The 144,179-nt window shown below is 43.9% G+C and overlaps 5 protein-coding genes and 1 long non-coding RNA gene across 10 annotated transcripts in view; 2 read left to right on the top strand and 4 right to left on the bottom strand.

Moving 5' to 3' along the window:
- Positions 1 to 31,465, bottom strand: part of slc2a4rg (SLC2A4 regulator) — a 31,852-nt gene extending 387 nt beyond the window's left edge. Inside the window, exons 1-9 of one of the 3 annotated variants that reach the window (XM_070968148.1) lie at positions 31,330 to 31,465; positions 30,980 to 31,238; positions 29,315 to 29,550; positions 10,513 to 10,613; positions 8,425 to 8,663; positions 5,625 to 5,725; positions 3,647 to 3,920; positions 2,419 to 2,559; positions 1,076 to 1,203 (exon numbers count right to left, since the gene is read on the bottom strand). In XM_070968148.1, coding sequence (XP_070824249.1) covers positions 1,076 to 1,203; positions 2,419 to 2,559; positions 3,647 to 3,920; positions 5,625 to 5,725; positions 8,425 to 8,663; positions 10,513 to 10,613; positions 29,315 to 29,550; positions 30,980 to 31,120 — 1,361 coding nt within the window. In that variant the 5' untranslated portion in view covers positions 31,121 to 31,238; positions 31,330 to 31,465. Of the gene's footprint in view, positions 1 to 1,075; positions 1,204 to 2,418; positions 2,560 to 3,646; positions 3,921 to 5,624; positions 5,726 to 8,424; positions 8,664 to 10,512; positions 10,614 to 29,314; positions 29,551 to 30,979 lie in introns of all 3 variants that reach the window. The other 2 variants (XM_070968147.1, XM_070968149.1) reach the window with 2 other exon arrangements.
- A 2,752-nt stretch (positions 31,466 to 34,217) lies between these two features.
- LOC139334847 (CCR4-NOT transcription complex subunit 3) lies at positions 34,218 to 72,392 on the bottom strand. 2 transcript variants are annotated; one of them, XM_070968064.1, is made up of 9 exons: positions 72,047 to 72,392; positions 46,738 to 46,948; positions 44,990 to 45,044; positions 44,745 to 44,832; positions 44,211 to 44,620; positions 43,556 to 43,720; positions 42,551 to 42,712; positions 40,409 to 40,543; positions 34,218 to 35,864 (listed from the first exon to the last, which is right to left on the bottom strand). In XM_070968064.1, exons 2-9 carry the CDS (start codon positions 46,866 to 46,868, stop codon positions 35,352 to 35,354), a joined length of 1,659 nt encoding a protein of 552 aa, XP_070824165.1. In that variant the 5' UTR covers positions 46,869 to 46,948; positions 72,047 to 72,392; the 3' UTR covers positions 34,218 to 35,351. The 2 variants fall into 2 exon arrangements, with proteins under 2 accessions (XP_070824165.1, XP_070824164.1); XM_070968063.1 differs by having other exon boundaries at positions 44,745 to 44,835; positions 72,047 to 72,388.
- Positions 72,393 to 77,318: 4,926 nt separating this feature from the next.
- Positions 77,319 to 122,711, top strand: nkain4 (sodium/potassium transporting ATPase interacting 4). 2 transcript variants are annotated; one of them, XM_070968612.1, is made up of 7 exons: positions 77,323 to 77,609; positions 94,544 to 94,681; positions 95,956 to 96,036; positions 102,196 to 102,396; positions 111,938 to 111,998; positions 119,289 to 119,373; positions 120,180 to 122,711. In XM_070968612.1, exons 1-7 carry the CDS (start codon positions 77,556 to 77,558, stop codon positions 120,187 to 120,189), a joined length of 630 nt encoding a protein of 209 aa, XP_070824713.1. In that variant the 5' UTR covers positions 77,323 to 77,555; the 3' UTR covers positions 120,190 to 122,711. The 2 variants fall into 2 exon arrangements, with proteins under 2 accessions (XP_070824714.1, XP_070824713.1); XM_070968613.1 differs by lacking the exon at positions 119,289 to 119,373 and having other exon boundaries at positions 77,319 to 77,609.
- A 215-nt stretch (positions 122,712 to 122,926) lies between these two features.
- birc7 (baculoviral IAP repeat containing 7) lies at positions 122,927 to 128,454 on the bottom strand. The gene is given in 10 exon segments (XM_070967930.1): positions 122,927 to 123,126; positions 123,289 to 123,348; positions 124,220 to 124,429; positions 125,195 to 125,240; positions 125,384 to 125,465; positions 125,625 to 125,724; positions 126,270 to 126,863; positions 128,237 to 128,249; positions 128,252 to 128,374; positions 128,377 to 128,454. Coding segments are annotated over 10 exon segments (1,506 nt in total).
- On the top strand, positions 128,317 to 138,056 carry LOC139334768 (YTH domain-containing family protein 1-like). The gene is made up of 6 exons (XM_070967929.1): positions 128,317 to 128,748; positions 129,587 to 129,611; positions 130,894 to 130,973; positions 131,435 to 133,087; positions 133,215 to 133,259; positions 134,103 to 138,056. The coding sequence occupies exons 1-6, from the start codon at positions 128,722 to 128,724 to the stop codon at positions 134,127 to 134,129; spliced, it is 1,857 nt and encodes a 618-aa protein (XP_070824030.1). The 5' UTR covers positions 128,317 to 128,721; the 3' UTR covers positions 134,130 to 138,056.
- A 637-nt stretch (positions 138,057 to 138,693) lies between these two features.
- Positions 138,694 to 140,729, bottom strand: LOC139334770 (uncharacterized). Its single transcript, XR_011602399.1, has 2 exons — positions 139,783 to 140,729; positions 138,694 to 139,748 (listed from the first exon to the last, which is right to left on the bottom strand). It is a non-coding gene; the product is annotated as an uncharacterized lncRNA (long non-coding RNA).
- Positions 140,730 to 144,179: the final 3,450 nt, after the last annotated feature.

Raw genomic sequence — 144,179 nt, 5'->3', positions numbered from 1 at the left:
ACAGCATAAGGACATGCACACAGACATCCAGACGCCCACATGGGTATAAAGACACACATACATGTGCAGTGATCTCAAAGGCACATAAATGTGTACACATCTTTCCTTTGGGTCAACATGAATGTCACTCAAACAGGGAAGCCCTCTTTGAAGAGGTCCATGGACTGCAATTAATTTGCCTTTTTCTGTGATCTAATATTTGATGTGATACGTCTCAGCACCATGAAAAGGTGCACAGTGTCCTTACTGTGGCTCGCTCCTGCTATTTAACCAAATTTCAACATTTACATGACGACACAAGTGCCTCTGTGTCCTCAGTTTACACTCCATCAACAATAAACTGTAACACAGAGCCAGAGATGTAATAACATTTGATCATTACTCTCTTTGAAATTACAGGGTTGGGATAATTTCTACTCATAATGCAACTGATCTGCATCACTGGATTACCTGCTGTTACATTGATTCCTTTTTTGCATTATAAATGGATTAGAATTGTTAAAATACTCATAAATAGGGAATAAAACCTGCACATTTCTACTATCACAGCATGTGATGGCCTACAACTAGTTTGAACACATGGCCACTTTAACTAATGATTATTTCATTACTGATTAGAGAATACTGGTGGTGAAAAATGCTGCTTACAAGTTCCCAGAGCCCAAAGTGACATCTAGTCTAAAATGTAAAGATATTCTGTGCACCATCATATAAAACTAACTAGCAAATCTTCACATTTGAGGAGCTGAAACCAGCACATGTTTGGTATTTTTGTTTGAAAAATGACTTCAATTAAGCGTGCTTCAGTCCTTGACCACTCATGATTCACTGCAGTAAATGTTTCTAATTTGCACTCAAACTACCACCATAGTCACAAAGGCAAAGCAGTTCATTTCAAGCAAATGTGATACGGGGGACAAAAGAAGATGAAAGAATAAAGAAAGCATGATAAAATGTTTTTATCTTAAACCTAGTCCTGTAATTGTTCATCACGAGAGAAAATTGGAGCAAAATTAGCCCCATCCTTTAAAACTCCTAACCACAATCATACAGACACATGCTTGCTGCTGCATACCTGGTTCCTGGTGTTGATTTAGGAGCTGGTGTTATTAAAGCATGGTTCTTGTTAACAGTGGTGTGTGTGCTGGCTGCCGGCTGCCGCTTCTCACCGACGCTAACTGTCCGAACATGAGTCACAGGCCCCTGCAAAAGTGGGAAGACATCATAAGGGTACTGATATCGGTCCAGCATAGCTCGACTCCATTCTACATGTTGATGACAAATACACATAAAAACCTTAATTCTGGTCCTGTAAGAATAAAGTATAACAATGCATTACAATGTTACTAGTACACACAACTGTATTATCACATAGTGTCATTCCCTATTAACTCCAGCACCCACCACCAAATATAAGCAATTGCAGTCATTATTGCTGTGACCAACATGAAAACAAGGAGCCCTATTTTTGAGGCCTAACATCCAGCACTTTCCTGACCTTGCAATTCTCTTTGCCTGTTTTGTGGTACTTTGGTGGCCAATGAAAAGGGCAGTGGTGGAAGGAGAGGCACAAACAAATGGAGGTTCATTTGGTGGAGCTGCTCATATCGCGAAGGCCAATGTTGAGAATCTGCAACTTCATCAATCGCTAGCTGCACTATCTTGATGTAATCATTTCTGGTGTGCTGCCCCCCAATCAATTCATGTAAAATTCATCCGTACATGTTTTATCTACAAACAGGAAAGCTCACATTACACTTTGTGTCCCTGGCCACAGTGGTTGCCTGTCAGTTTTATTATTGATTTTAAGATCCTTTTATTGGTTTGTAAATCTTTAAACAGTTCTGTGCCTGAGGACGTCTGATGTGCTTTTAAGATACAACATGTGCCCCCTCGATCCCTCAGGTCCTCCGGCTGTCTCCTGGCTGTCCCATGAGCCAAGACTCTGATTCATGGCAATGCTGCCTTCAGCAAATATGGCCCCTGCCTTTGAAACATCCTACTAGAGGCTCTGAGGACATAAGAGAGTACATTTTAAATCTTTTACCTGCATTCTTGTTGTAGTTTGATTGCCTTTAATCCCAGTCTTTTACTTGATTATTTTTATTTCTATTTAATTGCATAAATTTTACATAAAAAGTGATGAGACAAAAATATTATAATGCTGGTAACATACTTACTGCTGCACCTGCATGCACATTTTATACGTTCTCATCTAAATTATGTGTGAAGCACTTTGAACAGCATCTTTGGATGGATCGTACTATTGAAAGCCTGAAGAGGATGGTATTAAGAAGCAAGGAGAGTAGAAAACCAGAGCGACAAAAAGCTTAAAAAAAGGAAACAGCAGGCAAAAATTACAAGGCAGGACAGGAGTTAAGATTAAGATAAAAAGGCGTGAGACATAGCCTCACTCACCGGGACGCCTTTGAAAATGACAGGAGGGGACTGCCACGATACACTGATGCCATTCCCAGTCCCAATTCCAGGCCCGGTTCCATTACCACTGCCTATCCCAGCCAGCTCAGGACCCACTGGGATACTCACTGGAGCAGTGGCCTGGAACATGGACAACCACCCCGTGATAGCCAGGAGAGGACACAGCAAGGAGAGGGGACAGGGAAAGTGCAGACAGAAAAAGACAGGAGGATAGCAGAGAGAAAAAAGATCATATAAGGAAGGCATTTCTCCACTTCTGCATCCGAAATGTGCCTTCATATCAGCTCTGATCATGCATCAAGACAACCGCAACTGCCTACCACAACAATTGTGTATTTTACATAAACGCAAACTGTGACAGTGAGTGTGTGAGTTTCAGGATTATCGTTAAACAACTCTGGCAGGTGCTTGAAGGAAGAAGGATGCAGCACGAAACAGACAGCGTGAGCATGACAGACAGAGTGTGAGTACAGTGCAATACAGGGAAAATGAAACGTGAGAAGTGGTCATTGTTCGCTGCATATGCATAATGCAAGTCTATTTTTATGTGCATTTTGTGTTGTCATGGCAACTGAAAGCTCAATACAACCTCGAACCACTGCGAAGGACCGAATTCAATATTGAATATTTTAAAGATTTATACTTTAACCGAATGTGTTCTTCCAGCTGAAACCATTTCATTTTTACCTCTGAGGGCATGTAAGTGAGGAGTGCACATGAATTTGCAGTTAGAGGGAAAAAAAGAAGAAGAAGGACAAGGGGAGGAAGAGGAAGGAAGGACGAGGGGAAGAGGAGGGAGGGGGCATGGATACCCAATGTTGCTACAAAGCAGTTCAAATTAAGTGTTGCAAGGAGGAGTTTAAGCATAATTAAATCTCACGGCTGAAACTTTTTGACTTAAAAAATATTCAGATCTCATTCTTCATGTGACCTTATGATAATATTTGCAAGAAAGGTTTTTTCTCCTTCCTCTCCTGATACATACTCCCACACTGATGTAGGAGTTAAGTAATTCAAACTGACCTCAGAGCTTTTCTTTTTCCCACACTGATCTCAAAAACTGCCTCTGCAGATTCCATATGATAGAAATCTGAAACTTTGTGGCTTGGAGACACGCTGACTGCTCAGTGTGTTGCCTCGTTTTCAGTGGCATCAATTTGTGAGAAATTAAATTCAGTATTGTGCATGTGTGTTTAAAGTGAGTTACCTGGTAGGCGTGGTCAGTGCGGATGTGGCAGAGCGTGGAGGGAGCTGATTGACTGAGCAGTGTCGGGGCGTGGCTCTGAGAACCGTTCATACTGATGTGTTCAGAGTGAGGGACGTCGGTGAGCGGTGGAGGGAAGACGGGCGGAGGACCGGCCGTGGTGGGGGAAGTGGGTGTGAGGCTGGACAAGCCCTCTGTTAGGCTGTCCATGTTGACCTCAATCTCTGAGTAGTAAAAGTCTTCCTCTCCATCGCTGTAGTCCGAGTCGCAGTTTCGGCTGCAGGGGAGGAACAGTGACGACTTAGAAACTCTCCTGAATTCATTAATTTTAATTTCAGTTTCAGCTTTGATGAAGATCAACAGCACTGGACTACTTAAATTTTGGGTCAAGCAGCTAATGTTAATGATGCTATAATGCAGCCCTCCTCATCTTGTCCTTGCTAATTACTCTTACAGGTAGCAGCTTTATTGATGCACGGCATACAGCATTATTGGCATCTCTGTCTTCAATACCTTTGATCACGTTTACCTGGGCAGCACAGTAAGAACATCAGGTTTTCCCATTTGTTTAGGTTGCAGAAAAAGCTTTATGCTATGTATTTGAAATGTTTCTGAAAGACTGTTGCTTGTGCTTGACACCAGTGAATCAACCTGTGATACATTCCCTTTGTCATCTAGTGCATTATTTTGTGTCGTTTGACACTGACATTTCTCACATTTCCACATAAAAAAGAAGAACAATGCTTATTCCATTTCACATTATTTATGATGTATAATTTTGTTTTGTTCTGCAAAAACTAAATAATGAAGTTTCCATTTTGCTGAAGGTGCACAAACAAACTCTCCACATTTTTGATAAGCACAGAACAATGAACAGGTTCTATATACATTCAGAAACATTTAGGTCATGGAAGACACCAGTGGCATTGCCTATGATGTTCCATTCTGCTGAAGTGCCACTGACTCCCACAAACAAACAAAAAAAGTGCAGGGAGTGGTTACTCTTCCCAGCAGCAGGGGGCAGTAAAAGCCAGTGTGCTGCAGAGGACCTCAAACAAACAGGCTGGTGATGAAATGACAACAAATGTGAGGACAGTTGCCTCTTTCCTCAAAAACATTATGACTTTAGACTAAAGCATGGACTAACAGTAGGACTCTTATTATAATCCCACTCAAATCTTCAGTGAAGCTCTGTGACACAAATATATATCCCTGTATAGATCCCCCTCAGGGATCAATGAAGTATTTCTGATTCTGATACAAATTACTGGTCAGGACTGAGGAATGTTAATAGTTCCATTCTTCTTTTTTTGGACAATAGAAGCACAAGGCACAATGGTGAAGAAGCAGTAATACACAAGCTCAGCTACTCAGGTATAAAGGCAGATAGTTGGACAGCATCCAAGTTGCGACAAGTCTGATGTGTGTCACTATTCTTGTCTTACCACATTATTTCAATCACAGAGTTTGACACTACTCGTGTGAAGCTGCAGATGATTACTTCAGCGACACCTACACAGTGAAGGTCTTGATTAAAGTGAAAAACAAAGCCTGCAGCTTTATGAAACAAATAGACAGCATCAGTGCGAGTGTCCACATTTACATAACTGATTCTGAATAAAACAAAATGAAAAATGGATACAAGTAAAAACAAACTTTTAGACACTGTCAGTGTCACAATGAAGATCATCAATGTGACTCATACAGATTATCAAACTGCCTGGTGGCAGTGCATGTGTGTGTGGGTGTGTGTTGGGGTTCAGCTCAGGCAAAAACTGGCTGGATGCATAATACACACCGCTAAGCAGCATGTGAGACTTTTATTTAAGGAAAGGGCGGAGGGGGTGAGCTGAAAATATTCTGATTTCAATAACAGCTTTTTAAAGCACTTATATGAGAAATGTGGAAAATAAAGCTAATAGTCATTCAATAATCCCTGAGTGCTGTGTGTTTGGTTTTGAGTGACGGCAGGCACACTCACCCCAGGTGGACGGTGCGGATGTGTCGCTGGATCCCTGAGGAGGTGCTGAGGACCTTTTCACAGTTCTTCCACAAGCACTTGAACATCACCTTCATGGAGTTCTGAAAGAGGCGTTCACCACAAAAACCACCATGAGTCAGTAGGCAGCTGATTTGGACAAATTACAAGTGTCACTATGAGTACAACATAGCGTCTTACAGTCAGATGGGATGATATGGTTGTTGATATTCGTGCATTTTATGCCATTACATCTATCTTTGGTTTAGATGTTTTATCCTTCATTCAAAGCCCTTGGGCTGTGAATAATTTTCCAATAAAAGTGAACATATTATCTACAGAACAGTGATAAGTATTTGTTGGGAAATAGTTTAATGCCCAATGCACTGTCCTGTTCCTCTGTGGGCATCTCAATGGCAGCCTCAATAGAAAGGCCTTGGTGGGGGACTGAGTGCCAGTCTGCAAGGGGCCAAACACTACACCTCATTAGAGGGTGATTATGAGCACCAAGCTTAAAAAAACAGAAACCCGATACATGACAAGTTCAGACACATAGAGAGTAAAGAGAAATAGAGACAGAAAAAGGCAGAGAAAGAGAAAGAACAACGAAACGGTACCTTTCTCTGTCTACATCACAGTACTTTCATGTTCACTGACAGACTGATGAGCAGAATAAATGCACTATTTTGATTCATCTTACCAGAAATAGTTTGGTGTTACTGTGCAGGCTGTGGGTGCCCTTACTGCTTATCGTATCATTCAAGACATGAACACTCACTTCCCCATAGACAAGTACACAAGCACACCTGTGAAAACCACGTTGACCCCTTCTTAACCTTTGATCATCAAATGAAACTTTTGCCAATGCTAGTCATATCTGATTGTCCCCAAATCTGATTTTATATGAGACCCACACTAACTGGATAGATGGAGTGGGTGTTCTTATTTCAGTTCATTTTCTCTTTCACCTATCAGGGCCTGGCAGCTGTCCCATGAGCAGGCAGGGGCCTGCATCACTGCTAATGAAAGAGAGTGGGTGTGTACTCTTGATACCTTTCAACAGCCACTGGAGAAAGAATGGCAAGAGAAGATGGGCAGGAGGTAAGATGCAGGAAAGACGGATTGAGAAGTGAGAGTAGAACAGATTTTTGTCAATGGTTGTGTTAACTCTCTGTTGGACTACAATTCCTCGGAACGATTTCTCACCGACAGTCACTTCCTTTCACTCTATTTGACAACAACAAGCCATTAAACTGCTTAGGCGGTGCTGGCTATATGCACGTTCCCTACCCTGCTGTTTAAAATAACCGTCTTAATAAAAATGACACAGCAAAGCTAGTCTTTAATCCCACAAACAATCACAAATCACTTAATTCCCTAAGCGTTTTTCTTGCATCTTAACACTGCTACAGTAAGACCAGTGATTGCCATGTCTAATAATCGTCTTAACCCACTGCCTGCACAAAATCAAACAGCCCTGCTATCAAAGAGGCAGTTGCTCATGGAAGGTTTAGACCTCTGGGGTTGGGATCAGATATATTGCAATACAAAGCTAGCGAGCACGTGAGCTCATATTTTAGCACTCTTCTGCACAGATTGTGTGTCTATATTCCTCCCAGTGTCATCCTACTTTATTTCCTGTCTGCTTATCTATGGTATGGCATGGGTCTCTGCAGCGTCGTCCTTGGAGTCTTTATGGTTTTATATATTCGGCAGCTCAGCAGTCTTCACCGGTGCCCCACTCCAAGGAGGTTGAACTGCAAACACCCACGTATTGTGCAGTATATGAGCTCTCCACTGTCACTGTATGGCTAGAGGAAATATTGTGATTAGTTTCTCCTCTTATGCTCTCTCTACATTGGACTGTCCTTGTTTTTGCGCATCCCTTGAACCTTTTGTTACTTCCTGCTGGTCATCTCCTTCACTCCCTCCCCCTGAAGAGACTGAAAAAGGGATGCAAAGCTTCTTGACAGTGAAAACACTTAGACTATCTACTACTGGCATTTGTGTTATTAAAAAAAAGGGGGAGGGAGGGATAGAAGTGAAAGAGAGGACATAATGCATCAACCAGACAAGCAGAAAGTGACAGGCCTTATGTCTAAGGCTTTTAAACTGCACGGTTCTACGGGATATTACATGCAGAAAATGTGTAAACGGCTTTATTCTCTAATACAGGGGAGGGGAACCTCCGACCTCCGGGCCATATGCAAGACTGTTTGATCCGGCCCACGGGTCAATTTATATATACAAAAAAGCAATTATTAGCATAACAACGAGAGCATGCTATGACATCCAAAGTGAGTGAGTGAGTGCGCAAAACGCCTTCAGGCCATTGGCGAGAGGTTTCAGGACATGAAAAGTAAACTCAAGGAATTTAACATACTTGCTAGAACATTTAATGTGGAGCCAGCTGACGCGCCTGACAACCTGCAACACCACATCACTAAGGTACAAAACATCAACATATGACTGAGAGAAGCTCTTTTCAAAACTCTTACAAAGACTCAGTTCTGCTCGAGACTGGCTGACCCACACCTGGAAAACCAGCTGCAAGTAGCATCATCATCACTACCATCTGACATCAGACGCCTCGCCAAAGAGAGGCGGTTCCAGCCATTTTAGAGGTTAGTATGATATATGTGTTCAATAATTTAGTATGGCCCCTGAAGGATGTTATAAAAATTGAAATGGCCCTTGACAGGATAAATGTCCCCTCCCCCTGCTCTAATATATTGGTTGCATTGCAAAATTCCCCATGATCTCCTCCTGCATCTTGCAGCGGGACATGATCATCCACCTTTACCTTTCGCTTTCGAGGTATGGGGTCCTCAAACATGAAGTGTGAGCTTTCTGTGACATCCTCACTGACATCATCGCCCTGGGATGACAGCAGGAAGTTCTTGTTGGTATCGTTGGAGAGAGGTGGGGACGGTGTGGAGGGCACTGATTGGTCGCTGGCATCCCAGCTCCAGTTGCCACTGGTGGAACTGCTGTAGCTGGCTGACAGCACCTCTTTCCAAGCCCTGTTGGCTGGCTCTGGGACTGCAGTTTAAAGAATACACACAGTTAACTTCAAATTAATAGCAAGACATGGCTAAAAAGAAGACTGTTTCATATCTGAAGACAGGAGGAAAGACAGCCAAATGTGAACCTGAGTGTAAGTGTGCACTATTTTAAAAGGCCTGAAATAAAACAATATTGGCAGCATAGTGTTAAGGCTGTATGCAGAACCATCCTGACCCAAATCCTCACTCTGTAATGGAAATGAAAATGCAAAATCTCTCAAAAGCCCTAAACCATAACAGCCTGCTTGATGCATAAATTCTAATGTTGTTAATATCTTTAGTAAGATACTTTCCCGTCCTAACATTTTTCATTTAGCTATACTGAATTCTGCCCATTAAGCCCAACACGGCTTTAATTTCCTGGACAAGGTACTATAATATTTCTCTAAGTCTTGGCCCAAAAACCTTTCTATACACTTTGGCCTTTTGGCCAATCCAATAATACTTAACCTATAAGACAATCATAATCTGACTTTCACTGTGGCAAAACATAGTAAATAACTAAACCTAAACCCCAACATAGAGCAAAGATTATTATCATGCATGTTGGGGATTAACTTACATCAACCAATAACTATTTCCTATAGAAAAGTAAGGAGCTGAATCCCAGTTCATATGAATATATAACATACTATACAGTATTTGTGTATAAGGATTACTGTATTATATTACTCAGGCCCATGTGTCACTGCTGTAGGACAGAAAGAAATCACAGCACAGATCATCCTATTTAAACTCAATATACAATATAGGGAAATAGTGTACTTCACAAAAAGTGAGTGGTGCAGAGAGTTGGGCTACATAATGGAGCATCTACCCAAACTCCTAATTTGAACGCACACGCTGACGCTTTTATGAAGCTTGACCAGACTGTCATAAATCAAAGATATCAACTCCCATCCTCTCTGTGCAACACTTGATCTTAGCTCCTCCCAAACCCACAGCATCATCTGACAAGATCTACTGGTCTACTGCTGAATTGTACAATCAAAACTGACGCTGCTATTGATTTATTTCTTGTTATCCCAACTGGCACAGCAGTGTCAGCTGATATCGACTGCTACATGTTGCCTTACTGAGAACAAAAACAGCAGTCTTGGTTTAATGCTGCGCTTAAAAACAACAAAAAAGCCAACTGGACTTTGATCGTCTGGCAAGGTTGGCATGGTGATGGCAACCACACTAACACTGGAAACAGCAAAATGACCTGCGGTGATAGAGTCAAGGCTGAACAGTTGGCAGTAAGGGCTGGGCTTTGTTAAGTATGCATGTATACAAAGATAAGGGAACAGTGCTAACAATACTATAAGACTACATTCCATCAGATGAATACAGATACAGAGAATACTGTGTCGGGGTAAACTAACATCGAGTCGACCAAACCGGTAGTTGATGAGATGAATCTTAGTTGACCAAGTGTTCATTGGTTGGTTAGTCGTAGTTCTTGTCTGTTTTGAGTCGTTTGTTCCTTATAGACTGAATGCTAATCAGATGACCAGGCAGGGCTGTACAATGAAAGCCTCGCCGGCTGCATTCTCATGGAGGCTGCGCTCATACAGGTCTGTGACATATGACAGCTACAACAGCCATAAGTGGTCGCTAACTGCTGCTAAGTGTAGCTGCTTTTAGTTTGCTGTTTTTCATGGCCTGTGAGGGAGGGAAAGATGGTGGGGAGCAGTGCTGGAATGGGCGCCAGAATCAAAGCCGGGCTCTGCAGCCTCCCTTGATTTGTTTAAAACAGTGGATGAGTAAGTATTTGTTGGAGCAGTTTCCACTGCAGGTATGTTCTAGGTAGAATGCAGCTGACGCTGGGGCAGTGGTGTTACCTGTGGGTGCAGAGGAAGGGTAGAGCACCAAAGGGGATGTGGACAGTGAGGTCAGGACGGTGGCGGCCATCACCTCCTTATCAGCATGACCTGAGGGCTTCCTGTAAAACATACAAATAGAGATTGACCACACAGGAAAAAGTCAGGTGTATGTTATCACCGGTGCTCTTGTGTCTTCACCTTGAACCCAGGATATGTTTGAACAAATCACACTTCAGCCATACTCTGCTAAAAAAGGAAAAAAAGTTTATTTTGACTGAGTAATGGAAACTTATTTTGGAAGAAAAAGCCTTTCCTTGTCCCCAGAGGAAACTACAAATCTCTGTAGCCCCCAAAAATATCAACAGTGATGTTCGGAGAAATTTGGATGATGCAGCGAACAAATTCTACAAAACAAGTCGCCACAGCACAGACACATACATGATTATATATGTACAGTAAATCATAAACAACATACTGTTCATGTATGTGTGAATATGCAGCATGTATATGTACATGAGGATATAATAAGAGCCTCTAGAGTAAAGGGGTTTGTGATGTGTTTCTGCACAGCTTGTGCAGAGGGAGAGAGAGATGCTCGTTCCTCCCTTCCTGCTCAGTACACCCCATGCTGAGCAGTCCACCCTCAGCTTAAACCTTGTTTACTGCCCACTTGAAGTAGCAGCATACATACACACACATTCACAAACACATACACATGCACAGTGAGCCCAAACAGTGTGCTTTGGCATCCGGCATTCTGGAAAAAAAATGTGACCGAGCACAACAGTCATTTTTGTCATCCTGCAATGAAGCACGAACGACTCCGCTTCGGGCAGACTCTTAATTCGTGTAATCTATTCTATCTTGCACTCTTCACCCCTGTTCTTCCTGTCCTTAAAAGTGAAATGCGGGGAAAATTATTTAAGGTCGGGCCAAAAACTCACCCACCCACTTGTGCGCACACACACATAGAGTAAACAGATTCAAATTCTCATGTAAAATCCAGAAAAAAAAGTGAGATGTCAGCGTCAATACAATGAGGCGAATATGGCTCCACTATGTACTGCAATCTGCGGTGTGGAACATGCTAGTCCAAACGCTGCATAAACACACACATTAATGCAGATGTACAAACACAAAAAGGACACACATACACAAAGAGAGACAGAGGCAGATATACACATGGTCTGCAGCTTTAAGAGGTCCTTGTCCCGCCCCCAGACTTCTCCACTACACAACCAGAGTAAACTGGTTTGAGGCGTTCTCTCAGCCAAGCCCTAAGCCCTGGCAGACTTCCACTCTGAGTCTCAGTGCGCACACATACACACACACATACTCAGAGCAAAAAAACTTCACTCTGAAGTCCACAAACACGTACAAGATTACACTGTAAATCAGCAAGAGCACTTACACCTGCTTACACACACACACACACACACACACACACACACACACACACACACTTAGAAGTGGCAACAAAACTTTGAAACATTTCAGAGACAGAAAAAGTTTGGAAAGTGTCTCAGCTCCCACGCTGATGAGAATGTGTTGGTTGGGGAGCAAACAGATCGCAGAGGAATGTACCAGATATGAAGGAATCACTCAGAGACGGTCTGAGCACTGCAAGGCGATGTTCACACAAAAGATGCTGGTTTTACTTTTCAACATCGTGAGTGTGCGTGAATATTTGTTTGCTCTGAATAGAATGCAGGCAGTTGGCAAAACACTTGCATGTAATTAGAAAATACCAACATAAAGAAAATAGCAGTATGCAAAGAATAATATCCACACAACAGCTAAAACAAGAGACCTAGCCAGAGGAGAGGCGGGTAACACACATATGCACAACACACACATACACTCGCATAAACAGACACACACACATACACACACAAAGACACACACACAGTCTGGACGAGAGATAAAGAGATAACAAGATTAGCTGTGTCCTGTTTCAGTCATTAGCACTAAACAGGGCCAACCAGGGACACGCTTTTGATTTACGGGCCTCTGTCTTTTTCTTAATAACATTTCTGCGCTGTTTTTCTTATTTTGTCGCCAACACGGACAACATGTTCGCTTGACTGTGAGGGTTAAAGAAACTGTGCTTTCAATCCCACAATACGTGAGTTTGGAGTCCTGGTAAAGTCCAATTTTGCCTGCGTATGGTGTGGAAAAGCGGCATACTGTCTGCCTGTTAGTGAATCAGACAAGAAAAAAAAGGACAGCCTGTTAGTTGATTCCAGAGCTAATTCAAACTTTGATACACACACACACACACACACACACACACACACACACACACACACACACACACACACACACACACACACACACACACACAGGCACGCACACACTCACAAGGAATACCAACACACACCAGACCCCATTAATATCCCCAACCCCCAAAACCCACTCTGATTTCCTGACATAGAGCTTTTTCCTTCCTCTGCTTCCCGGCAGAATCGTAATACTTTACCGCAGTTTCATCGCATCTGTTGCGAGTGTTGCTGTGTGTCTGTGGGTGCATGTGTTAGGCAATAAACAACGCTAATGTCGTGTTATGAGCACCCTTTCTCGGGGGGCCAACTGCCGATTGACTCTTCCTCAGGCTGACAGCAGTGAAGCTAATCTACTGTTGCTATCAGACTGACTTTGATATCAATGTTTACACCAAGTTAGAAGCAGATGCCTGCCACATTGTGCCATCACAAACCCAGCTCGAACAGATAACAGCCCCGCCGTTCCTATTCATCGCTTTGCTCTGACGAGCACAGCGCTTGCAGATACTCTAAATGACACGGTCTGCTACTCTCTCTATAACTTCTCATCTGTGTGTGAAAGGACGATGGAGCCGTTAAACTTGGTGGGAGTGGAGGACGACTGCCCTGATGCAACAGTAAATCTGTCTGCATCTTCTTAGGAGAGGCTTTATTTTGGAGTGAGTTAAACTGGGGATGCCTTTATTTAGTGCCCAGAAAGACTTGATTGGAGAGCAGAGATGGCTGTCGACAAAGTTGGCCTGTGTGTGTGCGTGGTATATGTATGTGTATCTGGGGGGATGGGAACTTTGGGGTTTTTTGGTTTTTGACTCCCCAAATTTGGATGTTTACAAGAGTCTTTCAGTCCAACCATGGTGCATTTATGGAGTGCAGTAAATTTAATGATGACATGATAAACATAACAGTCCTCCCCCACATATGCAGATGAATGTGTAGACACATAAACAGACTGTGTGGTTGCTGAGGTTTTTTATGTAGTGTAGTGATACCATTCATACTCTGAGATGTCAGATTTACAAGCCCTGTCACTGACAAACATGTGTTTTATGATACAGATACTATGCCTGAATTGGGAAAGTCTAAGCCCCTTTTACTGTACCTGCATATGTGTGTGTGTAGTCTATGCTTAAGTGGATGCCTCTGGTTGGAGCATTTGGCAGAACGTGCACAAACAAAACCATACACTCGCTCTCTCACACCAGCACACACACCCTCTTACCCTCCTTCCACCCTCAACTGTTTCTTGCCTTGGCTGAGCCAGGAATCATCCCCTCTGGCAGCAGCACAACACATGGGCCGGCTAAAGTCAACAAGCCAGGCCCAGGCACATACAGAGAGGGAAAGAGGGAAGAGAGAGACTACCGCTTTGAGCCAAGGCACAAGTAGCAACAACAAGCCTGAGTGCAGAAAGGGGGAAAGTAACGTATGTAAAAGCATGTGTGTATCTGTGTGTTGTGTGCAATGTGTGAATACGGGAAGCTTTGTAGAGTAATAATCATGAGTCCAGGTTCACAGTGAGTATTTTTGTGGGATGACGATCACGATGAACTTTTGATTAGTTGGACACACATGGAATAAAATTCCCAACACAGTAGATTTCCACACCAGGGCCTTAGAGGACAGTTGGACTTTGATACTGCAAATGGTGATACGATGCTGCCATGTTGCTGTTTGGCACCCCCACCACCCACCACCCCCATCCAGTACTGTAGTGGGCTTTCTGCTGTTGTCGGGGAGATGACTGGGCCTTGCCTCTATATTTAACACAGCATCTCTGCTCCAGTTACCAGGCCAGCAGATATCCCCAGGACCTGCCTGGTTAATACTGCATATTGCACAGAACAAGCCCACTTTAGGTCCAGGCCAACGGCCACAAAAACACACACGACAACTTTGCAAAGCAACTAGAAGGGCATAGTGCACACACAGCTAAAAAGCTGTGTTTATCAGTGGTGTATTGAACTTCCTATGGTGTATTTCTTATCTTGGTTTCTCTGCCTAACCTAATCTAATCACTCTCCCTCCCTCCCTGCATGTGTATCCCACCTGTTTGGCACAGACAAGACTCAGTTTACCAGAACATGACTTCCCATAACCCCCCTCTTACTCACAGCTTTGGCCATCTGTGACAGAGCAAACTATGAACATTCTAAAGCGGCTCTCCACATTGACATGTACAGCAGGTGATTCTCAAAAGATCAATATCACTTTAAGCCCAGGACAACGCACTAGAGGTCTATCTTGTTCACCAGGAAAAAAATACTATGTGTAATACAGACTGCTTGGAAGAAACCAGTTTTAGGAGGTCAAGTGAAAAGAGGAAGAGAGTGGAAGGGGCTGGGCAGTATTAGCAGATCTCATTGTTTTGAGTTGACTGTAAGACTTATCCATTTTATATCAGGCTGATACAAAGCTGTTCAGTACAGTGGGTCTAATTTTCACTGGTTTGTAAATTGCCAACAATACGCTCTGATCTCCCTCTCAGCCTCAGTGATGGTCACTTTAAATAGCACTTACTCATTCAGTGCGATCATGTGATCGACATGATTCCCAAAATGGGCATTGGGCTGTGTTTGTGCGTCTCTGTACGTACTGTGCACCTGGCTTCTTTATATCCAAAGCAGCTGCATGTGCCTCAGATTGGCATTGAGACTGGTGTATGACCTTCACAGTTGAAGAGTTGAAAAACACTGTCAAGCAAACACATGGAAACAAGTCCAACTTTCAAACACCACTCTGTTTGAGTGGTGATAGGACACACATTCAACGCACATGGACGCTGATTGCTTTTTGTCTCCGTCCATGTCTCTTTTCATCTCTTTCGAACACAAACAAATGCAAATACACACAGCGGCAGAGATATGCACACCAAAAATAGGAGTAATGTTTCCATGTCATGAGACTTTTTCTTAGCTTTTCGTTTGCTCAACTTACAAAACATATGTTCGTATCACTCATCCTCACGCACAGTCAGAAGGAGAGAATGTGAGGGAGGATGACAGAGAAAGTGACGGGAAGCATAAAAACCACAAGCGCCATTGTTAACCATTTTTCTGTCACATGCTCTGATATGCATCCCTTTCTCCTTTTTATTTACAGCTTGTATTAGACACAAGGGATCCTGATCCTGGATCTAAAGACCATTCAGATTAGGCACTGTTTATGTAAAGCATAAAAAACTCATCGACAAATATGTAAATGAAGGCTTTGAAAATGAGACTTATCAATGCCCACGCATAAAGTAAAGAACAGTGCAGGGGATGGTATGATGTAGTCAAACTGGCATATCCTGTATAATGAGGCAACGTTGTGACAACTGAGGCTACAGGAACTGATCGGGCTGGTGTTGATGATTGTCCGCCCGCTGTGCAGCCCCGACAGCTGCCCCATCCATACCCACTATAAATAGAACGCCCACTGCTCTCCGTCCTGCAGCCCCTCCACCCCCCATCATCCTGCCTCAACTGTATTACGTAATGTCCTTCGTTCCTCTCTCCCGATCTCACCTCCTTGGTCGCTGTGCAGGCAGATGGTCGTGATTGGCAGCAAACCGTCTAGCCCCCAGCAAAACACAAGCCTGGTGCCCCCCGTTTACAGCCGTGATCCCCTGTCTCTCTCCTGATCACTTACCCTATCTATTTTTCTTGTTCTGCTTTTCTATAAAAATCTTTGTACAATGTAGCACATATTGTAAATACACAATGAATACAAATACAGTAAACAGATAGAAAAATATGTGTAAGTGTCTTCGTAATTCACCCATTACGGCGCAGTCCATACACATGTTTTCCCTTATGTAAGTCCCCAAGTGCTGAACCCCCTGGAGAGGGAGAGGCTGTTAGACAGGAGCCGTGTCTCTTTAATGTGGGCTGTGAATGTAATGGGTATTCAGTCCAGGCACAAAAAGCCCTCTCTGTCTGTCTCTTGATCCTCGAATGCAATCTGTAGCCTTGGGGCCAGGCACAAACAACAGATAGCTTTGTTCTGGCAAAATAATAGAGGATAGACACGGAGCAAAAGGCATGATTCCCTCTGTGTTGTCTGATTCCCCACGCACAATATGTCATCAACTACACAGACAAGATTATATAAACATATTGCACTTTAACAAATAATTTGCAAGTTAGACGTCAGTGAAAGGGGTTGTCCCCTGTGCAGCAACCTGTACGGACACCCCCCTACAAGATCACAGCTGCGCTTGAAACGCCTCAGACAGAAAATGTTGAGACAGCACAAGCAATTAAATGGCTGACGACGGAGTCGATCATGACGCACTACCGGCCGTACATGCCATGCCAACATCTTGTGGATACAGCTATCCATGGGGATATTGAGGCTCATTATATTTTCAATTTGAGCCTCACACTGTCTGGTGCTGGCAAACACAGTTTAAACATGGGATGTTCAGTAGTATAAATCAGATAATGGACAGCACACAGACTTCTCTTGGCTTTACCCCATAAAATCCTTCAACAAGTCTTTGATAAGTTGCATCTGTTAGCTTAGGCCTGACTTCCCCTTTTCTCCTACTTCTGCTTTAACACATTAAATCCTTAAAATATTGGTTGCACAATTAAAATAGGTGGCAATATGTCAAATAAAATCACGGACCATTCACTGCATTTCACTTTGAAACATGCTAATACACAGCAACCCTAATGTACATGTCTCAGCAAACCGGCTAGCGACTAGCGATACCTTTATTGCCCTGCTGTCACTTCAGGCTACACAACAAGATTAACTCGTAGCTATAGCAACTTCTCTTACAACTTCTGTCAGTCCCCTCCAATAACAACGTTGTTGCTGAGGGATGCAGAGCAGTCTCTCCTGAGTAGATTTTTCACCCCTCTTCTACTAGTAGAGACAAACAAGATCGGCCATTCTGTCTGAAAACACTGCTTCCTTATCAAAACGGTTGCCATTTTTCATTTGAGTCACGAGTTGATGTAGGGAGCCACAAGTGGTGGTTGGTTTTTATTTTATTAATTCATTCTGTCTGACATCTGTTCAAATCATATTTTCATCATCTAAATAATCCAAACCACTCTGGGGTACAATGAAAGTTTTGATCCTCCAGAATAACAAAGGCATGTCCTGAGCCTTACAACTGAGCCGTCTGTTAGTTCTGTGGACGTTGAGGGAAACCAGATCGAATCAAGTAAGAAAAGTTCAATCAGCATGTCATCGACTGAGTCTGTTCCCTCTGACTTAAACAACAGATGGGGACGAAGTCACAACACAGACTTTGATATAAAATTCTGAGCTAAAACAGAAGACTGACTGAAACCAAGGTAAACAGAACATGTCTTGAAACTTGGAACACAGATTAATATGGCGGGGAGCCCTTAACAGAGCGGTCAGTTCTCTATCTGCAGCACTCATACTCTTATTTTGTTCCTCATTCTTCACTTCCCACTCCCCCTCTCGTCTGCTCTTGAGATTTGCCCTTCTGCCATCACAAGCCAGAGCAGGCCTTTGCCTGGTTTCCTGTGTTTTTGAAAAAGCAAACCAATGCTGGTCCACAGCCACTCTGCCCTGCTTACTCCCATGACGCCAAATATCTGCAGGGTAGCGTCAGGCAGACAAAGACTTCAGCCAGTCAAATAAACTGATTGGTATCTTTTTCTAGAAAGGGAAAGTGAGCTCAAAAGAAGAAAGCGCTTAAAACAGAAAAAAGGGCAGTTAGTGGAAGAATGGCTGCAGACTTTGAGGGAGTGTGATGAGGCATGTGAATGAGCTGAATCTTCTCAAACAAACAAACATGAAGTGCCAAAAGTGAATACAAGTATTCATGACTTATGTTTTCTTGTGTACTAGTAATAGAGAGAGAGGAGCAAGTGCTCATCCATGCCTCTAATGCATATAATTCTGCCGCAGTAAACTGTGTCAAGATAAACAGTGAAAACATCTGAACTGAATAAATGAAACAAATAGGGCTTCAGTGGAAGGCTGGATGTCGGTTTTATCTGCCTCCACGTGCACAAAGAAAAATGCAGAATAAAACAAAGAGGGTAAAATGAGTGCGAATAAAGCACCAACACTTCAACTTAAATACATGATGCCTGAGCTTCCCCATCACAAGCTGTAAGCAAAAACTGATCTGTCCATCGAGCAGCTTAGTGTCTCAAAGGTCTGATGTACTGATCACATGCCCACAATATCTCCAGTATAAATCCAGTTTGTAACCTTTAGTTTATATCAGGCCATTTCAACTATGCCATTTGAGTCTCCACAGCTTACGGAAAACACTTAAGTAAGAGTGTTTTTGTATTATCACCAGTCAATACAGTTGATGCACTTGACACACAGGCTGTGGTGAGATTAAATGTCCATTTTCTACAACACTTCTTTACCAAACCAAGAGCAGGCTGTTGAAGTGATGCACTTTAACTGGATAATAAAAGGAATTTGAGGCAGGCATTTAAAAGTGAGCGTAGTAAACAGTGTGTGCTTCTTGGTCCTGTTGAGTTTATTATGCCGTAAGAGCATCTCTGCTTAATGTTAGGAAGCATTTCAAAACACAGTACTCATATTTTAAACATCTTTCCCAGTAGATGTATTCCTCCTAAATTAAAGCTAGGTATTATTGCTTTGCATTTTGGTATTAACCATTTCAAGCAGGCTGAAAAGTGAAGACCTCCATATTACAATTCTCAACTTTACAGCAGGAATAAACATGTTTACAGCCTAGTAAAAAAAACAAATCCTTAAAATAATGCATAATCATTGGCATGGCAAGGTGGCGACAGCCGGAGCCACTGTCACTGGAAAAAAAAAAAAAAAAAAAAAAAAAAAAAATCAATTTGATACGGGGTTTGATAGCAGGTTCTATTCTTGTGTTTCATATTTTCATGGTTGTAGTGAGTGTGCCTTTAATTTCACAATGTGGCCCCAATCCTTAAGTGACTCCCTGCTCCCGCTGGCCCTGTCGGCCTGTGCTGGATGCTGACAAAGACAGCAAAAATAACTAAATAAATAAATAAATAAGAGATAATATTAACAAAAAAAAAAAAAGCCATAAACCAGATCTTTAAAAATGTACGTCTCCCGGTGGATCCTCTGGCTCTGTGCCTACAAAAGCCATTCACCTTTCTACAAATTACTAGCATTTCAATATCCTACAGGAGGAAGCTGTGACGCTATTGGGAATAAGGAAAGGAAAACGGCCCCTCTATCACCCTGCAATGCCAGCAATGGGATAGTTAATAAGATGAATGGAGGCAATTAGAGCACATGGTGGAAACACGGGAGGGATGATGATAAACCCAAGCATCTACCTACAGTCAGCTGTGGAGAGACAGAGAGCTGCTCCGCTATGAGACATCTGAGAGGATATTACTCCCTGACTCTGGACCAGACTGCTAGCTTTTTTTAGCGTTTACAAATATGTTGAAATATGACGGCTGAGTTTCACAAAATGGAATGAAAATGACTGGTTGGATGCAACTGGCCGCTCTCCCTGTGAGAACTGTGCATTTTCTAAAAAGGCCAAAGCCGGGCAACTGCCAGACTAGGGCTCCTGAACAGACAAACAGACAGATGGGAGAGCTTGCCAGACACAGCTAGCAGCCCTGGACCAGGGAAAGTCATGCCTTGTGAGACTGAAGTGTTTTTCTGCCGAACAGTCAGGCCTCTCTACAGCCAAGACTCTTCACTGTCAGACACACACAGCCAAAAACACAGAGAGATTCAGAATACTGACTACTGCAAAATCTTAAGATTGCTGACTTAGGAATGTTATGCAAATGCATGACTTGGCAGGAGTTGAATATCTACAGGTTCCTCAGCAAATTCAATCTGCTGATGAGGATCTTGTGATATGTTCAAAAGCTCCGGAACAAATGGGTAACCTTAAGTTGAGATTGATTTGTCAACTGCAGTTCCAAAGCTCATCAAACGAACTGTCAAACTTGGTGCTGCAAAGTGTCGAATGCCCCACTAACAACATAATTATTCTTTTTATTTTCTTATTGTCTCCAACACCAAGAGCAGGACCAGTAATGTCTGAGCTTATAAATACTACTGTCTTTAATCATTTGAACCAGGGACCTGTTTAATACCAGGTTTTGGTACCCATCCCTATATAGTAGTTAGGCAGGTTTAAAGACTGGGTAATACTGTTTGGACAGTGGTCAGGAGCCTCGTGTTAAGCTAGTGAGGCCTCGGAGGCTTAGAAGAGATCCAGCTTCAGAAATACCAATGAGCCACTCCACCTCATTCGTTCACCCACATAAGACATGCAGACCTGCACGTACTTGGCACCTTCAGTGCGTCGGTGCATCTGGTCAAATGTAAGGAGGCTGACATGACCCCCCCCCCCCCCCACACACATCCCATTAAGGAGAGCTGAAGTGAAACCGGAGACAGAAACAGCTGCTCAGCATGCCAATAAAATGTTTAACACTTCCTGGTCCCTTTATGCTCTTATAGGTACAGAGATGGCTTTTATTTTTCCCTGTTTCACTTCCCCTTTTCTCTCTTTCTCTCCCTTTCTTTAATCTGACAGCTTTAAAGAATAATATTGTTGTCGCTCAATTACAGCCCATTTATTTCTACTAGCATCTTGTTTATATTTCCTGCAATAGTATAACGCGTGCCATATGTTAATATTTCAATGGTTATTTTTTAAGAAGCGGGGGGTGCAGCTGACCTAAAATAAGGCCGCAAGCAAAAAGAAATGCACGATAAGATCTTGTCAATATGTTATGAGGGATTTCTTCATGTCTTCCTGTGGATGTCACATGACCGAGAGCAAGCAGAGCAGAAATTGATGAATTGATATAAAGACACTAGTGTGAGTGGACAATGCAGATCAGGCAAAGGCTGTGGAACGGGCAGCAAATGGATTCTTCTGAAAGGAAGACAACATGCTCTGATATCTTAATGCTGCACCAGCTGTAATAATTTGAAGGACGTGACTGTCAAAATTGTTTCATTTACTGGTATTATCTTGTGCCCTCTCTCTCTCTCTCTCTCTCTCTCTCTCTCTCTCTCCTGCCGTTGCTGTCATTTCCTCGTGGTGTAATTAGGGTGAACAAAACACAGTGTAAACACAGGCTAGTATATATATTGTGACCACGGTGTTGATTCTTGGTCCAAACCGGATTGGGGCAGATCGGACAGGAGAGAGGAAAAGCAAATGCTGTTAGACAAGAGACTTGCCCTGTGCATAAATCAAAACAACACAAACCTCATGAAATATGTCAGGCTTAAGGGGCTACACCAATGTCTATTGTATATCAACCTAAGAAGAAAAAATATATACACACACATTTCCAACTGTGGGTGGAAAACAAGCGTGGGTGGAAATGCAGCCGATCAGAAAAGAGTGAGAATTACCACATTGTGAAAATCTCTCAGTATTCCAATGCCCCGGAACAGCAACAAGACTTTCTGAGGTTATGTGGGCAGCGATCGGGGCTCTGCTCTGCACCTAACTGGACAGCCTCGTACACTCAATGCTTTGTGCATTGGCATGTTGGTGCTGGAAGCCACCACCACTAAGATTAAGCAGGGATACTTTCTACCTCCCCCCAGGCCGGAAATCTCCACGTTATCTTGGCAGCAGTCAAAGGAGTCCAGGGGTGTGTGACTGCTCCCGTTTAAAGAGACTACTGGGCTCAAAAAAATCCCTCTTGCCTAAAACACCTTTAAACACCTTTCCACAATTTTAGACGGTGAAAAATTCAACTTCTCTCTTCAGTCTTTTTTAAGGACCTGTGGGTAACCCATATAGATACAAAACAACAGGATTGGTGAGGTTTAGCTAACCAAAAGAGAGAACTTCTGTGAAAAATCTATCTTTATCGTTATAAACAAGTTTATAGCTACAGGGAGACCACAGATCCCAAGCTAATGGGTGAAAAAACAAACATTGTGCACACAGAGCAAGAAGCTGTCAACCTCGCCCCCTCCTCCCTCTCTCCCTTTCTCTCTGTATTACTCCACAAAGAGGGCTCATGAACATCAGATACAGACGTACACATAACTTTGAGTATGCAACTGTGGATGTACGACATGTCGACATTATGTGTAAATACTGCCGGCTGACTCGGCAGGACAAATACTATGATGCATGATACAACACCCAGGAGGTGACAGGAGTGCAGCGTTACTGGCATATTTGTGTTAAATGAAACCTGACTACCTCACCGTGGGTGCAAAATGAAAGTGTTTGCATGCTTTATGTGAGGGGGGAAAAGGAAAACTACGGCGGAAAAAGGAAAACGCACAACTTGATCGATCGTCTTGTCCCCCAGCACCATCGTTTGAGGGTACGAGGAGAAGTCATTATCCAGGAACACACAGCTCTATTGTTAAAGACGTGCGTGTCTATACACACACACACACACACACACACACACACACACACACACACACACACACACACACACACACACACACACACACACACACACACACACACACACACACACACACACACACACACACACTTGAGAACACACAAAGAATAGGGGGTTTCTGGGAGGTCATGAGGAACTGGGCCCACTGGTTCTTGCAGCCTGGGTGTGGCACCGCTGTTTAAAATTGTTTATTCAAGCTGACTCTTTGAAATGTATTTGAATGGAGTACAGCAGCTGTCCAATCTATGCAGTGCTTTTCACGTTTTGATTTACCCAATCCCTTGCAGGCCTGTGCATTTTTAAAGGTCAATGCTCACATTACTTAACTGTGTCAACACAAAATCAATTGGAATTCCAGAGGTTCAGTACAGCTCTCTTCCACAACTAAACCAAAAGACAGGGCTGTCGATAATCCTTTAATTATAAGTGAGATCGTGGACATCTGACGTTACACGGGATGTAGTCGGAAACCTCAGCCAGCACTGCATTTTCCATCTCCTACATGCTGCTGCAGTTAGGTGAGGGTGGCCTTGATCTTTCATGGGTTACTGGCACAGGAAAAGAGAGAGATTGTTGTCATGTTTGAAAATGTAAACATATAAACTACAAAAAACTAAACAATAGCTAAATATTTATAGGAAAAAGCAGCCAGAATGAGAAATGTATTTCAGATATTTCCTGACAGAGAAAGAAAACTAAAATTGGTTTCCTATCAGAGAAAGACGAGAGTATATTCAACGACATGCTGAGCACTAATGAAAAAGCACCAGCATTAAAGCAGATGTAGGCCATTCGGCTCTGCGCAGTACAAAGTGTTAGACGTTTCTCAGACTTCTCTCTGTTTGGAGTCTGGGCTGAATTTCACTGCTTGTCATCGGCAGACTGGGATGACTTATGTTAGAGTTGCGCAAGACCATGTGCGTGTGTGTGTGTGTTTGTATGTGAGGATATTTATAAGTGATTGAGAGCAGGAGAGAGCGAAACCCATGAAACTAAGAGCTTACAGAACATTTTAACTTTAAAAGTCTTACTCTCCACCACCAAGGATCTGGTTTTGGGACAATCTGCGTATTCACTGGAGCGTTACAGAGTACATTCAGAAAATTTACCTACTGTGTTGTGCCGATTAATCTGCCACAGTGAGAGGAAATAAAGATTAATTTTATCATTGTAATCTACAGTTTGAACGGATAATCACATCATCGGATCAGTCCATGTGATTTGAAGAAAAAGAAGCTTTGAAACACACTGAAGAAATATTGCTAACCAAAATCAACCCTTGGCTTGTGATTATAATGTCTGTGGATCTGCGATTTCAGCGCCAACAGAAACATTGTGAACATTCCAGTGATGAGTATGCTATCATTTTCCTACCTTATGAATGGATACAGTCACTGAAAAGTAGTAAAAATGAAAATATGTCACATACAGGGCTAAGACCTGTGTTTATGGGTGTTTAAATACATAGATGGATTTGAACTGACATTGTTTTCTATAGGAGTATGTCAAAATCTTAGCTGGCAGAGAGAATTGTGTTGTTAGAGGGGGCTTCATCTCCTCTGGATTTGAGTAGGATTTAGCCTTCAGACAAAGGGGCAGAGGGCAAAAGGCCACGAGAAATGGATAAAGGATGTATGGAAGAGAGAAAAAAGAAAGGCAGGGACTGTTTACAAAGCAGAAAAAATGTGACATCTCAGAAAGAGCCTTGTTACCATGGCGCAATTTTGTATTATACTGCATATACTACAGTATCAGTGTTTTTTCTGTTGGGACTCGGTGTCACTACTGAAACAGCCTTATGAACTGCACCTGCAAAGTAAACTCCGACTTCACTGTAATGAACTTTTTAGGCACTTTTATGAGCCTGTCAGTGACTCAAACGCAGAGAGGGGAAAGGTGGGAAACGTGGGAGGGTGATGATGAAAGATGAGAAAGGTGGAAAAGGCTGGTGGACAGAGGGGAAAGCTGCAGAGCAGCTGCTGGTTGGTATGAGGAAGGGGGTAGAAGGACAGAAAGATTGATTGAAGACAGAGGAAAGACAGTTGACTGTGGTATCTCTAAGTCCTACTGAGGCAGAACAGGAGGCCTTATGTAAGCGTCTATTAGTGTGGGTGAGCAAGCGATAAAGCATTTTACTGCAGCGGTGCCAGAGCTGCAACAAGAGTTTCCTTCCCTCTTGATAAGTGTTTCTGTTTCTTCCTGTCCCTGAGGCGCCCCACTGGAGGACAGATGTACAGTGCACAACCAACATACACACTCTTAAACAAGACAAAGATTTCTAAAGTAAAGCATAACTGATGCTTCATATTCTGGAGCCATTTCTAACCTCGTCTACGTGACAGTATTTTTGCAGCAGAGCAGACTGTTTGCAGAAAACATTCCTTCATGCCTCCTACTCTCCTCCTCACTTACGAAATTGATTTAGCTTCTCTTCTTCACCGCACAACAGCGGATGATTAATGTCTCGTTAGGGCATTGTACATGTTCACACACACACACACAAACAGCACATATTTCAGCCATTAGCCGAAGGCTCTTATTAGAGTTAAAGAATGAATGATTCAGAGCCACCCGCAGAGCTGCACCCTGAAAAGGCAGATTATATAAAAACACTTTTTCTTTCATAATAACTCCTCACTCCTCCATATACCTGTAAGTCAGGACAAAATTGTAGCATTACATGATGACCTGTCTGTTACAACCTTCTGAGGTTCTAAACTGTCTACGCAGCACAAAACCAGGGTCCTGAGGCTAACCCAGCGGATGTGCCAGATGCTTGCTCGTGTCCTGATCTGACCCTCCTCCCTTGCATGACTCCATTCATTGAGGACAACCTTTCACCCCTGCCTGTGTCAGTGCAAGAGCTTTAACCTCTTGCGGTCTGGAAGGGAGAAAAGGGCTGGTGTTGCTTTAAATCCTGATACGCTAAACACACAGTCAAACAAACATGGTTTATATGGAAATATAAAAGAAAACAAACACCTGAGAAGCAGCCGGCTCCTCCACTTGAGATGCCATGTCAGCAGTCTGGATGTGGGTTAGACATCCCAGACTAGAGTGGGGGTGGGTAGCTGTTCCCCTGACCTTCAACAACCGGCTGTAATGTCTCCTTTAGAAGAAGAGGATTGGTGGTGGGGTAGTCGGAGGGGGATGGAGAGGTGGTGGACTCTGCTCCAGCCTGCCTGTCTGCCTAGCCTAAACCCGCACGGTGACTCTTAGTGAACAGAGCCAACAACTGGGCAGTAATTATGTGAAAAGCAGAGCTGTCTTTCCCCCCACCACCGACCCCCCTCACTGCAGTGAGGCTGCTCTGTCTTGGGAGTGTGTCTTGTTTATGCGGGCTCAGTGTTTTCTATTCATGTTACTCTGCTGTGGTGACAGTGTAACTGACCAAGGACAGATAAGAAAGAAAAGCTATTCACATCAAAACAAAGTGCCCCCTCCCCTCTTCATTTTGTCAGACCTCTTTTTCTTGTTCATTCAAACTGGTCAAGTCCTTTATCAGGGCACTGGATCACACTCTGATGACTAGTGACAGGTAGAACGAGCTCTGGTTTAGGGTGTGGGTGAATTAGCCAGAGACAGAACAAGGACAAGACACACAAACACGCACACACAAGGTTGACAAGACAGGTGGGAGTGTTGAAATAAACAGCGTAGGTTTGAATGTGTGAGCTAGTGAATGTATTGGTTCCTCCTCGTTTCTGCACGATCTTTGCCCAGGCTTGTCTAAAGGGTTTTGACCTACTTTGCAGAATTTGCAAAATGACAAGGCTAGGTGTGAAAACGCTACATTGTATGTGAGAAACAATACGCCACTGATACAGTGGTTAATGTAAAACACACAGAGGTGAGCAACAGCTTTGGAGCTAAGGTCTATTTAAACAGATTTAATCCTGTAACACAATGGCAGCGTTACATAATCTGGTGGGGAGCAAATAAATATAAATGGTTTTGCTGGGCACAGAGTGCAGAAAATGCACAATGGGTCACACCCACATACACAGATGTGCACACACAGAGTGGGATGTCAAGCACAAACTCGCCACTGACATTGAGAAAGTGTGAGTGAGTGTAGCACAACTATGTAACTTGATGAAATTGTTGTTTTCACCAAATTAGTATTAGTGGGTTTACATCACATCCACAGCACATTTTCTAACTGCTTGTATGCATTTGTGATGAATACCACATGTACATACAGACCTGCAATGAGCTTAATAAAAATTTAAGCAACCATCATTTTACCGAATAGACTGTATTAATTGGGAATCTGATATTTATATATCAGCCGCATATCTGACAGCATATTAGACTATAGGCAATATATCTGCAATACTTATATCTGTGATAAAATAGACCGAATGATATATCAGTCCAGCTCTAGACTGAACACTAAAGTGGATTAAACCAAAATGTGAAAATGGTTAAGACAGATGCTTGTTTCATGGTGAGAGAGGAGATGAGAGCCTCTTGTCACCAACTGCAAAACAAAAGCCAATTCGAGCAGGGTAAAGACATGGAGTTAATCTAAAAGGTCAACGGAACAACAAAGAGGCCTGGCTAATATGACCGCACAGTTATATAACGTTACGCAACCTCTTTCAGCGGCTGTGTAGCGTCAACTCAGAGTTTGCTATTGTGGTAGCAGTGTGCTGAGATAGCTGTCAACATGCTGTGGAGATGTTTAAAATCTGGCTAAGTCCTGGATGAAGGACCGAGAACTTGTCTGTAGTGGGCATACACACTCGAACATTCACTCACAAAGAAGTAGGCACAGCACCACTCTGGTTTAAAAGCATGTTCAGTCTTGCATGGTCCCCAGAGACACTCCCTCACATCATACATGACCAGTGGCACGTGAAGTTCACGTGATGATGAGAGAAGGAAAGACAGAAGTAAGCATGTGGCTTAAACCCCTACACACCACACCTACTATCAATCACACTCTCAGCGGTTGAAAACTGTTTTATTGATGAACTAAACTCTGACACAAATTTGTGATAATCCTAAAATGTTTAAAAATGTTTGTGCAGAGGCTCAGGAAAAAAGCCATCATGTTTTTAAGCAGATTTGATGAATAGCTGCTCACTTTTTAGACTGTACTGTACTGCCATCGGGCATTTTGTTAATGTCTAAGTGCCATCTGACAGATAAAGACAGTAACCAATAGCTGTGTGAAATGAAGGAAAGAGTGCTTAGGCGCCGCCTACAGCCTCTCCCAGTCCTCTTTACTGTTACATAATCACTTATCAGTGCTCTAGGCTTGTCCCTGGATGCATTTTCTGCTTCTTCTCTGTGAAACAGTCTATATGTGCATGTTAATTGGCCGTAAGGACTATCAAAGACTGCCATGAGTACAAATGATCATTTGTCTGTGTCTGACTGCGCACGTAACTTCAAATAAAACACACAACAAAGCTCATCTTCCTGTCTGATACGCAGTGAGCATGTCACACTGACATATCCTCTAGCCTGGCCTTTCAAAAGAGCCTTAAAGGGGATGGCACTGTACTGCACTAGTGTACTGCAGAGACAACCAAGCAAGACACTGAGACGCCTGATTAGTAAAAACTTCCCAAATGCATTTAACTGATTTATCAGTAAACAACGCCGACAAACTGAATTTATCTCATTCTTTCTCTCTCTTTTCCTTCTGTCAAGTGATTGGGCAATCCAGGCCCTCAGCTCCAGCTCTGGCTCTCTTAGGGCATATTTCGAAACTATTCTGGATGGAACACCAAACATGTGGTCAGTTGACCAGTACGCCCCCACACCATTCATGCCCAAACCACTGTACAGTTGTAGCCAGAGGGTGAATTCCACTTCTAGTCAAGACTCAGTTAAGGAACACAGGTTTGGAGTTGAGTATGAAAGTTGTGGATTATTTTTATCACCACAAATGCAGTGTCAATTTAGCTCCTGGACGAGGCTGAACAGAAATAGTCACACACACACAAAAATATGTCTGATAACAATGCCCTCCAGAATCCATTGGGGTTTGTTATACATCTGCCCCAAAGTTCATGTTTAAATGCCAAGTTTTAATCACATCAAATGAGTGTACTGCTTGAAAGTGATGGACCTTTCACATAACATGCAACACCATGAAGAAAACTAAATATGAAGATACAACAGGGCTTCATGACTGTAGATGTCATCGGCTCTCCATACCTGTTTCTGGGGACAGGTATGTGTGAGGAGGGCAGGGGTTGTCTCTCTGTCGGTGGTGCGTTCCGCCCTTGTGCTGCCCTGAAGCTGTTGACCAGCTCTGCCTGTTTCACCGGGTTCCTGATGTCCAAGTGCATGAGGACGCCTGGCAACTGCCCGTTGATGCCTGGGCAGTGAGTAGGACTGGCCCTCTTCAGGACCCCAGTGAAACCGGTGTCTTTTTGGTCCCCCAGACCACTCTAGAAAATGAATGAGTAACACATTAAAGTCAGCCATTGTTCTCTTTCTTGATGGTTTTTCAACCAGAGGTTTATAATTTGATTGATCACAGACACCAGGAATTCATCCACGACAGTCTTCAAATATTTGTCTCATACAAGACCAAAAAAAAGGAATTTCCCAAAGTAATACAAAGTAATACTGTTGACACTTGATACTGTAAATAAATACATAACTTGTGAGTTTGACGCTTGAGGTTACAGCTAGCATCTTCTGTTTTAATTGACTGACTGATTGATCGACTTGTATGTTTTCTTTGTATGTAAAACTCTTTTAAAAGCCAAATGAAAATGGGAAAACGGCTTAAATGAGAAACATGATCATGAAAAATGTACCATTACTTCCCATTAAGTACCATTAAGAATATTTTTTTTCCTGTCTATAAAATGTTTTAAAAATTGTGAAAAAAAAATAATATTCACAATTTCTGAAGAGCCCATGGCAATTTCCTGTTTGCTTGTTTTTACTGACATACAAAAAAACTAGAAAGATTGATGGACTAATTGTTTAAATAAATAAATACATTTTAATAAATAAAAACCTGCAGCTCTAAAATAAACATGTCAATTCAAATGTTAATTCCCAAAACCTGCAATAAAGCTTTGGCTCATGTTCAACTGCTGGCCCTAACCCTAATGATCACACTGCACATGCTAAAATAAACAGACACAGTCATGCACTCAACTTATTTGAATAAAATGCTATCTGATCCGTTTCAAAAGTAGGTGTGGCAATTTGCCATCTATGCAGATTTGAGGGTGCAATTATTTAGTACATGACATGATTCAATTACTGACCCTGCAAAGACAAACACACGTGGGCCACGAAACGCTGAGAATATAATGCAAAAACACATGCAACAAATAACTACTGCGTTAGAGTGAAACATATCACATGTCCACTAAAAAGCATTATTACTAGCTCAGTGGTGTGCTGGAGGCCGGGCCGTGCTGTGCAGTCAGGAAGCCCTCACTGTAGCTCCACCCGAAAGTTATGGGGGAAGAGGGGTGGCCAGTAGTTTGAAGTCCCTGCCCCCCTTTTCTGTAAACTTTGCACACAAGATGAGCCGCCATTTAAAGCGTTTTTGATACGACGTAATTACTCACAAACAAGCGTTAGCAGCAGCTGATGAAATCTACTGACACTTTAAAAAAGTGGGTTAAGAGCTGTGACCGTGGTCCTCAAAACACAATATACAACTGCAGTCTCGTGAGAGCTTCACGGGCGCATTCTGCAACCGTTAAAATGTAATAACGGCGCGCGAGAGCTGTCAAACTCAACGTTATCCAATGTAATGACACCTCAATGTTGATATTATCTGTGCTGTAACTTGGCTGTACAGTTCACTTCACTGCCGGCGAACACTTAACAAGGGTAAACGCCACTTACTTTTTCCATGTCGTGTGGTATTCGACCACTCGGAGAAAGTCCGTTCCCTTTTGAAGAGCTTCTCTCGCCTTTAACCTCCACCGCTGAGCCGCCGTCCATTACACATTTGAGGAGGACGTGCCCGTTTGTGTACGCCGGCATGGGACCGTTTTTCTCCACCGTGGGGACACGGGTGTCGCGGAGCACGGAGCGGCCCGCCAGGCAGTTAAAATCCGCACCGCCGACCCTTGTCGCAACCGACGACTTCTCCAAAATATATCTGGAATCCATATTCAGAGAGGGTGAGTGGAGACTAAAGAAAGAAAACCAGCTTTCTATAGATTTTAGTGCAAAATGTTGGAGTTAGATACATTTATCAGGATTGTCGCGAGATTGATAGGTGTTGTCTGTGTCTTAACTTCTATTCTAGTCTACATGTAAAGTTTTCCACCACCGCCGCCACCACCACTACCCAGGATATCCAAAAAGCCGCCCGGTCAGGAGGATAAAAGATTGTTTTGCCTCTTTCCTCCAAAAGAATTCCACGCCCCCTCCACTTCACTCCTATTGGTCGCTGCGTACATAAACATTACACTCTGGCACGCGTCCACAGTGATGCGGCCTCTGATTGGCTAGTTTTTCTGCGTCAATCATTTTTTTTTCTAAACCAAGTAATGTGGGTGGAAGAGGGGAGGGGGCGTGTCCTACAGTTTACCGGCCGGTGTCTGTGTACGACGAAGAGCCGGTCGGCGAGACAAGCTAGGCAGAGCAGCAGAGGAGAAACGGTCTGCAGGCCTCTGTGGCAAACTGCGCATTTTTAGTTTTCGCTAATCAAATGGCGATTTAGCGCCTTGTGTTTTACTTGCACTCACCGTATTTTACGAGCAAATTATTGTCGATGAAATGAAGCGTCTTTGGTGAGATTGTGTCCTCCCATAAAAGTTAGAAAGCCCTTTCTTTGTCGGCAAGTGGAAGCTGTTCATTTCCTGTCGTTATAATGCAAAATGAACGGAATAGCGTCTGGGCACAATAACACGAACCCCTGTGCAAAATAATGCAATCCAAGAACATAGTCCTGCAGTAAATACTGAGGTTTCTGAAGCAAGGTTCAGTTTCATAACCATCACAAAGTTATGACTGATTTGAATCTGTTATCATGTTGAGATCCCTTTATTATGTTGACTGATTACATCATACACTCATAACAGACACCTTGCTTTTATACTGCACTACATGAGGTAAATAATAGCTAATGTAAAAAACAAAGGTTATACTTTTCATGGTGTTCAAATGTCCACACAATGTATATAAAATACAGTGAAGTATACTAAAAAATATTTCATTTGCTAAACTGTTCCTGCCTCTACACTATGTAATATCTTTTTACAACAAATTTCTCGACCTAGAACTGGAGTGCTTGGTGGAAATGTACAGTTCATAAACAAGATCAAACAGCTGCTATCATTGAAAGATATACTGCCATTTCCGTTCTTGGAGGCACCTGATTGCCTCTTTATGTAACCTATCCAAAAAAAAAAAAAAAAAAATGCCCACAGAGGCACCTCTACATTTCTGGTTTATTGCTTAATTTCACACAAACACATTTTATTGCAAGCTGCATTTATTGCAAGCTACAGCTATTACTGTGAGGCTACTTCAGAGCCATAATAACTGATACTGTGGTGCTGCCCAGTTTGTGCAAAGTAATAAGACTAAAGGCAAAAGACAAACATGTTATAATGTGCCACTTTATTAGAAAAGTAAAAACTCATTTGAATATTTTATGAAGGTTAATATAAAACATTACAATCTTTTGCATATCTGCACTGTCACACTATATTTTATTATATTTATTATTTTCCAACTAAACCCTGTGCTTTAAGAACATACAACATTGGCTACAGCTGTCACAGCAGTATTGGCCCATAATTATATCCGAAGACAATTAACAAACAGCATCTGTATCCGCATGGAAAGCATGAAACATTTTGCATCCACAAAGTACAATGTGTCTGTGATAACCATCTCTTTTTTTTTTTTCAACAAATATACTGTATACTGTATGTTACATTGGAACAACATCAGAACAGCAACAGAGTATTTTACACATTTACATCATCATACTGTATTTGTTTGTGCAATGAACATCTGTCTCGATCAGTGTATAACAGTGTTCGGCGAAATATATCAGATCAGTGCTTTGTCTCAGGATAAAGAAAATATGACACATAAAGTGACAGCCAGAGAAAAAGGATTAAGTGTGATAGTGATTTCCAGCCAGCATTGTCTAAGGGAAGCCTCAACATAGCTTGTTAAGTGTCTCAGCTGTTAGCCATTTCTCATATCAGGCAGTAGTTGAGCCGTTGGTGCATTGTTGATATCAGTCTGGGGTTGGCCTGACCCCCTCCCCCCACCCCCGCCAACCCTCATATCACTCCCTGAGTCCTTCAGAACTGGACATCAAAAGCCCCACCCCTGCACAGCGAGAAAGAGAGGTGAAGCAAAGAAAAGAGAGGTCTGTGTCGGTTATTAGAGGATGAGCACAGCTGGAGGAGGGAGTATATGCAAGGGCTGACCAAGTGAAAGCAAAGTGTGCTTCATCCCCTAAATGCACATGGCTCAATGTTGCAGTGCGTGTGTGTGCGCGCCTGCCAGTGTGTGCACGCAAAAACACGTATCGGCAGGAGGAGGGTCCTTTGGGTGTGTGTCCATTTGCAGTGATCCTCATCCAGCTTTCTACGAGCTGTTCTTCTGCTCCCTCCTTACCACTAACGCTCTTTCTTGCTCCCCCAGAGCGGAGAATAAACAACGCTCTCCCTCAAACTCCCAGCGGCTTCTCGCTATCTTTCTATTCCTCTCCCCTCCTCCTCCTCCAACTTGTTACTTTGGAAAAAATGGAATGCTGCTTTGCATCACATGGGGGAAAAGTACAACAGAAAAGATCAACAAACGAGAGATCATTTAAATACCACAATATTTGTTTTCATCTCCATATATCAAAGCATGCACTTTTTTGATCAAGCAGGAAAAAATTGCACCAACAACATAAACATATTGTTTTCATGGCAGTGGCATGAGCTATTCAACCAATGGCATTGTCAGTAGGCAAGAAAAAATAAACAGTGCATTAAAACACAGAGTGCATTTGTTTTTACATACTTTCTGACGCAGTAGCATTTATAAATTCATGATACTATCCTTTCTAAACCCGTCTTCCTTATTTTTGTAAATATTCTTCTTTCATTTATTATATTTATTTATAGTAATACAGTAATGGTCTCGCATTGTGAAATCTGCCACCCATATCACTCTTGGGAAATTCTTGCACAACCCATTTGATGTCCTGATGACTCGCTTTACCTTGTGTGACTCTGCCAAGTATGCGTGTACCTGTGTGTGTCTGTGTGTGTGTGTGTGTTCTGTGAGAGTGCGAGAAGGGGTAGGGGTGTTAGCCTGTGTCATGCCTCCGGCTACAGATGTTTGTCAAATCTGAGCGTGGAATGTTAACTAATCTCATAACTTATTTGAAGGTTGCATTATTGATCAAAAGTCACGTTTTACAGTTACCGTGTGCACTGCTAATACGTTTCGGGGCACACTGATGGTAAATTGTGAAATGGGGACCGCAGCCTTCAATTACTTCTGTGTTTAAGCAGGCCCGCAAATTCTAGGCCTATGTTCGAACAAAGCACCACAATGCTGTGTGCCAGGGAACTGGCTAGTGTGCACAGAGAACCTGTTTGAGATGTTTGCTTAGAGGAAGTTAAGTACCTGCAAATACCTGTGACATCCATCTGCTTATATTACATAAGTCTCCCCTAGATGAGGCGTATGTGTGTGCGTGCATGCGTGTGTGTGTATGGGTGACAATAGTGAAGAGTGTGCCTCATACTCCTCATATACCCGGTTCCCTTGCTACTACTGTTTATTTTCAGGTGTGTGTTTGCACAATGCATGCACATTTATTTTTTTAAATATATATTAAAGGTTGTGAGTTACACCACATACTCTTTAAAGAGTACAGTGTTCATATAAAAATAAAGATATAATGGAAAATGATGCACAAACAGGTGAGTATGATCAGTGACACAGTAGGTTGAAGATGTATATTCCAGTTTTCTTATCAATCTTTTTTTTTTTGTTAAAACATATTTGGTCCATATTTGGGCTGGACTAGGCTTAGGCTGGTTCAGAAGTACAGACCAATCAAAGGAAGTCTGAACCTGGATTAAGACCCTGCTTGTACCTGATGTCGTTACAAAATGGATCCTCATGTTGTTTCTCTACAGAGGGCCTTGTATCTATGTACAGCAACCTGTTGGCCAGTGAGCAGCAGGGTCCCTTTCATGACTCTTTACCAGTGGGTTCTGGGCCCTTTCTGCCCATCAGCCAGCTACAGGCCAGTGACGTACATCTCCATCCCATCATTGAAGGTGAAGATGGTGGTGGTGCTAGAGCTATTGGCCCCCTGTTTCACATCGCTGATGGTCTCATAGAAGTTTTCCCCACCAGGCAGGCCTCTTACAGGCAGGGCGGTGGGTCCTGAGCCCTGAGGTGCCGCTGGAGCTGCCTGCTGCTGCGGCGTCTGCTTCTTCCTCTTCAGGGTGGCATTGCCCCCAGCTGTGCTGTTACTGGTTCCCGCCTGCTCACGTTTCCGGTGGGTGTCGATAGTAGCGTATGCGGGGTCAGGCTCGGCCACTGCACACGTGGACCAGGACCTGTCTCCTACCGGCTCGTAGCAGGGCTCCTCCTGTGAACGCGCCTGGCCTTGCACTCCTCGGCCTCGGCCCCGTGAACCTGCATTTCTCTCTCCACCAAAGGAGCGTGGGAGGGTCTTTGATCCGTTGTTTTCCATAGGAGGTTTCTTCTTCTGGGTTTTACACACGATGGAGTAGGTGTCTGCAATCTGACAGGACGAGAGCAGAGTATGGTGTCAGTTAATGATACTGACCTACAGTACAACTCTATCCTACAGTCTGTGGGCGACAGCTCTTGAAACTGAAGGTGACTGTAATTCTATTTCATTCACGGCCTTGTTTCTATAAGTGAACTGCTATACAGCCTGCAAATGCTGTGCTGTGCTGGGATTTAAATGTCACTGTATCACATCTTTCCCACCTTTAAGTCTGAAGTTTCTGAATTAGCTATGAGTATATGCAGGCTTTCTATATTTATACACGTCTGTCTGCATGTATGCCAGACATTAAAGCAAAATACGTGAACATGAGAGTAAACATATAATGCCGATAACTTGGTGTGCAAATGAACTTGTGAGCATGGATTGTGTGGGCGTGTGCACAGTAGTTTGCACATGCGTTGACAGAGCTCGCTCTGTGCTGTAACCTGACCTACTTTGACGGGGTAGGATAAGACAGAGTAAACTGTGTTATCAGTCTGTTGAGGTCTAGGCAGGGAGACAGAGTTAGCTTTGCACTGGATGGACCTGTTAAAATTTCACCACAACTGCTTTGGCAATGGAACAGCAGGGTATGCTGTGAAAGATCTGGACAACAGCCAACTTGCTGGAAAGAAAAAAAACCTGCTAAGTGGTGCTCACTAATGGACTTTGCTCACATCTCATTTGCTTTAAATGTATGAGTCGGCATGCATGCATGCGTCTGTAAATACACACAGCATCCGCATGTTTGCGCTTACAGTGATGCATGTAAAATTTCATATCTAGGACACATAACTTAGAGGCATGTGTGAGGTCTTGTGGAGAATTTGGATAAACCAGTGCTGTGACCTTTGGCATTTCTGTGTCAAAATTCCACAAGGGGAGCATAAGAGCAGAGGATTGTGGGACATGGTAATGTTTACCTTCCGTGTTCACACCCAGACCAGCAGCTCTGCTCGAGTGGCCCTGAGAAACACTGGCTATGCAAACTCTCTCTCTCCCAAACACACTCGACAGATTAGGCTTGTTTTTGTTTCACTCCCAAAAACCTGAAACCTGAGAGCATAGAGACAACTTGAGACTCTGTTTTCTGTGTGCGTGTTCACCTTGCTTTTCCTTTCATGGTACCTTTACATTATATTTCTCATATGAGAGAAAATAGTAGTTAATCTGGGGAAATTAACTTTAAATACAAACCACTGCGACTTTAACTGAGTATCTCTCTTTCTTTCTCTGTCTTTCTCAGGCTGACCTCAGGTGACACTCGCAGCCTGGCCCCACAAATCTCTTGTGTGACCTTTTTGGATAAACAAAGACCCTGGCGTATGCTACAAGCGTGTGCACACAATGTGCGGTGTGTGTGTCTGTGTGTGTGTGTGTGTGTGTGTGTGTGTGTGTGTGTGTGTGTGTGTGTGTGTGTGTGTGTGTGTGTGTGTGTGTGTGTGTGTGTGTGTGTGTGTATTTGCAAGTGTGTGTTTGCATTTGTGCACACAGAATCTGCAGCTCTGTGCAGCAGAGGAAGGAAGTCACAAGATGATGGGGATTTCAAAACTGGGCTGCAGCTGTTGAGGAAGCCTGTGCATTGTAACCTCCTCCACAGTGCCTGAGCTCCTCTCTGTTATGTCTCCTCTGATACTGCTTTAGCTCTCTGCACAGGCCGAGGCTTTGAGAAGTCACGTTTAATTTCAGCATACACTGATTATCCATGGAAACACAACAGTATGCATGACTGATGCATCTGTGTGTGATCAACTTTATGAATAGCAAATATGGCACATGTTTCCAAACAGTCTGCTAGCAGTCGATGTTCATCTGGTGAGACATGCTTTGTGCAACGTGATTGGTTGCGGAAGGCAGCGCCTCCTAACAGCCACAAAGGGAGTGGAGCAGAAGGAGAGAGCGCCAGAGGAGAGGAGGAGATTTAGGTGGGAGTGGAAACTCAACACCTTTTGACGGCTGAAACTGACAAACTCCAGAAGACACAAAGTATATGGGCATGTTTGGGCAACAACAAACTCTCAAATGGAAAAACACGGCAACTGTGGGAGAGGAAAAGTTTGGAAAAGAAAAGAAAACAGGAAAGGAAGTCTGAAAGAAAGAAAAAGAAACTGCGAGAGAAAATGCGGAATGCAGTCAAGGCCAGCTGCTCTGTGTACCAGTCTGATTTGCAGAGGAGGAGTTTAACTCATGAGCCAAGCAGCAGAGACTTAACCCTTTAATCTCCACATACAGCATCTTCGGCTCAACGCTGGCTTAGCCAAGAAACTCACCAACAGATCAAAACTTGTAGGACCGCTGCTTTACTCTTCCATGCTTATCTTAGATTATCTTCTATTACACCCTGTGAACAATGCATTCATTCTCTGGTTTATTAATCCCACACTGCATGGAGTTATGTCAAAACTCAAACTTGATCTTCAGTCTTAAACATGAAAGAAGACTCCCCTGAGCTGATGAACATGATAATGAAAAGGAGAAGCTCAGTCAAAAACAGACTAATAATAGGCAGTGCAGTCTATTTCAGGGACAAACCTCCCTCTACTCATAATAACTGCCCCCAGCCCCCCCAGGCATGACAAAAGTTCCCCAACTGCTTGTAACTCTCAGTACGTAAAACTGGATCCACAGGAGAGCGAAGAAAAGGGGGCTGAGAGTGGAGAAGTGGGGGTGGAGTTGGTGCATGTGGAAGCACATGTGGTGGGGCGTGTGACATGATTGGCGAGTGGAGACTTCCCCTTCTCGCCACCAGACGTACTCTGCCACACACACACACACACACACACACACACACACACACATGCATGCATACATGTGTATATGTAGGTCAGTTTGCAGCTCACATGCCAGTCAGGGCACAACAATTCAAAGTGAAACTTAATCATTCGGCAGCAGGTTATACTGATGTCTGGATCCGACTGGTGAGTTGTGTGTTGGAGAGAGATATATGAGTTAGGGGCTGGGAGATTGGGGGCAGAGTTCAGGCAGGGGGGTTGGGGGTGCTGGATCCACACACAGAAATGATTCATTCATGGGGTTTGTGAATATAGCTTAGAAACAAGCATAAAAAATAAGTGTGTTCTTTCTCTTTCTCTTTTAGTTAGTTGATAACTCATTTTAAGAAGCTGGTCAAAATGAAAAATGTCTCAGCTCAGTAATATATTGATTTTTAATCCACATTTATGCCTTCATTTAACAGCAGAAAAGTATTAAGTTAGTTCAACATTCATATCTAGTGAGCATCCTTTAAACGGTGAGTGCAAGGCTGAATTCGCCGGACTTGTTTTGCAGCCAGACTGCGAATCCAACAAAGGAAAAGAGGAGACAGAAACAGAGGTCGCATGAAATATAATTTAAAGCTAAGTTACCTGGTGGGAATGTTACTATTTTTGCTTTGCTGTATTCAAAACAGCTAATAATTGTATCAGCAAAAGGTGAAAGAAGTTGTTTCTACACAGCGCTGAAAGCTTGTCCAGGGCTACTTCAGTGGTCGTGTTGAAGTTGGTAGAGTTTTAGCTAGCTTGTGCTAATAGGCCCAAGTCTTTTTACAGCGGCAGCCGAATTATATTAATTGGTACTGAACTTCTGTAGCGTTAGCTGTAACACTGCAAAGGTAAGAGAACACATGTCCAACCCACATTATTAACTGGAATATAGCACTGTTTTTGTTTTATCTTGTTCAAGGCCAACTTCAGAGTAAAAGCCTGCAAATATCTGACTTAATGCCTTCATCTAACACTTTTACCCTACGTTTACATGTAGCAGGGTATTATGGAAAACGGATATTTTGGCCCCTCCGTTTTCAAAAATAACATTGTGCACACAACATCATTTTCAATAAATGAAATACGCCGGATAAATACGCCGTCAAGCACATCATAACTATGCCAAACCTATGGGCGCGAGTGTAAACATAGGTCGCTCATATGACGTGAAGTATTCAGTCGCATGTTGTGACGTTTCGGAACCTAAAACGCCGTTTAACCCTGTTTACACGCTGACAAATAAATCCACTTTGGCTGGAGTTTTTAAAAATGATCGTTTTCCCGTGAAAAAAAAAAATCCGTTTGCGTGTAAACAAGAGGCCAAACTGCATGAAAACATGCGTTTTCCTTAAGTGTAAACGGGGTCTCAGTTTGGGTTAAAACTCATTAGGGTGGTTTTACATTAAATTGTTCATGGTTAAAAAATAACATTTTGACATAAGTTGATGCTGGTTCAATAATAAATTCTTTTGATCGTTAAATTTGAGTTACTTAGAGAGATCCATGCAAATTGTTACCTTTATTTTTTTCCCAGCTGAGCCAGTGTGTTCTTTTTTAGAGTGCATGTAACGTAACCTCTGGCCGTAAACAGAAACCTCATATGACAGGCGGGTCACAGGGCAGCGCTGTTATGACAGAGCGGCCAATCAAATGGGTGCCCCAATTGGTAAACACAGCAGTTACAAATCAGAGACCTGTCCGTCTGCCTGTAACTCCTTCCAGTCCCCTGTGGAGTGCTCCCTCCTCCCAACTATGACCACACACACATGCACACACACACTAGTGCACTACCTCCTTTGCGGTTGGGGGCGACGGGTGCCCCTGTCCGTTCTCTCCGCGGAGGGGAGGTGGGTGCAAGGTGATGATGTCATCTTCCTCTGGAGGCTTCCAGATGTACTGCTCCCCATTGCCCATGAACACGGCCTCCTGGTAAACAAAATCAATGGAGGAGCTCAGCCAAGCATTGCAATTAAGATCCGGATGTCTTTGTGCAAAAGTAAATTACACAATTACAATTTTTACACGGATGGAAAGTTGTGCTGTGTCTGACTGTGTGTAGGTCTTTCTTTCCTTCTTTCTTTTTGCGGTCCTTTGAGCTGCAGAAGTTTTCATGTGCTGTCTTGTCCCAATGGGTAAACAGTGACCAGCAGTGTGTGCAAATTGTGGAGAGAGAGCATGTGTTCTGGAGGTCAGAGATATGGATGACCCACTTGCACTGTGGGATTAATGTGGACTGCTTTTATCAAATTTAGTCAGTGCGGCTGTTATCTGAATTATTGACATAAAAGTGTCACTTCTGAAGCTTTTCTTATGATAGATATCCCTTTCTGCAATATCCACCTATGGTAAATGATCTGCTTTTTACTTCTCTCGAGCTTTCATGTCAAGATCCAAACAAGCGAATCAGCAAGTGGCGCTGTCAAAAAGAGAGTTGGTGCTGGAAGTGATCCTTGAGTGTGTATCTTAAAAAAAAAAACAACTACTACTTAAAAATGACAAACTAATTATTAGATGGCTTGTTGCATCGTACAAGCCGTCAGTGGACGAAATGCCTGCTTGGTTGTTGAATTTTCAGACAGAGTTAATCAGTTGCTCCTTGATGGCTGGCCAACTTTTCCACAAGGTTTTATGCAAATTCAGTCAAACACATCCGGATGAAAGACAGAGAGATCCGCTGATGCAAAAACATAAACCCCATTTCACCTCTTTCTTCTCACTAGTAGGTATATGTGATCCTTTTCTGAAAAACAACAGAAAACTGGCTGCCAAATACAAAAAAGGACCTCATGATAAAACAACAACCAATTGTTCTTGCTAATTTTTTTTTTTTTATCGCTGCTGGTGATCAAAAGCAATTAGAAACCAATTAGAAAGAAAGTAGTTTTGTGTGCACATGCGACCGAGGATGATTAAGCTTTTATGTGCTCCTCCTGTGCAGTGAGGGTGAGTAATAGAAGCTGGGGCAGAGTAAATGGCTTCAATATGTGAACATTATTTATCCCCACACCGGCTGCTGGCTACCTGTTAGCTGTTTCTAGATAGACTTGCTGATAGATTCAACAGGAACACACACACACACACACACACACACACACACACACACACACACACACACACACAGGCAGTTTGGCAGCCTGCCAAGCTCTTACATAATCTATCCCTCCACTCTTTACTCTGGCTGCTCTAATACGTTCTGCTGCACAGCGCATAGGGGCAAACAGGAGGAAGAAACACACACACACACACACACACACACACACACACACACACACACACACACACACACTCTTTCTCTCTCTCTCTCTCTCTCTCTCTCTCTCAAGGATTTGGCGAGCACTGATTATAAGTGCAGGTCAACAACTGGGCTGAAATCCACAGTTAAAACAAAACAGTTTAAACAGCATTATCAATCTCCTTAAATCAGTGACACAAAAGACAAAGTCACCTGTTTAAAACTCTCCCAAACAAACACACATGGAAAGCCACACACACATTCAAGAAAAATGGACATGTGTGCCAGCTAACCCACGGAAAGGCTGATCACCATCCGATCATTGTCCCTCCATTTCCCTCCCAGAACTTCCCTAAACTGTGGCCTTGACTGCTCTCAAACACATCCCAGCTGGCACATGCAGCTCTATTATGTAATTAAAACATAGAAGACAAATACCTCAAAAATACGTTAATGAGGGTTGTTAGTTTACAAGCTTAGAGTGTGCTCACATACACTGACAATTCATGCTAATAATAAAGTGCGCATTAAAATCTGATAAGAAAACATCAAGACTAAAGTAACACCAGTGCTCTGCTGTTTGTTTGTAGACAGTGCCCTCTAGTGGTGAGCAGGCAGACTTACAGTGTGCTATGGTGGCTGGTTGGGTAATGCAATGCATGAAGTTGATTCGGACCATATTGATCCGATGATTCCTGTACCTTTGGGAAGGAGTGCAGGTGAAACGGCTCCAGCGGTTTGCGTGGAAACTCCTGACTGCGATGAAGTGGAGGAGGAGCCGCAGAGGGTGAATCACTCACGCTCGACTGGCTGTCTGACTGGCTGTCGGCCCCGTTATTTTCCTTCCTGTTTGTCTTGTCAGCCTTGATGTATTGAGTCACCGGTGAAAACATTACATACAACACTTTGAGCCAAAGAACACAGCAAACAGCCCACATAATCAAGTGTATTTGGGACTTCTCATGCGTGTCGGAGAAGTATTTTTGACCGAGCAGGACATTTAAGTTGGTATTAGCTGACTTTTCTTTTTTGCCTTCGAATTTCATCTAGAAGCAAAAATGAAGAAGTTGTGTGTTACAATGCAATTTTGGTGAAATATTCCACTCAAAGTTTAGAAAATCCACCTCCTCTTAACACTGTACACATTAAGCTAATGTAAGCAATTCCTGTTATACAAGATATACTGTATGATATATTGGCAAATGTACAAAATCCTAACAAATACACAAGCTTAAAGGCTAATTACCCGTGTGAATCATTTCCTTTTGAGCCATCATCCTACCTCCATCTACCACAAAAATTATGCAGCAATACTTGGCTTTTAAACCACCACCAGTCATATCAATCAAAGCCCACTTCTTCATACTGATTAATGTCACACAAACACCTACTTTAGTAGCCACAGATACTGTCACATGACAGATAAACAGGACCCGGCATGAGAAGTACATAGATTGCATCAAATCAAATCACCCAACTTTCTGAACAAAACATCAGTTAATCTTATCTGTTGCTCATGTGAAAGCACATTGTAGAGTACCGCGACATCCTGTCTGTGAGTACACAGTGGACTTCTGGCTGGAAATACTACAGTTTGTTGCAGTCTACACACCAACAGCATACTTAAAGAACCTATGAGTTGATGCAAATTCAAAAATTCAACAAACATCTCAAGTAACTTTGATGAAAATGTATGCATACTTTACCTTTCTGAACTTCCGTATGGAGGCATACTCAGCTGCAGTTTGATCTTGGATGGCCAGGGAGTTGACAGAAGACAGAGGAGACCTGTTGACCCCACTCGCACCATTACCTTTTCCTGTCATCAGTCCGTTAATGGTGCCGTTCCCTCTGCCGTTCCCTCTGCCACCCTTTGAGGAAAAAAAGACGAAGAAACACATCAGCTTTTGCATTATCAGAATTTTCAGTTATTGTCCTAAATCCAAAAATCTGATGCAAAGCACACTAAACAAGGTCCAGCCAATGACAGTGCACAGCTGCAGGTCAAGTGCTTCAGACCCACAAACACAAGCTGATGATGCAGGCCATCCACAGACAAACAAAGAAAGAAATGTTATAGCTGTTACACTAATTGCCTGCACTTAAGTACCAAACTCATGTTTTTGTGACATCTGCAGGTCTAAAATGCTGCTGCTTTTACCTCCCTTTTCCGTAGGCAGCACAGGTTAGCGTGTGGGATTCTTTTAGTAACAGCAGTGTAGTAGAGAGTTTTGTAGAGAGTTTTCTGCCTGATGGATGTGAATCACTGGGTGTGCGAGTGGCAAGTCAATCCCAACGGGTGCTTCACATTCAAATCGTAATGTAAGTTCACAGTTGTGGATTTGTGTGTTATGTACGCACATTCCCGTTCCCGCTGCGAGCTCCGTTGGCCTGAGCTGGGGGGCTCTGGGCAGCTCTGATTGTAGCCGGAGTGTTGGCTGATGTAGGTGGTGGGGCAGAGGGTGCTTTGGGGCCCGTGTCACCTTCCCGGACGCCTACACTTTCATACAGGCCGTCATCCAGGCAGTGGGTGGGGGTGGGGTTGTTCCGCAGCCCCACCTCGGTGTAGGTGTGGTCCCTAGCCTCCCCTCCTCCTCCTCCACCTCCTCCCCCATCTCCTCCTGTTTCCCCTCCTCCCCCTTGGCCAGATCCCTGGGGACTGGTGGGGATCTGGGGAAGCTGGCGCCCATGGGAGGGCCTCAGGTCTGTCTGGGAGCGCCGGCTGTGGAGGAGCAAGAGGTCCATACTTGCTGGACGGCTCTTACTAACAGCTGCACAGAGGGGAGGAGGAGGAGGACGGGGAGGAAGAAAGCGGTGGAGAGGACAGGACTGAAATAGTAATAGCTCAGGGTTGTATATCATATACTGCCGCATACAAACTCACTCATCACTTACAGTTTCCATTGCAGGGAAAGCGATTGATCTCATGCAGCCTGGTGTCAGATTTGCTCATAGAGTTCAGCTTTGGATGTCGAAGGGTGCCCTGCTGTCACAAACACAGGGACAGGTTAATACAGGACATAACACACGTATGTGCATCTGTATACACAACCAGCTATTCAGGCAGAGAGGATACATGGAAAAGAGCAGAAGGAGATGGAGTCACAGGGTGGAGGGAATAAAATGAAAGCGTGTCTCACCATATTTACAGATGTCCCTTTCTCTCCAGCTGGGGGGTGCTTGCTCTTGCTTTTTCTGACAACATCAAAGTGAGGAAGGTCAACGGGAGCCGGTGGACAGAGAGAGAGAGAACATACACACTGAGCAGATAGATACTATTGGCATCCAACCCTGGTTAGGGCATGAAAGTCCTTGGTTAATAACAAGAGCCCAGTCAAACAGTGAGTGGAGCATGACTCAGTTTTCTTTTGCCTAAGTGGAGGGTGTCCTTCACTGAGAAGCTTTTTCTTTGATAACTCCTTTTCACGATAAGACCAAGCAAACTCCCAGTAATTATTTTGTAGTTTCCATTATGCTGATTCCCTTTGCCATTTTTCTTTACTATCCTCTGGTCTTGTGCAACAAAGCTATCCACCATAGTGTTAGGTGGATCCCTGGAGGTATCTGTCGCTATAGGAAACTGTTGATATGGTGAGAGAGAGATGAAGCAAGAAGACAAAAAAATCGCAGGTGTGAATGTGAGAATTGCTCTACCCCCTCTGCTTCTCTCTCACAACGGAGTTTGAGCCTCTCGTATAACGTGAGGTCTTACTGCTGCAAAACATAATGAAGGAATAAAAAGCATTTCTGGTTTGCAAACAGGTGCAGGAATCCAACTTATATCATTTCAAGCAATTTGTGTAAGTAACACAAGTTGCTTAAAATATTAACAGAGCATAAGGAGCACCATGGTCAGCTGTGTGAGATCCATGTTACTAGAGCTGGCTATTGTCTCCTCCAGTGAGCTGGAACTCAATCCTATTCGTACAAACATATGGCCATCATACCCCAGGGGGACCATGAGCTCCCCTCGGAGATGTTCATAATAACATGGCACAGGAGGCGGTTTAAGGTAAAAATGTCATGAAGGCATGAAGACATATGAAGAATGGCATCATTCATTTAGCAGGTTTTAGATTAAGGTCTTATAAGATTTTGTAATCCTTGGAATCTAAAAGAATCGATGCAGGAGGGGTATTTTTAAATCAATAGTAGGAAATCAATAGTATTAGGCATCTTTCCAGGATCTGTAGTATTTGTACATGAAAAAGGGACTCTGAACTGGTGAACTACTTAACACCCAGGCCCTCTATGTTACCGAGATCCCGTTGGGGGCATATATTTCATTCTTAAGATCTTAACAATAGTGTGATTTTACTTCCATGACATGAGCTGGTTTGACATTTCTCTACATCCTTATCTGTGTATCCCATGGCAACAAAGCCACAGTGCAGCTTGTGATTGGTCCCCGAGGGTTCTGAAAAAAAAAAAAAAAGAAAAGAAACCGAGGCTGTTCCATTGCTCTTTCCTGGCTCAGAGTCTGATCCTCTTTAAACCACAGGGTGCTCCATTGGTTTTGCCTGCTGAGGAGTCTGCTTAAGAGGGGTGACGTGAGGCTGCTCTGACTCTGGCCTGTCTCCTTGGTGTCCTGTAAACATCATTTCATCTGATCTGACACTCGCAGCCATTAACATTCATTACTGCCACTCTGCTCAGAGCGGGGGATAAAAGAGATGGAGAGGGCGGATGGAGGGAGGAGAGAGAAGGGAGGAGAAGAGTTCAGAAGAAGTAAGGACACATAAAAGAAGGAGTGGATGATGAGAGTGATCTGGGAGGGCACGGAAAGCTGGCAGCAGAGATGATAAAACTCTGGCTGTTCTATTTTTTTATTTCAGTCCGCCCCTACTTTTTTTTGTCCACATTTCAAGTCACGTGACCGTCCTCCTACCTTTGGCAGCCAACGCAGACGAGGACGATAAGGATGGTGACCACAAAGGCGGATGCTGCCGCGATGGCTCCCAGGAGCAGCAAGTTTTGGTAGGTTGGGTCCTCGACATTTGTCCCTTGACTATCATCCATGACATCCACTCCCTCTCGCTTCCTCACTCACTTCCGCTCAAGCTCAAACTCTGCCACACAGACCGTCTGCTCAGGAAAACCTGCAGACATGAGTGGTGGGAGAAGGAAAAGAAAAAGGTGCAACATATGAGTGACATGAGAGGAAAGAACGAACTGCAGAGATGCTGCAGCGAGCGAGGTGTGAAACGGTGTGTGTGTGCTTGGTTTGCCTCTGGCTTTTTGTCACTGTCTCTTTCTGACATATCAGTTTCTATTTTTGACTCACTAGGAGAATAATGCACAGAAAATAGAACACCTTATGAAGCAGCCGGTATGAGCATGCCAAAAAAGGTTTCATCACACTCTTTCTTTTTGTTGTTAAAAAAAGATCAAAATGATACCGTAACATTCATTTGACTAGCCAGAGAGTTTAACAGGAAAAACCTACTGAGCTCCCCAGAGTGGTGTCTCAGTGACGGAAGGACCAGATCCACTGCTGCTACACTTCATTTCCTGGCAGAACACTTTCTTTTTTAGTTCCAATCAACAATGGCTAAAACGCTCAAAACAGGATTTTTTTATCATTTTTTTTAAATGTGGTACATATTGTAGTAAGTGTTGTTACTCCAAACAAGGAAGCGCTTTCACCTCTTTTTTCCTCTTCTACCTCTCTGACACCCAAGGGCAAATAAACCCTCCACAACCACCCACTCCACACACACACACACACACACACACACACACACACACACACACACACACACACACACACACACAAGAGGGTTTTCATCACTTGTGGGGACATTACATAGACTTACATTCATTTCCTGGAGACTTATCCTAACCCGAACCACTATTTGCCTATTGCTAACCCTACACCTAACCTAACCTTGCCTAACCCATAACCCTATCCTCAGGCTTCACCCTAAAATGTAATGATTTACATTGTGGGGACCTGTATTTTGTCCCCACATGTGACGGTGTCCCCACATGTGAGTAATACATGTGCACGTACAAACACACACACACACACACACACACACACACACACACACACACACACACACACACACACACTCGATTCATGTCAGACAAAATTATCACTTATTGCACTTTTTACTCCACATGATTTATATGACAGTCGCAGCTAATATACAGTATATTTTGCAAAATAAGGTTTTCTGTGCAAAACATTCAAAGCGCTCAGAGAATATTAGGTGTTGCTGGAGTTTCCTTTCTGAAAGTGAGCTCAGAAGTCGGTGGCTAAAAGTACACGTAGCAGAAAATACACCTACTAAGATCTGTCTATATCATCTTATTTGCATGATAATTGTTTGTTTTATTAATCTGGACATGAACATAAATGTAAAATCACTATTTGTCATCAGCTTCTTTCGAGTTACAATCTTCTCATGAAAGAATGCAAATAAGTGCATTTCCCCAAACTGCTTTAAACTTGTCAGCAATATATGAAGCAGTAATGACGAAGATCATTACTTTTGAGGGCAGCAACAATGGTACAGTGACAGGAGTCATCCCTCACAACGAAAGGACTTCTGTTAGTTTTCATGGAGTATGTACACATTTAAGTAAAAGATCTCAAAGCTTTGTCCTCCTCTGATTAGCCCTGGTTCAAATAAAGTCTTTGTTGGATTGCTTAAATAAAGGATTGGGTTGCAGCAGCTATTCATAAATGTATGTTTGTTAAGGCCTTCCTAAGTTCTCAGTGACTATTACTCAGTTTCAAACTAACTTTACTAAAGCTGGTTACACCATTAAAACTTAAGAAACGTCTTAGCTAATGAAAACTAAAACTAACTCAATAATAACAATAATAACTAAAGTAAGCATTACTGTTATATTTAGACTGGTATGTATTCATGGAGAAACATCAGTTTTGGCTTTATGGGGTGTGTGTATTCATTTGTGAAATGCAATCTGAAGTCTTTGTCATTCATATCATTACTGTACAGCATTTTGCCCAAAGCTCATATTACCTTCAATCTAAATGGGTCATATATTAGCAAGCTAATGTTTTGTCAGTTCAGTTATCTGAAGTTACACCTGGCAAGTAAGAATTAATCTCTACGTAAGAACTAGTTTGTGTGGGGTGACCCATTTTCATTTAGTGATGTATAAACCTCCATCATACAGTCTGCACACACAGTAAGCGTCTACATTATAAGTAGGCTAAGTGTGAGCTTGGTACAACGGGCTCCCTGAAGTAGAGCCTCCAGAATGTCACTGGAACAGAGAACATGTTCAGTTTGAGGTACAAATATGTTCAGAATTACTGACTTTTCTGCACAAGACATCTGGAATTTGGAGCAGTCAATACCTGCAGTCACTGCTGGGCACATACTCCCGGGGCACACATGCATACGCTACATGCATGTGCTTCACATTCCTTTATAGACGAAGACAATGGCAGCAATGTGGTTAAGGTATTAGATTAGAGAGAAAGCTGAACATCAGGGATCCAAATGACAAAGCAAGCAGTGAGCAGAAGGAGGTCATGGCAAGCTACTGTATATATTGTGAGAGCGAGAGATTGTGGAATATACCACCACAGGATCTGGCTCTCTGTTTCTTGGAGATAAAACTGCATCTTTTTTTTCTCCCATGTCCTCTTTTCTTGGTCCCTCTCCCTTTCGCTTCCACCAGATCTCCTCTCTCCCCTCTCTCTCTGTCTGTCTGCCTGACCCTGCAGATATGCGAGGCGATGCACGGCGAATGAATTAGCAGAGCAGAGGCCTCAGACAGCCCTTCATGGAATAGACAGACAGGCAGGCAGGCAGACACAGTGCAACGCCGCGGAGAGCGGCAGAGAGTGAATGAAAAGGAAGGGTAAGAGAGAAGTGAAGAGACACAGGAGCAAATGAGTGGGATGAAAGGACAGACAGGTGGGAGAAGATGCAAGGAACCGAGGGAACGCGAAGGAGCGGAGGGGGGATGAACAGTGGGGGAGGGAAGAGAGGAAAGAGAGTGATGAGAAGAAGAAGATGAAGACAGTGAGAGAAATAGCGGGGAAGCCTGGGAGAATGTGCGATGAGCGCAGGGAGGGGGGAACAGAGAGAGAGAGAGGCAGGGAGGGGAAAAAAAAAGGAGGAGGCGATGAGAAGGAGGTCATCAGCGGTCTGTTTCTGCTTGCATTTTGTCAGCCCCCCTTCTGAAATATTCAGAGGAGAAACACATACGAGGGGTGCGTTACTGAACCGCCAGCGAACACAATGCAGGATGGGAGCACACGTCTGGCAGCGTACTTAACGGTATGTGAAGCTCCCAAGTGGTGAACAAGACTCTGGAGGAGGAGAGGCGGTCTCTGCGCGATGCTACAACGCCCCTGCAGCACACTCGACAGTGACACACAGCTAGGGTGCGAGAATGTTTGCTCCAGCATCTGCCTTCATTTCAGAACATTATGAGTAAAGTGATGACAATGACAATAACAGCATATTGAGAGTGATGACGACAACAGTGATAGCCCTGCCTGCTGCTGCTGCTGCTGCTGGCGATTAGAATAAAGATGTCCATGGCGATGATGATGAAGGGTGCAGCTACTAATACCGATGGTAATGATGGTGGTAATGAGGTCAAACTGAGAGCTCTGAAGACGCATTGAGGGGCGGATGCAAGCAGCAGAACTGGCAGAGCAGCAAGCAGGATGCAGCAGTGCAGCGCAACCACAGGGTGGAAGGTTTCCTCTGTGTCTCTGAGATCACAAACACACGCACACCAGCATAAAACGCAAGACCGTTGTGTCGAACCTGCAATCTTTGGATTGCACAAGCACTTTTGCTGTGAAAAGTCAAACCAGCGGACTGTTTTACCCTCAGAACGGGGTCTAACAGACTCTGCAGCCTCTTCATTATGCAATGTCTACTCAACACAAGCTAATTGTAGCTTCTACTCCCAGTTATGCTTAAAATAGATTGTTGGGAAAAAAAAAATTGGCTTTCATGTGCCCTGAAAACTGCTTTTGAGACTATCAAAGGTTTGTATCCTTAATTTCCAGCTCTCGGCTTCAACAGAGCCCATTTCATTTGAATTCTTCACACCTACAGCAGTTTCTTTAAGGACTGAATCGATCGTTCCCAATTCTCTCAGATCTCATCACATGTCTGCTAAATCCAAAAACGGGTGACATTTTTCCAGGATTCAACAGAACCTAATAACATAATGCTGGTTTCCCTTTGCAAATGAATGCATATCACAGTGCTTTTAATTTGTCATGTTTAATTAGATATTTAAATGAGTCATTAATTACCACGAGGCTGTTTCATGAACAATGCATCTGACTATGAAAATAACCGACTGGGGTCTGTTGGATCGCAGCACTTCTTCAAAAGTGGGACATTTTTCTGAGGTTTAAAAATAAGCGTAACCTAATTTCAGCTACATTTCGGGGATGACATTTACATTTACAGTAACATTTTGAATTACGTCACGAGTTGATATAAATTGTTAATGGTTTCAGCAGACAAGAGATGTTGGTTCGGCTTTTACTGAAAGAGAAGAAGAGGAGTGACTTCAATAACAAATGCTGTACAAAGCACAAACTGGGCAGCTTTTGGGAGGCTGAGTGTATATAAAGTTTATTAAGGTCAACCTCAGCATTTCTTAGGTGATTCCCTACAGTCATCTAAAATTAAAGAAATCTGTGCAGCTGCTGTTCTCGTTCTTGTGTACTGGGAGGCTCTCTTATAACAATCCACAGCTACTCTGACGATTGACAAGCACAAGGCTGTTCCCACACTGAAGCACATGAAAGTAAAGAACCAGGCCGAATCAGGGAATTAGGAATGAGTCGAAAAATAATGTAGTACAATTTAATTAGCATTGATCATTGGTCGGTGGTACATGTTACCTTTTAAAGAAAACCAGTATCGAGGACAAATAATAAGCACTGTTACAAGATTCCCTTAAAATAACATGTAACAGCAAAGGAATATGCAGACTTACATCACACACACACACACACACACACACACACACACACACACTATTACTGATACCTTTCATGCTAATAAGATTCTTACTCGTCACAGCATTAGACCAAAATGTTTTGTGGTGTCACTTCATATTATGGTACACATATTCACCATGAATTAGTTGCTTATTTCTTTGTTAGTCAGTTAGATCTAATTCATGTACAACAACTTCCTTATTGACTATCAATAAGCAGTAAGTAGGAGGTTATTGAGGGGAACTCCTAATTCATGGCCTAGGAATCGCAGAATGTGGTCATGCAGAATAAAGCATTAATAAGTGCTTTATAATGACTGATGAAGGACTAATATGCGTGGTAATGAGCAACAAGTTAATGGTGAATATGTCCATTAATATAAAGTCTTATCTGTTTTGCATCTGCCAGTTAGAGTAACTGAACAATCTTAAATTAAAACACAAGTTATGAGCACCACTTTTCCGAGGACGCCATTATCCACAGCGTCCATCGGGAATAAACGTCCTTAAGTCTCCTTAGAAATCATAGGAAAAAGATGCTCATGACTCCAGAACAGATGATTTCTTCATGCTGTGTGCTCAGATAAAAATAAAGATTTTCTGTCTATTTGCTGAAACAATCCCGCAGTTCCTGACTTAGATAACCCACGGGCCTTGGTGAGAACATTTTTAATTGGAACTTCTCTCAACCTGAGAAACAGTCCCTATGAAAAGTGAGGACTTTGTTTCTGGAGAGACATGTTGTTCTGTTTTCTACAACCTTGAGCAGCACAAATGAACCTCCTCCATTCATCTCCTTCGTATTCAGCTAGTGGCAGAATTTTCTGAGATGGGTATTTGAAAACCTCAGCACATGAAAGAGAAAGTGTCTGCATCATGGCTGCATAGTACTTTGAGTGAGTGACAAAATGTGATTTTCGGTAAACTGACACCTTCACAGTTTGTTGTAAACCCGTTCCTCTGAACTATGTTTCATCACTGCTCAAATGTTTCTAGAATTTCCAGAGAAGTAAGTTTGGCATTTTCTCAGCTCTACTGCGGTCGCGTCACATGATTGACCAGAGTTTTAAGGTGTCACTGTAGCGGAGGTTTTAATCTTTGGGTGGACATTTTGCCACAAACACATGTATGACACCACCGCTCACAGGACAGAAGAGTTAATTCAGTATAAAGCGATATCACATGTTGGACAGACAGCGGTGGAATGTAAGTACAAGTACAAATTTGAGGTACGTCAGTCTTTTCACGCCACTCTCTGCTTCTTCTCCGCTATATTTGACAGCTTTAGTTACCAGTTAACAAAGGTTTTTTGTACAGAACACAGAGAGCTTATAAAACATGTTTCCTTGTGAACGGAACAACCCAACAGTTGATACAAGTACAGCTGAAACGATTAATCAATGAGCCAATTAAAAAATTAATTGGCAACTACCACTGAGGCTATTTTTCATGCAAAACAGTTCCTGCATCACAAATGTGAGTATTTGCTGGTTTTCCTTTGAATTACTGTAATTATTTTGATGTATTTTCACTGAGCTTTGGACTAATCAAGCACTATGAAGGTGTCACTTTGGGCTATAACACCTTAGACTAGCACTTCTCACTATCTCCAGAATTCTTACAAACCGAGCCATCCATTGATTCATTTGGAAAATAATCATCAGCTCAATCTATGATGAAAATAATCATTAGTTGCAGCCCCATACAGAGCAGTTACAAGACAGCTCCACCTCAGCCAACTACAACAGCAACATGCTGCTTTTCCATTAATGCATGATTAATAATGATCTAATGATATAATATATAATGTATAACAGTGACAGGGGACATTTTTTGCATTAGTGCTTTTACTTCTAATGCTTCAACTACATTTTCCTGATTATATAAGTGACATGTTCAAGGTGGGATTTTACTTGTAACAGTATTTTTACAGTGTTGTATTACTACTTGACTAAAGGATTTGCATATGCACACAACAACTGCCGTCATTTCTTCCTTTCCACTGTCAGATCATGACCCATATGACCTTGTTCTTCTCCTCACCTGAGAACAGAAAACCTCACACTTAGCTGGTCATTGGCCCTTGCATCTCCCACCCGAAGCTGCCTACACTGATCACATAAAGATTCCCCAAAAAGCCTCTTTTCCATCTCCACATTGGATTTACAAAGCCGACATTCATGCAATTTTCCTAATTGTAGCCAGAGATTCACAAGGCCGATATGTTCCCGTCATGCTCCTGAACGCAGCTTTCAGTCTCTGTCATCACATTAGGACAAATCCAACTAAGTGATTATTATCAAGGGCAACAATGGAGTAAACCCCTGAGATACGAGGATTGCTGCATATCAGGGAGTGTGAAGCATGACTTGAGCTCAGTAAATGAATTAAATTAACTGAGCGCATGCCGCTTCACAGGCTTTATGCAACCAAGACAAAACTTAAAATCCTCATCAGGCACAACCAGATATTTTCTATTATCTTCAGCACAGACCCGTAACAGGATATAAACCTGTAAAGAAGCCTGCCCTCCATGAGCCCCACCTTCAAACCAATCTATCACGCCATCTGAAGATCAGGCATCAATGCACACGTAACCCGCGACGGACAGAAATAAACGAACGAAAGAAGGAGGGCAGTGCAGAGGGCGACTCGTCTTCCAAACATCGCGAGTGAAGTTCATCAGAGGCTCGGACTACAGCATATTACATCTGAGAGGAGACGAGAAATCACATCATGTCCATGGCAATCTCCGGCCCCGCGGGACACCACTGCGCTGTGCATAACAACACGGAGTGATGGGCGAGACAGAGAAGAAAAAAGGGAGCGAGGGGGAGGCAACAGTGGGAGGAGAGGGAGGGGGGTGTTACAGCTTAACCCTCTGACATTTTTGCCATCAGCTGCAATGCCTATCTCTAAGCCTCACACACACACACACCCACTGAGGGCTAAGACCTTGTTGCGGCACTTGGAAATTCAGTCTGCAATTCAGTGCCTATCCCAAAGTGACCTGTTACGAGCGGTCACATAACACACGCCGTGAACGTAACCTGCTGAGCTATTTGTCCCGGACTAACATTCTAATCTCATGAGCAAATATGATTTGGAGTCTGCTCAAAGCTTCTGGCGACATCCTTCTCTTAATGAGCATCAAGTGACAAGTGAAAGGTTATCTCTAAACAAGAGTGTTAAACATGATAAAGGCTGTGTTTTATGTAGCACGTTGGAATATGACGACATTTATCATGTGATGATGGAGAAACATGCTCGCGATGGTTCATTTCGTTGTCGCAGATTGCTCTCTTCGTGGCAGTATTTTTCATCACTCGGACAACACTTTCTGCACGGCACAGATGCAGGCAGGAAAGTTGCATGAAGGCAACACAAACAAACATGTAGGAGAGCGAAGGGGACCCAGAGCGGGGTAATTCTGAAGAGGAGAAAGACTCCGATTAGCCAAGGCGAAACAAGGAGCTCGTAACTAAAAGGTGGGCTACTTCTGCTGCATGAATGTGGTTTGGTTATGAAAAGTCAGAGCTACTTTGCAAATTGTGCCGCAGACCGGAAACACCACTAACCCGAACACTAACCACAGCTACTTTTAAGAGAGACTATTCACGAGTATATAATTCTAAATCTAAGGTCTTCCCATGTGCTCGTTTTCTATTAACTGTTTAATCAGCAAATTTACAGAAACGGTTTATCATTATCTGGATATGAAATTAGTCATTTGGCAGACAGTTTTGTCCAAAGCGACGTACATATGATGACGTACAAACACCGATGGTGCAGCATAGGGGGCAGTTTTGGGGTTCAGTGTCTTACTTCGGCATGTGGGATGTGAGATGTGGGATCGAACCACCAACCTCCCGATTGGCAGACAACTGCTCTACCTCCTGATCTACCAACTGTTACTGACATGGATGAGACGAGATACTGGTTGAATCGCACAGCCCTAATGATATGTGTGTTTTTTCAGGATGATTGGTGATATTCTGTACTTCTCACACTGTTGCAATGGGTAACGTGTTCCTTCATTACCACGAACACGGACCGCACGACTGTCCTGCTGCTGTCAACGCTCACCACAGAACCAAATGTGTGTAAATCTTCAGTTGAAAATTGTCCACAAAAATGTGCCTTTTACTCCTGTTTGAGTAACATCTGCTCAAACCTGCCGAAGCCCAGCTGTTCACGAAACTCAAAGAGGTTTTTTTTTTTCCTTTCTTAAAAAGACAATATATATTTGTGACATTTGTTTTTCCTGATCAAAATGTATCACAGCTGGAAATTTAAAAAAGAATTTTTTTTTTTCACATTTGATTAAGAGGAACATCTGGGCAGCTTTCACTTCTACTACATCCTCAGAAAAGTATTATGTAATTTAAGCATAAATAAATTATAGGTTGTATATTATATATGACTGCACCTGCAATGTGATTGTGATGCTATTTTTGCAGATGCAAAGACTCCGTTGCTCGTCTGCCACATTCATATCTGGCATGACGATGGGGAGGAGGAAAAAAAAAAAGATGTATAATCTTAAAATGTTAAATACATAAACATTTGTAAAATCCACTCTCTTCTATTCTCAGCAGAGGACAGTTGGCAGCTCCACTCGGGTTGCTGTTGGGTATAAAGCACTATTTGTTTTATCTGTTCCACGCCCAATCGTGTGCCTATGATCTCCTCAAATGGCAACCCTTGTGTTGTTTTATTTTTAGAGTTACACAGGATTTTGACATTTCACTCGTTTGCCTCATCCTGTGTCGCATGGCGAAATCTTTCCACCATGAAACAACAAAGAAAATCCCAAAGGTTGCTCGACAGATTTCTTTGTTTCTCTGAGTTTCGGGGTGTATGTGGGTGCATGTGTGTGTTTTAACTGCTGAGCTACACAACGTGCAAAGCAAAACAACATAAATGGGGCCTAAATGATAAAATGTGATAAATAAAACCCTGCTCGCACACATACCCTGAACCCAATAGTGAACGGCGGCATTTACTCTTGGAGCGTATGTAAATGGAAAACGTGAGGGGGAAGTGAGTGTGAGACTTTCCCATGTGTAGAGAGGCTACGCAGGTCAAGCTAATAAAAATAAGAGGAACAGACTAGACACAGTTTGTTCTATCTGTGCTTTCTGAGTGCACAGAGGACAGTTCCAGCGAGAGACTTCATAAGCTGCAAATACAGTATAGTGCTGATCCTACAGACTCAGGCAAGGCAAGACCCCATTTTCCTCTCACTTGACTCGACTTAATTAACCAGAATGAGTCAGAGGCAACATTCAGGATTTAAGATTTATCCTTATGGGATTGGGGATCTCTCTCTCCCTCTTTGCCTCTCTCTCTCTGTTTATGGTTGACTTCAGTGCTAACTTCCTGCTCATTACTTTAATGATGGTGCTACTGTGAGCTTATGCTCACGAGTGCAGTCTGCTTTTTAACGCTGCAGTTTGGGAATAGCGGGCAACGCGTACACAAACACGCAAATTCGCGCATGCAGCGGCGGAGAATCAAATGAAATCAAAATCCCACGTATGCATTATGCATGTGTGTCGTAGCAAAAGCCAGCTAGCAGCCCCGTCGAAAAACTTCCAAATTCAGGAGTCTTTCACAGCATGTATCAGAGTGCAAGTTGCATGACACCGAAAGTGCTCTGTGGCCACGCGTGCAGACACTTACTGAAAATGAGAGTTAATGACAAGGGGAAAAGTAAATGGAATGCTGGGGAAAGAGCGACTAACATCTTTTTTCTCCTCTGAAGTAACAGCCTAACTCCCTACATAACTGTAATACAGAGAAAGAGTCTGACAGACAGATATATCCAACCCCGGCTCTCTGCTTTTGCTTTAGATGCATTATTCATCTGTGTGCCAATTTGGAGGAACCCTCCCAATCCCCCAGCTAGCACCAAAAAGAGGAGAAGAGAGAGAGACAGGCAGACTAGAGAGAAAGAAGTCACAGCGAGAGTGTCAGAAAAAGAGAAAGACAGAAAAAGAGAGAGGAGAGGGAGAGGAAAACACCAGAACAAAAGAATGAGTGAGACAGACGCAGAAAAGCGGGTGCAGGAACGGCTCAATCTCTCAGCTGCAATGTGGTGAAACATCCAAACAGGATTTCAAATGATCCAGGGAGACTTCTCCCTATATGTTTTGATATTCCCAGCTCTGCCTGGCTTGTCTGCGCAGAGCAGATTAATGACGATTTCCACGCTAAAGACTCTTAACCCTGTCGAAAAACACAGAGGGAGCAAAGACCACGGGCCTGAAGCTCGCTTCTTTTAGCCCGAAACTGCGCACTGTTGCGAAATCTCATTCGCACACGCTGCAGCAGAAATGCGAGCGCAAGCATGCTGTCAGACATATGCAAGCACTCTCACAACTGCAGGATGATGCTGAGAACTACCATTTTTGTTCATAGCACGCTCTGTCGTCATCTTTTCCAGACAGCGCGGGATCTTGATAATGTCAGGATCATACCATCATCCCCGTGGGCGCGACCGCATCCACGCCGGCAGCTGCTGAAGCTGTCCATCCTGGGACAGCCTGCCCCAGATGTAACCCCACACATTCAGCCTCTGTCTCATCCTCGCCCTCTTTCCAGGTTTGTTACCTATTATGGCAGCGGGCTGTCACACGAACAGACCAGATCCTCTTTAGCATCACAGCCAAGCAGAAGATAAAGTGGTCACTCATAGTGGTACCTCCTCACCATGATGGATGTGTGTGTGTATGAGGGGGGGAAGGGGTGTGGGGAGGGTAAGTGTGTGGGCTGGATCAGTAGGATTGCTGTTTAATCTGCCGCTGTCTCCCCATAACGGAGCTCTGAGCTTTTAGACTTAACAGCTGGTTGCATCTACCCCCAAGCCCACGTTGCTGCACTACATAGAGGACTAGCAGGCTACCTTTGGCTGTGGACACCCACAGACCTCACTATTCAATGTCCCTTTACACTAATTCTGTAGGATAATATCTGCCTGTACCGTATCTGAAGTGTGACGCTGGGTTCATTATTTTACGCAGCCTCACTACGACGTGATCGTTTCTACTGTAGTGTTATGAAACAGCATTAATGAATGGTGCTGCTGTGAAGGGCGTTGGCTTGCGCTCCTCTGCTGAAGGATCTGTCAAACTACGGAGCCGCTCTGAGGATTCGCCTGTCAGATTTGGCCTTATTTGCCAGTTTGCTGTGATTCTGCTCCCTCAGCTTTGTCACGTCACCATTCGGATTGCTCGGGAGGGCCCCTGGGAGACGCTCACACGGAGAGCATATACCAAGGCTCGTAGCTGATTTACATCAGGTCAGTCTTTCCAGAACAGACAGAATGCTTAAGCTTTACGAACAACACTAGTTACGAGGGTTTAAGCAGCTATGATAATCTCCCGAGGTGCTGTCATCACAATCAAACAGGCCTGGAAAAGTAGGTCTCGCCCTTCATATGGCATTGACAATTTATTTGAAACTATTTAACGTTGAGGATTCACGACAAGTTTGCAGACGAAACATCAATTTGCACTGAAGAAGAATTCTTTTAACATGGGAACATACTGTGTAATTACATAAGCAATGACTGAACAGACACCTGCAAAAATCTAATGTAAGTGGAGAAGGAAAAAAATATTAGAAACCTTTGAGTAATGCAGTACAGTACTACTATAATAATAACACTGACAAAAAAGTACATTATAGGCTCCACAGAGGTAGGATGTATTACAGGCCTATTGTCTTGGATTGCATTCGATTTACAGAAGTACCTGACAAACTAACTTAGTATGTATAAAAACATGTTTTCTATGCTTCAGGCTGTGTGCACAGTTTGTGATCAAAAAGTAATATATTTCTTTTGCTCAAGATGGACTTAACAGCATCCCAGAGTCACATGTGTCCAAAAACCATTTACGGCAGCCCACAGGGATCAAAATTTAAACTCAGATCAATGAAAAAAAAGATGTAACGGGGGGAGGAGTCAGTTTGTGTCCCTGTTTTTAAAATTTGCAAATATCAACATTGTTCTGTTTTTAAGGGTATTTCTGCATCATGGGCTTGTTGGATTAAATGCAGGAACACGAAAGTCAGACAAACATTAGCGCAAGCAGAAACGCAACCTTATGTGAGAGGTGTAATCAGTTCAGGGTGTCAGATCAGGACACTATTTTAGTGCCCAGGTGAGAATGTGGAAAAAAAGGAGATGCGGAGTCCAGGTCTACGGTTTAGACAGTGTATCTGTCTCAAGTGGATGTACTAAAAGGTGTGTGTGAAGTGAGCCTGATGAAAAATAAAGGCGTAAAAATGCAAAAGTCCATCAAAGATGACAATAAAACACAGCATGCAGGCTGCTGTTTCTACACACACGTGCAGACCCACATGGCAGTTCCAGTTCCCAGGTCTCGGGTGGCGAGTGATGTTTTCACACTTGTGTGGGGAGATTGCTATTTCTGCACGGAGCCAGATAACTCAATTATTCATCGCGGATGCTGGTGCACTCACTTTACCTCTATAAGGATGGGGGGGGGGGGGCGGGTGTGTCTCGCTCTGAGTGCGTGTTCCCACGTGTGCATATCTGCGTATGCATCTGAGTGTGCGGGCGTGTACAAGAAGACCTCCGACAGAAGATGAACCGCTGACATGCCACACCACACAGCAGGAGAGGAAAGAGGCAAGAGGAGAAAAGGAAAAGGAGCTGTCATAAACATGGCAATCAAAGAGATATGAAGCGGGAGGTGAGGATCAAAAGAGCAGAAGGAGAAGAGGGAAGGAATTAGTTCCCTTATCTTCTCTGTAAGCCAACTGTGCACCTTCCAATCCTCTCCAGCTCAATAAACGGTTACAAAGAAAAAGACTTTTTGAATTACCAGCAAAACTGAAACTCAGCTACCGTGGCGCTCCACCTCTCTGCACAAGGGGGCTTTTTATGCACCTTGTGCAGTCTTGCTCTTGTGGTCTGAAACAAAAGCACCGTGAGTCAATTATTGACACCATCTACTTGTTATTATTCTCACACACAGATCACACGTTGTTTTTCCATGACCTTTTTGCCAGTCATTGTTTCAACAAGGCGGTACAGACAGACGAGACATGAAGGACAGGAGAGAGAACAGGCAGGTGGATTCGAACCCACAACAATACTGGCGCACTGAACGGTACGTGTTGGGTTTGTGGGTAGACGTCCACTTAGCCACAGACCTTTACACAGTTAGAGGATATGTAAAGGCCGTGGATCAGTGCGTGTTGTTGTGAGTCCACAAACAGCTGCTGAGTGCTGCCCCTAGAGCACATTTATCACCCCTGACGCCATATGGAGTCCTAGGAAGTCCTGACAAACACACACACACACATAGCCTACAGACACAAACACGTGTCCACATATGCACACGCTGTACGTGTAAACAAAGACAATCACACGCAAAAAGAAAATCTTCAGCTACTAGAGGACAAGAGAAAGCGAAATGTCACATGAACACATGCAAACAGCAGAATTTTATCTGCACATTTGTTGCATCTCCTGACATCAGTCTTTGACTTCAAGCAAGCAGAAACGCGCACATGTGTGACAGACACCTAATTTTTTATCAGCGGCGGCCTATCTCTGCCCGTGCCGCCTATTATTTCCCTGAGGATGACCCCGGAGAGCCAATAGGAGCACTCACATGCCGACACTTCCATGCAACCATTAACCACAGCACACCCGCCCAGTGGCTCTTTTCATTAGCTTAACTCTCACTGTCACACGCACAGACAAACTTAGCTGTCTCATTTCACACACACATGCACGCTCGAACACACACAGACACACACACACGCTTCCCTCCGCTTTAATCTTTAGGGCAGGCAGAATCTACGAGTGATTTATTTGAAACCATTCCCCAGGGGATTTTACGGGACCAAGCCAGTACTCAATCTGATCACAGCATTCGCTTTCTATGTCAGCAATTTATGAATCCTCCTCCCTTCATCCTGAGTTTGTCTGGGTGTGCGTGTGTGTGTTTGCAAGAAAGCTAATGAGGGATGGAGAGGTGGGAAGAGGAACTCTGGAGAGACAGAGAGAGAGAGGGAGAGGGGGGACGACACAGGAAGCACGAACTGGCACTGTGATGAGTGTATATACTGTAAGTTAGCATACTGTCTGTGGCAGACGCCCCCATGGTTTTGGGTGAGTCACTCTCTGCGCTTGCAAGCTTGCATCCAATCTTACATGCTTCAAGATGCAACACAGTTTCTGTTTGTGTGTGTACATTTCAGCAAACCCCTGAAGAAAGCACAACATGAACCTCAATTCCTGTGTAAAAGCTAAGCTCTGGCACAACAAAGCCGAAGCGCGGGCACACCCTTCAATCGTCACGCTTCCATCTCCCATTCAGGGTCCCACCACCACGTACCATCCAGATGACTGTGTCTAATTTCCACTGGATATTCCATTTCCATTTGAAAGGTGGTTAGCGCCCATTGAGCAGTGTTATCGTGGCCGCGCAGACAGAGAGAGGCTGCCCCGTTCCTCTCCAGCTTAAGACGGAAAAGCCATCGATTTGATTCAGCCTTAAAAGCCGGGTCAGCCTCAACAATGGCAGCTCGTGGAAAAACCATTACCCCAGGTGAATTCTGAAATGTTAACCTAAATGCATGTTTGCCGTCATTCTGCCACTCTCCGTCTCTCCATCTCTGACTATCCTACACAGCACCGCAGATGGAGAGGAGACAGGAGCGAGCTCTGTGGGTTGCTTCTCAATGGAGTATGCAGGCTCCTCTCTGGGTGAGTCATGCTGCCTTTCTTTACACTTCTTGTCCAAGGCCACCTACCTTACACCTCCACTCCAGCACAGCTACTGCCAACTTACTACGCCTGCTCATCCATTACACTACTCACAGCCTCTGACACAGTAGAAAAGTCACAGATGACTAATATGATCCAGCTGAAATGCCTGCTGCTGCACTGAAAATGATATGTGGCATTTGAAGTTGAAAGCTATACTGTATATTAATCAGAATAGCATTATTTTATGTAATTTGCCCGGTTGAGAGATGTTAGATGTGAGGCATGGCATATGTACTGTGGTTGGAGTGACTGTCAGCTCATTACAGCTCAGAGCTGCTCAGATTCACCAAGCAGGGACAGATTTCGCCATTGATGAACTCAACAGCAAAAGATGACTTAGTGTTTTAAACTAATTCTGTTATGTCTCTAGAAATAAGTTTCTCATTAGAAACACAATTCAGTGTGATTTGTTTATTATTGTAACCATAGCAGCGTAGAAGCAGTGCATCCTGGGAAGCAGGAAGAAAATTCTCCATGTGGTGGTCAGTTGTCGTGTTGAGACATTCATCATTAGCAGTTGTCAGCTCCTCGGGTGAGACGTTATTCTTCATTCTCCCTCTTTGCTAAGGCAACGTCTGTGAGTATTATTCATCCAGTAACATGAGGGCGTCAAGTTATTTTGTGTTTCTGTGAATATAAACACAGTTGGATGCTAAATGCGTTGCTAATTCAAGCTAGCTCAACAGTTCATTGCCGCTTATTGTTTAACTATAGGTTAGCTGTGTTTTCTTCATATTAGCTACGTGGCTAGGCTAGCTAGGCCCTGCTAATTACCTAGATACTGCTGTGGTATGTTTATTTGCTTGATAATGCTGCTTAATAATGCACATATTTTTTGTTGTATTGTGTTGGGAGTGTCTAAACTGATTGGAAAGACAGCCCGTGACAAATTCAGTGTCTTGTTTTGCTCGACCAACAGTCCAAAACCCAAAGACATTCAGCTGACTATCATGTACGACGAAGAAAAGCATCAAATTCTGACATTAGAGGGACCAAAACCAGCAAAAGTTTGGCTTTTTTGCTTGAAAAATTACTAAAATGATTATTTGATGATCAGAACAGCACACTGTATCTGTGTATATTGCGTGGGTACAGTTAGTTGTGCTAATGAGAGATTTCTCAACAGTGATTTGATTTCAATAAGGAAAAACATAAAAGAGACAATAAATGACATTATATTAATGTTTTCCAGGACTGCTGCTAGCTGCTCAGTGTGAAAGAAACAGATCATCAGCAGTGATTTCGCTCGGTGTTTGACCTGCTGGCCCCGCATGTTTGATGCCAGTGAGATGTATGTGTGTGACAATGTGAGGCGGGTTAATGTAGTGCAGGGGTTCTGCTAATTGGGTTAGTGCACGGTTTGGCTAATTGGGTTAGCAGAGATTCCATGACAGCTACCACGCTGACAGACCCAGCTTGCTATCGATCAGACGGGCGAACTAAGGGGACAAACACAGCAGGTGCTTTCATTAAACAAGTGCGAGCACGTGCAAACAGGACATGCACGTACACACAAACGTGTCAGATTACACTGGAAGCCACTGAATCGACTCTATTCTGACAGAGCTAGGGAGGAGGTGTATGGATCCCATCAAATAAAAGACAAAAAGTGCTGACAGCGATGACGGGTACTTACGAAAACGGCAGAAAATGGCTAAATAAATATGGATTTGTGTGTGAGTGTGTGTGTTTGCATGAAAGAGAAGCAAAGTGTGTGAGAGAGAAAAAGACAGAGACCACTTGGGACCTCAGCTCTCTTTCATGTGGAGGTGAATACATAAATAATAAAATTAAATCATCAAAAACAGCCCAAAATAGTCCTAACTGTTCTCTCAGCAACAGACACACACACACACACACACACACACACACACACACGCACGCACACACACACACACACACACAATCATACGTTCCACATTCTTCAAAGTTACATTAGTTGGTAACAGTTTTCAAATTTAATAATCTATGTATTAAAATGTCAAAATGATGACAAAAATATCTTCTTTTTTTCCATCAGTTACACAAGAATCAAAATGACCTGGGTGTGGAGACAGCAGTCTTCCTGATTAAAAGTGTCATTCTACAATAAAGAGAAGAACTGTCAGTAATGTGGATGTGCATCTTCAGGCTTTGATGCGCTGCTCGCCTCTGTAGCTAACCGTTATCTGATGGGTAGCTAGGTGCAATCTGCAAGGTGTCGGGGGAGCGAAGTACTAAATAAAGACATTTTCAAGCGCGAAGGAATCTCAACCCCAGTTGTGTCACTTCGCTTCCTCGCTTAACACAATCTGCTGCCTCCCTCCTAAAATAGCTCAGTGTTTCTCTGAAGCCAGGCTCTTGACTTAACACCGAGATAGACGGATAGGGTACATGCAGCAGAAAAGACTATGTCAGTGCAGAAAAACCACAACATCCACGCTGCGACAAGCACACAAACCCACTGCGAGATCTGGAGAGAGATTTTGTGCTGTGTGATAAGTACACGCGTAGTTCTGCCTGCTTTGGTTTCGATATGGGAGGATCACACACACCTGTGACAGCGTGCTCAACATCTGGCCTTGCGACATAAAGTTTACGACCTTTCTTTTACTCCTGAACGGTATAACTGACCTCACAGATGCCAAAATGCCAAGCCAACGTGTCCTCACGTAAAGAGATATTTCCAAATCTTGAAAGTTGTCAAGGGCCTAAAACCATAATCTAAATGGATTAGCCCCCTCTTGCTTATGTTTTGACTGCCCTGTGAACTATTCTTTGCAGCTGGAGGCAGCCTCTGGAGTGGAGTTCAGCTGATGTGATCTCTTTCCACAAGCCACTCTTATTAAGCAGCACCACTAAAAGCCAGAGGATTCTCTTACTAAACCAATCAATATAGGATCTGCCTTGCCCTGGTCCCAGGAGACCAGGGCTCCACCCTTCATTCTTCCTCCAGCTTTCACTATCTGTACAGTCTCACTCATTCATGCCAGGCATGAGAGTGAGGTGGATGCTACTGCGTATGTGCGCATCTGTGCGATCCTGCAAACCCAAGACAGATCTGATTCCAAATGCAGCGCTATCTCAAACCTCAGGAGGTGAAACAGGTGAAAACGGTCCTCCGAGGCCGGGCTGAGGAGCAAACCGCCTGTTAATGAATAAATAAACACGCCAGTCGGCATGAACGCCCCGCTGTCCTCATGCTCTTTGAGTGCAGAGGCTGATCTTCCAGCGCTAACACCTGTGTGACTGTCAGAGGAAATCAATAAACAGCTACTGTTGCAAAGGTGAACTCACCCACCAGCGCGCGCCGCGCCTCCACCGGCTGTCTGCGTCTCAAACAGGAAGAGACATTTACGGCAGAGTGACACACCTGGTATTCATGTTAATGCCACAACAGTGTCGCTAATTAGAGCCAAACATACAAAAATATGCACACTGTTAATATGCAAATACAGACAGATGGCTGAGGAAGGTGTAGAAACACACATACATAATACAGTTACACATACTCGTGCTACTGCTCTGTGTTCTTTTTGTCATTCTATGTATTTAGATGGAAGCTGATGAACTGAAATTTGCAGGTGGAAGTGCGAACTCTGAAGAAACACACCTGTAGCCAGCAAGCTGCTTGTTTGACGCTAAAGCTAAATCAGAGCATGAAAAGTGGTTATGTAAGACCCCCCCAACACACACCCCACCCCATTTCCTTAAAGCACGAGCAGGCAATATTTTTATTTTAAAGTATGCAGTATCTAACGGCATAAAACACAACACAAAGCAGACGTGCCATAGAGAAGAGCTTCCTGTCTCCGCTAATGAGACCCAGATGATTCGCCCTGTTTGCGCAGATTAAGCTGTTGTTGGTATAAACACTTCTCCACCCACAAGAAATGACAAACTCCAACTTTAAGAATGAAAAACTAAACTGTCTCCTCTTTTTTTTTTTTGTTTTCAGCTTAAACACAGAGTACCCAGCTGCACCGGAGGCTGCGAGGCTTCTTCAGTGAGGCGCTGAAAAGCCGCCAGCAGCAGAAAGCCGAGGTCACAGTGCAGCGTATTCACGGCGCTGAAAGAGGTCACACGAAGTCACACTTCCTCAGGCCAATAAAAATGAAAAAGATTGATTTCTCATTACTTACAATTGTTACTTTGCATACAAATGGTGCAAGTGCGAGGAGAAGAAGAAGAAGAAGTCGGGCTGGACATCATCATCCATGTGTTTTCTGACTTTGATTAGCTGGAGGTCATTATTTTGACGGCCACAGCTGCACTGAGTTACTGTAACTCCTCTGCGTGCTGGCTCACTGGCACAAGAGTGGCTAGCTCAAATTTGTGCCTCTCGTGTATTACCATTATTTTTGAGTCATGAGGCTAATTATCTGATTTTAACCATCTGGATGAAAAAAACTGTTGCACCATAAAAAGCATTTTTAACCCATTTCCCATGCAAAATATGAATGAGTTGCTTTGTGTGAAAATATAAAATATTGCATTGAAGCATCGCTATATACCAGTATAACAATAACAGATATGTCGCGTCCAGCTACCATCTTTTTCTGGTTTAGGAAAAAGAGGCACAACACATTTGCAAAGGAAGGAAATCTTCTCACCCTGAGGTATTTATTTGGGGGAAAACTCGTAATGCTAACGCACGGGATGCAAAAACCGGGGATGCAAAGGCACCTCCAGCAGCTCGGAAGTGAAGGGGCACAGGTGACAGAGAGGCTGATAAATGATAACTGAAAAGCCACATGCATATAATAAAGAGGTTTTTATACGCCATCACCACAAGGCTAATAAATCAAAGAGCGCTGGTAATGCTTGATATGAGTTGAGAGCTGCGGGAACATTTTCTTCAGCGGAGGCTATAATTCGAAGCTCGAGCTTCACCTGCTGCTAAGACCTTGAAAGGTTTTCAAACAGACTAAAAACAGTTGAGGGGATGTAATGCACAAGCTCCGGGTCAGGCCTTCTCTCAGCTCACGTGGTGTGAACAGAGGATGGAGGACATTGTCTACATGTCATAACAGAACAAACATCTTATTTCATGCTATTGTGTTATGATCGTATCGCATCAGACATAATGGAGAGTTAACAGCTTGTCTGTGTAAGTCACTGCTTTTCTTTGCTGCTTCATTTATTGTGTTTGCCCTTGTATTATAGTCATGTTCAGGGACATTATGCCGTAATGCTGCTGAGGCATGAATCAATACTTATGAATTACAATGCTCCTGCTCTAATGGCAAGCTACTGCAATGCTGCCTGAAATGTAAATGTATAATGTGCATACTGAGATGACGGATACTAAACTACTGCGCTTAACGAGGAGGATTGTGTGTAATTACATGTGAAATGTTTGGGCTGCACCTGGTGTGAGATATAATGCAGCGCGGTGTGACGAAGATGAAGGTCTAACTGGTCAATGTCTTTTTTTTTTCTTTTCATGTTTCTGAGAGGAGAGCAATTGAGCGGATCACCAACATGCCGCACCATCACTTTCTTGATCTCTGGTTGCTATGGTGATCTCACTTTGTTTAAATGTGGTATTAAGTGTGCTCATGGCCAAGGTTCAGCTCGCCGCTGGGCGACGCGGGAGGGAAGAAGAAAACTTTTCGAAAACTTAAATTCAGATTCTTTAAATTCGCGCCGGCTCGTTCTCTTTCTCTCCTCAGTGCTCATTTCCTTGTTTCCTCGCTCGGCCTCTGCAATGCCTCTTATTGGCCGATACACACCATTAATAATTGAGAGCATTTTATGCAGACAGTGAGTTTCGGTGCCCTGAGCTCTTTGGTCACGGATCCATGGCACTAATGCTGGGTGGCAGGCCAGTTTGAGGCCCCGCACTCCAAGTCCAGGCTGGGGCACATCTGTCTGGCTGACTGGCCAATCTACGGTCCCCCAATCCCTGAGCTATTATGAACACAGCTGACACGCACACACACACGTGCATGCATACACACTTTTAGGATTCACGGGCCATTTACTTTGTGATCTGCAAAGCTCACATCACACTTTTGCACCTTTTCCGAAACAACCAAAGGCCACGGATGATGACTGACATTCTCAAAGCCCGCCATGCCCTCTGTTCTCTCTCGTAAACACTATAATTCTCACTCAGACGCAGCATCACACATGCTCTCTATATAATGATTAGGAATGGTGGTGGTGTGTATGAAGAATTACACTGTTTGTAAGAGAAAACAAAGGTGTGTGAAAGAAAATGTCCATTTTGAAGTGCGTGTGGACAATGGCAGCGTGTGTGACTACAGGAGGGTAGTTTCAATGAACAGGATAGTTTAAACTCAGTTTCTGATTGGCTTACAGCCGTCCTAATAAAGCCCGTACCTCCTGCAGTAAGTGGCATTTCTAGCAATGTTTAGGCTCCAAGGAGAATTCAAATCAAGCCGCAGAGCGTTGGAGGACAACTTAAAATTCACCAAGTTTTGTTGGAACAATAGCAAGGTCACCAGCACCATGATATGGCTGATTATTTACCTTCTGCACATCATGGTTTTAAGGGCTGTAAGAAACCAGGAACTAAAAATGCAATACTATCTAAGTCTTGCTCGCACACATCTGTTGTAAGTTACATACATGTACAATACAATATCCTTCAGTTTTACACACATTCCTATTCTCAGTCACACATTGTATTCTAGCGGTTTCTCTTGCAGCACATATGTTATTCCTTGCTTTATTCACGCAATTTATTCGCCCACAACAGCGAGAGCAGCAGCTCCACTTACGCTAGCAAGCGACAAACGATACCTGTGCAGAGTGAATCTACGAATGGCCTCAAAATGTACCGGAAAGCCTAGTTTTTCCTATCATTTTCCTAGACTTTCTCTCCTTTTTTTGGCTTATTTCTCTCTGTACATTCATAATTGAGTCTGATCTTCTACTTCTACTTGCAGATTTCCATTGACTGCATGCAATGGAACCACCTCTAAATTAGCATATAATACGACTTTAAGAATATAACTGTATGTGTGAGAGACAGTAGTGTTGTGCATGGGACCTTGTGATGGTGTGTTTAAGACACAATAGGCTGTTTACACTTCCTGGCCATTTAATTAGGTTCACCTAAACAATCTATTGCAACTGAACACAATAAATTCTACTTTTATGACTTGCATAATTTTCATTTTTTGTTGAAATTGTTAAAATGTGTTAATCAATTACGCGGTTCTTAATGAAATCATAGAGAAAGCTGGTTTTGTACTGTATTACATTCTATTGAGAGGTGCTTCTAATTTTTTGTCCTTTCTATTTAGACACATGAAGAGGGCAGAAAATTAGAAACACCTCCCTGAACATTAGAGGCATCATAAAAGCAGACTTTATGGCAGAACAGCTGTATTGGATTGCATTAGACTGTACAGGTGTACCTAATAGAGTGAGTGCATGTGTGTTGGAAAGAATAGCAGTGTGTGCTAATTATGAGAGTGAGCAAGAAATCATGAGTGCAGATTAAGAAGGTATGCTAGTGAATATGGGAAAGTATAGAGATGCTGTGTGTGGGAGCAGATATGATTCATGTGCCCAAACTGCCACTTTAAATCTTACTCTCCACATGTCTGCATGTGTGTTTATGACAAAGGGAATGCACCGCGTGTTACGTACATGCGTGCATGTACGCACGCGTAGCAGATGAAAGGGATGCGGTTAAGGCCGAGGTGCAGGTGTGCAAGTGAACCCGAGAGAGTGTGTTTACTTCCACGAGATGAAGGTGGGAAGGGATGATGGAGGAGGGCGGGCGGGAGGAGGAAGGAGCGCTCCGGTCCTGTCGCCTTGGGTGCATCAGCAGCAGGAATTGTTCTCTGCCCTGTGGGGGCCATCTGACTGTTCTGTCACCCTCCACAGAAGGCTGACTCTGCCTTAAAGTGCTCGGCCCTGCGCCTGCAGTTCGACATGCTTGATGTTTAATACATACACAGGGAGAATATTGAAAACGCCTCAGGAGAAATGCAGTACACAGGCTCTAAGGGAGAGTCTGTTTTTCTGTCAGTTTGTAGGACAACCAGGAGTAGAGGAGCTCCTCTACAAAGTGTGCGTGGGCAGGTTGTGAGCATAATTGCCCGGAATTCGAACCAGAGCCGGAGCTCCATCGCAAATTTGAAATATACGAGATCCAAGAGTTAAGCACCTCTCAACGAAACGCACTCGTAGGGAGTGGAGGGCAGCTTCGTGCTGGTAATTGTGTAATGCACCGACTTATCTGTGCCAGGAAATATACGTCACCCTCATATACGACGTTTCGGTCAAAATGACAGTGGTGAACTTAAGCTGAAACGCCTCTCCCAGTGTGCTCCTGCAATCAGCGTGAGTGTGGTGTAATTCAGGGCATCGCTCCTCAATAAGGCAGGAGAATGGGCCTCAGGGGTGACCCTCCTGCTTAAGTCAACACAATGAGTGTAATGAGGTGAGATACACACACACAGGCACGCGCACGCACACACACAGGCAGACACACTGGATATGGGAACCCTTGCTGCATAGTAAGTGGATTTCATTCATCTACATGCACTGAGCCTGCTGTAGAAGTTCCACACACACCCACACATTCAGCCGCACGGCGAGCACCTCACTCCGTGGCTCATTACAGGTGAGAACACCATCACAACCCGAATCAGACGTATAGCTGGGGGAAGGATTAACACTTCCTCTGACACTTAGCAATCACCTCATTTCAAGACAGCCTTAATAAAAGTCAAACATGGATCTTAACAGTGATAACTTGAATTTTGGTTTTAAAAAAAAATCATCCTCAATGTCATGGTGGTGAAAAGGAATCATTAAGCTGATATTTAAAAGGGACTGTCTCTGTTTGACATGCCTGTGTCTCCTCTTGTGCATCTAACAGTCAGTGAGTTCATCAGTTCTGAGTCCATAATTAATCAGCCCTGCTGTGTAAGTAGGACTGGTGCCTTTCTTTCTCTTATCATCACGTACAGCAACCCACGCCCTCCGGGCCATCAGCGGATTAATGATGAGCGCCCCTGATAGGAGAGCCCCTCACAAAGGCTTTATTAATTAGCCTTGCGCCGACACTGTGGCCGCAGTGTGCAACACATGTTCACTCTAATCAAAACTTTAAAGGGACACGATCGACCTCCCTATCACCCGCTGAAATGCACTGCATGATATTAAACCTTGATGCGTGCATGCATTAAGTTACGGGTGTGTGCAGGGGGTGGGGGGTTGGGGGGGTGCACCATTTCCAAATTAGCAAGGCAACTTTCACACATCGCTGACCAACCGGCTCTGCTGCACTTTACTAAGAAGCCCATGAATGATTGATCAGACAGGTGGGATCGAGTATGGAATAATTCAGAGGCGATAAAGAGGAGCAGGCACGCTGAACGGTCCAAAAACTGTCGAGATGTCACCAAAGTGGAACCAAAATGAAAGGGAGAGAGATCGGGTGTATTGTACTCACTCGCCCCCCCGGTGCGTTAGAGGAGCATCCCGGTCTCTCAGGGCCAGCTCTTCAGATGAGTTCTCCTGGGACAGCGCGCCTTGATCCTCACTATCATTCTTTGCAAAGCTGCAGCCTCCTCACAGCCTCACCTTACTCTTCTTCGTTGACATCACATGAAAAAAAATCAGCTGCATGCCACACGGAACTGGCCTTTACTTGTTGTTTCGGGGTTAGAGTCGTCCGCCTCTCAGTATGTGGAGCAGAAGTGACAGCAGCGGATTCCTATTTGAGGGGATGCTGACGCGCAACCGGAGGGGCTCGCCTCCTGCCTTTCTCATCTGGCTCCATCAGCTCTCGGTTAGGCAGCACCATGTGACTGAAACCGCTGTCAAGACAGAACGCATAGCAAGATTGGTTTCCGGTAAAAGCTTTCAAAATAAAATGTTCATCGTAACGAGCGGCAGAGCGAGTTGTCCACTGATCAGAAGGTTAGGGGTTCGATCCCCGGCTCCTCCAGCGTGCACATCGATGTGTCCTTTTGCAAGATACCGAGCCCCAACCCGCCGCTGGTGGCTGTATTATCTGAGAAGTCATTAGACCAGAAAAGTGTTATGTAAATACAAACCATTACCATTAACACATGAAAGTCAGGATAATTCACGCTTCAAAAAGTCTGGAAAAAAAAATTAAAGGATGAGACCTCAATAAGTGCAAGCTAAAATTAGTCATAATCAAAAATAGCAAAGGAGGAAATACAGTTTATTTCATTCTTATTTCTACTGATGTCTAAGTGCTGCCGAATGCAACAATATCACTGGACCTGTAGCAGTGTGAGATTCTTGTATACATGTAGCCGGGAAAAAAAACTTTAATGTATATTATACATATCATATACAGTATTTAAAAAGTGTTAATTCCTAATTGTGTGTAAGGTTTACTACTACAAACAATATTTCTATGTATATAAAAATCACATGATAAAAGGTTTTCGACCTTAACGTTAAAGACAGAAAAACACAGAGTGAGCCAAGTTTGTACATCAATCTAAGGCAGACAAAATTAAGAAAAAAGACTTCAAAGTTATGTCTATGTTGATGTTTCTGTTAGCTTGAATATGTTTAAGATAGCCTTAGCTAACTAGTTGTTATGCCAACATGTTAGCCACAATAGATTATGTCAAATGTCTTTATTTGTCTTTGTGCCCTCTAGGGGTAAAATATCACCTTTTATTATTATTTGCAGAGAATTACATGGCCTGATTTAGCTATGGAAATATAGCTTCACATTAGGCATACACATTATAAAGCTCTCTGCCTCAAAATCTATGCTTCAATTAAGTCAGTAGCGGTTGACAGATACGGAGCAACAGCTTTGCTGACGCTGACGTACAGAACGGATTTGATATGTACAAATTGGATCTTTATTTTAATCAGATGATATGCTAAATCCAAATCTCAATGTTAAATCTTTTAATCTTCTTCTTCATCTTAAATGAGATCAGGTCATGTTTTTCTCTCTGAATTCTTAGTGGCTTCTCTGGTCCGTAGAGCTTTTTACTGTGATTTCAGTGTCCTTTTTTCCTGCCAATTTATGCACACAGACCACAGATTGTATATAATCTCGGATGTGTTTAGGTTAGGCTAGTCTATTGATCAAATGCAGTAAAGAAGAAAGCCTTTGGCAAGATGTGTTTTCACGACAGCGTCCAACTAGTGACATTTTAATCTGAAGGAGACCTACAAGATTTCCTGTATATTTCCAGCTTGTGTCTGACTTGATTCAGCTGTGAAAGCGCCCATTCAATAAAGGAGATCTCGCATACGAGCGCCTCCAAGCGGCCATCGTTATACTAACAACATTTGTTCAAAAAAAGATTCTGGGGACCATTATTTCTTCACCAAAGCATAATCCCATAATAAATTATTGACATGCTCCTCATAATAGCCTCTGTATTTATTCTTCATTGAGTCTGGAACTTTCTTCATAGCAAAATAGTGCAGAAAAATCCAAAGAGACTCTGCCTCCAAGGCCACATGCATAATCTTAAACTTTTATGAGCATGGGCCTAAATAAAGAAAGCATTCATATGCTTGTCAGACAGCCAGTGGTGGCCGTAATTTGCACCAATGTGGGGTAGTTTGTGGTGATAAATGTCCCGTAGAGCTGAAGAGAGCAGCTCATTTTGCCTATTTAAGGTTAGGTTGTGATGTATTATTTGCCACCATATGTGTTAGTTGTGCCAATGCAAAAATATTCAGTTTTTCTCTTTAGCACAGCAGCTCCCCAGGTGACATACGGTATCTCAGCCTGAATAATGGCATCTTCTGTAAGCATGTGAGAAAACTACTGTTCTACCACTCAAGTCATTCAGGCTGCTATGATGCACGCAATCTGTTTTGCTCTCACGTCTCCGTCAGCTTCGCAAAGAGAGGAATTGGCTGTTAAATAATAGTGAAATGGACTTTTCTCGAGTGTGTGTCTGCAGGAGGAATTTTCACTGGGTGGTGTCTGAGCACCAAAATGTGTGACAAGAGAAACAGAAGAGGAAACAGAGAGAATTGAAGAAGGAGTGGGAACTAGAAGCGACAGCCTAAGACGCTTTCAAAAGGAGAGAGGCCTTGTCCTTTTGAGGTCTTTTTTCCTATTGTTGTCCACTACTAGCCAGACTCTCGGGTCTCCTCCACAATGCAGGTCCCCTCAGAGCAGCGCACCACTGGCTGTCCTGTCACTTCACATTAGTGTCTTTGTGGAGAACAGCAGCCCCTGAGGGCTTGGACACGCTTGTCATGAAAGAAGTGTTCTGGACACACACACGCACACACACACACACACACACACACACACACATATGCACAGAGTGAGTCGATAAGGAGGTGTTGGGCAAAATGGGTAAAATGGGAGCACGAGGAGAACCTCCATCAAGGCTTCTAGCAGAACTATAACAGTGACCTTATTTCAGCCTTGGCTCTGCTCTCTCAGTCTCGCTCTCTCCCACCCACCAACGCGCACGCACACACATGACATTTTTATGGCACACATTCAGGGAACATGTTCTCATAAGAAATGCAGTTGTGAATGAGTGAGCTTCACACATGTAAGAAGTGCAGGACAGTCTCTAATGTATTTTACTAGAAGCTCTTGCTCTTTCTCGGCGTGTCATAGTAAAACATGTCATCTGTTACCAACAAACTGGTTGATGCCACTTGACTACACACAAAAAAGTAGGTCCCGCATCTGGATAGCATGTCAGACCAGCTGGTGCTTCAGTCCTCACTCAGGTTGTGCAGCCAAGCTCAGGTTAAAATGTTTCCCAAGATGGCAGATATGATGAATCTGGTGTGAAATGGGTGTAAAATGATGAACAAGGCATTTAAAATACTGTAGCTATAAAACAATGGCGTCACTGTCGAAAGCAGCAGAAGAAGTCCGCTTCCACTTTTCCACATCTTTCAGCTGCATTATACTCCTTCTTATCGCTGCTGACATGCAAGCTCTGGAGCTGTGATCATTTCAGCCGCTGCATTTTCACAACTTCTCATCCTTGTTGCTTTACAGGTAGTGCACTCGGAGCAGACATATGAGCACACCCCATCCGCTGATGAGGGAAAAGTTCCAGAAAAAAGCGAGTGAGTGGATCCTGAGTTTGGTTTGTTCTGTCAAAAAGAATGGAAGTCATATACGGCATGGTCATAAAAATGGCTAAACTACTGTCTGTAAGATCTGCCAGTCTTAAAGTCATACGCACAGACTCAGCAGGACACAATGAGGTATTCCTCGGATTAAAAGTTCTGGAGCTAAGACAAACTATCAGTCATCAATAGACTTAAAACAAGAGGACAGATGTAGGTGGGGGATATTTGAATGGACCACTGGTCTGATACTTAAGCAGCTTCAAACTGATGATGCTCATTTTTTATTTTTTTAGTTTCATGATGACAGAAAAGCCCCCCCTTAAATACCCGATTCGTGCCTGCTCGCCGGCTTCCATAAATACCCCCAGGTTATTTTTGGCGATGGAGGAGGAGGTCCTCCAGGGCCCGGCTGGACGCAGGTGGGCAGGGCGGCGTGGGACGGCAGAGAGGACAGGAGAGGACCGGCACTGTAAAAGGAGCAGAGCGGAGGAGTGTGTGATGAAATGAGATGTGAAGTGTTCCCTCACTCAGCCCGCAGACGCGTAAAAGATTCATTAAGCTGGTGGTGAGGAGAGAGAGAGAGAGAGAGAGAGAGAGAGAGAGAGAGAGAGAGAGAGAGAGAGAGGTGGGACCTGCCTCCGTGCGCTACGAGAGAGGAGGAGGAGGAGGAGGAGGAGGAGGAGGAGGAGGAGAAGGGTGGCTGAGAGAGTTGCTTTTAAGATCTATTCTATTATAAATCATAGCGAGCAGTGGCTACCCATAAGGCAAACAAAGGGTCCGCGTGGGGAAAGGGAGGCAGGGCAAGGAGGGTGGGCTGAGGCCAAAGGGGGGTAAAGTGAACAAGAGTGGAGGCAAAGAAAGGTGCCTTAAAATAGTCATAAAAATAATAATTTCATAATAATAATTTACACCTTCTGGTATTGAAAGCAGTGTCCAATCTGATGGTATTTGGAATCTTAAAAGCTTTATTTATTATTATGGTAGACACTGTGAAAGCCATCAAAGTGAGTCTTAAATATGAGAGGAGACGTTTTAAAAATGAACTTATGTGAGAAAAATGCTCGCTTCCATTTTGGATAATGAGCTCGGAGTCTGCTATAATGTGCGGTGTTTTTTAAAAAACAAACAAACAAAAAAAGTATTTTATTTTTTTTAAGCGTGTCTCATCAAACAGACACAAGATGGCGCCTGTTCTCCATCATCGTCGTCGTCGTCATCAGCAGCGGCTGATTTAACCCGGTGCCCCTCCTCAGCAGACGCTCCCAGATGTCAGAATGAGACGCTGGCATTAGTGAACAAACACCAGTTTGAGTCTTGAACGTTTCCAAGCAAACAAATGCAGGAAAATGGCTTTTGCACATTACCTGTCATTCTAATTGGTATTACGCCTTTTAATTGGCTTAATCGAAATGTACTCGGTCACCATGACAATAAATTGATTTCCCCTTTTTAAATATTTGGAGTGAACAAAAGGGCGCACTTTCTCCACTGCCGCACCACAGACAGCCACCAGAAACCAGTTTACGCCCTCAGTCAGCCACATCCCACTCCCCCCGCACCGTTCTCCCCCGGTTGACTACCCCACCACCACCTCCCAACCCTCCTCCTCCTCCTCCTCCTTCTTTTACACACCGGCTCGCAACCACCCACCCAGTCATTCACCTCAAGTGCGACCGGCCGGCTGGAGCGCAGGCAGACGCACACAGACCAAGACCAGCCAGGGCGATCCTGCCGCGCGTTTGGGCTCACCAAAGACACACCGGAGCGCAAGAGGAGAATGGGACCCCAGTGCTCGGATCGGGACTGAGTCTGGTCGGCACGTCGAGAGAGCTCCTCCGACCCGTTTCCCAAGTCCTTCTCCGCCGGCTCAGAGTCACGTTTTCACCGCCGGCACAATGGGCTGCTGCAGCGGACGATGCACTCTCATCTTTATTTGCACTTTACAGTTGGTGAGTTGACCCACGCTCTACTTGTTGTTTTACAAGTTTGAACCCTGCGAGGACATGGCTCCATGTTGAGGAGGATAAACCACAATTAAATGCCTGTTTTAACTGGGCAGTGGCGCGTGCTCTGATGAAGGCTGAGTGTCACATGTTAAAAAGCTGCTAACAGGAAACGTCATAGTAATATCAGTGCATCCTAAAAGTTATAGAAGTCACTGAAAGTACCAGACGCGCACTACAGACGAGTCTCCAAGCTTTCAGATCTTCTCTTACACTCTGTTAATACTCGCTGAAGTCACGTTTGAATAATCATGACCCCGTGAATGATAGATTTTGAGCTTTGTGTCCGTTCTTGGAGTAGTTTATGTCTTTCCCTGATCCATGTGGAAATTCACTGTTGTGACAGGAAACATATGGAGCGGCTGTTGGTGTTGGGAAGTCAGCTCCTCTCAGCACTTACAGCCTCAAGCAATGGCTCACTGATGGCCAGTATTGGGGTAACTGTGCTGTGTGATGTATGATTAAAGTGCATCTATAAAATATGGTATAAATTATGGTAATGGTGACCTAATGTAGGCTACAGTCCACTACAGAGTATCATCTGAAGCCATGCAGCTCTGTGTGAGGCACCAGTTAGGTTCAAAGCCTGCGTCTGCATTTCAGATTAATGTAGATAGTCGCTGCCGCCTTGTGATGTAAAACTTCTAAGTCATCTGCTGATACATACACTTTTTCTCTGATCTTAAGATTTGAGGAATTTGTTTGTCAGGAGCTCAAATCATCAAAAACACAGCGGATGCGGAGGCTCATAGCCCGTTGGAGCGTTTCAGTTTCTGATGGGCAATCTTGACATTTTACTGATGGTGGTCGTGCACTCTCAGATGATGCTTCCCATCGACACGCAGGCCGACTTGCCTTTGCCACTATCCCTGAGTAGAGTTTACTTGACGGGGTGTGACAAGGTTATTTATGGGGGTATTAAAACCGAGCTTGCTCACACCGTAAGCCCCCCGAGTAAATGTCGTTTTTAACGGCTGTAAAATCTGGTCCAGACAAAGAGTCAAATGGGAAAGTTCTGATATATTGTACCCTGCATGAGGGAATCCAGAAACAAAGAAAAATGGCACCCAGAACAAAAGGAAACCATATGATGGGAAGTGGCAGTCAATATCAGCTGTAACTGAGCTGAAAAAGAAACCCAAGTTTCATACCACTAACTGCAATGAACACCCGCCCGATCCCATTTGATAATACTGTATTCCTCTTTGCCAACATCTCAAGACTCCTCTAGAGTTCTCCCTCACAGTTACAGGTTTGTGGCTCTTGCTTGGGAAGGTACACGCCATTTGTATTTATACACTCACGAATACAAGAGGCTGTTAATCTCGGTTTGAAATGAACCGCTGCCAGAGTTTAACTGCCTTTTCAGACGGAAAAGATTAAGACAAGCGCTTGTCGCGGTTCTTTCTCGCTGTCGTGTGAATTGCTTTGTTCCGCCTTCGGCCTTCATCTTCAGAATTAATAGAGGGGCTGGTGTGTGTTTGCGGGTAACACCTGCGTATGTGTCAGGTGTCAGCTCTGGAAATTCATTAGATAGTGAGGAGCAGGGAAGTGCAGACATTAGATAGAGGGCCTGCTTTTTCTGTATGCTTAAGTCACAGTGGCCTCAGCATTGCTCCCTCGGTAAAATCTTGTCTCGCTTTCTTATGGCACACATAAACACACACAAACACAAACCCAGAGAGCTATGAACCCACCTTGAGGGACACACCTGTTCTCCCTTCACAGACTTCGGACCTCTTTGCCTCATTAGAGAGAAGGAGGTCGACCATTTGTTAAGAGGTTTATAAAGCTGTCAGCGGGCTGCCTAAAAAGTCCCTGAAGACTCCTGGAAACAGCTTTATTTTCCCTTGGCACTATTTCTGGATGACCTGACACTTCCTGTCTGCAGGAAAGCACACTCACTCTCACACACACACACACACACCTGCACACTTCTGATGAGTTTAACCTGCAAAGAGCGGCTGCATTAAACCCTGCACGACCTTTCCAAAGGTCATCGGGTTGGACGTGTGTGTTCATGTGTCATGCGTGTGTATATGCGTGCGTGTCCGCATGAATATACATGTGCGCATGAGTGTGAAGCAGCACCAGGGGCCCCCGCTCTCCCCTGGCTGAAGCCTATGCATTGTCAATGAGCCAGGTTATTCCCAGTCCATTACAGGGTAAAACTACCATTAACAAAACAACATACTCTGCTCCTCAGATGTAAAAATAGCCCTTGTGAACCACTGTGTGTGCTAATTAGCCAGGCAGAGTGCTTTGATCAAACCTCTTTTGGCATCTCGGCCATCCCCTAATTGAATTGTGGTGCGCTTTCCTCATCAACAGGCCGAGCGGTGGGACTCATCTCTCTGGGACAGAAGGCAACAGATAATGAGCCTGTATTGATCGAAACGCCTCTGCTCCCTCTCCCCTCTGCAGCCTAACTATTCCAGACAGTAGGGCTGGATCGTTGTCAGAACCCCGATCGGCCCCAGAGAATGGCGAGCGTTGGCAGGAAGCCCTGTCTGTCTAATGATTTGTTTGTACTCCGAGACACAGGCGAGCTCGTTTTTGTCTCAACGGGTTGGTTGTTTGAAGCGCTGACCTAAAGCTGACCTGCCGTGGAAGCGTTTCGATTGGTCAGACGTGGGACCTGGCCCAGACATATTGTGAATGTCAGCGACCGGCCATAAGGAGGGACGTTGTTCTGAATGGAGCTGACGCTTAATGCGGCTCTGTGGACGTGGGTGATTGATGGAGGAGGCCTCTTCGTTGGTCATGGTGGTTTGCCGGGAAAGGGCAGACGGGCAGGCACGCGCACACAGACACACAATCACACCGCACAAGGGTAATGAGCTCAGATCCGAACGCTGACCCTGAAAATGCTTGGCCATAACTGCCATGGCAGCACTGACGGATGCAACCTGACCGAGACACCGACACTATTTCATGCACCCGTCTTCACACTCAGACACACCCACAGACGCAGCTGTGCATTTTGAACCGTGAGTTATAGGTTAGTAGGTCTGCTGTTGGGTAAAGATTACAGCCTTTGTATGAGAGGTGGAAGTGCAGCATTGTGGGCCTCTGACAAGATGAGAGAAATGAAGGAAAGAGCTGGAAGGGGTTTTATTTGATCGCAGGCGAGCAGAAGAAAAAGGTGTCCATGTTGTCACAGTGGATGGCTTCATTTGTGCCTATATAGGAAAAAGGCTTTCAGTGAAGTGATCCACAGAGGCCACAGAATTCTGCAAGTTTTACCTCATCTGCACCCTTAAAAACTACAGTCAACTACCCACAAGCACTGTGTGAGTGTGTATGTGTGTAGTATCTTGCATCACACTGCCCATTTTTCTTCTGCTCTTTTGATGACATAGCTAGAGAATATACTAACTTTGTAGTGAAGGCTTCAGAGAAGAAGGCCGGGTTCAACCAAAGTGCTTCCAAGAAAGTTTTAGCGGAGAGGCAGAGCGCCTCCTCCCGAAGAGTGTTATCTCTAAAGGCATGACATTATCCCTTGGCAGGCATCACGTCATCTCCCACACATTACAAAGGATTTAGGCTGTTTTTCTCCCCCGGCTTCCACCGCTAACGTATTTGCTTTATGGGAGCGCTTACATTCAAATTTCCTGTTGAATATTCATGAGCTGAGAGATGCTGGATGTCTGTCTCTCACCTCACCAGTCTACATGGGCATGCCTGCTGACGGACACAAACATACACGTCACACACACACACTTGGCTGGTAGCTTTGATATTAATGCATGACGCAGCTGTAATTAAGAATAATTACCGTAGTTGGGGCAAATTACATGGCAATAAAGCGCTGTGCTCTAAGGCCAGCAGACCTGCGTGTGAGAGTTACTGTATAATCCCGGTGTGTCTTGCCAGTTTCACACGAGAGGTGTTGTATCAAACCTGGCAACTAGTGGAATATGAAAGCTGTTCTTGGCAAGAGCCGGAGGATTTCAATTTGATCAGATACAGATGCTACGAACATCTGTTTGGGGTATCGCTTTTTGTGGGTGTTTTGTTGAGTGCATGTGTGTAACTTCTTTAGTGTCTGTGCGAGTCTGGTGTGATCAATGATAATGAACTGTATTTCCTTGGCACTGCCAGGTTGATGGAGGAGATAGGCCAGCGGGAATAGAGTGGACGGTCACAGCTCTTTTATCTCTCTGTGTCTTTCCCTTTGTCTTCGCCTCTCTGGGCTTGCTATTAAGTTCTCATGAAGCCTCTCTGGACTCTGATTCTTATCGCTGTGAGCAGAAACACTTTTTTTTCCCCACTATTTGCTTTGGCGTGCACAGATGGTGTGAGAATAAGATAGTATCCTTATCTGGATTACCCATGCAGATACAGAACATGGTGTTTGTGTGTTAGACACAGGTTGCTGTGTAGAGGAGGGCTCCAAATAAACAAGGTGTGTTCACCAAATTATTGCCAGCAGCAATATATTTGTTGGCGTCTTCATTAATGTCTTATTTTCTAAGGTAGATTTGAATGGAGCTGCACCAACATGTGCTCGTGTTTATCACTATTAACCTACAGGTTGTAGACAATCATGGCTACATCCATCAGATGTGGACCAGGTCTGGCCTTGTAATCTCCATCCATCCATCCATCCATCCATCCATCCATCCATTGTCTATACCCGACTATCCCTTTCCGGGGTTGCGGGGGAACTGGAGCCTATCCCAGCTGTCAACGGGCAAGAGGCGGGGTACACCCTGAACCGGTTGCCAGTCGATCGGAGGGCAACACATACAGACGAACAACCATTCACGCTCACACTCAGAACCCACGCATGCATGGGAAGAACATGCAAACTTCACACAGAAAGGCACCGCCCAACCCAGGGATGTGAGGCAGGCGCACTACCTGCTGCGCCACCGTGCCGCCCGCCTTGTAATCTACTCCACAAAATCTAAGGCGACCCATCAGGAACCCAGTTGATCGACACTATGAAGCCGCGTTTAAGCTTAAACTCACTTTGTTGAATTTTGTGGTACAAACACTGGTGCGACATATGTGGCATAAATAAATAATGCGGATATTAAGAAAAACAAATCAATGAAATCCACTTTGAACTGATAGGAGCCTGTTTATGTCCTCAACTGGAAGCTGCATATATTGCTCCAGGTCCCCAAGGCACAGTCTTGGCAGTTTGCGCAATCATGCGGCCGAGCCTGCTGAAACCTGCTGGCTGCAAAGATTTAGCAGTAAAAAATTGACAGGCTGTTGACGCTGATAGAAAATCTGCAAAAAAGCGTCCTTTTGCTTTTTAAAGCTTTGGATTGTTTGTCAATCCTTGAAATCATCCTTTCTAAAATGAAGGTGTTCCAGTCCTTTAAAGGAGGGTTCGTGTGGTGGCCTGTTTGTTTTCTTTCCAGAGATGCTGTGGAAGGTGGAGGTGGAGGGCAGAGGCCTCAAACAGTATGTGATCATGGGCCAGGGAAGATCCAGTAGTTCATGTGATTTCAGAAATGAAGGACTTATTCCTGTCTTACTTTGTCTCTTGGTCCTTATCCTTCTCATTTTGAAGGCCGTGCAGGTTGCCATAATTAGATACAGTGGGTGTGTGTGAGGGCCGTGCATGTGCTGTCAAATGGACCCCCGGTGTTCAGTGCTGATTGTGGTCTTGACCCAGGCTGCGTTGATTGCTCAGCCTGAACAGCACTCATCCACAGAAGAGCGGACTCTGACAGGTCCTGCCTGGCCTTAGCTGCAAGTACCAGTCCCATCAACAACAGCCTACAGTGCTTGAGAAAATGTGTGTGTGTGTGTTGTAGGTCACAAGGCAAGGTGACTGCATAATAAATTCACACTCACATCTCAGACTTTTGGAGCTCCCTCCAGTGCGCCTTCATCTCACCTGAGAGCCTAATGCAACCTGGGTACTCGGGGCTGAGGAGCACCGCTCGAATGTGTAATGAGCGCTCGCGCTCCACCCCTAACGTGTAGCCTTTGTCAAAACACAACAAGGCTTTGTGTTAGCTCCCTCTCCCATTTTTTTTAACCTCCCCCCATTTCTTCCCCCTCCTGTGAATATGTTTGAATTATTGATTACCATCTGATTTATCAGCAGGGGCCAGAGCCACTGGAGATTTGGGGGAGATGCAGATAGAAAGGTGGAGCGAAATGGAGACAGAAAAGGGGGATGGGTGCCGGTTCGACCTCTCACTCTGGGCCAATTATGAGGATGACCCCAGAGACCTGAGATCTCTATGTTTAGCTTTCCTCTTCCCTCTCTTTCGTTGTTTTTCCGTCTCACTCTCTCTCACTGGTGCACCGTTACCACAGAAACCTTTATGTACACAATAAGATGCTGAAGAGCCTGCAACAGTTAAAGAAACAACCTGTCAAAAGGAGACAGGGGAATGCATGATGCAAATCCGAGTGAGCGTGCTGAAGAGAGAGAGATGTGTGCTGGGGTGCGTGTGTGTCAGTGGGGGGGTGGAAGACGGGGCTCAGAACACATCCTGCTCTTAGGACAACTGTCACTCTAAAGATAGCTCTGCTTACATATCTAGCCTTTAACCTCACCACAAACATGACCCACCCAACATAGCAGCCAGTCACACACAGCCGAGTGGTTCGCTCATAATGAGCTTTATCTGAAATGTGCTTATTTTATACTTTTGTCCAAGGTTTGCTTGTTAAACAGAGATTAAACCAGCCACATTTTATGCTAATTAAGACAAGGTGCTGACCTTCCTCTTGTTTCTCGACCTTCCCCAGAGTTCACCGCCCTTGCTGTGTGCATGTTGGTTTATAATAATATGTGTGTTCTTGGAAAAAGAAAAAAAAACCCCATCTCCTCTTTGTCCCTGGTAGCCCCTTTTACAACTGTTCGCTATTTTAATGTCTTCAATTTAACAGACCATTAATTATGTGGTCATAGCGAAAACCTTGGGCTGGCCAATGTGAGCGTGTGCGCATGTGCCCATCCATGCAGAGGCTTGTGTGAGTACGTCTGTGTGTGTTCCACATCACTGACACTGCAATATTAAGCTATAATGGAGATAAAAGTAGAACTATTTGCAAGCCCATTTCTCTCTTTCCATTCCAACGGGTCCAGTGGTGTCATTTGTTATAGTGTGGCATCGAATAAATTGCTTTGGGAGCACCACAGCTGGGATGACTATCTTGACAGATCACATTCAGTTGAATGGCTGCAAAGCATATTCGTCTCACTCAAATCCCCCCACTGTTCTGGGCATTCACTTCTTGTTTTACAAGCGGCTGATGACTTCGCGGATGTTTTTGCTCTAATTGTGTTTTGCGATCAAGCAGTTGGACGGCAGGGATGCACGCAGCATAACTCTACTGGTGGATGAATGATTAAGAGTGATGGTATTATGATGAAAAGAGCAACATTACTGACTCAATTATGGAAAGCAGAGCCGGAGGGTACAAACTGCTGACAGCTGTTTGCTGTTCTTGACTGCTTATACTTGATGAGAATTTCCTCTGTCGCAGCTAAATTGCCTACTTGTTAATTGGGGCGAAACCTAAACAGTTTTTGTTAGATCTGGGACATGGGGAGGCAGAAAGGGAGAGGGGATTGGCTGGTTTAAGCTGCTCTCATTTCGTCACTTTCCCTTCCATCCTACCCATTGTCAGGGTGTTTGGGTTTTATCCAGCGCCGTATTCTTGTCCCGCTTTTCTTCTGTCAGCTCTTCTGAGAAATCAAAGTATCTGTGTGCGGTGCAGTCTGCTGTCTCATCCCTCATTTTCCATATGACACCCACACAACAAACAACAAATTTGGAGCCACAAGAAAAGCAGACAAAACCTCGCAAGTGACATTAATCCCTTGGGTTGAGGCTGAAATCATAACAACACATGCTGCTGCGTTCCTCTTCTAGTTGATGCAGCAAAGTCTAAATTAGCCTGTAATAATCCGAACATTGCTGCCACCTTTGCAGATAAACGTAAAGGAAATGTTGGCTGACGGCAAAGTGGAGGAAGAGAGATAAATGGAGGAAGAGAGACTGAGAGAGATAAGCGTTTCACAAGAGATACCAGCCGTGTGAGGCAGGATGTTCGATGTCACAGCGTGTGAATTTGGGTCACATCTCAGTGAACCTGGCTTCATCAAGTCAGCTTGTTGATTTTTCTGTTAAATCCTTGAAATACTGCGTTGCCAGTTTTGTGCAGGCTGCTGTTATTGAGAAAGCGAGAATGAAAGCAGTTTAGACAGCGGCAGATGTTAGCTGTTAAAAATGTTCTGTTTCCTCTAGCTTTAGATTAGCTATGGCTAACTCACAAACAAGACTGAATGTCCCCTTCACAGGAATTTACAGGGACGCTCTCGCCGTTGTCCTCTCTGATCTTCATCCTCTGATCGACGCTGTTAACACGGCAAAGTCTCGCATGGTCAAGCTTCAGTCACAGCTTAATTTATTGATCTAGTTAATGGATGATGATAACTTAAATGATAACTTTGGTGTTATGGTTGAGGACACTGTGGCTACATAATCTACTGGTGCTCATTGGGTCGTTGACAGACATTTTGACTTGTCATAGCAGGTAAAGCACTGGTGTTACTAATAACTGATGGCTGTGTAGCAGCATTGATGCCTAATTTTTATTATTTACTACATATGTTTTTAGGGCTAACATAAAAATATAATTGACTTGTTCACATTAAAAATACATAAGCCTGTGAGCCCAGCTTTCATGTCTCTTCTCAGTTGTCCAATAAGAAATGATTAAAAAAACGTAATCTTCACACATTGCACTATAAAAGTGTAATGCGGCCGTGCACGTGCATTGTTTCTAGCTGAGGCGCTAATTGGAAAACCGAGTGATGTCTTTCTTCACTTTGATTTATTAATGAGCGTTTTTATGTCCCTTTATAGTGTGACATATTGAGATAGTAATATATTAAGTATGGATTTGTCTGTATTCTAGCTTTGTTATTATTAGGAAGCCGGGTAGCAGATGGAGAGATAGAAAGGAAATCAGTTTGTCTTAGAGTGGGACAACTTTAACCGCTAACAAGGCCAGTCGACGGGCCAGACAGGGCAAGAACACTCAATCGGTCTGGACATGGACTGTTTACAGAGAAGGGAGAGCTTCATTCACCTGAACTGATCAAGCTGAGGTGAATTAAACTCTGCTTTTTTTTAATTTAACCAAAAACTACTGTGGTCTCCAATCAAGCAGATGTTAATAGCTCAATCTTAAAGTGAGCCACTGTGATAGAGAGAACATTACAACAGGCCACAAAAGTTTTAAGTAAATTGCCAGAGTGTCCAGAGGGAGACTCAGCTCAAAGCACTGGCTTTTATCGTGTTTCTTTCGTGGGACGGATTTGTGCGTTGTGTGTTCCCAATAGCACTGAGAGATTAGCATGTTATTAGCACTGAGGGCGCTTGAAGTTGAGCACATTTCATCTTAAATAAAGAGCTCTTTTATTCATAGGCTTTCCATGGTCACTTGGCAAAAAAAAAAAAAAAAACTAGTGTGCACTTCACTCAGTGTCTGTTTAGCAGCACTACCCTAAAACAAGTGGTACTTAGTGGAGTACAAAGGGACTAGCCGCTGTGTTTCACTGTGCAGGCCACATTTCAAACAGTGAAGAAGAAAGTGGTTTATGAAGGCACCCTACCTCTTAATCCCTGACTCAGCTCAGCTAGACCAGGCACCACCAAGGGCTATCTATCTATCCAACCCTCCATGTACCCTGTGAAAGCCACACACGAACACACACACACACGCCGTCACACACATACTGAGACTGGCACCATTAGTTACACAAGGACCAGGCAGGCACCAGAGTCTAATGACTTTACCCAGGCGAGAGGTGAAAAATTGGATTGGAGAAAGTTTTTGAGAAGTACTTTACTGCCTGCTGGGAGTCACAGTGAAGACAAGCCAGGGCAAAGCATGGCACACAGAAAAAAAAAGACAGAAAAATGTCTGCCAGCCTCTGATTCATGCCTCGTCTGTCGTGTCTCATGTCTGTCTTTATTTTTATTTAGATTTGGAATAGAACAGTTGTTTTGATTTCTCTCGGGATAATAGTTACTTAGACGAACACCACTTCTATGAGTACGTGTTTGGCTCTCAAACTGCTTTCCCTGATGTTTAATCCAACAGCAAAGTGCACTCGCTGCTCTGTGTGGTGGTAGCAGGCTGACGTTCTGCCCATCTTGTACTCAGAGAGCTGGGAACAAGCGGCCAGCTTGGTGTGATAGTTAGAGCGGTGGATACCAACCTTTTTAGCAGCTGGGCTCTTAAAATAAAGCTATACATACAGTATGTACGACCCCTCAGCACAGGTTACAAACATCTTAGAGGTCTTCAGAGGTGCAAAACGTTGGACCCAATTATATGCTTTAAAGACTAGTTTATAGAAATAAATGCATTTATTTTTACCATTGGAGTCTACTTGGGTATTAGACATACTGAAAGGTAGACCTGAGAACAGTAAACACCAAGTGACCTGATGAGACTAATTGTAATTTGGGCCCTGTCTGACTCAGCTAAGGGCCCATGAAGACGTCTAATATTTCTACAGATTTCCACAAGCTCATCCAAAGAACAACTCTCTGCTCCTCCGTTTGCATTATCTCACTTCTGTTTAGAGCCCTGAAGAGGTATAGTTACCAAGAAATGTTCAGAAGAAAGTCTTAAAAAATGAACCAGATGTTGTGTTAACCATCTCCCGACCCATCAGACTCGTGTTATGTTCTGTCTCTGCGGCCTGCTGTATGCAGTAAGCTGGAGTTACTACGAAGTATTTTCCATATTCGTGTGGGAAATCACAAAACAGATGCTCTATGTGAAATCTATATGAAGCGAAGGAAAGTAAAAATGGCAAACTATGAATCAGAGGCTGGTTGGCTGTTTATAATGTGCCGTGTTATGCCTTGGCAGTCTCTCCCAGTGACTCCCAGCAAGCAGCACAGCATCTCAGTTGGAGTGTGATTCACGAATGAAACAGACCTGGTAATTTGGTTATTGCATATACATTCTCCCTCTGAATTTCTATCCAGCTTGGCCTCATTGGCTAACGTGCATTTGTGTGTCTAAGTAAAAACTATCCATTAGCGAAGCCACCGAGATAAGAAATAAACAGGAGATAACATGGAAGCAGGAATTCTCCGCAATTCAGCCGTCACATCTCCTGCCACTCCTCAGTGCCGTCCTTCTGCCTGACTGTGTGACTCAGAGTACGCTTGAACATAGAGGAGACTGACTCATAGAGCCTAAAGTCATACAGAATGGCTTCTCACACACATACACACACACAGACCTGATTTTCAAAGCCACAGATCCTGATGACACATTCAGTAACATGTTATCAGAGGACATTTCACAGAGGGCATACACAGAAAGAGAAACACTGATGTGATTTATAGTATCTGCAGGCTACGGTGAAAATGAGAGGGTCACCAGTCACCTCCATCCTCGCGCTCGGGGGGGGGGGGGGCATTGTCAGATCCTCTCTCCCTTTCACACCTCACACCCCTCACCCCTTCATGAGTGCGTCCTGTTACTGCGTATCGCTAACTTGTGACAACACTGTTGAGTCATTAATCATAAACAACTGTCAAGCCGCCCCGCCACATGTTTGGTTCCTGTCTGAAATCCCAGTCGGATTGATGCAGAGGCAAAACAAACTGTTTTTCATGCATTTCAGCCACTTATCTTGAGCGCACACGCACATCTTAATTAGCTATCAAATGACGTGGATCAAATGCTTTTTCCCTCTCAGAAACGTTCACGCTGATCCTCTCATCACTCTTGTGTGGGGAGCTCACTTTGCTCCCTTTTTCCCATCATGCCAAAGGAAGTGGTCATGTTTTAAATGTATGTAGAGTATATGTATATATTGTTATAGTGTAAGGCCGTGCCCACTTGTGTGTTCTTCCTTTCTCCGTTTGCTCGTTGGTGCGCACCTCGAGACACTAACATCTAACAGAAGAATCAGGTCCTTGTTAATAACCTGTTATCACATAGCTGAAGGACAGAATAATTGATGGTTTCAGAGAGCTAGGAAAAGAGAAAAAACAACTGGAATGAAAAGAGAAGGATGGAGCAAACAAAAGATGGGCAACAGTGGAGGTGAGAGAGGGGCTTGTTGCATCCTGTCGTATCCCACCCCCTAATTGCGTAGTATTTATGATGGGAGGAGTGGTATGTGTGGGCAACATGCTTCTCCACATATACACACCCAAAACCAAAATACACACTAAGAGATTCCATCACCCTAGAGGGAGTCATTTGTTCATGCAGGAGGTCGGTGGGAGGCTTTTACGGGCCGTTATGTAGCCGGCTCGCTATTCCTGGAAGATCGTTGGTAACTTTTGATCAAATTCTACCCCACTCTCCAGTAACCTGCATGCTATGAATTAAGGGCTAATTGTGTCAAATGGGAGTGTGCGTGTGTGCGCGCGTGTGCCTGCATGTGTGTCTGGGTGGGCAGAGACCTTTCTGTTCCTGATTGATTGTTGTCATCTTGTTGGATTATTAAGTTAGCAGCGAACGTGATAGGCTTACTGCAGCATCTCAGAGGAGAGGATATACACACACTCGCATACACATACACGTCCATCATGCCCAGACGCTTATTTCATTCAGTGACTGGTGGAAATATTTCAGGGAAAGAATCCATGGCCGTGTGTAATGAATACACGTAGGGATGTAAAGTATGTGTGTTGGATGGATGAAGGTTGATGCTCGTTAATGTACTGGGGCAGTGGTCCATGTGGGAATGCATGTGTGCACAGGACATAGCGTGTGTGTTTGAATAACAGTGAGCAGTGTGTAGAGTTAGACAAAAACGGGGGAGGAAACAAATGACAAACTCTCAGTGAACCTCAAAATTGTTCTTTTTTAAATAACAACAGTCACATATTCAGTTTACATTCAAGCTAAGGATATTTTACAGTTCGCCTAAAAACTTAAATCAAGTTTTATTTTGCTTATTAGGTGAAAAAAAGATGTAAATGAGCTTCCCCACAAATTAAAATGTCTTCTCTTCTCTTTTAGTACCAAGTACACCCAGATAAGTCCCAAAGGTTATTTTCATTCATCAAGCCAAACAGAATAAAAGCTGTTTAACAGATTTTGCAGTCTTTGGATCTCTTTTTTTCCATCGAGATTACCAGAGGACATTCTGAGAGCTCACCGCCGCTATCCTCAGCATCAGAGCATCAGCTGCACCCTGTCTGATACTGTTTGCAGGATGCTACAATTAGTAGACCTTAAGTTGACAAATGGGCTTAGGAGGTCAAATAAGCAGTATGCTATGAGTTACTTTTAGCTAACTATGTAGGCGAGGTTGACAAGGTTCATACGCAGGGGCAGACTGTGGGTGAAGGCAACCATCAGTATGATGCTTCAATACCGGACTGTTCTCATATTTATCCCACTTTACAGTCAGAGCGATCAGTTTGTCCAAGCAGATCTGCACTGTTGAATTAATGGCTGTATTTTGTTGATAATGAAAAATATATTTACACTGTTTATATGTAACATAATGAAAGCGTCTGCAACTGTAAACCTGCGCATCTGTAAACACACAGAGTTTGTCTATCACTGTCTATTATGGATGCAAGAAATTGACATTGCTTGCCTTAAAGATTTAATTAAAAAGTAGATTGGCTGTTTGAAATGCTGCTCTTTCCAGGCTTTGGTTTGTATTTTCCAGCTGAGAAGATAACGTGGCAGTGTCTGTCACCATCACTGGCAAAATAGTGCCGCTTATGCTAGAAGCAGGCTTTTCTTTTCTCTGCAGCATTCTTACTAGCAGAGCCTTAAGTTCAGGTCATGCTCAACAAGAACTACTTTGTACAACGTGTTGTCTGTAGCTCTGAATGGCCACACTGGAAGGTGGAGCACAAAGCACAGTCCTCATCGAGAGGAGTGAGATATCGTTAAAATGCACAGACAGACACAGACGCATTCTCTCCTGGAAGATATTCACAGTGTTTCACAAAGATGCACCAATCAGATCTTACAGTGATAGTTGTGTAAAGTCAAGAAAAAGTGGGAAAAAGAGAGCTTGAGAGGGAAAGTTCAAACCCTGGCTCATTTCTCGCCTCTACACAGCTGGCCAGTCACTGTGTGAAGTGGGCGTGAATGTTGGGACTGTTGGTTAAAGAAAGTTAGAGAAATGGCACAGCCCCCCTAATCTGATGTTAGAAAGGTGTGGCGGCACGGGATTTCCAAAGCTACTCGATCATCCAATGAGCAGGTCTGATGAAGTGCATTGGAAGCTTTAGGCTTCCTTTGGCAGTTAAGCAATTTGCTTCTTGTTCATCTGGATAGATGAAGAAGAAGAAGAAGAAGAAGAAACTACTTTATTAATCACATTACACAAGGTGTTAGTTGCACTACACGCCATGCTTTCCGTGAAATTAGTTTTTTCCGCATTTGACCCATCCTCGATCTGTCGATCCTCCGCGGCAGACCAGGAGCAGTGGGCTGCCAGCTGCCAGGCAACACTGACGCCCGCGCCCGGGGACCAGTACTTCTTTGTCACCATTGGTCAGGTGGTGATCTTCTTGCATGTTTTTAATGGGGGTTATTATGGAGGAAACCCCGGGTGAACACGAGGAGAACATGCAAACTCCACACAGAACGGCCCCTTTTTCCTCGAGCAGCAGACACCAAGGCATGGTGGAGGACACGCCCACAGCGGGAATCGAACCGGGGACCTTCTAGCTGTGAGGCGACAGTGTTACCACTTGTGCCACCGTGCTATAAATAGATAGAGAGCTGTGTTGATGCCTTAAGGGAAATTGCAGTGTTGCAACAGCAATTCACATATCAAAAAACACACATAACCCACGCTAAGCTGACATGTTGTGGGTAAGAAAAACACCATTTTAACCATACATGTGCATAAAAACTACTGTACGTGATTAAAAACAGTAGACTAAGAATTAAGATAAGATAGCTCTGACAGCAGATTAAAGCTGAATCTATTTTTGTTCTGCGCTGATAAACGTAGATAAAATACGCTGAACTGCTCCAGCTGCAGGTCTTTAGATGTCTTTAGGTGTTGGGGTGGCTGCCCACCAAATGTCCACCTCTGATCAGCTGCAGATACGCTCATTAATATCGTCGAACAGGTGGGAGGGTGCCTCCTAGCACATTTTTCCTTCTTTGAATTCGATTGGCTCAAGACATGGGACTTGATTCTCATTAATGCCATAGATTTATATGTGGTGTTTGTCCAGGCATGCGTCTGAAAAGCTGTAACTGATAAATAAGTAGAGAGATGTCGTCAGTTGAGGAGGGTCCGTCCTGTGGCTGCACCTCATCTTCGCTGGCGTCCTCCTGCAGGGGTTTTATTGAGCTCTCTAAGCATGACCCAGAGCCCACCACAAGATGTACGAGTCTTTCGACTTCATTCATTTCCTTCAGCCCCTCTATCCTGGGGATAGACTGAGGTTATTAAGAGGGAGGGAGCTCAGTCGTTCTATGTTAGCATACGTCGTTTGTGATTTTCTTTGCGTCTTCTCTCATCTCTCCCTCTATCTGTTCTTTTGCCATCTCTTTTTCATAATATTCTCCCCATCCATCCCAATTTTGTTTCCCAGGCATTATTCGTTCTCTTCTTTGTCCTCCACCCGCAAGGGTGAAAGCTTTATCTTTGAACGTCTGAGCTCTTCCCTGACTTTGCTATGATAATGCTTGGTGCAGGTCACAGTGCAGTCACCTCGCCCTCTGTTGCTTCACACCCTGTCTGTGGACTTATTGCCCTCGCCCTCTATGCAAAGGAGTGTTCAGTTGTAATTATCACTCAGTATTTGATCATCTCCCTCCCCTGCCTGTCACAATGTCTCATCGGGTTGATGGTAACATTTCCATTACATTAAGACGAGCAGCCACGGCTGTGTATCGCGTGTGTGTGTGCGCCTGTTTGTGTGAATGTGCTCGGTGGTGCGTTCCTATCATTGCAGTAGCAACGAGATTCCTCCCTCCCTCATCCATCTTCAAGCGCTTGGCTGGAAATGACATGTCGACACACAACGAAACACATCGTTGCTTGAGACTCAAAAACACACACACATACACACACACACTCTCTGGGAATGGAATGGAATTGGATTGGCAATGGAATTCTAATTAAATGGTTCGCATGGGTCCCCCCTGTATTTTCCCCCAAATGGCATGCTAATTGAGTTGATGCAAATAGGGACTCACAGTCTTAAAGGTTCAAATTGCTTTGTTTTGGGGTTTTTTTTGCTGTTGCACAAAATGTTGCATGCAAAGAGCTCAAGTACAAAGAAGGGAGACGGAGAACAAAAATGAAGGATGTCTTGAAGGAATTAGCCTTCTTTTCAGGATTGGCCTGAAACCACTGTAAAAACATAGGGGTGGAAAGGGTGAGCCTGTATGGGGAAAACTGTGGATTCCTCTTGTCATTGTCAAGGGTTTAACATTGCTCGTGCACGTGCGTGTATACACGTTGTTTGCGAGCACATTCTTTAATAAGCGCCTAAGCTCACGGCAGTGGTATTATTAAGGAAGGCCCTCGCCTCCCATAAAGTTCCCAGAACATTCTCATTCCTGGGGGCCGTTGGCAGGAAGGTTGGAAATGGTGAGCTCCTCTTTAGCTCGGCAGGGGTTGAATCGATAAATCTGTCATTGTTTATTTTGTAAAACTTCCAGTCTTCACCTCTGGGCGCTCCCACAGTCAGAGGCTAAACGCTCAAGCTGTTCATGTCGGCCCGCTCGGTGTAGGATTGTTGGCCAAAAGCTGTGAGGTGAAAAGATATTGTCTTCAATAAAGTACGAGCTGTACGTGACCAAGTTGCCAGTGTGTGTGTGCTGTCATTTTTTGGGGCTGTGAGTTCTCAGGGGAGGCAGTTTGCTTCCAGAACATGTCAACCTGATAACATTTTTCCTTGTCTCTCACCCTTTAGGTGCTGGCTTTAGAAAGACAGGTCTTTGACTTCCTGGGTTACCAGTGGGCCCCGATCCTTGCCAACTTCTTCCACATCATCATCGTCATCCTCGGCCTCTTTGGCACCATCCAGTACCGGCCGCGCTACATTGTGGTGGTGAGTACACGTAGCTGAAGACTCGTGGTCCACATGAAACTCTGTAAGGTCTGTCACATAATCCCATTCCTCACGGTTTTTGTTAAGCCGCGTCACATCACTTTGCATTAGTCCTCTGCCTGTGCATCTGATCGGACATGTTGTTGCCTTTCCTCTCTAATTGCAAAGTGTGTTCCACTCTCTTGTGCATTGTGCAACACCCTTAAATCACTTTAATCCCAAGGTAATTAGGGCTAATTAAAGGGGGTGGGGGGGTGCTTGGGGGGGCTAAGGAGCTCATCAGATTTATACTCGGTGTTGAGTTTCTGGACAGAGAAGGTCATTCTTTGAAACACGGTGCAAAGCATGTGCTGCCTGACTCCTTCTGTTAGAAAGAACCAGGATGAAGCGTCACAAATGTGCTTTTATTGCACTTCGGTTTTTATTTTAAACCGTAACGGTCATCAGCGGCGTTAAAAGACTCTTTCGAGCAGCAATGGGGGAAGCACAGATGGCAATGTTAATGACAGGAAAAGATTGGGGGAGTGACAAAGAGATAGAGGGGAAGAGAGCAAATAAAGAGAGACAGGGGAGATGGAGGAGGATAAACTGTAGCCGCACAGGATGTGATGAAGAAACAGAGGAAGCAGCAATTGAAGGAGAGGAAGGGGGGAAAGCAGAGCTATTGTCTAATGTCAGGTGGAAAATGGGCAGCAAGCTCAGGGGTTTCATGATTCAACATGTATGTTTTTACGAAGGTGCCGTTTTGCCCTCCGCTCTTTCTCCGACGCCTCTGACATTTAAGCGCTCAGTTCATCGTGAGTCAGAAGATTTCGCAATCTCCACAATGACGACTCTCTCTCAGTCGGTGAATACAGCTCAGCGTCTGTCAACAGTTGGCTGTCTGACTGTACAGTTTCATAAATGGTTGAAAGTCGTGAACTTAAATCAGCCGCAGCTGTTTAGAAACCCGCAGCTCCCTCGGGGCTTCAATAGACTCGCTGAACTTAACGACACCTTTGAAAAAAAGTTTTGTTTTTCATACGAATGTATTTGTGCGCGTGGTGTCATGCACCTCACGCAGAGCATGAGGTGCGTGTGTGTTAATGCATGTGTATGTGAGATTTAGTGTGTGGGAGTGTGCGTGGGATGCCGCTGTCCACTGACTTTACTTTGCTCAGGAGCTCATTCATTCAGCGTGCCATTTTCTCCAGTAGCTGTCACTTCCTGTTTCTGTTCAGTTCATCCAGTTTCCATCGAGCTGATCTGTCTGTGTCTGTGTCTGTGCCCTGCAGTATACAGTATGGGCCGCTCTGTGGGTGGCCTGGAATGTCTTCGTCATCTGCTTCTACCTGGACGTAGGAGGTCTGTCCAAGGTGAGACTTTCACAATTTCAGTCTGCTGTTTTTGCCAAATCTTTCGCCATGTCGGGTGGCTTTGTCTGTGCTGTGATGACTGCTGTTCTTTCCTCTCTGAGGTCATGATTTCAGGCTGGCGGGGAAGTGTAGCCTGATTTACCTTCCACTGTCCAAGAGCTGTGCCACCTACACTCGGTGTCTTTTTAGGCATGTCGAGAACCGTGTCAGAGCTGACAACACAGCCACATAAAATACTTGTTTCTGATTAGCTGGCAGGTCAAAAGCCTAAAGATGAACACAGGTTGAGGGAAGAGTCTCAGTAGTCGTGTAAAGTATTTCACTTTTTAAAGGCTTTTGCCAACAAACATGAGTTATTTTCTTAGCTAAGCCTGTGTCATAACCCATTTCACACTGGAGTTTTCAAGCTGAAGAACTTCTGCGTGCACACAGGTTAGCTTAATCGTGCAGAGCGGGTGACTGTAATCAGCCCCAACATTTCTGCTCTCACTGTCACTGAAGATGCATTTAGTTCGGCTTTGCCGCCGCGTTAATGGCATCATCGCAAGAGAGCGAATAAATAAACACATAAATTAGCCGGCGGATTTGTCTATTAGTCTAAGAGGACACTTTGGTTAACAGTGTTACCTCTATTCTAAATTAATCAACAAAACAGATTCACCTGCAGATGTCCATAGCGTTGCTTCTTCTTCACAGTTAGCTATTACAGCTAACCATTGACTAAACTTACTACGAACTTTTAAAAAAAGTGAATGATGATTGGTTGTGTATATTGAGTATATTCTTTCCTCTGCTTAGTCTTATGGCGCATTTCCATTACACAGTTCCAGCTCTACTCGACTCGGTTCTACTCTACTCTACTTGGTTTGGTTGAGTTTCCATTACAATTGAGTACTTCATAGTACCTCCTCAACGTAGGCGGGGTCGTCATACCACGGCTGCGCGAAACTGCCATGACGTCAATTTGTACGCGACGCAAACAGAGCCGACAAACAATGGAGGACATCGAGGCAATGTTGTATTTGCTGCTCGGTTTGTGGTTTTTGTCACACACAAAGCAAGAGAAGAAACTGAGCAGCCATTTCCCTCGAGTGAGAATAAAGAATAAAGTCAGCGGTTGCTGTTGCCCGGTGTTACAATGGAGGGGGCGGGATTGTTTTTCCGGTGTTGGACGTCGCAGACCAGTGACGACACTCTCCGGCCAATCAGTGGCCGACAGGCTGTTGACGTCACACATATAGTATCGCTTCTACTCGCTTGGAACCTCGCCAGAGCAGGTACTAAAAATAGTATCGGGTACCAGGTACTATCCCTAATGGAAACACAAAACAACCAGGTAGAGTCGAGTCGAGTGGAGCCGCGCTAGTGGAAATGTGGCATTAGTCTGTATATCAGGACACCTTGATGTGGCTGCACTCTCCACACAGCAAAACCTGTGACTGGTCAGCATTGGCTGCACTCTATTCTACATACCTGAATCTGGTCCAAGTAGTTATTTTGTTGATAGCAGGTATAAAGAAGGCTGCGTTTTCAGTCATACTCAACAAATTTACCTTGTGTGACTCATAGCAAAGCAGTTTCCAGTGCAAACGTCCTTTCATTGTGGAAAAGAGAAGAGTTCCAGCAGAGCGGGGGCAGGTGAGGGCGGTGTCGCTTCTCTGGAAGACAACGCATCACTCTCGCATTTGCCAGGATAAACACTCAAGTCTGAGTTTGCTTTAAAAATGATTCAGCTTTAATTCTGACCCATTTCTCCCACAAACCAAACCTATGTAGCTGCTCTGATTGGAATTTTACCAAAATATAGATGTATTATTGAGTGTTCTTGAGCTTTATTAGTGCTGAGCATATATTTTAGCTGTAACTCGATATGATGCACTGCTACCAGGTGATTTTTGATGGTCTGAATAATGGACACAGTCCAAGTAAACATGATTAATTGCGCTATATAAAGAGTGCATGACACAGTCAACTAATATGAATCCAACAAACTGTAAATCGCTCCCTAAGCTTTAGGGATCATCATACACACCCACAGCTGCAACACCTCAAAGAACGTTTGTGTTTCTGCAATATTCTATGTGTGCTGCGTCTCTGCTGGCCTAGCTTGGGGGGGGTTCAAGTGGGACCTCACAACTTAATAGGTAAATAATCCCCCTCCCCAACCACCATGCATGTACATCCAGTCTTTTAGATTTGTATGTACACTTACATTTACACAACCTGTTCATTTACCCACCCTCCCTCCACATGTCAACTTGTCGTCTCTCATTTATTTCACTCCGCTCACTGCTCCTTTGATCTTTTTTTAATTTATTCCATGTATTTTGCAAGTTCCATATCTTGCCTTTCTCATTTTAGCGCTCTCCTCTCCTCTCCTCTCCTCTCCTCTCCTCTCCTCTCCTCTCCTCTCCTCTCCTCTCCTCTCCTCTCCTCCCGGCTATTGATGGGTGTCTTGCCCAGTTGCCTGCCTGACCATTGAGAATAATGAATTCATGTAGGCAACATTCATCTCACACCAGTTCAGACAGCCAAAATGAATTTCAGAAACACCTTCCCAAGCTCTGGCGACTTTGTCATTGTGTTATAGACCTTGGCTCCATCAAGTGTGTCTGTGTCTCACTGTGTTTGTCTATGTGTGCGTGTGTGTGTGTGTGTGTGTGTGTGTGGGTGTTCCTGCATGGTTCCTGCTAGAATAATGAGGCTTGTAGGGGCCAGCTGCTTGGGCTTGGCATTAACCCGACAGATGGAGCCAGCCTGGGCTCCCAGCTCTGCATATGGTGGCCAGGAGGAGAGCTGGCTAATGGAGCGCACCCACCCACCCACAACCAGACCCACACCCCAACCCAAACCCCATGCACACATGCACAACCAAACTTGGCACATAGCTCTCGGAGAGGTCCCAAATGCATTTTATTATAAAACACAGTCTGCTAATTCTGCCTGACTTGCCTTGACCGATGTTGACAGGACTGTTCTGGAGGATGTGTTTGTGCGTGTGTTAGTGTGTATTGCTGACAGGGCTCTCGAAGTGAGGGGGCAGGTTGTCAGAGTCATATGCCACATGCTCTGTCACCTCCTATTGATCCCTTATCCCCTCCCCCACGGTGCAAGACAGGCTGACAGACAGACCCCCGCTACTTCGCACACACCTCTGTTTTAAACAGTCCGCAGTCATTCACCGCCTCTTTTTATTCATTCTCTCTCACACTCTGCACACAGTGACATGGAGACTTTTGATATGTCTGCACGAAGCTGTCTGAATTTCAAAATGCTTCTTTCTCTTGCTATTTCGGCATTTCACACTCAGTAAACCAATAAATAAAATACCCAATATGTTAAGCTCTGATTCCGACAAATCTCTTAGAAAATAAATTTCTCTTGCTCTAACTTTTGGTGATTGTTTCAATTTAGATTTTATTGTCCCAGAGGGAGATTTGTTCTCACAGTCAGTACAGCATAAAAAGATAAACCTAAATTGATCTGATAAGTGACATGAAAGGATTCACGTTCAATTTGACTCGATAAAATGCTGTCAAACCCCAATGCTGCTCCACAGTGAGTGAATCTCCGTTTAGTGTAGATTTATTACGTATGCCTGAACTGCTTCTGTCCCTCTGATGACTCGTTCTGATTACCAATACGGCCGATCGCACAGCACAGGCGTTATCAATAACATATTCATGTTTATTTTGTCAGACGACTTTGCGAGCATGACAGGGATTTGAAGGATAGCTCGGTGTGACTCAGCTGCTTTGCCTGGGTTAACAGGTAGTGTATAATGTCATCCTTCTTTCTGTGCGCAATTTCCCTAATCAATAAAGTTTTCTGACTCTGAATATTATTGACATTATGGGGAATGGGGTAAAATTTGAAAAACTTCACATGACGTCCCCTGGTAATACTAGGCCTGTGCAAATAGGGCTTTATGATATGGACAAATGTAATTTTTACCTGTAAATAAAGTTTTCAGATTCGTCCGCCTCACTGTGAATATAGTATAAAACACTCCCCAGGCTTCCTCTCTGTCTCACCCACCACAAACAGTGACTGCAGACTTTATTTTAGAGACAAGCAGACCACCCTCAACACAGTCTCTCCAATTCAAATGCAACCACCGTGCGTGCACACCTTTTGTGAAATGCTAGTAAATACGAGACTGTCATCGGTGTCAGAAGAGTCTACTACACCCAGTTAGCCGCTCACATCTGCTCCACACTGTGATCACACAAACCTTCTTCTCTGGATTTCAGAAACAATAAATCATGAGAAATAAGATTCTTATCATTTGATGTTTAGCTTTATAGAACGCCTTGTGTCTCTAGTGAGTCCAGTAACAGGGTTGTGTCCAAATATGTATTGACTTTTGTATAATATAAAATATATAAAGAAAATAGTTTGAGCAGTATCAGTAGCCTAGATTGATTTGTTCTTTGGGGTGCACGGGAGCATAACAATAACACTCCTGACAGTAAGTTGCCAAAAGCTTCTTGAATATTGACTGCAGATGTTCTGCAGCCGTGAGTGCGGCTACAGCTTTGATAGAGATGCTTTCCTTAGCTTGCAGGCTCAATCAATGGCATCTGTCATTAGTCTTCACAGTCCTACAATTGACCTTCATCCGCCTCTGTTTTTGTGACTTTGTGAGAGAGGAGGGACAATAGGAGCAGGATGATGATGAGTGATCGACGCAGAGAAACAGAGGGATCATAGGCAGTAGCATCATTTTAATGTTGCTCATGACTCCTGTTGCAGTTACTTCCACTGACTACACAGATCTGTTGCTGAAAGCTGTCAGTGATACTGTATGTTGCTGATGTGTACATGGCAGTGTGAGTGGGGGTGGGTGGGAGTCGGAGATGTTTCCTGACAGCACTTGGCTCTGTTAATAATGCATGTCTTGTCACCGAGGGGCAGATGCGGGGTTAGATTGCTGTATTGGGGTATTGATTGGTGTGAGCATCTGTGCATCTGTATGTGTGGGCTCATATGGCTGTGTGCAAATTGAAATCGCCAGCATGTACAAGAGCTTCATGTATAAAATGATGGATCTAAAAGTTTGAAAACTAAATCAAAAAACTTTCCTCTGAAACAGCAGGTTCAGCCGGCTCAGACTGACTAAGGTTCATGGGCTCGTAGCCTGTGTGTCATATATGTTGTTAATCTTCAGTTAAAAATATTGAAAGGTCTTTTTTTTTGTAATTAGCTCTCACAAAGCAACACTCAACACCAACATCTCCTTCCTGAAACAATGTCTCTGTTACTCTAGATAAACCACAAAACACACTGTCAGCAGTTTTCAGGGATTATTTATTCACCAGGGAGGAGCTCCGAAGAAAACTGTTGAGTGTGAGGTCTGTGGATTATCCTGAGGAACAGACAGACACATTGTTGCTAGAAAGTCTTGCTGCTGTTTTGAAATGTAATGTTTTGAACACATTAAGCACCATAAACAGAATTTACTTCACGTCAGCTGTGTAGGGTTGATGGCAGAAAACACGATTTTCAGTAAAACTGAGCAAACACTTCCAAAACCAAAAGTACATACATGGCTAGATGCAAGTTGTGGTAAGTAATAAGATGTGTTTGTAGCCATGCTAGCAACATGGGGATGGTAATATCAAACACTTTGATCCAGACTGAAATATTTCGACAAATATTGGATGAAATTTTGTACAGACATTCATGGTGCCCAGAGGATGAATCATAATAACTTTTCCTTTTGTGGCACCATCAGTTAAAAGTTTAAACTTATTCAAAGCTCTGGTTTGCGGCTAAACTAATTCCCATTAGCCTCAGCAGTACTTCAGTTCAGTGCTAATTAGCATGATGTTAGCATGCTAACACTAAAATAAGAAGGTGAACATGAGGTTAGCATTGTCATGTTGGGTATGTTAGCGTGCTGATGTTAGCGTTTAAGTGCAGCCTGGTAGAGCTGTTAGCGTGGCTGCACAGTCTTCGTCTTGTTTATAACAGGATGAACCAACCCTCTGAGCAAAAGAGAACAGCCATAAAAACTATCCAATCTACCGCAGGTGTCCAGAGATAAGTTCCCTGCCTCCTGTACAACATGGTTTGCTCATGAAGAATACATGAGTGTACATCATAAGTAATGAATAGAGTCCAAGCAAAGAAGTAAATGTCTCTTTCTCCTTTCAGGACAGCGACCTGCTGACATTTAACATCTCAGCCCATCACTCTTGGTGGAGCGAACACGGGCCGGGCTGCGTGAGGAGAGAGATGCCACAGGCTGCGGGGGTCCGCACCACAGAGAGCCACTCCTACATCACCGTCATGGGCTGCCTCATGGACTACCAGTACATTGAGGTCATGCATAGCGGCACACAGATTCTTGTTGCTGTGAGTACAAGCTGGCAGTGTGGCTCTGCACTTTCTCCACATGCAGATATGTACAAACATACAAGTGTGAACATGTCACAGGAACTCATCACATTTCATACCCCACACCAGCGGCGAACTCACTCACCGTGGGATTTCATGTACGTGAAAGGTGAACATGATAGAAGGGAAGGTGATGTTTATGTTTCCCTTCAAGCACTTTTCTTAATATAATTCCACAGCGGTCGGTTATTTTGTCTGACGCTGCCTCCCTTCCTCTGCCCCGGTCACTGGATGAAAAATTGATCTGTTGTTTTGTCTGGCTGAGACTCAGACCTGCCAGCTGCTAACAGGTTACTCAAACACTGGAGGGGCTGTTATTGTCCTCTTTATACAGCTCTGTATGAATACACCAAAAACTCACATCCTGCCAGCATGCACATTTGCACACACTCATGTATAACTGACTAATCTGATATTGGACGGGAGCCAGGACCTTCTTAGTTGCCAGCACAGCAGGCACTTGGGTTCAGACATCAACATTACACACATTTACTCACAGTGGCATTTGCTTGCACACACTTTGACTCAATCGCAATGTACGTAAACACACTCACACCTGTTTTTCTCACTCAGCAATGCATGTAGAGTGGATTTAACAATGGCAGTAGGTGAGCAAGAGAGAGCTAATATGCAGAAGCTTCATCAGCCGTCGGTGGGTTTCAGAGTTCTGTTGGTTTTCATTCTTACCATCTAATCTTGAGCTAATTTACACCTGGGAGAGCACCGTGAATGCCGCTAAGAACGTGGCAGATTAGAAAGCTAGCGGAGGGAGCCAGTGTAGAGAAGCACTGGATTGTACTATTCATCCCATCACCCCCATGGAGAAAAGGCAATAAAATGGCTGACCTCACTTCATAGCCCCAGCTCTTTCGCTGAACCTCATTAGCCCTTCCACTATAGGCAGTGAATTGGTTTATTCCTGGCTGCACATGAACTTTTTGAAAGATGGCAACACTTTTTAGCGTGCGCTTTTACATGGTATTGTCCGAGCAAGCATTCAACGGCATCAATGTGGGAACAGCTCTCGAGAGGAGCAGAGAAATTTGTGCTGAAATCCCAGCGTCTCAAATGGCATCATTTTCCTTGTGTCCTCCCAGGCTAAAAGCCGGGCACTGCCAAAGAAAATAAGAGTCCTTTGAGATGTCCACTCTTGTTGTGGTTTGTCCTTATTCCTCTCCGGTGGACGAGAGGGCCGGGCAGAAAGAAAGAGTTGAAAGGCTGAATGAAAACAATAAGAAGAAAGTGGGGTGTCCCTTTTGTCTTTGTTAGAGGGGTTTCAAGGTTGCCGTGAGAGGCCATTAAATATTTAGTGTGGGCTCCAAGGAGCATGTTTCATTAAGATGAAAAATGTGGATCCATTGGCCAGCAACAGAGGCATCATTGTCATCTGTCTGCTCAGATTCATTGTGGGCTAGAAATAAGCCATTCAGAAGTGAAGGATTTGGTAAAGTCAGCTCTGTGTTGTTGCCTGTTGCCGCTACGGGCTACATTCAGCCAAGAGGTATCTTGAAGGTTTAAAGGATGAGCTTGAAGTGGAGGCAACCTTTTCAAACTGGGATAATGTATTATTCATTGATTCATCACTGAGAGGAATATTTTGCTCCATCTCTGCCCTCATCCTAGTCTTTGTCGCCTTCGCTGAAACCCAACTCGTCCTGCAGTGCATATTGCTGTTGAATAGCTTCGGTTTTCTACGGCTGTCATAAATACGACTGAACTTCCCCGTCAGTGTGCTCAACAGAAAATCCACACACACCTCTTTCCCTCCCATCCTATCCTCCCTTCACCCTATCTTCTCATGCTCCTGTGCACCGCCTTTCGCTGTTAAATAAAACAGTCGAGTCTGAGAAAACATCTCCGGTGAGATGGAGGCTAGTTAGGAAGAGAACGTACGAGAGTGAACAAGAAAAACTGTGCAAGATGTGAAATTCAGTTTACATCTGTAGACATAACTCCTACACACTGAAGGGAGTAGTGAAAGATGTGAAGGGGTTGTCAGAGCTGCTGAGCTTCTCATAAAACAGGCAAAGAAAGTGCTCACACACACACACACACACGCACACACAGATATATATCATTTAGCGCTGGTTATTGCTGCCACAGGCAATGCTTTCTTCTGTTGCCTCTCTATTCCCTGGGAACCTGCATTGGGAGGATTGTGTGGAAGTTGATAATGGGAGGAGCGGCGGCCTGCGTCATTCTCTCGTTCCATTGCTCATTTCCTATTTTTACATCTGTCCGTTCTGTCTGTCTCCCCGGCTCCTTTTTCCTTTTCCTGCCCACTGTTTGACCTTCGTGTCAGTCAAGTTCCCACTAAGTTAAATGACGAACATGACGATGCACTTCTCTCTCCCTTGCCTGCATTTCTCCCTCCCTGTCACTTTTGCTCCTTCTCTTATTTCCTCTGGGGCTTCGATGGCTCTGTCATATCAGTCTATAGCACGGCTTACTTGACACCAGGGGTCAGGGTAGTGTGGGCGACGAATAACGGCCCCAGGTTGATTAGAGGGGCCCTCTCAGCAGGCCTGGTGTGGGCACACCCCTATGATTACTGCTTGGGGCTGTGCTCTCCTATAGGGTGGGGTGTGTGTGTTTTATGCTTGTTGAGGTTCACTCAGTTCAGCGGCATGAAAACAGAATCGCCCTCCTCCTGCCCCCAGCCCCTCACTCATCCAAAAGGTCAGGGTGCTCGCTTTGATAAGTCCATTAGTCCGTGTTGTGTTTTCGAACTCTCATGCTGAACAGCCATCGCCGCCGTGGTGAATATATCTTTTTCATTTCATGTGTGTGCAGCACGGGGAGCCAACTGGAGGGATCTTTGATGTGCTCGTATTTGAAGTCCACTAATGTGTCCAGGATCAGTAAATGGCCATGCATTGTCTAGTATAATAATAGCATCAAGAACCTCTGCAATGTGTCAGTGCTGACATTGCATTGTAAATGCACTGTAAGTTTTAGAGCATCTGCTTCAAAGGATTATAAAGATCCCGGGATTAAAAGACTTATGATGCAGTGGTGAGCAGTTATTAGGTCTGCTGGCTGCTGCCAAAGACGGGGAGGAGAAGAGAAAGACCTCAAGACCAGAGGAGAGAATTAGTCTCCAGCGGGCCACTGAATATTGTGTCAGGCTACTCGCGGTACATCACAAAAACAAGACTGCCCGCCATTATACTTCAAAGGCTGTCTCTGCCAAGAGCTTTAATTGTTAATCTGTTTTGCAGGGAAATGGATTTTCCTCAGATTAATTTTACTCTAATATTTGGTCTTTTTAAACTTCTGAGAGTTGGTAAGATGGAGAAGAGGGAACAGAGGGAAAAACAAGCAGCATTAAAGGAGTAAACTTTCTCTAGCCTCATGCTTGTTTTCCTCTCTGCTTGTTCATTGTGTACTGGCTGTTTTATTCATCTGCCTTATTTTGCCTTCTGTTGGTTTCTTGTCTCGGCCCCATTTTTCTCCACTTCACCAGTCATGTTTGCATCAAAGTATTGCATTCAAAAGGTTGATAGAAACAACAAAATTCTAAAAAATCTAAAGGTTTTACACTTATTTTAGGTGTTTTTTTCAAGTAAGTAATGGGATGGAAACACCTTTTCCTATTAAATTCGGACTCAGCAAGCATTCACTCACATGACTTATAAGTTGTTTTCACTCAGAGAGAAGAAGAAGCCATTTGTGCTTTTGGCGTCCTACTGCCACTTTCAGGCAAACCTGCATGGCCTAATTTACTCACTTTAAACCAGTTGATAGAAACCTAATTCACATTTTCCTTTTTTCCTGTTTTTGCAACATTTCTGAAAGTTTGCTTCAAATTCACTTGAGAATTTGATTGAAACGCCGCTGCTAAGTCAGACCTCATCTAAAATCCTGTTTGGGGTTGCATGTGAGGAACTAGCATTTCTTTCTTTCTTCGCACAGCTTTTATTTCGACACGGGCAGCCTCTTGTGTCTGCGTGTCGTGTTTTGGGACACCAGCTTGCTTTTATTTGCAGTCATTTGATGTGGAAGATGCAAATCAGCACAACAGACAGTTAACAACCTCATGTAAGCTGTATGGATCTGTGCGTGTGTGTGTGCGTGTGTGTGTGCACGCTCACATTTGGAGAGGGGGCTGGGCAGAAAAGAACAGGTGGATTCGGTCTCTACAGTCCCTACCTCATCATGTTTTGTCATTAAACATGCAGCTGCCCACAGACAAACACACACATCTAATTTTCTGCAGGGACGCCTGCTCCTTATTGTGAGGCTGAAAGTCCTGTGTAATTAACCTACAAGACATCTGCACCACCCCCTCTCCCTCTCTCTTTCAGCTCTTCCTGTCTCCCACGTGACATATTTTACCTACGAATTCCTTTCATTATAGTTCACTTAGTGAATTTTCTCCTGACACAGAGCCACGATCAATAGTGTGTTAATTAGCGTGTAGATATCCACCGCTGCACACACGTGCACAGGCCAATAGACTGTGGAAAGGAGGCATCTTTAAATCCATATGAATTCAAAAGACTAAAACGCAGACAGATAAAGGGCTGCAACCAACAGTTATTGAATTGATTGAATGATTGATCTGTTAATTATTTGTTTGAATATTTGATTAGCCGCCTTTAAAATTTCAGAAAAACTGGAAAAATGCCCATCAAAATTACCCAAAGGGGCATCTTCCAGTTGCTTGTGCTGTTCAACTGACTGGCCAAGACCAAAACAAATTCAATTTGCGATCATATCAAACAGAGAAAAACAGCAGATTTGGCAAGTATTTGGCATTTTGGCCATGCTAGCTGCATAGCTCAAGGGATGGCAGTGTATCTGTCTGTCCATTTTATACAGATATTCGGGGTCTCCAGAGGATGTATCCTCCCGAAGTTGGTGATCCCCTCGCTTCTCCTTTTTCTAGCCTAATGTCAATTAATATTATCTTCTTGAGGCATGCATATCAAGGATGTATTTATGTTTGATTAGTGTGCATTGTCAAAAGTGGTTATGTGTCTTTATAGACTGGTACATTCAGTATAAACCCGACCTTTATTAGCCTATGCAAATGCAAGTAACCTTCTATAGATCAGCACCTGGCCATCTTCTCAGCCACATTTTCATGAATGCTTGTGTCCTAAACTTCTTTTTGCCCTCATTATCTGAGAAAATAAACACAGATAATGCTGAGCTATCACAGGTATCTCCTTTAGTTTCCTCTATAACATAGTAAATGATGGCCCACTGGAGAACCACGTTACGTTTGATGTTTTCCCACATCGAGCGGTGAACTTTTTGTGCCCGGTTTCCTGCCATCTTGCTTCCTTCTGTCAGTTGTCCAAGTCAGTGTTCACTGCTTTGCAACAGAGACAGAGAGCAGAGGGGAGTGCGGCACTCACTGTTAGAGCAACAATAAAACAAAGACACATGGAGAGGAGGAGACAAAAGATGACAGAAGAGATTTGCACATTGAGGAGTGACAGTGATGTGGAGACCTGTGTATGGAAAGTGACTAACAGGAAGGAAAAAGTTCGGCTCGGAAGGAAGAAAAAACAAATGATTGACAGCTAAATGAGTTGGTTTTGGTGTGGCACGTCCTCACAGGCAGACTGAGATCTAGCCTCAGACGACATGCGGGGGCTTTATGAGCTTAATTAATTTGACGTTAGTCTCTAAAGTGATCCCTGAAGTCCAGGAGTGACAGCGGGAAGTCAGAGAAGAAAGCTGTGTGTGTGTGTGTGTGTGTGTGTGTGTGGAAGAGAGGATTTATTTTATGATTTAAGGCCATTTAATATGCAAGGATATATAAGTGGAATTGTCACTTTTTATTGAGGACACTGACCTATATTGGCTAAGGACAGCCATGCCTCCGGCAAAAAGCCACCAAGTGTTCGCTGCTCTGATCTGATTAGCTCCCTGTACATCACGCTAAATGTACCGAAGCCTTAGAAGAAAAAAAAAGCTAGAAGACAAAGTGGTTTAAGATCAGCCCGTGGTGGGAGTTTCTCTCAAAATGAAAAGAAGTCACGGGTAGATAGGGTACATTATAGCCCATCCAGCGTCCAGACTTTATTGCTGCCAGCGGTTATCAGTCAAGGAGTGACAAATGGTGATTTGCTGTCTCTGAGCAGTGACAGGCGCACTCTCATGGTAGGGCATTTACTAATTAAAGGAAATCAATGTCATGAAATATCTGGTCAGAATAGTCTGATCACAACCGCTATTTAGTGTGCAGTGAGGCTTTAGGTAGCTCAGTATGTCAGTCATATTGTGTGGTTTTTATCTTTTCGATTTAAAACTGGCTTTATATTGTCATCCTCGCCTCAACATCTGTGTGGTTTCACTGACTACGTGTCTTTGATGAACACATCTGTAGGAGGTGAGAGCTTCATTCTTCCTCTGCTGCTTTCTCTCTTTAAGGAAAGCAGATTCCTACACATGCGTGAAGGGTCACTGAATGGGAAATGATGGGAATCATATGCTAAGCTGTCATATGAACACCTATAGGAGTGTACCATTGAGTAGGCAACTCCTGCGAGATGCTGACATACAATCCAGGGGCCCGTTTCGCCAAATTTGCAACATGCAAGCTGGGATTTGCAACACAAGGTAATTTCCTCTCACTTTAATTGTGACACGTTTCTCTCATCAAAACAAACATCGTGCTTGTGTCCTGCAGGGCTCTCGACGGACAGTCACTTGTGAGACGTGACGTTGCTTCCGTGTGCTATCTGTGGGTCGGTACTTGCAAATTGCTTTTGTGAAACAGGCCCCACGAAGGCGGTTTGAGTAAATGCATCCTTGAGTTTAAAGATTCATCAGACACAAAGGAACTGCACAGCGTTTTATCAGACTATGACACAGGGTTTTGCAACTCTGGAGTAGTAGTCACGGCAGCAGTTATTTTATCCTTTGTCTCGAAGGTCGACAGGTAAACAGTGGAATTACCTTGTTCATGTTGCAATATAATCTACCAGGAATTTGCTCTTACATGTTTGATCGGCCAGTGTTACGCCCCGTTGCCAGGGAAAATGATAAAGTAAAAAGAGTGAAAAACTACAGGAACACGACACGTTTGCCTTTCTTCGGTGTATTTGCTTTTGTTAGCTACATGCTTCTCTCATGCTTCTTCTCAACACGGAAACAGGCATCAACAATCAATCGCTGTGCAGCACATTCGCCACAGACTTGACAAAGAAAATAAAAAATGCAATTGAGGTTCCAAAAATAACTTATGTATGTGCATTCTCATAAAAGGTAAGTAAAAGGTTGTAAACAAAAAGTGATATGATATGAAATAAACTATTTTATCTATAACACTGTCTCTGTTGTCATTTCTGTACCTGCGAGGCAAAAGCAGTTGAACACAGAACAGATGATCATCATCATTTTAACTTTTTTAGCTCAGAATACATGTAAACAATGAATTATTATTCCTTTTTTAATCACTGTTTAACCCTTTTAGCTCAGAATACATGAAAACAATGAATTATTATCTCAACAAATGAAAAATCATGAATTATCTTTAGCCATAAGATCCTTGGTCATTTTATCATGCTCAACTTTATAACCATGACACCCACATAGTGTGTTACCATATGACTGCACATTGCATTGAGCCAGGTTCATTACTTTTGGATGACCCTGCTTTTTTCCCCCAAGAGCCTCTGCATTTGCACTCCCGCTGTATCAACACAGTGGTCTCATTGAGATGAGTGAGGAGGTTGTGTTTCTCCACTTAGTGGTGTTTTTACTAGCCTGATGCATTGTTCTCCACTACAACCATCAAAACACCAATTAAGAGGATATCTTTTGGAAGAGTGGCGTCCATCCAGTAGAGTTGCAGAGACGTTATGAAAATTAAGCAAGCGGCCACTCATGCATAGATATTAAGTCATACGAGCACACGCTTTGTGCACATTTTTACTGGAAAAACACACATGGACATGCACACAGACACATTGTAGTTGAAAGCAAGGTGTGCCCCCTGCTGTTAACACCATCTTGTGTTTGACACTAGCTTTATACATATGCTAATTCCCCTCCATTTCACCGCCGCTGTAATGGATGGGGTGAGACCAGCAATTAGATAGTAGAGAGAAAAAAACCGAGTGAGAGGGAAGCAGAGAGAAGAGTTATGTATCTTATCTAGCCCACACAGAGACAGACCCATTCTCTTTTCTACGACTCCACACCTGACTTTCATTCATAAATAAAACATTTAATCTACATCTGGATGAACTTCAATAAAGGCCAAATATATTGCACGCATGAAAAATGGAATGAAATCCAAATGATAGAGATAAAAGAACTGCAAACTGCACGTCATTCTTTGTTCCTCGTATAATTATGGAGGCCAAGCTAAGTTATAGGTTGAATGAATGTTATATAAATAGCCACCATCACACACAGTCGATCCCCCTTGGGTTTTGTGTTTGTGTACCCAGTGTGTGAGGAGGGCAGCGTGCCCGACGCTGTTTTAATTGGCATGGCAGAGTGCCAAGTGATGGATGGATGGCTGGGTGGAGTGAGACTGTCTCTCAGTGTCTGTTTCTGAGTCGATGACAGCCATCTGCCAGTTCTACAGGCTATTCTCAGCACTGTGTGTCGGTGTACGCTGTGCTCGTTCTGTTGCTGAGCTACCACTGCATGTATGCTCCATAAGTCAACTCAGTAAGCATCGTCAACACAGATACTACAGTAAAGGAGTATTGTGTTCACAGTAGAGCTGTGAGCGTAACACTGACACCTTTTAAGACTTTGCGTGTCTGCCTGTGGTGCTGTGCAGGTAACACAGAATGGGTTTTTAGAGGTTTTTATTTTTTGAGCTGATGAAGCTGATGAGAACGGTGAGACTGAACTCAAAGGAGTGCCAGAAAGCCAAAACAGTGAGCTTAAAGAAGGGATGAACGACCCCTGTAACATTACACACAGTTATTTGTCCACTGTTATCATAAAAATATTGATTATAGCTGCTTTAAGGCTGCAACCAGGAATCATTTTTATTTTCAGTTTGTCTGTTGATTGTTGTTTTGATGATTGATTAATTGCTTACTCTGTAAAATGAGTGAAAATAATGAAAAATGTCCATCCGAATTTCCTGAACGTAAGGTGACGTCTTCATGTTGCTTGTTTTGTCCAAAATCTAAAGATCCTCCATTTACAATTTCAATTTTCACATTCGCTGGAAGATGAAAGCTGTAAATGATTATTTTTTTTTGCTGATGGTTCCCCTCGAGTTACTCTACATGACAAGATGAAACGATACTTGATTACTGAAATTGTTGGCAGTCAATTTTCTATCAAATAATCAATTTCAGCTCAAGTGTTGCACAGTGTTGCATCATCATCTGCCCGCGGGTGGATCCCAGAGAACACGCTGTCACCACCTCTCAAATCGAGGCCGTATCACCACAAAACTTGCTCTTTTTCCAGATGTTCTGCACCATCTTTTTGTCCGTCAGCTGCTCATGAACCGCACACAGGCACCTCTGCGGAGTCTAACCTGTCTTGTTTGCTTGTGTGTTCACAGCTCCTGGGCTTCGTGTACGCCTGTTATGTTGTCAGCGCTATCACTGAGGAGGAGGACAGCTGTGAGTCGCTTTACCTCACCCCTACACACACACACACACACACACACACACACGCACACACACACACACACACACAGTCTTTCTTGAAACAGAGCATTGTAGCAACTAATGAATCACACCCAGACCCACTCACACAGATGAGATGGAGTTGAGGGGAACGGGGCTTCATCTTTCTTCTCTCATCTCCCTTTCCTCCCGTCTCACCCCGCACTTACACTGCTCCCGCTCTCCCCTTTCTCCTTCCTCTCTCCTCCCCCACACCAGCTGGGCCCTCTTTCTCGATCTCTCCCTCCCTCCAAAAACCAAAGACGCCATGTGTTCGCTCTCCACACCTCCTTCAGCCCATTCTTCCCTTCCTCTTTCACGTGTGCGCTCGGCGCCTCGTCTCTGCTCCTCGGCGGTCTGTGTGGTCCTCGCTGTTGTTGTAAACCTCCTTTAATGTACTCTGGCTTTCACTTTTCTCACTTTCTTCTCTCCATGTGCCCCCTTGTTTGTCACTCCAGCTGTCTGCTGCCTGCCTGGGTTGGACTGGGATCGCACTTCCCCCCACTCCCTTGTTCACAAACACACCTTCCCTCCTCATGTCTGTCTCTCTTGCAGCTTGTCAAATCTGAAGTGGCTCCTCAGTGTGTTATGGAAGTACTCAAGCTCCTTTCTGTGTTGGCGCATGTTGGTCCGTGTTAGACCTTTCACATGGAGTCAGACGAGGGCAAGAGTTAGCCCGGACTGTCATGCAGAGAGCAGGCAGACAGAGTGTGGGAAAAGGCGATGGGGAGTCATGAAATGAGTCATAAGAGAAGACGGAGAAACCAGAGACAGACGTTTTATGATGAATGACCCAGCTGCTGTGACCTCACAGGCAGCGGGTCAGAGGTCCTGCTGGAGGTTAGCCAATCAGAAGGCAGGAAACATTTGATCTAAGGGTTCAGTGAGGGTCATAAATATCTGATTAGCACTGCAGTAACTCTTCCAGGACGCACAGCGACGTGGACATGCGTGAGAATCTGGATTTACACGTTTTGGCCTTGGAAATTTTAGCCAATGCTTTGAACCCAAGCGGCTGAATGTATAAACTCTCTCTGAGGATTAGCTAAGATTAAATGGAGTGTCTCAGGTATTCATGCTAATTATAAAGTGTCTGGAGCCTGGCTGTAATCATGTCAGTCCCTTTTGTAAGAAGCACAAACTCTTTGATTTGACAACAGCGTAATGAACAAAGCACTACATGCGCTAATTGCATCTTGAACAGCAGACTCTTATAATTTGGGGGAATCGTGATGTGGTTTCCGTGTGTAGACCGGTGGTATAAAAGTCCAAGCAGTTCTGTGGTGGTCACATACCAGAGATTCACTGGCTGTGAGTGGTTAGCATCACCACCCCACCCTCCCAGCTCTGGGCAGTACCACTTAATCACCAGTCACCTCTAAGTAATCTCTGGAGGGCAATAGCATTTCAGCAGGAGGCAAGTCAGCTAAAAAGAAAAAGACTTTCCAACCTCAACGACTTTTCCTTTTCCTTTTGTTTTCGTGACATTTGTGCTTCGCTCATTCCCCGTGTGCGCTGTTGGCACAGATTGTGTTTGTTTGAACTCATAGCGGACAGTCATCCACACTCAAAAACAGAGATAAAATAACAAGAGAGTGACAGCGAGAGGTGAGTTTTGGGGTGAAAACAGAACATGGTGTGATTTCTCTTGGTTTAATTATTCTACTCTGATCCAGGCTGTGCTGGAGTAAAACACTGCTACATTGCTACCAACTTGTGCTTCTTTGTTATTATAATCAGCCCTTTGCCTGCACACACACACACACACACACACACACACACACACACACACACACACACAAATGAACGTTTTTGTTCATGCAGACACAGGTGCACAGACACACACACACTCACTCTTAGCAACACAAAAACCTGCTCAGGCACTTTGCCGCTCTCATTTTCCCCTCTCATTTGAAGTGTAGATTAAAGCAGGTTTCTGCATTGAGCTCCCTGGCTGCCTCAGCATCTCCCCTCCTACTCAGAACTTTTCCTTCCCTTTACATCTCCCTCACATTGCCCTATTCCTGTTCTCCGGTTCTTCACAGGGAGATGGAATAACCCTGTATCAGAACCAAATTTTATTGCGTTTGAGAATTCCTCGCTCTCCCTGTCTCTTTTCCCATCTCTGGCGTTGCGAGCTTTAATGAGGTGCGCTTGTAAAAAGTTAGAGGTCTCTGGTCACTCGTTGTATCAGCCTCATTAAGCGCCTTGCTGGTCAATAACTTCCACAGTTGATTGCACCTTACCACAAGAAGAAAGTAAGTAGAATCCTCCGGAGGGGCGGAAAGAGAGAAGGAAGAGAGAGGGAGGTGTTTGAGCCGAGGAGGGAAACAGGAGATGGGCCAATATGCAGGAACAAACAACACGAGACAAGATGAGCTTTTCACGAATAAGGAGATAAGACAGGAATTCCTCTCACGCCGAGCACTCTCTCACTCTCCAGGGAGACGGGTGAGTTAGATTTGAGTGCTCAGGCTTGCGTAAAGAGTAGCGGAATGAAACACACACACACACACACACACACACACACACACACACACACACACACACACACACACACACACACACACACACACACACTCGCAAGAAGCCAAGAAGACACAATGGGCAGAATAACAAGCATCATATACCATCAGCTCAGGGTTTGACATAGCTTTCAGGCTTTATTACTGATACTGTGTGTGTGCGTGTGTGTGCGTGCATGCATGCGTGTGTGTGTGTGTGTGTGTGTGTGTGTGTGTGTGTGTGTGTGTGTGTGTGATCTCCCTTTTGATGTGACTTCCTCTTTCACTTAAAAGTGCTTGTGTGTACATGTACACTCCCACACACCTATATGCCGCATGCATTTGTGTGTTTAGCTGACTGTGTGTGACTAACTGTTGGCGTGTGTGCGTTGTGTGTATTTGTACATGTGAATTTGTTACAGAGAGTTATCGGTGGTGAGCAGACACACCGACAGAGCGAGTGGAGGGGAAAATCCTCTTTTGTAAAGTAGGTCATGGAGTTAGAAGCCTAGCGCCGGGATAAGCTCGCTTTAGCATGTCTGCTAATTATGCTGCCGCCCTCTGTGCTGAGTCACATCCCCAGAAAATCCTCCAGAGCAGACAGAGAAACTGCGGGGATGGATGTCTAGGTGGCATTGTATCCTCAGGTAGTAGAAAAGATTGAAAAGGTCAAAACATCCAGGCGGCCTCACTCTGTTTTTATGTTATCACCTCAAAATGTCTTAAAATGGGATCAAATAAGTAGAACATTCAAAGAGTGCGAATAGGTCTTTTTCACTCGTGGGACTGAATTCCATTTAGTTGCTTCAGTTTCAGGATCCTGATATTGTGCATGTTGGATCACTGCCACACTGACTATTTCTGCATGCACAAAGTATTCTAGTTTTTGCCCATTTTCTGCAAAAAACAGTGCTGCATGTCCTCTAAGCTGTTTACATGGCGAATGAAAATGAAGATTCGCTAGTGTTCCTGTTAACATGCAGCCGTGCATGCTCCACTTATCAAACAGATACCATCCATTTTCTTGAAAAAGGTCGATGTTGCAGTATATTCACGTATCCAGAAACCTGTTGATATGCAAGTCATGCATAATGTTTAAAAGTAGATGTGATTCTCCCCCCGACCAGAAATGTAAACTTTTCTTAAGTATTTAGTGCAAGCTGTTGGCTTGGCAGTGCACAGACTTGACCATAAACGGTTGAAAGAGGCCATGTGTCACAAACTGCAGTAAAAACCCCAACTGAGATGCAAAATCTGAATGTGCTGTATATATACATGTCCAAAGAATGCTCATAAAAGCATAGGAAAATGTTGGAAAATGACTTGGAAAATGTTCCGTTCAAATAACCTAGTTAGTTAGTCGTGTGCATGTTTCTAATGTAATCATCGTGTTTCCAGAAGCAAGTATGGCAGATTGTAAACGATCTGAAGACATTATTTGATTACTGCGTGTACACACTTTGGCACATACGATGCCTGATTACTGCGCGTGCAGACAGTTCTTTATTGACAGCTCCCTCACTCTCTTAGCTCTGCAGCTTACACTTTGATCATTCTTCTCAGTCTGTGTAGCCTGATGTAAGTCTGAGCATCCACCCAACACGACTGCAGCTCTGATCAGGCAGGTAATTGAAAACACCTGTGTGGGTGCGCAGAGCCTTTGAGCTGCATTTTGATGCAAATGTGTGCTCGAGTTTGGATAGAGTGGTAAATATAGCCAACATTATGCATACATTTTTCCACATAATCAGCAGGAGTGCTTCCCTGTTGTATTACAATATTTTGACTAGCGCTTGCTGGATCTCTGTTCAGTTATTAACAGTCAGACAGGAACACATTTCAAGCTTTGTCTCTTTATTGTATAAATGAAGTTGAATGGAGCTGGGTCTGTGCATGCATGAATATACTGTATGACAGAGAATAGAATAAAAGCAGTGCTGGCCTTTGTATGACAGATTGTAATTGTAGTTACCAAGAATAATGAGGGTTGAACATCTGACACCCAGTGACAGGAAGAAATAAACACATTGGCAGCGTTTTGTGTATTCGGTGTTCATTTAAAAGAATCTGACCAGACAACCTTTCCTGAGGTTCTCCTGGTCTGTCTTTGCGTGGAACCTTCCTCCTCTTTGCATAGATGATTAACTTTAAAGACACTCTCAGTCAAACATACCTGAAGTTTTCATATGCAAAATAACCAAGTATAAAACAGCTGAACCGCTATTTAAAGTAAATGAGTGGCCTGTATGGCAATGATGGCTGTGTAATGGTGTGTGAGGATGGAGATGCAGTACTGCAGAACAGAGCCAAGTGTGAGGAACTCCCTCCTCCATTGGCTCCATTCGGCATGTGTTTGAGACGGAGAGAGAGAGAGAGAGACCACAACTGTGTCTGGTAACTCACCTCTTACAGCATTACAGCAGACAGGCTCTGAAGTCTTGAACTATCCGTCTGCCCTTTATCTCTCTCTCTCTCTTTGTCTCTGCCCTGTCTCTCCTTGTTTTTCTCGATCTTCCTAACACCACGCTCCTTTATTCTCACCAACCCTGTTTTTCCCTTCTGGTCTTTTTCCTTTTATCTCCACGCCTGTGTTTCATTTCACTGTCAGCTCGCCAACCCCTTCACACACAAACACACACACACACATGGTGGGAGATGCAACAGTATACTGTAGTTTGACTCTCAGTGTCTCTCCTGGTTCTGCACAAGTCCTCTGATTTCAACCAGTTTCCACTTGAAGTGAAACATAATTGTCTTTCGTTACTCCCTGCTAGTGTAGGGGCTCCGCATAGATGCCTGAACTGTTGACCTACATACCTTTCATTTCTTACTTACTAAAACAGCAAGGAACTGAGCAGAATCACATGCATTGATGCTGCTTATATCTATTTCCACTGCCTATAACTGCATTAAAAAAATTCCCATCTTCAGTGGTATTTTCTGGTCATTTTCTTTTCAGTGCACTGAAATATTCAGGGGGCTGCATAGAAGATCCACCTTAACATCCGGGGTCAGACCAAAGCATGTTATAATTAATGGGAAAAAGGTTCAGAGATGGGGATGGAATTAACAGGCTGACATACACAGTACAGCATGTAGGAGGGATGGAGCACAGGGTCATAAATGGTGCTTTTAAAAGGTGCACCACAAACAGCTTTGACACATAGGATGTCTTCATTAGCGTAAGAGCAGCTTCTGCCACTTCAGGGCACCTTTTGAGGCTCAGATTCTGAGCTTTAAGATGTTAGATACGCTGTGATTCCCCCGTGTTAATTATAAGATTACTAAATCGCTTTCCTGCGCGTGGCTACTCATTTTTCAAGGTATTCTGTAATGACCTGAAATTTTGACCCGTTCGGGAGTCCGTAGATCACCGAAGGCCGTTAGAATTCTTCCTCAGGAGACCTTAAATATCCGTGCCACATTTCACAGCAATCCATCCCATAGCCTTCACGATATTTCACTCTGAACCGAAGTGCTGGATTGACTGACGGATAGACCGATGACGCCGTCCCCACAGTTGCCAGCATGCCTAAAAATGGCAACCATCATTATCATCTAACTGGATTCCTCAGCACAGTTTATCATGGCAGGGGGATGCTTCCCCACCTGCTCGTAATGAGAAAATCACTGGTACAGAAAAGATCAGGGAAGAGGTCTTGTGCGTGAGTGTGTGTGTGTGTGTGTGGGGGGGGGGGGGGGGGGGGGTGTATGTGTGGTGGAAACCAGGGCAGGGTCAGTGGAAAGGGACAGCCCACCACCACAACCACCACTGCTACAGCACCCTGTGGCTCATCCTGCCCACCTATCAGCATTCAGCAGACCACCCCTGCCTCCTCTTATCAGGATGGAACTGATTTGGCCTTACAGTAGTTTCCACGGCTGGTTTGTGTCTGTTTCTCCCCCACGGCTGCTGGTTCCCAGAAAGTAACAGATCTGCCCAGTTTTTTTTTCCGTCCTGTCGAACGAGGATCTGCCATTTGTTTGCTGTCTTTTTCCACTGAGTCAGGTTCAATCTCAGCTTCTCCTTTTCCTCCGCTCGTGGTGTTTACAGACGGCTCACGGCTCTCGGACATGCTGGCCTCTTTCACATGCACTCCTTCAGCCTAATCTCTTTGGCCCCCTCTGTCAGTCAGACCGACATGCATGCCCCCCCCCCCTTCCCCAGCCTTTGTGTCCCTTCATGAGTCGCAAGCCTTTCCCTTCATCTCAAAAAGCATCTCAAAATACGCAGCACTTAGGTTATCCCTCTCTTTCTCACGCAACGTAACGCTCATTTTGCTCATCTGCACCTCTCCTAGAGTCTGAACTCTAAAGTGAGAAAATAAAACAGAACGCGCTGAGCATCTCGCTCAGCGGCTGAAGGTCACCTCTGTTCCTGAGCGATAAAAAAAGGCTTAGGCTATTTTGACAGCTGGCCAGCTTTCACCTGTTCCTGAGCTTTCCCTCCGGCTGCAGGCAGATGCACTGATGAAAAAAAAAAAGTTGTATTATTTCTTTTATTTGTCAAAGTTAAAGCTAAAATAAGAGACTTGTGCTTCTTGGCAAGCTGCTCCTTTCAGGATCCCTGTATTACATCTGTCCTCCACTGGCGTCTGTTTTCCATTTCATTTCTCATTCAGCTTGTGTTTTTTGATCTTTTTTTTATCATGCATGTCTTTGCATGCACTTCAGTGTCTCACTCTGTTATCGTCTGTCTTATGATTTACTTCATAATTTATGTTTAATCCTTTGTTTTCAGTTGATTTTATTGGTGGATTTGACCCATTCCCACTCTACCATGTCAATGAGAAACCATCTCATCTCCTCTTAAAGCCCATGTACCTGTAAGTATGAATGTGCCGTCATGCCGCCGTATGTGTTTATGTCCCTGTGTGTTTTAACTCAAAGAGCAGGTGCATGTGGATATTCACATTTCGTGGTCATGAACAGTTTGGGTTGTACCTGTTGTACCTGCATGTAATTGTTTCCTCTTCAAGGTGACATTCCCTGATTTTCCCAGAAACTGTTCATTAATCAAAGCGAGCATCATTTTTCAAAATATTCTCAACTCTTATTCGCTCGCTGCAGAGCTTTTTAGGAGTTGATCAGGATCCAGGAGGTTACAAAACAACGGAAACTGGTAGCGATTGTGCAGACGGAGGAGGTTTGAGTCATGTCTGCAGAGTAAACGTCTTTCTGAAACGTGCTACATCCTGTCTGGGGCTGTAGGGAATATGAAGGTGTTTTTGTGTGTGTGTGTGTGTGTGTGTGTGTGTGTGTGTGTGTCACGTACGTGTGTCTCCACGCCGCGGGCAGTTGCTGATAGAAGCACATGGAGAAAAACATACAAAAATCTGTCTAAAATTGGATTAATCAATTAAGTTGTGCAGAGAACTTAATAACAATAAGCCTGGCAAGTCGTCTAATAATTCTCTGCCAACATGAAATGAATATTTTATTAGCTTCTTGACAGTTTAATCAGCTCCGTCTCTAATGGGAGGGAGGAAGTTTTCGTCTCCTCGATCTACTGGGAGTTATATCCTGGAGAAATTCATCCAGGGAAGAGCGTGTGTGTAAATGCGTGTAAATGTGTGTGTGAGCTGCCCAACAACCGCTCACTCTCTGCTATTTCTGCCCACGTTCTCTCCAGGTCTACGTAAATAGGAGCGCGTCCAGCGGGGAGGTGACACAGCAAGTTCCCACGGAGACAAAATGGCTGTTTTGACACAAACATCCCAGTGCACGGCGGGCACGCCACACATTCCTCCCCCTTCTTGATTTCAGTACTTTAACCATGTCGTTTACTGGTGCGCTGCCCAGAAAAGCCAACACATCTCAGTTAGGGTCCATTGTTGTCCAGGGAGGGATGGCGGGTTCAGGGAAAGGGGGGATTACGCTGCAACAAAGCCTCATATTGTGTGTTTAGGGAAGTATCAATCATTTCTTTTGTATTGAGGTCTCTGCTGGGGTCCCATTGCTGTGACCTGCCCATAATGGTTTAATATTCCCCAGGAACATGACTGTATACATGTACAGCATATAAATACATTGTGTGTGTAATCAGGGACTGCCCAGCATTCCCAGTCTGTGGTACTGTGTCTTAGAGGACTCAGTGATTTAGCATGTTATTGCTGGTTTGGCTCAGATCTTGGCCAGAGGGCTGAATTACAGTGGAGCCTGTGGAATGAGCTATTGTGCGCCGCCTGTTTACTTTAGGCCAGGATCTGTGTGCATAAATACACAAGCAAAGCAGGAAGAGGCAGGGGAGCGGAGAAGGTAGAGGGAGGGGAGGGAACAAAAGCACCAAACCTACGGGGGCATCTATCAAAAATAGAAAATGTAAATAATGAAACAAGGGGGGGGGGGAGAAATGTGGATTCAGAGTTTGAAATGTGAACTATCAAGAATGCAAAAGAGCGTTAGCGTGTAAGAGTTGTTCTAACACAGGGAACGGCATGTGAGTCTTAACTTTTATCTTATTTCTGGAGTCTTATTATTGTGACTGTTTCCACCGACAGCCGAGTCAGTATTTCTGAAGTGTCAGGTGTTGGAAGACGTGCTGAAAGCTTTGTTTTCACTTCAGCTCTCCTTTAACTGCAGACGCATCGGGGCTGCTGACAGGGGTGATCATTACACACACTCAAGCAAAGGTTACGCAGCATATTTTTAACTTCAAGAAAACAATAGAAACTGTTCATGGTGCACAGCAGTGTTGAGTCGTATGGGTATGGTCTTCAGTGTAGACGTAGCTTGGTTGTTCCTGAGTGAACCAGAACATTGTCTACTATCAGTAAAGCGGTTTAGATTCTCAGTGGTGATTGTGATTGTTTTATAGCATGTTTTTTACAGGGTTTGTATTGTAATTATGTGTATAACATATTAAGTATTGACAAAAATAACAAGACTGATGTCATCAACTCGCCCTATTCGAGCTGGTTAAACAGCAACTGAAAGCTTCCACTGAGCAGGCTCTTACTCGGATTGATTTTATTCTGACCCAGCAACATAACACGTCTTTATTTTAGGTCACAGTGCACACACGTGAGTCATATCTCCTGTGCTGATTGGTAGCACTTTTTTTTGTTCGTGTTAGATCTCTCAGAACTGAAGTCAGTTTTGAATCGGATCCCGTCGCCTTACTGTTTGTGTGAATCACTACTGCTCTCTGGTGTTCAAAGAGTTCATGTACACGTTGAAAGGCTGCTGAGTTTGTGCTACAGGTATGCTCGTCCATAAATCTCCACGATTTGTCTTAAAATGATTTCACGTCTGCAGGTTACAGTAAATCTTCAAAAAGCGTGTTTTTGCAGGATGAGCCAGCACTTTGCCCTGACTCTTACAATGTTTCACTCATTTACTTCTTATTATCGGTTAGGATAAAATCTTCCGTTCACTCACTTCACCTGAATCCAGAACATTGTCAGTGTGTTTGATGACAGTAATTCTTGATGCTAAGTTTGAAACTGCCTGTTTAGCTTGTTTTGTAATCAAAAGAGTTGTGATGAAAGAAGTAGCTTTTTGTTCTCAGCCCAGTTTTGTCTGTTGTCAGCACCTAAAAATATCCAGCTGCGTGTCAGATTCCTCTGTGATATTAGATGTTCCTCACTGCCACATGGACAGACCACAAGCTGTTATGATTCTGAAAATCATCAGACCAGTTCTGCTGGCTGATTTCAGAACAGTGAGCGTGAACCATGTTGATTTGATTGGTCGCCTCTCTATTGGCAAGATGCAATAATTTGTATGTCATTATTGTCTTCAGAATTTAAGTTTACACACTCTTGGTAGGTGTGTCGGTTAGTTAAAACACAAAGCACCTCATATTGTAACATAATCAGTGTTAGTAGTCAATGCTACTAAAATCGTCATGAAAAACTAGTCTTCCTCTCAGTGCAATACAGCCTCTTCCTAAACCCCGCTAACTGGACTTAGTTGAAACGGTTGTGTATGTATGTGCTAGTGCCCACTGAAAAAATATTCCACCTGTTTGTAGATAATTCTTTTTCTTTGTATAGAAAGTGGAAAACGTTTTTTTTTTTTCTTTTTTGCATTTCTCTTTTCTATTTCGTGTCCTGTGTTGCCCCAACCCCACGTGACCTGATTGTGTAATCCTATTTATCCAGAACTGTGCTTTGTGTTCATGTAAATAGGTGTTTGTTAATAAAAGAATGTGCTCTTTTAATGATTTTGTCATGTCTGCTCTTTGTGACGTGCACTGGCTAAACGCTAACAATGACCACACACATATTGAACAGCTTGAAATGTTTATTAAGGAAAAATATCTGTACAACTCTGATAACACAAGCAACCAGCAATTAACTTTATTTTATATGAGAACAGAGGGGAAACTGTGCCACTCATGCAACACCTGTATATCAGTGGTTTTTCACTTCAGCCTTAGGACATGAAAGCACGAACGCTGCCTCTGATGACAGCTCTGCAGATGGGGCAGTGACGCAGGCTGGCAGCACAGTCGCCACACACCACCAGATGACCACAGGGGATGAAGACGATGGACACCAGTTTGTCCATGCACACCTTACAGGTCCTCTCCTCCTGCAGCTGCCTCAGCAGCTCCTCTGGGCTGGGGTCCTTCACTGTTGGCAGAAAGCACAGACAGATTGAAAACTCACACTATGTACAAGCTAACTGTTGTGTCTGAATCGTGTTTGCAGCTCAACGGTGAAATTGATTATGAAAAGCAATATAAGCACAAAAGTCGCTTTTTCCTGCAAATCATAAAGACGTTGACCTCTGACCTTTCTCTCTCATGGGTGTCCTCACATTTCCAGCTCCAGAGCCCTGTCTCATCTCTGACTCTGGATGCAAACATGAAAAAAGGAGAAACTTACACATCCATTGTACTCATTGAAATTGGAGTTACTGTTCATTTTACTCACACTCCTCAGATATAACAATCAGAAAATGATTGATTTTTTTAGGAGATTAAATTTGAACTGTGGAAAATGACAATAGTTAAGCATGCTGAGCCTTTATACTTCTAGTTTGCTGTGTCCACTGGTGGTAGGGAATCCAGGTCCTTCAGTTAAAGTGAAAATACAACAATGTCAAAATACTCAGGTGAAAGTCCTGCATGTAAAAGTCCAAAAGTATTGAAAGCAAAATGTACTTAAAGTATCAAAATGTACTTGGCAAGTACTTTATTTACATATTTATAATATATGATAGATTGTTATTGAGGATGTCCTGTTTCCAATCTGGGGGTCAGGCCTCATCTGAGGGGTCGTGAGATGGTTCATTAAGTAGAAAAAGGAGAAGAAACAAAGTTCTGCTACTAAACTCTGGTAATTTTTTGGACTTTTTACTTACCTTTGCTTTTTGTGAAATATTGCATAATTTGACCACTCTAGGCCTTTATATGAATCTGAATCTGAGAGTTTTAGAGGTTAAATGAACTCCTTACCACTCAGACACCTTAAATGTGACAAGTTTTCCTTGTAAGAGATAAGAATCGAAAAGGGTTGGAAACCCCCCCTTTTTTTTTATCTCTAACAATGTGCTGTATTTTATTAGCTCATGAGGTTTGATGAAAATATTTAAAAAGTACAACATTTCCTTCTGAAAAGCAGTAGAATAGAAGTATAAAGTAACAGAAAACGCAAATACTCTGGTAAAGTACAAGTATCTCAAAGCTGTAGAGTAAAGTTACTTTCCACCACTGGCTGTTACCTCTGCTCTGTGGCGCCCTCTCTCTGTCCTCCTGCTCTGCCTGCAGTACGTCACTGACCAGGTCAGACACGGACGTGTAGTGCTGGCCTGTCAAAAGGTACTTGGTCTGGACCAGACTCTCCACCAAGCTGGCTTCAAAGCCCATCTGCAGCACGGTCTGCACCACGGGAGAAAGCATGGCCGAGGAAGCTGCCAGACCTCCGACCATATCTGAGAGGAGGGAGGAAGTGAGGAGGATGAGACCAGAGACCAGAGACCAGCCACAGACAAGGGAAAACAAATCCATCCACATATCCACTAGATGTTAAATAAACTATAAGCAATCTATTTAGATAAGTGGGGAAATAAATGACAAATTGTGCCAATATATTAACATTTCAAACCAGAGACCTCTTCTGTATGTCTGCTGACATGGGTTATAATTGTGATTCCTTCATTGTATGGAATAATTGCCCTGTCATGACTGCCCTGCAACCATGAGCAACAGTCAAATGGGTTTCCGTAACACTCTCCAATTACTGCAATCCTATAGCAAACATTAGCTCAAGTAATTGAGCATGCAGTTATTTCATTTTCAGTCGCCTCCCAAAGAAAAGTAATGGATCTGTCTGTTTAGTGTCTAATTCCAAGGTGTGCTTTCATCCTTCAAGCCTGTGCAAACCAAAGTGATTCACACAGGTTGATCTAAGAATAATTCAGTCAGCTGGGTGCAGCCTTTTTTTTTTCCTCCATTTGCTCAACTTGCAATGCTGCTCACAGTATTTGCTCCACCTTTCCCTCTTTTATGTGAGCAAGTCTGAGTGGATGTTGACACTTTGATTCAGTGCACTGCAGGATACACAAAGATAATTAGTGGCATCAAAGCAGTGCTGCTATCTTGTTATCCAGGTCCACTTAGTTGGAATAAAGTTTCCTGATGTTCTTGGTACATTACCCATCATTCCCTGCCTTGAAGTTCAAGTTTATATGACTCACCATTTCTGGAGCCAATATCTCTGCCTGTGGAGGTCTGCGATCCACCCTGGAAAAACACATTTTGGATTTGCAGTGAAAGTCATGGATGGTTTTAAATGCAGACGATCATTTGTCAGTGTGCAGTTATCATGTGTTCCTCGTGCAAAGCAGATTTTATTCTGAGCAGATAAGAGGGATAAAGACTCTCACCACAGTCTCACCCAGGTGGAAATGGGCATCCTGTATGTTGCTGACGTAGTCCTGCCCCCTCGACTGGATTAAAAACTCACATCTGAGAAACATAAAGATGCTGTTTTATAATCTGCTAAAGCCAGTAATGCAAAACACAAAACAAAAGCATGACACTGTATTTATGTATTTAGGTGGAAAAAAATGAACGCCAAAAATAAGCAAATGATGTTTTCAGCTTTGTGACGAATCCTGCTGTTACCGTGGAAACCACTTGGCATGTTCCTGCCAGGGGTCGTCTCCTGGCTCCCAGTTCCTCAGCCCCCCGTCACAGTAGAAGCATTTGACGTTGTCACCGTGACCTGTCAGGATGTACAGGACTACTGAGATCAGAGTGTGATGACAGAGGCTCTGTGACTGTGTACAGCTTTACAATCTGAGACAAAACATCACATTATACTCAAAAAAAAAAGGATCCATAGGCCAAAATGAACAAGGAATCTCATGCACAGACTAAAACCGGTGAATCAACTCTTCTAAGACAATAGAACCAACACTGTCAGATCCAATAAAGCATCGCTCGTTGTCGGGTTACTTTATATGAATGTATTATTTTGTTCTGGTTTTCAGGATGTTGTCTCCACAGCCTGTGTATTGCCTGAAGCTGTGTTGCCCTACTTCTTTAGCAGCCCCAGCTTTGTCCAGGTTGTTCTGTCCACAACATCATGACTCAGCAGGACAATTGTACCATGAACTCTCTCACAAAGAGAGGTCACTCCAGCAGTGACTGGGTCAGCGCTGAATGTTTCACTGAAATTTACTCGTGGGTACTCAAATGTTGCTCATAAAATATTAAAGAAAGCAGATGATATGGACAGAAGTGTTTTTAAGGCTTTATAGTGAGCACCTGTGTAGAAAAATCCTGCCCTGGCGAGAACATCTGGCTGGACTGAGGCCTCCGTGGGCCAGTTGTGGAAAGTGGTGAGCCGGGAATCCTCTGCCTCCATCTCTGGGTAGACCGCTTGTCCAGCTGTCCCCTGGTCATCCATAGTCATCCTCTGGAGCTGACTCAACAGCTGGCCGTCCACAGAGTCGGAGGACCCGACTTGGAGCGGTATATTTCCCACAGCTCGACCCAGTATGAAGCTGCAAGTGGGGAAATGCCTCTTGTGCTCTGCGGCCGGACTGTCCCCGTGCACCCAGCATCTTAAAATCCCTCCACAGCAGAAACACTGGACTTTATCCCCAGGGCCTAGAAAGAAGAAGCCCGCCTTGGCCAGGTCTCCAGATGTGACAGGCGCATCTGCTGGCCAGTTGTGAAAAGTTCGAATTCTCTCCCCTTCTCTGCGCATCCGAGGCTCCTCGAGGATGTGTAGCATAGTACTGCTGTCATCCGTCATTCTGTGGCATGTAGGTTTTCCTTTCTCTTCTTGTCCTGTGCCTGTCATCCCTTTTGCGGTCCATAGTGGAGCGCGCACTGAAGGTGAGTGCAGCACACCAGCTGAAATAATATGATCAGCTGCGGGGGCCTGCACAGCGGCCTACAGGAGACTGCTTTCCAGAAAAGCCACCAAATGCCAGAATGTATGCTCATTGATCCTTGAATGAATGAACGCCTGAACATGCCATGGTGCTGCGCCTCTTAGGAAAAAGGCTAACTATGGAAAGCATTTCAGGAGCATGCTGTAGCTTAACAACTAATCTGACTATTGAAATGATATCATTTATCAAAAATACCATTAAGCACAAGAAAGAAATTTTGAAGCTTACAGCTGAAAAACAGAAAACCATTTAAACCTACAGCTCTAAAAGATTACAGAGAGCTCTGTGGTGCTTCTCCATTAGGGCCAGGTCAGATTTCAACAAATACCCACAAGTTTGCTCTCACATAAGAAAGAAACTTGACATTTCAAAGGATTACAAGCACCAAAGTGTCTTTTATATATATCTTACGAGTGTGTCTTTACTGGGTGGGTTTGTAATGTAATAATGAAGATGAAGGAGTTAACAATAAGATGTGTGGTCTTACTTGTCCTGTGAAGGAACAATAGGCTAAAATACTTGGAGGTTCGGGGTGCACCCTTTCATTATTGTGTGTGGGTTTGCTGTATGTGCCAAAGGGATTTTGATGGCTTAAATCACATCAGTCCTGTCTAGAATGATGTCAACATTTGAATTAGTCAAATCAAAACTTCATCTCGTATAATTATGATGTATAGCCTGTGAAAGTGAATAGCTATAAACAGAGGTATGACCTTTGTCAGAGTTTAGGGTGTTGTGGGTGCATCATTGCTGCCTCCTTGTGGTGGAAGAGAGTAATAACTAGCAGGCCAGAGTCGTACCAGTTCATTTTCAATGCTTGTTCTGCTGATATTATGATATCAGTTATCCTGCAGATATAAGTTTCAACCTGCTATGTACTACGTGCATTGTATGAGGAACTCAGGCCATGACTACACACAGTTGTCATGACAGTCAGGCACATTTCTATCCATGATTTTCTATCTCAACTTGGCAAAGATCTGGATGCAAGGTGGATTGTAACCACACGAGGGATTAGATTGATGCTTTAGACGTCAAACTTCGCAGTGATTAAGAAACTGTGGCCTCTTTGCACGAAGTGCCGTCTTGTTCATTCCAGAAAGCCTCACATGAGCACTTCACTTAACTGAACCGTGTCAGAGAAACCCTGCAGACAACCGCACAGCGCAGTCTGCTGATGGCCCCCGTGGCGTTGTTTACACCCACAGAGACAGCAGAAAATAGCCCCGATGAAAGGAAGACTAGAGTACATTTAATTTAAGTAGCAGTGTTCCTGTGTTGGTTTCATTCTATCTTTGCTCGACGTAAGTCTCTGACATTATCCAGAGTCACTTTGTTAAATGGAAAGGATGCTCTAAAGTTTTGCCGCCCCGCGGGGAACGACGAGAACTGCAGCGGCGGCTCAAAGCCCGGATGGAGCAGCCATTGGGGAAGTGTACGGGGCTTTAACGTAACTGAGGAGGTCTCTCTCTCTGGAATAATAAAGACAAAGTAAAAGGCGGCCGAGGATAGATATATTCAAGATCCGAGAGATCCACTCGGCGAAACATAACGTTATCTTGAAAACCAGGACTTTTTTTCGGGCACAGTAGCCGAGGCGACACACTTGAACTGTGGAAGTTGGGATACGTGCACACAGCGGAAAATATACAGCTGAGCCTGCGCTACAACTACTAGCCAGAAGCCACACGCTAAGCGGCACAACTAGCCACATAGCTAACTGTAACTGAGCTGTGAACTTGCTTTCAAATCACGGGGCTTGAAATCCAGTCACAAGCCCAGGCTCTGTGAGAATCCAGGGACTTGCTTAATGAATTATGTCTGCCACAAGCATTGACCCTCAGGTAGGAAGGCCGATGTACCTCGCCTGTAAAGAGCTTGCAAGCTGGCTACCTGCTAACGTTAACGATTTACTGGGCTACGGCTATTCCTCGGAAGTGCTAGCTAGCCACTAACGTTGGCCGGTGCATGTAGCTAGCAAGTTAACTTAGCTACATTCCGTTAAACGGCTAAATGTTTTAATGGACATTTAGGAAAGATGACATGTATACGATGGCATGCAAAAGATTGTTAAATGCATCTTGAACTGAGACCATATGTTTCTTCCACCAATGTAAGAGATCAAATTCCCGAATAATGGATTGAAAACGTGAAACCTAAAGCTAACGTTGAAAGAAATAGAGGTTCAAGCTAACGTAACTTATTCAGTGAATCTCAACTTTTTTTGTATTGAATGTGTCATAAATATCCACATGGTGTATACAATAGCCTAAATATATTCAGCCTTTTAAGGCAAACTAAGTTACAGGCTGCATAAACGCTATTGGCGTTTATAAAGCCATTTTAAGAGGGCTACGTGTAGCTAGCGAAGTTGTGCTTGAATTATCGCTAACAATAGCCGCTTGGTTAACAAAGTCAAGTTACACACCAATGTGTGTAACACTAAATAAATGCTATTTACTGCTGTAGCCAGCTGTACGTCTACAGCTTTCAAGAGTAACGTTAGGTGGATGTTTTGCATTGCCTCTCTTCAGGAAGTAGTCTGGAGGTTCATCTTCAGAGCGATGGATTGGTAACATTAGGGGCTGTACTCAGTCCCAACCTATGTGTGAAATCTCAGATCAACTAAAAATATCCATGTGGTCTCCTTTTTCTTCTTTTCATGATCCAAAATGGATGCAGAGATCAAAGGGACAAGCATCTAAAGGTGAGTTGGAGCATCACAGAGGACTGAAGCAAGACAGTTTGTTGGGTATCTGTTTAATCCGGGCCTACATTTTCAGACTAAATCAACATAACATAGACCACCCGTCCACGGAGTCTGGCTCTGTCTCTGATCTACAATACCGTCAGGCTACATAATATTGAGGGAAAATAATTAAATAGAATGTGTTGGGGATTGGCACAGCATCAACAAAAAGTACTAATGAAATCCTTTTTAAATTAAATTAAACCCAGAGTTTTGAGCGGGATGAGAAATCACTTTGCCATTATCTGTACACCCAGTAACCATAATTGGAGGAAAATACCTTTTCCTTTAATAATTTGGCTGACTGTATGGTGAACATGTTCATCAGAAATATCAGGATATGGGCTTTGATAATTGAGTTGGGGCACCGGTGGTATAAATGTGTGCAGTGTTGCATACTTGCATACGCACTGGAGTACAACATCCACCATGCAATTAAAAGGGCAGGTGTCTCATAGGGGAAATAACCTAATATCTTAGTTTACTGATGATGCAAAGATGTCCAAGTCCATGAAGCTTATGCAAAATGTAACGTGCACAAAAGGATGTTCCAATCATATTCCAGATTTGGGTCAATGCACCGGCTCTGTCTCAATCCTTAAGCTTTAATGACCTCTGAATTCATTGTTGTCAGTTCCTTGTGAACATTATTGTTGGCAACGTTTTTGTTATGGCCTCATAATTGTATTTTTATGGACTCCAAGTCGTCTGATTGATGCAGTTGCTGGACAAGGTTGAGTGACAGGCAGGCCTTGACTCACTCTTTACCTGCAGGTCTGGCTGGCTGCAGGCCACAGACTGATTCACCTCCAGGATAGGCTTGTCTCAAGGGCCACAGGGCTGTCTGGCATGGCTCACTGATTTCTTCTTCTTCCCTTCTTTTTTTTTTTTTTTTTTTTGGAAGAGGACAGGCCAATGCAAGAGGGACAGACTGGTTTGGATACTAAAAATCTTGATACACCACCAATATATTGATGAAACCAAACCACGGCAAACACATTTTTTTCTGCATGAACTAATGTGGCTAAAATATTGTAATGGCAATGTGTCATTATAGTGTTGTGTGCTGTGTCAGAGCAGACCAAATTAAATATGCAGTGTTATTTTGACAATATGAGCCCATGTCACACACACAGTTTGATGGCTAAAATAACAATTGCTACCTGTCTCTTCAAAACCTGACCTTTTCATCCCCACATGTATGTTTATATGTACATTTTTGTAATTTTGTTTGTTGCAGTGCAAAATGGTTCACTACATCAGAAGGAGACTGTCCATGACAATGACTTTGAGCCATACCTCACTGGTCAATCAACTCAGGTAAAGCCAGATATCTCTGTCTGAAGAAAAATGTAAAGCATACACTAAAAAAATATGATTAAAGCATAGAATTAAAGCTTAGAGGGATTAAGACAAGATCATATCGCTCAAATCAGTTTTGCATTTTTGTTACATTGATTTTTTTTTTTTCCTTTTTAAATGTATGTCACAATATGGTAAATGTGGCACAATAATAAGATAATCAAACTGGTTATCTAAGCACTCTGTTAAGCATTACAAAATTCCTGTTATGTTTAAAACAACAACTTCAAATTTCATTTTGTTCAACAGAAATTTGTAAAAACATAACATGATATGATTGTTTCAACAGAAGTATTCTGAAGACAAATTATATGTTATAATTTATGTAAATCGTGTCAATGCCCACCCTAAAATGGATGCAATTTAAGTTAGTAAGTCACTTGCTAATGTTATGATTCTGCTGACCTTCATTCATCTAGAACAACAGCTACCAGTCCATCACCGACCCCTACCTGTCCAGCTACTACGCCCCCTCCATTGGATTTCCGTATCCCCTCAGTGAGGCACCCTGGTCCACAGGTGGGGACCCCCCTATTCCATACCTGACCCCCTATGGACCCTTGAGTAATGGAGACCATCACTTCATGCCCGACACAGTGTTTGGCCAGCCGGGGGGTCTGGGAAGCAGCATCTACCCCCACAGGTTTAACTTTTTCCCTGAAAATCCTGCCTTCTCTGCTTGGGGCACAAGTGGCTCCCAGGGCCAGCAGACTCAAAGTTCAGCCTACGGTGGCAGCTACAGCTATCCTCCCAGCTCCCTGGGGGGCACCCTGGTGCCTGATGGTCAGACGGGCTTTCACAGTGACACCCTCAATAAAGCCCCTGGTATGAACAGCCTGGAGCAGGGTATGGTTGGCTTGAAGATCGGAGGGGATGTCACTGGCCAGGGTTCAGGAGTCAAGGCTGTGGGATCTGTGATTGGTGGCCCTGCGGTGGCAGCCGCAGGCAATGGAGCCACACCTATTGGAATGCCTCCACCCAAACCCACCTCCTGGGCTGCCATCGCCAGCAAACCCGCCAAACCGCAGCAGCTGAAAGCTAAGGTGAAACCAGGGATGCCCAATCCAGGGGGAGCTCTTCCCCCGCCACCCATCAAACACAACATGAACATTGGGACCTGGGACAAGGGCCCAGTGACTAAAGTAGCCACAGCTCCACTGCAGCAACAGCAGCAGCCTCTTGGCCTCCCTCATGGATTGCCACCTCAAGGCCCCATGCAGCAAGGACCCATGCAGCCCCCCCCTCCCCAGTCTTTGGTGCAGCCCCAGATGCAGCCTATGGCCTTACAGCCCCAGCCCCCCCATCACCAGCACCATCAGCCACCACCTCAGCCCTACCAAAACCACACCCAGCCCCCACAACCCCAGACCCGCTGGGTTGCCCCACGCAACCGCAACCAAGGCTATGGGCAGGGTGGCCCTGGCCAAGATGGTAGTGGTATGATGGGTATGGTTGGGGGTGGGAACAGTGGACCCCAAACTTCTGCCAGCCAGGGACCTGGTGCAGAGTCCCACCCAGTGCTGGACAAGCTGCGTGCCTCCCATAGCTACAATCCCAAGGACTTTGAATGGAACCTGAAGAATGGTCGTGTTTTCATCATTAAGAGCTACTCTGAGGACGATATCCATCGTTCCATCAAGTACTCCATCTGGTGCAGCACAGAGCACGGCAACAAACGGCTGGACTCGGCTTTCCGGGCCATGAATGGTAAAGGCCCCGTGTATCTGCTGTTCAGTGTCAATGGCAGTGGTCATTTCTGCGGTGTGGCAGAGATGCGTTCACCAGTGGACTATGGTACCAGTGCCGGTGTTTGGGCACAGGACAAGTGGAAGGGCAAGTTTGACGTGGACTGGTTGTTTGTTAAGGACGTGCCTAACAGCCAGCTGCGCCACATCCGCCTGGAGAACAATGACAACAAGCCAGTGACCAACTCCCGTGACACCCAGGAGGTTCCTTTGGAGAAGGCCAAACAGGTGCTCAAGATCATCGCCACCTACAAACACACCACCTCCATCTTTGATGACTTCTCCCATTATGAGAAGAGGCAGGAAGAAGAGGAGGAGGTGCGCAAGGTGAGTACAGTACCTTTGATTTGAATTAAGTGTTTTCGTGCTCATTTTTTGCTCAATTTGTGTCTCAGAGACTAATTCTTGTCTTTTTTTTCTCCCTGTGTTTCCTCTTACGTACCCCTTTTGATAGACTTTTGAACCTCCTCAGATACAGAACCGCTCTCGGTTGGATCAGGTAAGGAGCTGTCATATTGTCTTGTTAGCGTCATTAGCCGTGTTTCCATCAACATGTTTTTCTGCGCATTTTCAAGTATCACATCAGAAAAGGTTGATAGGTTCAAAATACTTTCTCAGTTTTGGAAAAATGTTTTCATGCTTGCCTTTTCGAAAAAGAGCTCGTGCACTTAATGGATGCTTGAAACACCTTTTTTTGAACAAGTCCTGATTTAGCCAACATTTAACTCACATTACTGATCAGCTGTTGCTGCTCAGAGATAAGTAGTAGTTTCTGTCGGTTAAAATGTCTCCTTCTCGCTCTGCACAGATCTGGTTTAACCCTCTTCACAGTCATACATGAACCAAACAGAAGTGTCATATTTCCATCTTGTGTTCTTTTTTTCCATCGTTTGACGTCTGTATATATTACGTCATCTTATCGCACCATTTTGTTCTGCAAAAATATAATGATTTCCCGACTGGTGAATTGGTGCCACCTACTGCTTATCTCAATGAACCAACTGCTAATAATTGCATAATTGTAGAGGAAAGAAACAAGCATTCATTCGCATTTTCTTTTGGCGATTTTCTCGAGATCCTCTTACTATTTTGACACATTAGGATGGAAACTGAGCTATTGACGAACCCTCAAGCAGAGAGGGCTTTTTCTGACAGCTATTGGTGATAGATCTTGATTGTGTTCTTCACACAGAGAATATGAAATTTTAAGATGACCTAATAGTTGATCACCACTTTAGATAGATAACTGTAGATCTCTGTTTATCGAAGTGTACTTTACAGTGCTGTTATGTAATGTTTGTATGTCTGATGTCTTTTTTTTTTGTTGTCCTTTTCCAAACAGGAGCGCCAAAACAGGAATAAACAATAGAAGACATTTATCCTTGGCTTGATCAACAGTTACACTAGGACTTTTGATTTAAGAGACAGAAGAATATGAAATGCAACCAAGCCCTTCATTTTTTTTCTATTTAATCCTGGTGAATCTCTGCCATTGTCGAGACTTGTGCTTTTTTCCCCCATGTACCACCCACTTCTTGTGCAGGGATAACAAGCTGATTTAATGTATTACCTAGCCACCGCCACACTCTTGAGTTAAGGTTTTTGAGATATTTTTCTTCCCGTTCCATCTCGTACTCTTCTCTCACCAGACTGGTTTTCTCTCTCCCGCCCCCACCCCCTCCTCTTTCCAATTGAATCAGGGTTTGACTGCACCATGGAGAAAAAAAATCTGCCACTTTATATTTCAGTACAATCAGGAACGGATGTGTCCTGCCCCTATTTGTCCATTTGGGGGCAACATTGCCATGCTTCAGAGGTTTAACTGTGCCAACAGGGTTGGAGGATCCCAAAGGCAATGTCGGACTTGGAGCTGTGCGATAATAAAACTTCAATGGTTTATCTATTTTTCATTCAGATCAACAAAATCTCTATTTTTTGGCTTACTACTGACAATTTTCATTTCAGAAACCTGTTTTCTGGAGCCTTAATGTTTTTTTTTCTTTTCTAATTATTGGTGACTTCTCAAAAGAACTGCTCAAACAGTGACACTGCTGGAGAAATCAGGGATAGTGTGAAGTCACACGGGACTCGAGACATTTCTGAGGAGGAATTGCAAAGGCCTCTGGGAAAGAAATAACGGATGTGTCCTCCACAGCCAGAACTCTCACCATTTTAGTCAAAAATTGTACTATTGACATCCCTCACACCCCTCTGCTTCGCTTTCTTTTGATGTCTGTCTTGAAGGGGTCTTTTGTATGTTTCATCAGGAGATTCTGCTCGTGTACGCAACCCAGTCTGAGAGAATTGTCGCATCCACCATTTTAAATTGTTTTATAATCAGAATTATGTAATGATGTAACTACTACATTGAACGAATTGTTGCTTCTTCTTTTTTTTTGTTCCACAAAATGGGGGGAGGGTTCACGTATTTGTCCATTCACCATCATTCTGTCTTAATCCTCTGTTTTTTTTTTTTTTTTTCCTTGAATTTGGTTTTGCTAAGTCTATCATGTTGGTCGTAATGCTAAGCTTTAACGTAGGAGCCTATATATTCATGGAGAAAGCCTAAAAATGTATAACCTAAAAATTAATGTAACTGATTTACTATCGAGTAAGAAAAAAATGAGAATGAAATGTGGTTTCTGTGTGTTTTTTGGTTGTTGCAAAAAAATATTTTGTTCTAGCCTGAAACCATTGATTATGATACAGTAAAGTACTGTCAGGTATGTTAATGAAAAAGATTGGATATTTAAAAAAAGTCACTAATAGATGTGTGTGTGCCCATGCATGGCAAGCTAGAATATAGGAAGTCTGCTAGAAAAAGCTATTATCCACCCTGCAGCTTGTCTGCGAGGTGAGAGTGGTGATGTTGTTTACCTAACGGTCCTTTAAAGGACGCTGTCCCCCTGTTCTCGTGTCAGCCATTTCAGAGCATTCAAAGCCAGAATGCGGTTTATTTGTCACTCAGCGTTTGAGATCAGCCGGTTCTCTCTCTCCTCTTGATTAGTTTGGGACTGTCCCTTCAGTATTTTGTGGATTGTGAGGTTACCATGATGCAGAGAGGAACGCTGCCAACGGCGTCTCTTTGATGTGGAGGGATCTTTTTTCTCCTTTTGACGTTTTTGTGTATTTGTGTAAGAGGTGAAATCTGATGTAGCTTCATGGTAACCTAAATCAAATACTCAGATCCCAGTTCACAATTGCCTGTTTGGAGTCTTTGTACTGGAACAGATGAGATTAACAGTTGCGCCTGTTCAGGTAATGTGGCCTGAACTCATTCACGTTTAGTTGTTTGGTCTTTTCCGATTCTGTTAGACCGTGTTTATGCTCTATGATCTATTTTGATTCTGTCACAACTTTACCCCGTTACATCGTTGAGATGGCAGAGGTGCTGCACACTGCTGAGGTCACTCGAGTATGCTTCACAGCTGTATTTCCAGATGTTTGAAGCTGCATTGTATTCTTAACCTGGCCAGTGTAATCCCTTGTACTGACCTCTAACAGGATCCTTTCTTCTCCATCTCTTTTTTTTTTTCTTTTTTTTTAAAACCTGCACTAATCAATAGCACGGTTGATCCAAGCAATACGGTGAACACCCTTCACATGTTTGCCTTCACCAACACTGCTCTCTCCAACCAGCGTTTAGAGTCAGGGGTAGTTGGGAAGCTAAAGGATGCCACCGAAGACTTGAGCCGCAGCCACAGCCGTCTTTGCCTCAGGAAGCACGAACTGGTTGTGATTTTAGTACGAGGCTTACATGCACGATAACTGTCAGACGATGTTTGTTGCAATAGAGGGATGTCAGGTTAGCCATGAAATTATATGTATCGACACCACAAAAGGATTAATGACGTGAAAATATTAAATAAACATTGATTATCTTCTAGACCACAGTTGTAGTGGGCATAACTTGTTCAAAAGATCGATCTTGGTTTTTCTTTATAGAAGAAATCAAGCCTTAATAAACTGTCCGTTCAGAAATTACTTTGTCTTGATGTCGTGAATTCTCTGTTAGTGAGTAAACAGCTGCCTCTGGTGACCTTATACGAAGAGTGGAAGGTCTGTGGGGCAGCTCCGGCGCTTAAATGTCACTGAAAGGGTTTCTCAGCTGGAATTGTGTCTTCCTATTGTCTTTTCTCATTGTGCTATTACAGTTGACTACAGTGAATCTCTGAATGCTGATACTAAAGCAGACCTCTGCTTCCACAGGATCAAGTGGCCTACAACAGAATTTGATGGAGCGCACTAATGGAAGTGCAGCTGCCTGATAGAAAATGGCATATTTGTCATATATGAGTGCCCAGTATTGGACAGGTTAGTGGCTAATTTAACTTTAGGTTTCCATCCATGTACGTGTTTGCCAAAACTAATATTTGGTCGTCCGGGTCTTCAGCCTGAGATGCCCCGTACACGTCGTGTTTAGGCAGTGAAAATGTTTCATAATGCTGGCGTTCAGCACAGGTTTGCACATTTTGTTCCACAATAGATTTTCTTTCTTTCCCTGACAGGAGCTCTCCGTGGTGCTGATTTCCTGGTTTGGAGGAACTGCTGGTGGCACGTTCCAGTCGCACAATGAAGTGAAGAACGCTAACTGGGATAAAAACACCGTAAGTGATTTGATAGGAAACGGTGATTTTCTTGTGTTAAAGCTATATGACTGTCAAATATAATAGCATTTTATTCACCGCAACCATTTACACGCTTCCAAAAGAGAAAGAGATGACTTTGCCGTATCTGGGGCAAATCATCAGCGCCAGTCGTTCCATTTGAAAGACAATTCACGTCAGATTTAAGTCTGCAGATTGGTGCAAAGTTGGCATGACTGCCATGTACAGCTCCCCGTAAAATAATCACAAGGACAAGCAGAAGAATCAGTGCAGCTCAGGCTTTATTTGTTGTCATATCATTACAAAGCATGCATCCATACCGAGACCAAAAAATAATAAAATAAAAAAAGGCAAACAATATCACATCCAGGCTGTCTGCTCTATAGACTCGTGTATTCATCTGCAGCTCAGCGTGGCATAAATATATGACGAACAAACACCCCACAATGAGATATTTGGATTTGACTCAATGCTCAGAATCTTGATTAAACAGAGACATATATTTAGGTTACTTATATTTATATATTGGTTATTTGCTTTAATGTACCGTATCATATGTGAACCTGAAATTACTTTAAAGCTGCCAGTGCTGAACCTATAGTATGTGAAAGAGAGAAGATGCAGCTTTTGCCAAATTCTGTCATTCTTTTCTAATTTAATCTCACCTGAAGCTGAGCTGAATTTAAAAAGCCTTTCCTGTAATATTCTGCATCGGTGATGACTGCACAGCACTGCAAAAGGAAAGCCCGGGTAGCTGGTCTAAACAGTAATTATTCAGTTATTAACTTTTAGTTTGTTTAATTAGTCTAGTGGAGTCTGAAGTCCTGCGGCCTTCACTGGGTTACAGCGTCAACCGTGCGTTGTCAGAAGGACGCCTGTAGGTGGCATTGATTCGCCTACATTTCTATATGTTGACTCCATCCTACTGCAGCCACCGTCAGCTTGTATCGCTTCAGGGCTGTCGAGCCTCTGCTGTAGGCCTGAGGTTTGAGCCACACAGTGAAGGTGCGGCGGACTGGAGCTGCTGGCCTACTTTTGCTTATGAGCAATGAATCTATTCTAGACCGATTTCAACTGAGGCTGTAGTTTACGGAGCTCTGGTGTTCAGCCGCTGGAACATTTTGTGAAATATTTCAAACTGAGGGACTGTGATATAGAGACTGCCGCACAGGCTCCAACAGGGAAGGATTTAGCGTTAACAGCGGTGGATGTTTCCATGATCAGACACCGTTTGGCTGTTTAATCTGTAGGCAGGCTTCGCGGCCGGTGCATCATAGGCAGTGGCCTGTTTTAACTCGTGCCTCGGTTTAGTTTAGATTAAAAAAAAAAACGCCTGAGTATTGATTATTTTCATATTTTATATTTAGGCCATCTCTCCCATTTTTAAATATACTGACCTTATGCCTGACAATAAAACAGGTTTCATTCCGAAGGCTAAACCAAATTGCGCAGCAGACTTAAAATGAAACAAGCCTTTTAACAAGGTCCTAAATAAAATAAAAAGTAAAGCTGCAGTTAAGACGGTCGTGAATTTAAAATGATTCCCGGGGATGTTTTTGTAAAACCAAGAGGTAGGCCATTGACCCCACTTGGCGAAAGTCCAATTGCGTCGTATTCTGCGTTTCACATTTTTTGGGAAAAATCAGACAAAACATAACATTGAAAACAAACATTTCGGGATTAAAGAGATGAAATAGAAGTTAACTGGCGGTAACCTGATGTCATGCTATAACAGCCTATTAAAGTACGCATTGCGCCCACCCAGTCAAAGCAACACACACACACACACACACACACACACACACACACACACACACACACACACACACACACACACACACACACACACACACACACACACTTAGGCACGCATACACACGCTTGCGCATGCACACGCTCACGCGCCACTGAGTGACAGTACAGCAGTCAGCTTTATCCTGCCGCGGTGGTCGGCACCCAGGCCCTGTTTCTGTAACATTAAGGGTCAAAGTAGTAAACAAAAGCCTGCGGCCTGTTGAAATAACGCAGAGATAAAATGTGAAGCGTGATGCTGTGCAGATACCTCTCTTGGCATTCACCGCGTGCCTTAATTGTATGGACATTAAATCAAGGTCCGCTGTGAACACGCAGAGTGACAACCCTTCAAGAAGTCGCCTTCCCACCCTGCTGATGGGCGCAGAGCGAAGCCCGGCCGGCAGCCTCTAACCCCGTCTGACTTCCACACGCTCAAACCTCCAGCATCTGCCGCCAAGGAGGATGCAAGACTGCATGACTGCGATTTAAGTACAGCTCCCGCTTCCGTGCGCGCGCTCGGGCGTACACACACGCACACACTCGCATCCACAAATCTAAAGCCGATTTTGCAGCACAGTCACGCGCGCCTGCACACACACACACACACACACACACACACACACACACACACACACACACACACACACACGCAAGTAGACACTCACGTCTAAAGCCGATTTATAGCCTACACCAGCAGTATAGCGCGCGGCCACATTCTTCTCCTGCGCCTCTTTGGATTCCACGCGAGGAAATATTGATATCACTGCGCCACAGCTCGGCGTTAAACCCCACCAGCATACGGCCCATACTCAAAGGATGTGAAGCAACGCTTGCACCCGAAAAGCCTTGTTATTAGCATAGCATTAACAAACACCTCTGCTCTTGTATTCTGTGCTGGTGCGTCTTTACGCATCTTCTGGCCGGTTACCTCGCACAGAATGACAGCTGAAGCTACACAGGCTCTCTCTTTGTCCTGCCTCAAAACCACTCAATTTACAACATTAGCCTGACCCAAAACACAAAGACAACAGTGGAAAACAGAAGAAGGCAACGATGGCAGCACGTCACAAGGCTATTTGTTTGAAGTCATACATCCCACTGCGAAGAGTGCTGTATTTTCCATTTAACTTGGCTTGAATGCAGTTCCCCGACTTGTCCACGATCAACGCCCTCGGACAGAACGCGCGTTGCTTCCTCTCTCCTCTCATGCAGCTGACAAACTACGGGTGGCTACTTTTACATTAGGCTACAGTATACGTGGAAGAAAAGGCACGTCGTTCTTCTATGCGCCACATCGCGCTCTAGCATATCCCTAAAGCTCGTGCGGTCGGGAGGCTGATTTTCTCATGTAAGGTGGAAAAAAGTGGCTTCATCGTCTTCAGAAAGGTCCTCTCTCCACCAAGAGTCAGTCGGTTCCTTTTGGTTCGTGTCTTTTTAATCTGACCCATTTCAGGCACAATCCAGCCCTGGATGCATGCCCCCCTCTCTCGCTCTCCTCTCTCTCTCTTTCGGGCTGTGCGATCCACTGTCTCCCGGATTAGAGCGCCCCTCTCTTCCCATCCTAGACAATTGCGAGTCTCTGCTGATTGGGCTTCAGCGCAAGAGGATTACATGGGCGCACAATGACGTCATGGCCCGGGGCCCAAGCCCCCTCCCTCCCCTCCTCCTCACCTCCCCCCCATTAAAACCAAATCCTCATCAGCCCCAAATGTCCTTGAAACCACCGGCCTGACTTTCTGCAGCGCGTCATGCATGCATGCATCGGGGCAGACGACTGTTTATGCTCACAGATAATAGCTGTTGCCGTTGGTCGACATTTACCAACAACTGAGCAGAGCCCGCACGCGGAGGAATCCAAAATAACATGGCAGCTCCCCTATCGCTTATGTGCACCTGAGTGCCTACACCTTGAACGTTGTACCTAGGCAGGTGCATGTCCAGCGGCTAATCGCTGCTACAAACTAAGGCTGCAGGCTTGTGGTAAATAAAAAGGTGGACAGGCTTAAGTGTGACCTGTACTTTGTGATCATCTTTAGGCAAACCTATTTTCTAAAAAGCACCGAATAAAGTTTTACTCGCGTCCAAAACCCAACGCACTGGCCTCTATGCTTAAATAATGCCCAGATGTAATGGCAGCCAAGAGGTGGATGACTTTTACCTTGCATTTTAAATACTGGTTTTCTGATTATCCTGCAGTTCAACCCTCCATTACATCCCTGGTGCAGACAGGCTCATATCAGCATGAGATACTTTTCCTTTTGGGACGAAACGTGCGCAACATCCACCCAGAACTGTGCGTCTGCCAAATCTGCATAAGATTACCGTGAGAGTGTTGACGGTTATTCTTCTAAGGCCTGTGGCCTGTGATCCCAGATGGTCTGGGCTAAAACCATATGCTGCTTCAGCGTGCATCATTAAATATTTGCGTGAAAGGTGAAGATAGAAAAGGACTATTTATATGTGCTGCATATTTTAAGATGCACAGTTTGATACGTTTATGTGCACATTTTGTCATGTATGCATGCACCACTGTTAGCACGTTGCTGGAGGAAATTCCCTATAGTCTGTTTGGTTATTTGATGAGATATAAATACAGTAGCTCCGTTGTGGGCTCTGGCTATGGACTGAAAACAGTCATTTTTTTAGGTTTTAGAAGTGTTGGCTTGATAGAAACCGTATGCATTTTTGGTGTTATGACCCACAATATTTATCAGCTCTTCTAAATACATAACTGTGGATTTCTGCCGAGTACATATTTTGTTTTTTTGCTTCCCCGTCAAGGCTCAAATGCTTAGTTTATGTTTCCATAAGAATTTTGGTTAAAAAGATCATAATAATAATGATAATTTGACTAAACTGACTTGGCATCTCTTTTTTTCCCCCTTTCTCCTAATTTTAAAATTGTTTTTGCAAGTTGACCCAAATATGGGCCCGCAGTCTGCAGCCCATCATCAGTTTATGTAATTCAGCCTATATGTGATCTTTTCCTTGAACAGGTTCTATTAACGTTGCCAATCGTGTTCGTATAACGCATTTCAACGCCGTTCCAATAAAATCCTACAGGAATATATTGATTTCTGTCCCGGAAGAAAATGTCATTGGATTTTCAAATGTTTCTCCCTCCTTCCGTAGCTTGTGTCTACCTCCCACTGTTGGCTGAACAAAGAGATGGAGAGGAGGAACAGTCAGCGCTGTTTAGGATGAAACCGCTTCCCTTCACTCTCGATTACTGAGCCCATAGAATCGCAAATGTGGCCTTTTTTTCCAAACAAACGCAATTATTAACTATTTTAACCGACGTGCCTATTGTCTCATCTCAGCCTCCGTCGCAATCTACATCTCAAAACGAGCTTCCTGCGTTTACATAAATGCAAGTCAATTCCCTAATGCAAGCCATTTGTTTGGCTTGTTGGTCTTTTGGTTCCCCGTTGCCAAAAAAATGAGAAAAATGTAATAACCCAGCCTGCATAGCGGCCACCTGCTACAGGAGAAGCGTCCTCTGTCCAAATATAGCCTATATAAATCCACGCTGGCTTGGACTCAAAATCCTTTGTTCAGTGTCTTACTCTCGTCGTTGCGGGTATCCTCCAGCCATGCACCATGCACCCTGGCTCCATCGCATCTTCTCTCCATTTTATGCAACCGCGGGCCTTCATCTGTGCAGAAAACGCATGCGAGTGCAGCGGCACAACGACTAACTTTAGTGAAAAATAGCCTCCGCGTCTCTCCACATGCACGGTGGAGCAAAGGGAGAGCCAGATTGTGAATTGAATTGCAGTTGCTTTTTCTTCCCTCATCTCTCCCTCTGCAGAGCTGAGCGGCCTCCACATCTTAAGCTGAATGAAGGGGGAGTTGTCCCTGTGCATTACAATGACATCCAGGCCCCATTCATTCAGCCACTGTCTAACGGTCTTTGGACAGCAAATGCACCCCCATCGGGGGGTCGCAGCCCCCTCATTACACCCCCAATCCCAACACGCAGCCCCCCACAATAGCCCCAACAAAAGAGAGAGGGGAGTCGGCCCCAGTTGTGCGAGCTGCGGCCCCTGGACTTTTGAGGTAGGCTGGGAAAATATTCCTGTGCATTTGAAATCGCGCCGCGCTGGAGTTTAACGCCGAGTTGTCACCAAAAGCATTTCAAAACAAATATGTACGCTGTGTAGAATTTCTCCCCGCCTGACTCTGTGAGCTCCGGTGCCTCTCTGCAGCAGGTGAGGCTTAGTGGACCATTTAGAAATAAAGGTTCAAATCAGGTGATGGAAACACACCGTCCCATTTAAATATGGTGCACCATTAAATGCGCACGCCATGGCCCTATGAATCGAGAAGTTGGCGCAAACAGCTGAGTGAAAAATGGCGAAACAGTGCGCATGCAGAGGCAAGCTGCAGGGCAGGGCTCGTGCATTCAGCATACTGCAGGAAGTTTAGTTCATTCTCTCTAAGCAAATTCACACCATAGATGCCGAGAATAATTCAGTTTTAAGCAATATGTTTTCAAACATTGCGGAATAAACGCCCTTTATGTTGGAATTTTATTGGGAAAAAAATGTCGATTCTAAAGGATACAGCTAAGAAATTTCAAGAATAATTGAAATATATGCGTTATAAAACCTTTTTTTTCCTCTTTTTTTATTGTATGCTGTAACCTTGACGCTGCTCTATTCCCCTGCGAACACCATGCAAGCTTACACACATCAGTTTATCTCCAATAGCCTCTTTCTGTCATATCTGGACGCATATTCACCTTTCTGAATTTACTTGAATTTTTGATCACATTAGAATATAGCCTACATATTACTACTACCACGAGCCTACGACTACCAATAATAATAATAATAATAATAATAATAATAATAATAATAATAATAATAATAATAATAATAATAATGAACTAAATACCGATGGCAGGTTAAAATAGTGGGCATTGTTGGAGAAATTGTCCCGGTGTGGAGAGCCGACTTTCCCAGGGAAATCATACCGATTTCCGAAATGCTGTTGAAGGCCCGAATAGGCACAGC

The sequence above is a fragment of the Chaetodon trifascialis genome, chromosome 8 (genome assembly GCF_039877785.1).
Source record: "Chaetodon trifascialis isolate fChaTrf1 chromosome 8, fChaTrf1.hap1, whole genome shotgun sequence".
Classification (NCBI taxonomy): Eukaryota; Metazoa; Chordata; class Actinopteri; order Chaetodontiformes; family Chaetodontidae; genus Chaetodon; species Chaetodon trifascialis.
Note: the sequence above shows the minus strand (reverse complement) of the source record. Positions and strands in the feature narration are given on the sequence as shown.

Bases quoted from the DNA above. Each gene is read 5' to 3' on its own strand.
- LOC139334847 (XM_070968063.1), bottom strand. From the start codon at position 46,868: ATGGATGATAGTCAAGGGACAAATGTCGAGGACCCAACCTACCAAAAC. The intron at 45,045-46,737 runs GTAGGAGGACGG...TGATGTTGTCAG, and splicing joins GTCTGCGTTGGCTGCCAAAG to AAAAAGCAAGAGCAAGCACC. The intron at 40,544-42,550 runs GTACAGGAATCA...TTTGTTTACCAG, and splicing joins ACCTGCACTCCTTCCCAAAG to GAGGCCGTGTTCATGGGCAA.
- nkain4 (XM_070968612.1), top strand. From the start codon at position 77,556: ATGGGCTGCTGCAGCGGACGATGCACTCTCATCTTTATTTGCACTTTA. The intron at 77,610-94,543 runs GTGAGTTGACCC...CTCACCCTTTAG, and splicing joins TTATTTGCACTTTACAGTTG to GTGCTGGCTTTAGAAAGACA. The intron at 94,682-95,955 runs GTGAGTACACGT...TGTGCCCTGCAG, and splicing joins GGCCGCGCTACATTGTGGTG to TATACAGTATGGGCCGCTCT.
- LOC139334768 (XM_070967929.1), top strand. From the start codon at position 128,722: ATGTCTGCCACAAGCATTGACCCTCAG. The intron at 133,088-133,214 runs GTGAGTACAGTA...CCCTTTTGATAG, and splicing joins AAGAGGAGGAGGTGCGCAAG to ACTTTTGAACCTCCTCAGAT. The intron at 133,260-134,102 runs GTAAGGAGCTGT...TTTTCCAAACAG, and splicing joins ACCGCTCTCGGTTGGATCAG to GAGCGCCAAAACAGGAATAA.